Here is a 129,900-nt window from a genome sequence, read left to right on the forward strand (position 1 = left end):
ACATGTCAGGAATTGTGAAAAACAGTTTAAAATGTATTTGGCTAAGATGTATGTAAACTTCCAACTTCAACTGTACATATGAGTAAAGCGGTACGTAAACATTATTAAAGTGACTAGTATTCCATTATTAAAGTGGCCAGTGATTCCAAGTCTATGTATGTAGGGCAGAAGACTAATGTGCAGGGTTGAGTAGCAGGTGGTAGCCATCTAGTGATGGCTATTTAACAGTCTGATGGCCTTGAGATTGAAAAACAGCTTCTGTCTCTTGATCCCATCTTTGATGCAGCTGTACTGACCTCGCCTTTTGGATGATAGAGGGGTGAACAGGCCGTGGCTCAGGTGGTTGATAGCCTTGATTATATTTTTGGCCTTCCTATGACATGGGGTGTTGTAGGTGTCCTGGAGGGCAGGTAGTTCGCCCCTGGTGATGCGTTGAGCAGACCGCACCACCCTCTGGAGAGCCCTGCGGTTGTGGGCGGTGCAGTTGCTGTACCAGTCGGTGATACAGCACGACAGGATGCTCTCAATTGTTCATCTGTAAAAGTTTGTGGGTCTTAAGCCTCACTGAGATTTTCAGTGATGTGTACGCCGAGGAACTAGAAGCTTTCCACCTTCTCCACCGCGGTCCTGTCAATGTGGATAGAGACCTGCTCCCTCTGCTTTTTCCTGAAGTCCATGATCAGCTCCTTCATTTTGTTGACGTTACTTTCCTGGCACCACTCCCCGATGTCCCTCACCTCCTTGTAGGCGGTCTCGTCATTGTTGGTAATCAGGCTTACTATGGCTGTGTTGTCTGCAAACTTGATGATTGAGTTGGAGGCGTGTGTGGCCACGCAGTCATGGGTGAACAGGGAGTACAGGAGGGGGCTGAGCATGCCCCCTTGTGATAGGAAGGGGATGTGAAGTGTTGAGTGTTGAGGATCAGTGAAGTGGAGGTGTTGTTTCCTACCTTCACCACCTGGGGGCAGCCCGTCAGTAAGTCCAGGACCCAGTTGCACAGGGTGGGGTTCAGGCCGCGAGCTTGGAGGGTACATTGGTGTTGAAGGCTGAGCTATAGTCAATGAACAGCATTCGTACATAGGTATTCCTCTTGTCCAAGTGGGATACGGAAGCGTGCAGTGCAATGGCGATTGCATCTATTGGGGCGGTAAGGAAATTGAAGTGGGTCTAGGATGTAAGGTAGATGTGATAGGATCCTTAACTAGCCTCTCAAAGCATTTCATGATGACAGAAGTGAGTGCTACGGGGCGATAGTTATTTAGTTCAGTTACCTTTGCTTTCTTGGGTACAGGAGCAATGGTGGAGACAAATGTTGCTTTTTGGACATCAAGGAAAATGCTATATCTGGCGCAAACCCAACACCTCTCTCCCCCTCCCTCCACTGGGATTCTCTGCCTCTAACCCTATTACAGGGGCTGAGTCACTGGCTTACTGGTGCTCTTTCATGCCGTCACTTGAGTGGGTTGAGTCACTGACGTGATCTTCCTGTCTGGGTTGGCGCCCCCCCTTGGGTTGTGCCGTGGCGGAGATCTTTGTGGGCTATACTCGGCCTTGTCTCAGGATGGTAAGTTGGTGGTTGAAGATATCCCTCTAGTGGTGTGGGGGCTGTGCTTTGGCAAAGTGGGTGGGGTTATATTGATTCCAAGATGGCGTAGCAGTCGGACGTGTGTTTTGTCTTGTCCCGTGTAAATAATCGTTTTCCTCGTTTTTTCCGTTTATATTTTAATCTCCCACTTTCCATCTACGGACTGAATATACCTCTCCTGCAACCCCCAACACCCAATGTGGTACGGATCTGCTATTTTTATACTTTAAAACCGGAACCCCCATCAGAAGCTAGCCAGCTAACTAACTACTAGCTAGTTATCAGTTAGTCACTGCTAGTGGTCTTTACCGTTAACTCGGACACCAGCCAGCCCTCAGCTTGGTCAATACATGCCAGTCTGCACAGCGCGATATCAACCCAGAGATATCGGACTGCTTTTTCTCTACCAAATCTCCAGATTACTACCGCAAGCTCTGGACCTTTACACCGGATCAGATAGCTAGCTGCAATCTGAGTGGCTACTCCTGGCTAACGTCTCTGTCCCGAAGCAAGCAACAGTTAGCCTTGAGCTAGCCTCGAGCTAGGCCAATCTCCCGAAGAGAGTCCTCCGGCTAATTCTTGTGCTACAATACATATTTTGCCAATTGGCCTGGACCTTTTTTGCCGACACAGAGCCCTGCCAATCCATCAAACTGGTCTAAATCAGCTACAAGCTAATTTAGCCATTTTTTGCCGCTGCTAGCAGCTTTACCTTCTGCACAGACACCAGCCCTGTTATTAGCCTGGAATTACTCACCAATTTACCAGCCGTCACTGTCTCTCGACAACAACGCCGGATTCCTGCCGTAATCCCTGAGCCACTACTTCTGATCCTCACACAGCTAGCTTGCAGCTAGCGCCACTGCCACGAAGCTAACCAGTTAGCAAACACAATTCCATATTCACAACCCTCTTTCGCCATCGCCATCCGGCTTGGATTCTCTGTCGACACGACCACGTCTGTCTGCAGACGAATACCCCACCCGCTGTGCCCTCAAACGGCCTCCGTCTGAGCAGACCCCCTCCGTCTGAGCAGACCACCCCCCGGGCTACTAACTTTAAACGCCGCGTGCTAGCTTAGTGGAGGCCTCCCTGCTCCATCTACGGCGCCCCTGGACACTATGATCACTTGGCTACATAGCTGATGCCTGCTTGACTGTCCATTAATTCACGGTACTCCATTCTGTGTTATTTTGTTTTATCTGTCGGCTCTGTGCTTAACTCAGGATCTGTGTGTAGTTAATCCGACCCTCTCTGCCTAGTCGTCGCCATTTTACCTGTTGTTGCTGTGTTAGACTAGCACCCTTTTATTGCTGCTGTTATCTTACCTGTTGTTTTAGCTAGCTCTCCCAATCAAGACCTGCAATCACTTTCCTTATTGTATGTCTCTCTCAAATATCAATATGCCTTGCATACTTTGTCAGGCTAGTTATCATTACATTGTTTTGGTTTTCAATGGACCCCGTAGTTCCACTCTCCGTACCTCCTTTGTCCCACCCCCACACATGCGGTGACCTCACCCATGAGGACCAGCATGTCCAGAGATACAACCTCTTCATTCATCACCCTGCCTGGGCTTGCCTCCGCTGTACCCGTGCCCACCATACCCCTGTCTGCACATTATGCCCAGAATCTATTCTACCACGCCCATAAATCTGCTCCTTTTATTCTTTGTCCCCAACGCTCTAGGCGACCAGTTTTGATAGCCTTTAGCCGCACCCTCATCCTACTACTCCTCTGTTCCTCGTGTGATGGAGTAAACCCAGGCCCTGCATGTCCCCAGTCACCCTCATTTGTTGACTTCTGTACGAAAAAGCCTTGGCCGCATCTGCATGTCAACATCAGAAGCCTCCTCCCTAAGTTGCCTTACTCACCGCTTTAGCACACTCTGCCAACCCTGATGTCCTTGCCTGTCCGAATCCTGCTTAGGAAGGCCACCAAAAATTCTGGATTTCCATACCCAACTATAACACTTCCGTCAAGTAGAACTGCCAAGAAGGGGAGGAGTGCAATCTACTGCAAGATAGCCTGCAAAGTTCTCGTCTATACTTTCCAGGTCTATGCCCAACATGTTCGAACTTCTAATTTTAAAAATTAATCTCTCCAGAAAAGTCTCTCACTGTTGCCGCCTGCTACCGACCCCCTCAGCTCCCAGCTGTGCCTGGACACCATCTGTGAATTGATCGCTCCCCATCTAGCTTCAGAGTTTGTTCTGTTAGGTGACCTAAACTGGATATGCTTAACACCCGGCAGTCCTACAATCCAAGCTTGATGCCCTCAATCTCACACAAATCATCAAGGAACCCACCAGGTACAACCCTAAATCCGTAAAATGGCCTGCCCTCCAAAACACCTCTGTCTTCAATCAAGATCTCAGCGATCACTGCCTCATTGCCTGTATCCGCCACGGGTCCGCGTCAAACGACCACCCCTCATCACTGTCAAACGCTCCCTAAAACACTTCTGCGAGCAGGCCTTTCTAATCGACCTGGCCCGGGTACCCTGGAAGGATATTGACCTCATCCCGTCAGTTGAGGATGCCTGGTCATTCTTTAAAAGTTACTTCCTCACCATATTAGACAAGCATGCTCCGTTAAAAATGCAGAACCAAGAACAGATATAGCCCTTGTTCACTCCAGACCTGACTGCCCTCGACCAGCACAAAAACATCCTTGGCGAACTGCAATAGCATCGAAGAGCCCCCGCGATATGCAACTGTTCAGGAAGTCAGAACCAATACACGCAGTCAGTCAGGAAAGCAAGAGCCAGCTTTTTCAAGCAGAAATTTGCATCCTGTAGCTCTAACTCCAACCAAAAGTATCTGTGGATACTGTAAAGTCCATGGAAAACAAGAGCACCTCCTCCCAGCTGCCCACTGCACTGAGCTAGGTAACACGTCACCACTGATAAGTCCATGATAATCGAAAACTTCAACAAACATTTCTCAATGGCTGGCCATGCCTTCCCCTGCGGCACTCCAACCTTGGCCAACAGCCCGCCCCCCCCGCTGCTACTCGCCCAAGCCTCCCCAGCTTCTCCTTTACCCATATCCAGATAGCAGATGTTCTGAAAGAGCTGGAAAACCTGGACCCATACAAATCAGCTGGGCTTGACAATCTGACCCCCTATTCTGAAACTGTCGCCGCCATTGTCGCACCCCTATTCCAGCCTGTTCAACCTCTCCCTCGTATCATCTGAGATCCCCAAGGATTGAAAGCTGCCGCGTCATCCCCCTCTTCAAAGGGGGAGACACCCTGGACCCAAACTGTTACAGACCTATACCATCCTGCCCGCCTATCTAAGGTCTTCGAAAGCCAAGTCAACAACAAAGATCACTGACCATCTCGAATCCCACCGTACCTTCTCCGCGTGCAATCCGGTTTCCGAGCCGGTCACGGGTGCACCTCAGCCACGCTCAAAGTACTAAACGATATCATAACCGCCATCGATAAAAGACATTACTGTGCAGCCGTCTTCATCGACCTGGCCAAGGCTTTCGACTCTGTCAATCACCATATTCTTATCGGCAGACTCAGTAGCCTCGGTTTTTCTAATGACTGCCTTGCCTGGTTCACCAACTACTTTGCAGACAGAGTTCAGTGTGTCAAATCGGAGGGCATGTTGTCCGGTCCTCTGGCAGTCTCTATGGGTATCACAGGTTCATTCTCGGGCCGACTCTTTTCTCTGTATATATCATATATGTTGCTCTTGCTGCGGGCGATTCCCTGATCCACCTCTACGCAGACGACACACATTCTATATACTCCGCGCCCTTCCTTGGACACTGTGCTATCTAACCTCCAAACGAGCTTCAATCCATACAAACACTCCTTCCGTGGCCTCCAACTGCTCTTAAACGCTAGTAAAACCAAATGCATGCTTTTCAACCGTTCGCTGCCTGCACCCGCACGCCCGACTAGCATCACCACCCTGGACGGTTCCCACCTAGAATATGTGGACATCTATAGATACTAGTGTCTGGCTAGACTGCAAACTCTCCTTCCAGACTCATATCAAACATCTCCAATCCAAAATCAAATCAAGAATCGGCTTTCTATTCCGCAACAAAGCCTCCTTCACTCACGCCGCCAAACTTACCCTAGTAAAACTGACTATCCTACCGATCCTCGACTTCGCGATGTCATCTACAAAATAGCTTCCATACTCTACTCAGCAAACTGGATGCAGTTTATCACAGTGCCATTAGTTTTGTTACTAAAGCACCTTATACGACCCACCACTGCGACCTGTATGCCCTAGTCGGCTGGCCCTCGCTACATGTTCGTCGTCAGACCCACTGGCTCCAGGTCATCTACAAGGCTATGCTAGGTAAAGTGCCGCCTATCTCAGTTCACTGGCACGATGCTACACCCACCGCAGCACGCGCTCCAGCAGGTGTATCTCACTGATCATCCCTAAAGCCAAAACCTCATTTGGACGCCTTTCCTTCCAGTTCTCTGCTGCCTGCGACTGGAACGAATTGCACAAAAATCTCTGAAGTTGGAACTATCTCCCTCAACAACTTTAAAAAATCTGCTATCCGAGACAACACATCCGCCACTACATAGTCCATCTTTAAACTACCCACCCAATACTACCTCACCCCCATACTGCTTTATTTATTACTTTTCTGCTCTTTGCACACCAGTATCTCTTCTTGCACATGATCAGCTCTGATGATTTATCACTCCAGTGTTAATCTGCTAAAATGTAATTATTCTCATTATTGCCTACCTCATGCCTTTTGCACACATTGTATATAGATTTCTCTTTTTTTCTACGCCATGTTTATTGACTTGTTTGTATTTCCGTTTACGTCCGTGCTAAACTCCTAGTTGTCCGTTACCCCACTTGCGCTCTCTACCTCTTGCCAGGTCCCAGTTGATCAAACTCGAGACACCTTGGTCTCAGGCACCTAGCGCCTACACCTGCGTTAAATAACATAGTGTAGAAACAACAATAAAAAAATAAACAAATATCCTTCCTGTTTGGTCCTGTCTGGGTATCATCGGATGGGGCCACCAGTATCTCCTGACCCCTCCTGTCTCAGCCTCCAGTATTTATGCTGCAGTAGTTTGTGCGGGGGCTAGGGTCAGTCTGTTATATCTGGGAGTACATCTCTCCTGTCTTATCCGAGTTCCTGTGTGAATGAGTATCGCTCTCTAATTCCTCTCTTTCTCTCGGAGGACCTGAGCCCTAGACCATGCCTCAGGACAACCTGGCATATGACTCCTCTTGCGTCCCCAGTCCACCTGGCGTGCTGCTGCTCCAGTTTCAACTGTTCTGCCTGCGGCTATTGAACCCTGGACCTGTCCACCGGACAGTGCTCACCTGTCCCTGTGTTTTCAACTCTCTAACCCGCAGGCGAGCGGTAGAGATACTCTCAATGATCGGCGATGAAAAGCCAACTGACATTTACTCCTGAGGTGCTGACTTGCTGCACCCTCGACAACTACTGTGATAATATTAGAACATCTGGCCATGTTCTATTATAATCTCCACCCGGCACAAGCCAGAAGAGGACTGGCACCCTCATAGCCTGGTTCCTCTCTAGGTTTCTTCCTAGTTCCTTGGCCTTCTCCTCCAGGAGTATTCTCCTCATGCCCACACAGCCCGTGGTCTTCCTCATTACCTGCATTGCTTGCTGTTTGGGGTTTTAGGCTGGGTTTCTGTACAGCACTTTGAGATATCAGCTGATGTAAGAAGGGCTATATAAATAAATTTGATTTGAACACCTCTCATCACCCCGAGAACACCATCGTTTTTCCATCGGCAAATACAGGGAAATTCTTCAGAGAAACTGGTTTCAGTGTTCCAGAGATTTGAGACTGGGACGGCGGTTCACCTTCCAGCAGGACAATGGCCYTAAGCATACTGCTAAAGCAACACTCGAGTGGTTTAAGGGGAAACATTTAAATGTCTTGGAATGGCCTAGTCAAAGCCCAGACCTCAATCCAATTGAGAATRTGGTATGACTTAAAATGGATGTATATCAGCGGAACCCATCCAACTTGAGGGAGCTGGAGCAGTTTTGCCTTGAAAAATTTGCACAACTCCCAGTGGCTAGATGTGCCAAGCTTATAAAGACTCGCAGCTGTAATTGCTGCAAAAAGTCTCTCTATAAAGTATTGACTAGTTATGCACGCTCAAGTTCTTTTGTCTTATATATTGTTTGAAGATGCAATTTTTTTTATTTATTGTGAACCAAAGTGGTAGGCATGTTGTGTAAATCAAATGATAAACCCACCCAAAAATCTATTTTAATTCCAGGTTGGAAGGCAACAAAATAGGCCGTCATTGTAAATAAAACTGTGTTTTAACTGCCGCCTTGCCTAGTTAAATTAAAAAAGAAAAAATGTAAGCCTACCTGTCCCCTTCCATTTAGAGACCCTGTGCCCCCTCTCAGGCCCAGTAAAGGACTAGGATGGCTGATTATGGTGATTAAAAAAAACATTTTATTTAACCCTTATGTAACTAGGCAAGTCAGTTAAATTGTAAATAAGAATTTGTTCTTATTTAACTAGGCAAGTCAGTTGAGAACAAATTCTTATTTATAATGATTCATCACTAGAAACCAAACAATGACGGCCTACCCCGGCCAAACCCTAATGACTTTGGGCCAATTGTGCCCCACCCTATGGAACTTCCAATCACGGCCGGTTGTGATACAGCCTGGAATCGAACCAGGATTTGTAGTGATACCCCTCAGCACTGGGAGCAGCTCCTAAACGTGGGTGTGTTGACACCTACGCCCCAGTGTTTGAGGACATAGCAGGGCTGCAAATGGAACAACCACCTGGCTAGGACAGGCAAAGTGATCTGGAGGAGATCATATGACAGCCGACCATGACAGGCTAAGAAAATAAAATTGAAATGTACAAGAATTATGGTAAAGGTAATTTTTTCCATTGTAAGAGAGGGAATAAGTTTTATGTTTTTATTCAAGCAGGTGTTTGCATAGTAATTGAGGGTAAAGTACATCCCTGTCGGTGTGTGTTGTCAGTGTTGAGGACTTCAGAATGTACTGTAGGCAGAATGACTATACTTAAGCACCAGTCTGATTTTAAAAATGTCAAAACATGTAACATTAATTAATACATTATGTAGTGACTCAGTTCGTCCTGAGGTGTATTCATCACTCGGAACCATACAGGGAGGGACCTACCTGAATTTCTCCAATAGAAAACGTTTACTGTTTGCAAATGTACCCATAGTGGCACAGGCAATGCTTTACTTCTGCCACTAAGAAGCACTGCTGTGTCAAACATCCTATCCCTCCCATTTCTCTTCACCAACTGTTGCATTGAAAGTCTCTCGTTCCAAATCTGTGTTATTGTTTTCTGGTTCGGGGTTTAGATCACTTTTGTCTAGTTTTGATAGGCAACAGTGTAGGGTTGTTGAATGCACAAACAGCTAGGTACCAGGACTACTCTTTTTGGGCGGCAGGTAGCCTAGTGGTTAGAGCGTTGGGTCAGTAACCGAAAAGTTGCTGGATCGAACCCCCGAGCTGACAAGTCTGTCGTTCTGCCCACAAACACTGGTCCCCGGTAGGCTGTCATTGTAAATAAGAATTTGTTCTTAACTGACTTGCCTAGTTAAATAAAAATAAAACTGTTCTTTACGTTGGTCCGGGTTAAACCTGGCAATGCCCCGTCACGTCATCGGATGAAAGCGGGGAGGGAGGAGTGCACTTCTCAAATCAAACCGTAATCTGCGCATGTTGTCAAGGCAGCATGGTGCATCGTCCAGAAACATACATTTATTTTCTGTAAAATAAATGTTTGAATTTTAAAACTCGTTTTCATTGGGAAGGCAGATAAAGCGTTTTTTATCTAAATAAATTACTTTTGCATATGAAAACACTGAATGCTACTCATCACTCCACGTGCTTGACTTCGTCATCTGCCAGTGGGGCACCTGGCTCACGCCCGGGAGGCAGTCCGCTTCCCAAAACGAATGCAATCACTTTTTAAATAAACCCCCGTGTCAAGGAACTGACGATCTACTTTTTACAGGTACACCAATCTGTAGAGAGCATTGAAGTAATCGACTAAAATAAATTAATCTTGACAGGTCTGTAGGGAACCATATTCACATGCGCGCACAGTCCACACCTTCTGGAACTCAAATTGTGATTGATTATGCATCTGTTTAGAATGGTCACAAAACATTATTTGAGTGTTTGTCGTTTGGTAGATACTATATTGATAGATCTTCTCTAGATTGTTATGGATACAGGTTCCATTTTGTCTGAATAATAAAGTAATGTTGCATGGTGTTAGTTGAACCATAGAGCATTTCATCAGACCTGAGGGATGGATTATTAAAGCTGTTTTATTAGTATGGTGTTATGATTGAATAGTTCTTAAAACACCTATTTATAAGTTAGCAAAATAACAGGAGGATTAATATATATATATATATATATATATATTCTGAATTTCTCTAAGATAAATAAACTGGGTGGTTTGAGCCCTGACCAAGGGTTTGATATATGGCCAATATACCACAGCTAATGGCTGTGTGCGTAAGAACAGCCCTTAGTTGTGGTAAATTGGCCATATACCACACCCCCTTGTGCATTATTGCTTAAATAGTTTACTTGGTTGGAGATTCTGGGGAAGAAGCAGCAGTGAGACCTGGAGCCAGCTGCTGTTGCTGTAGAAATCGTTGTTTTTGTGCTGGTGGTTTCCCATGCTGACACAGATATGGATGTTTCCAGGATTGTGTTCATTAGGGCATGCAACAGGAAAGGTTTYGCAACAGAAAATGAGAATTTCTTATTGGACAAGTCCATGTAATCCCTCCCTGTTTCAGACTGTTTTATTTAGTTTGGTGCCTAATGAACAAGACCAGGGGTGTCTGAAATGACAATTTTGTCTAGTTCCCAAAATACTACACTATGTTGGGAACAGGGAGTCATTTCAGCTTCACCCCGGGTTCCACTGACTAAAGAGATGCTCCCTCTCCATCAAGAACACACATGTTCAGGAGAAAAATCAATCCATATGCACTTAAAATGTATCCTCGCTCTCTCTCCCACCCAATCACATGCACACATATTCGACACAGATTAAGAAATCGAGAATTTTTGTTAACTTTCTGATGTACATATTCGGCCCTTAACTGATATTACTCAGAGCTAAAAGGATGTAGCGTTATTCCAAGATGGTTGCCCACATGGGGTTAACAGTTAGAGGGTACAGCACCCCCACCTTCACATGATGGAATATCCTCCTTGTTAAGTGAACCAAACCAGCTCCAACTATTATGATCAGGAAGGTTGGGAGTGGGGAGGCCGGAGCAGTTTGAGTATACAGAGTGCACGCACAATTGACATTCCATTTGGACAGAGTTTGCACTCCATGTAGCCTAAAACCTGCCTGCTTCAGGACAATAGACAAGAGTATGTCACTTTGAACTGCCGGGCTGAGCTAAATGACAAACAAAACACAAACGGTGGTGTGGGGGAGCAGAGAGGATGATGGGAAAGCAGCCGGTAAAACTCAGTTCTCCCTCTGAGGATGATGATTGGCAGTCGGGGAATGGAGAGTGGGGGGGGCCTTTAGGTTATTGAAGTCAGTTGGTAACTTGGCATGTCTGTCACAGTTTGCGTAATGGGCAAGTTGTTTGGGGTGGTAGGTTTTGGAAAGTCCTTCCTCCCCCTCACAGGTAGCCCTCCTTGCGGAACTGTTCCTGCAAGATATCCCGGTACTCGTCAAAGCCCCCCTCCACTCGCCGCACGTTCCCGTGCTCACAGACCCACAGCTCTCTGCACACCATCCGGATCAGACGCTCGTCGTGAGAAACAAGGACCACCCCACCCTGAGGAGAGGATAGAGTAAAAAAAAAAAAAAGGGTATATACGCACATTAAAACTTCAAGTGTTCAAGTGCTATCACTTCCATTGATTGTTAGCCAAAATAAGCTTGTAGTGGCTGTTTAAAGAAAACCAATTTCATAGGTTTTCTCCAGATTTACTTTTCTCTCCAGATTTACTCTATTGATTAACATTGTGAGATAAATAAAAAGGACATTTTTCTCAGCGACTTAGTTTATTTAACAAGCTTACTTTGAATTTGTTGAGCGCCTTCGCTAGAGCCTCGATCGTTTCCATGTCCAGGTGATTGGTCGGCTCGTCAAGGATATAGAAGTTTGGGCTGAGAGAGAAAAGGTGAGTAAGAGATAAAATATAGCTGCAAGCAGCAATGAAACAAGAACGCGGGTTTATGAGCAGGCTGAAAGAGACGGCTGCATTGAAGTATTATACATCCTTGTACATGGAACAATTCAAAATACTACGTGCAAGTGTTCACTAAATATAATAAATGATTTATAGCGTCATGAAATGGCTGTTCGACGTAGCAATTAGTCCTTTGCAAACTTTGTTGGGACTAACAAACACTGTAAATCGCCAAATCTCTCGACCTTATTTGAAGAATCTCTTTTTAGCATTAGCATAAATGCTAGCTGTTGGAGGTTCACAACTGAATTGCTTGCTGTTTCCATGTTCTTTTTTTTGTATTAACACCTGCTTTGAAATACAGCTTCCTACTAGTGTCGGCAAGAGCCTTAATCAGTTTCAAGGTGATACAGCGAAGACAAGTTATTCATCTTTTTTACAAAGTTGCCATTTTCTCTTCCATCTTTTGACGTAACGCTTCTCTCAAACTTAGTAAAACATACATTCTGAGTTTCTAGTCAAGTCAACCGGATATATGGTTCATGAGAAGATTTGATAAAAAAAAAAAAACATGTTGGAAAATTCAATATGGCGGACTTCATGGGTCCTTGAAGCAAATTTGTTCCTTATGAGAAACACTGATATACCAAATTCCGTGGTTATACGTCAAACAGGGTGGTGGGGCTGAGCATTAGACTGAATACAACGCCACCTAGTAGTAGTGGTTTTGATATACATTGATATTGCCAGTCTACATGTTTTGACCAATCGGGCATTGAGCTATTCCAACAATATTATTAGGGGTGCTTCACTGCCAGCAACCCTAATAATAAATTCTGCGACGGATTATTATAACCAATAACCATTATAACTTCTCAAAATGAATAGCGTTCTCATGTCCCCTCTCCAGTTCTGTTCCAATTGTTATTACTTCTCAAACTGAATAGCGTTCTCTCATGTCCCCTCTCCAGTTCTGTTCCTAGTGTTATCAGGGCAGTTTGACAGATGTCCAGTATATTTCTTATTTACAAGGTAAGTTGGTTTGAAACAAATTCTCATTTACAGCAACGACCTGGGGATGAGTTACAGGGGAGATGAGAGGTTGAACAAGCCAACTGGAAGCTGGGGATGATGCTTAGGTGGCCGTGGTGGATAAGGGGCCAGTAGGGAATTTAAGCTGGACACCGGGGTTATCACCACAACTCTTGCAACAACTACCATGGGTTCTTGAAACGACCACAGAGACGGTTTAACATCGGAAGGATAGAGAAATGTAATCCCATTATTAGACATCATGGTCAAGTTGTATACTGCTTGTACAAGGACGTTTTTCCCAACTCAACTAAAACCAGTTTACTACCATAAAATGACTATTTGACATTGTGAGAAATCATGTGTGAAATATTGGGTTCATGAAGTGTAATAATAAAAAAGGCATTACCAAGGCATGGTCATCTGAGCGAAGGCCACCCGGCTCTTCTGCCCTCCTGACAGACTGGCCACCGGCCGAGTTGCCAGCTCACCGGTTATCCCATAGCCACCCAGTTGGTGCCTGTACTCCTCCTCGTTACGACCTGGGAGGGAGGGACGAGGAGAGAGCGAGAGAAAAAAAAGGGGTTACAAATTACGAAGATTGCAGGCAATAGATGGGTTGGTTGTTAAGCAACATTGGCCCAAACAGACACGGTTGGCTTAGATTGTTGCCAGCACGCAAAATATATTTAGTCTCCAATTTTTATTGAAAACAAACACATTTGCACAATGCGCACTTGTTGTCTCTCAAATACATCTTTACAGTTGTTGGTTAGCTAGCTAGCAAATTTGAGTCATATTAGCATATATTGACAATCAAAACACCTCAAGAACAAGATAAAACTAGCTGAAACGAGCTACCTACGATTCCTCACATGACAGCTTCATGTCATTGTTGCTAGCTATCCGGCCATCCAGAATCACAACACACTGCTTTTTGCACCATTGAAGGGTGTGCATTGTTTTTGTGACGTTGTCAGCTAAGCCATCTACAGGGATCCGTAACAACCACCAGGGTCGTGTTCATTAGGGTAGGCAACAAAAAAAAACAGGGCATTTCTGATTGGACCAAGTCCAGGTAGCCCATCTCTGTTCCAATCGGTTTCCTTTGCATTTGGTGCCTAATGAACACAGCCCAGGCTTTGATAATGATCAGTATTGGTGTGTTTTGGTGGTGGTGGTCACCTGGGAATTTGTTGAGTAACAGCTCAATTGAACACACGTTGAGGTCCAGTTGATCCACGTGGTGCTGACTGAAATAACCGATCTTCAGGTTCCTGAGCGAGAAAGGGAAATAAAGCTGTCATTTACTTCCCTGCACGCACCCACACCCACCGAGACACACACTAGCAGCAGAGGAACATGGCTGACGTCAAGCATGGAACCTCACCGATGGGCGTGTCTGATGCCATTGACAGGCGTTAACTCTCCCATCAGTAGCTTGAGCATGGTGGATTTACCCGCCCCGTTCTCACCCACCTGAGAGACAGAGACAAGAGACCGACTGTAGGTACTACTTTAGCAGTTGGAAGGTTGCACAGAGCATCGTCTGTGGAAGTGTGTCACAGATTTAAAGTACGATATTAATGGATGCACAATATATCAGTGACCATATTGACCCGATGTGGGGAAAAAGGTAGATATGTTCTTACTAGCCTTATGAACATAGAAACTTGTTTGCAGTTCAGATCTGTGCTAGGATGATTAAAAATGGCCATAAAATGAAAAAATATCTGAATCAGTCGATATTGCAAAGAAACTATTGGATATTGGCATCAGCCCAGAATGATCACATCGGTGCATCCCTAACTATTAGCAGTGCATGTGATTTAGATCTGGTCATCAGGATTGAGAGCAGTGTGATTAATACGTACGATGCAGATGCGAGACTCCAGGTCTGCAGACACAGACAGCTGTGTGAAGAGGCGCTGGTCAGTGTTATAGTAGAACTCCACCTCATCCAACTGGAGCACCGGGGGAGACAGCTTCTCAAAGTTATCAGGGAACCTGTGGACAGACACACACACACGTTAGCACTCAGATTAATATGAGAATTGAAACCTGACTTCATTTGGGACAGGAGGAGCCGTCTCTTACTTTAAGGTGACTTCGGTTTCCTTCTCCAGAGGTTTGAGTTCAGGCCTGCAGGAGACAAGAGAAGAGCAGCGAGGGAATGGATGACGGATGACAACAACAGATATTCTTTAATTCTTTACAATGACCATTCCGCTGTGCACAGGCAAACAAACACGCAGAGGTCATCATGCATGTGCAAGATGGAAGTTATCCTTTACAATGAATTGGACTTTCAGGCTGTAATTCCCAGGGAGCACTACGTGAGAGAAAGCAGGGTGGGGCGCATGTTAACATCTTATTTTGAAATAGACGGTAACTCACAGTTTTTCTAAGAGCTTCAGCTTGCTCTGCACCTGTGCCGCCCTGTTGGCGTTGTATCTGAACCGGTCGATGAACACCTGTGACAGAGGAAAGTAATCAATCCACGATTATAATATAGTAATAAGACACTATAATATATATTCTAATAAGTATTTAGCAGGATGTTGATAAGTTAGGCATATCAAGATCTAAAACAAACAAACACTAATCAGCAAAGATAAATGCTTAGAAAGTGCATTGTTATTACACTTGCCATAGGCCTTTTAGGTTATCTGTATGTAAGCAGGACTGTGTGTGTAAGCCAGTGTGTGGGTTCCTAACCTGGATGTGCTCTCTGTACTGAAACTGGGCCTCGTACTCCCTCTGCTGGTTCTTCAGGCGGTCCTCTTTGGTCTTGACAAAGTTCTCGTAGTCGCCGCGGTAACTCTCCAGCCGCTGCGAGTGCAGGTGGACGATGTCAGTCACCACGGCGTTGAGGAAGTTCCGGTCGTGGGACACCACCAGGATGGTGGTCTGCCAGGTCTGTGGGGGGCGGAGGTGTTAAACAGGCCATATGGACGTTGAACTTGTTGCTCATGCTTTAATCTCTCCATCCTCCCAAAGTGTGCATTCGCTCACTTCCATTCACTGATATCAAAAGAAAATAAGTGGTATAAGAAATATGGTGGTAACTCCACCGAGCCAATGCCTCCACCAATCCAATGTCTTTAGATTTGTAGGAAGTATTGAACGAATGCACACAATTTCATAAGTGGTGAAAGCAAACAATCCATTTGAAGCTAACTATGTATGCGTCACTGATGGGTGTGCCCCTTCCTGCCAATTTAGCGGAGCCTCTTTTTGTTGTTGTTGCCGGACCCCTTTTTGGCTCAAGAGGACCCCCAGAGGCAGAAGTTGACAGCAAAGTAGAATTACCCACCACAATCTAGCAATGCAAAATTCCATATGTTCCTATTCTCTAGCCTTCTCCCTGAAATGTCCACTCATTCACACCCCTTGCCTTGGACTGGTGTAAGAAATATGACGGAAAGTCCCTCTAGTCCACGCATGCCCATGCTTTCACCAATCCAATGCTTTTAAATACTGTAGTGAGAATGTGCACACTTTGGGGAGAAGGGAACCGAATTGGATTTGGCATGCAATGTTAAGTGTGTCGGTAAGCAGGAGTAACCTACCTGCAGGTAATTCTCCAGCCAAAGAATGGCTCGGACATCCAACATGTTGGTGGGCTCTGAGAAACAAACAGACAGAAAGACAGAGACAGACAGTCAGTCAAAAGGGCGTTTTGCACTGACTATTGGACACCGTCAAACTGTTCAAAGATACTCAATACAAAAATACTTAATGTGGTTTAATCACTCACCATCAAGTAACAAAAGATCAGGCCTAAAAAAATGAAAAATACACACATTATTTGGAGAGTTGAAGCTAGCCTTAAAATATTTAGCAGAGCCACACCAATTGATGGTGTTTAAATTGAGATTCAGAAAACAGCTCATAAGAGCGTTATAAATGTACATCAATATTCTAATATAATCTCTGTCCTTGTATTTTAATTGGGTAGACTGTCCTTTGGATAAAAGAAGTGACAAGGAGAAACTCACTTGGCAAAGAGAGCTCTAGCCAGAGCTAATCTCATCCTCCAACCTCCAGAAAACTCCCTGTGAAGAGAACACCGAGATCAGTTAATCACATCCGCGTGCGCGCGCGCGCACACACAACAAACACACACACACACACACACACACACACACACACACACACACACACACACACACAGTAACTTACTTGGTTGTCTGCGTTTGCATTTTAGGAGAAAAACCTAAACCACATAGGATGATTGAAGCTCTGTGTAAGAGAAAGAGAGAAACATTGAACAATCATTAAATGCATACACCCTGGCTACAATTCTACTGCACAGTCATCTGTTTTAGAAACACCATTGGCAATATGTATGAATATAAATGCACTGCTAATAGTGATGCACCGATATGACATTTTGGGCCGATACCAATATTTTCCTTCCCCAAAAAACCCTGATAGTTAATGAAGACAAATGTGGCTGTCTGTTGAATTGATGGTCTTTAAATTTAGATATTCCTTGCCAAAAAAAAACAAAAACAATACAGATATTTTCCTTGCCCAAACCCCCCCGATACAGATATTTTCCTTGCAAAAAAAACAAACACGATAGCCACATTTGTCTTCATTAACTGTCTGTTGAATTGATGGTCTATAAATTGAGATATTTTCCTTGCCAAAAAAAAACAACAATACCGATATTTTCCTTGCCAAAAAACCCCGAAACAGATATTTAACATTTTTGCAGCCTTTTAAGCATTCCAGTACAGTTAAATAGTTAACACACACACACACACGGACGCAGCGGTCTAAGGCACTGCATCTCAGTGCAAGAGGCATCACTACAGTCCTGGTTCAGATCCAGGCTGTATCACATCCAGCCGTGACTGATTGGCCCAGCGTTGTCCGGGCCGTCATTGTAAATAAGAATTTGTTCTTTATTTAACTAGGCAAGTTAGTTAAGGTTACACACAGACCAAAAAAGTTATTTTGTTGGGATTTACATATACGTCTCAATTACCAGTAAAACATCATCAAAACCTATTTCTTTCACTTACTTGCTGTGCTGTTTCGTTGTTCAGTCGTTTCATTCTCAACCAGGATTTCTTTGCGTGTCAAAAAATGTACTATTTAACACTGTCAAATAAGCTTGTTGACCAATCAAGACCTGAATATGACTGCACGTCACATAATAATTTAACACGTTCATACATTTTACGTAGTTATTACACTATCACTCGTATTTAATATGTCACAATGATTCATCGATACGTATGCTATGATGCTGGTAAAGTTGTCTCACGCCACCTACAGTACTGGTCATAAAAAAAGAGCTCCCCCAAAATCTGTTTCAGTAGCTATAGCTACCTATATAGCTAGGTATCATCTAAAATAACCCTAATTTATAAGACAGTTCTTATAAATTTTGATTATTTGATTAATGGTGATCGGACCCATCTATGTTAAGCTAGCCACAATAAGGATTAGCCACACTAGTGGACTTTGCAGTTAGCCTTCAAAATAAAAGTTTAGCATAAGTTTACTATTTGTATTAATTGAATTTCACTTTTATTTTGACGGCAAACCGCAAATTCCACTTTTGTGCCTAATCCTTATTGTGGATAGCTTCACAACACAAAGCTAGCTGGCTGCTTATAACGTTAGCTTTGGGCAATTTTCATGATCTGAAGTTCAATTTCAATAGGCGAACAACAAGTGGCAACCTAGCTAATACTTACTCACAAGGATTCCTAAATCATTGCTAAGAATAATAAAAATGACTGCAGTTTCTACTGGTCATTATTTTCAGGCTGGTTGTATTGGTGCTAGCTAGGTACAAAGCTAAAGCTAGCTACCCCAGAAGTTGCTATCAAACAAATTATGCTTTATTACCAATGCGATATTGTAAACACATCGTTCGTGACCGGTGTTTGCAGACTTTTTTTTGTACAGCTTTGACAGTGCTACTGTATCTTTTTTGACACAAAGATTCAAACGGTGTTCCACAGTATGTATGTCGTGAAGCTAATAGCAGTAACGCTATTACTGTAGGTAGGGCAACATCTGAAAAATAGCACACTTGGTAGTGTGTACCGGTGCTCGACCAGTCGGCAAAAGCCAACCATCACCCACGACAGAGAACGGTTGATTGTCAAGGGCAATGAATTCCATTATCTTGGCTTTAATGGATTTCGCCTTTGAGTTGTCTCGCTGAATTGTTCATACTCTTACAAATGACTGCTCGACTTGTTGACTGCTCAATCCACACAGCAGACATTTTGTGGGCTAGGTATGGAATGCTATGTGGTAGTGGTGGAGTAGGGGCCTGAGGGCACACAGTGCGTTGTGAAATCGGTGAATGTATTGTAATCTTTTAAAATTGTATAAACTGTCTTAATTTTGCTCGACCCCAGGAAAAGGGGATCCATAATAAATACAAATACACAGCAGACATTGTGGCTAGGTTAGGAATGCTGTGTTGTACGTGTAGCGCAAAATTTGACGTGGCGTTATTACGTCATTTACCTACGTTATATAGGTACGCACGGTAGCGTTGACATCGGTTTTTAACGTCGCCGTTAAACTAGTTGTCGGCCAATACCGATGTTGGCATTTTTAGCTAATATCGTGCGATTCTGATATGTTCAGCGATATATCGTGCATCCCTAACTAATGTAACAAACACAGATATGATATTATGTACAGACATGCTAAGTGTGGCTCTTTACCGGGCAGGTGCCTTGTCTGCTTCAATCTCCTCCAGTTTAGCATAGATCTCCGACAGTCGAATAGTCTCCATTCCTTCAGCTCTAAAATGGAATAGAATAAACTGCAAGTTTAGTGACTGTTGCAGTTTCAAATCTAAAATTCCTGCAACAATAACATTTAAGTCTGCCAGTATTGCCTCCTTCCAATATGAGCCATCCGTTGCCAACTTCGGGGAGAATTTGGGCAAGTAAGACTGACTTACGTTCCGTTGGCTATGCGCGCATTGAGCAGGCGTTCCTCTGTCAGGAGCCCCTCCCGGACCGTGTCGCTCTCCAGCACGCTCTGAAGCGCCCCTGTTTCGTCTCCAGCGACCTCCTGCTCCACGTGCAGGATTGTGATGTGGGCAGGGACACGCAGGCTGCGGCTCGCCAGCATTTTTAGCAGCGTGGTCTTCCCCAGGCCGTTGCGGCCAATCAGGCCGTAGCGGCGACCTGTTGACAGAGACAGCTCCGCMCCCTGCAGCAAAGACCTGGAAATACAGAGCGAGAGAGAGACAAGTTGCTTGCATATTGCTTTATGGTAGAGACTAAGAAATGTCTCCGTCTCTCTCCTACTCTTTGTCTCTCTAGTATTAACTAAGAAATTACATAAAATTGTAATTACACAGTAATAACTTTTGATTTACTCAGTTTGTGATTCATTTAAACAAGCACTGCTACTCACCATTTGATATCAGGTAGTTGTGTTGAATTCTTAAGTCATTTGCAGAAAGTAACGACCATAACCACACCAATGCCTTTTAAATGCAAGGTAAATACCGGTGGAAACGGGGTCCAGCTAACAACATTGCATGATGCTAATTAGAATGAATCACCTGCTCCAGTGCTGGATACAGTAGGAGAAAGCGTAAGTATGGTTTCATACCAAATGGCACCTTATTCCCTATATGGCGCACTACTATACTTTTGGCCCTTGTCAAAAGAAGTGCACTTAATAGGGATGGGGTGCCATTTGGGACGAAGCCTAAGGGTTAAACACTCACCTCTCGCCAAACGACACATCAAAGTTCTCGATGCGGATATCGTAGCTGCGATTCTTCCCGGACAAGTCGACGCGACTGTCTTTCTTGCTACTGGCCTGGCTGGCTGATGCCTCCTCCAGTACCCTGAGACAAACAGAGACAGAGGGGATAAGGACAGAGTGAGACAAACACAGAGGGACACAAAGAGATAGACAAAGGGAGAGAAATAGAAGTACAGAGAGCAAATACAGAGCAAGAAAGTGTAAGAGGGAGAGAGAGGTGAAACCAAACTTCATCACACATTGGTGAATGGAAAAGTGTATTTTGCTATCGCAATACCAAACCAATGATCAGTGGTGTAAAGTACTTAAGTAAACATACTTTCAAGTACTACTTAAGTCGTTTTGGGGCAACTGTACTTTATTTACACACACACAGTACCAGTCAAAAGTTGACACACCTACTCAATCCAGGGTTTTTATTTGTACTATTTTCTACATTGTAGAATAATAGTAACCAAAACAGTATTAAACAATTTATATTCTTCAAAGTAGCCACTCTTTGCCTTGATGACAGCTTTGCACTCTTGGCATTCTCTCAACCAGCTTCACAAGGTAGTCACCTGGAATGCATTTCAATTAACAGGTGTGCCTTGTTAAAAAAGTTACTTTGCTGAATTTCTTTCTTTTTTAATGATTTTGAGCCAATCAGTTGTGTTGTGACAAGCTAGGGGTGGTATACAGAAGAAAGCCCTATTTGGTAAAAGACCAAGTCCATATTATGGCAAGCAAAGCCCAAATAAGCAAAGAGAAACGACAGTCCATCATTACTTTAAGACATGAAGGTCAGTCAATCCGGAAAATGTCAAGAACTTTGAAAGAACAGTCTCAAAAAACCATCAAGCGCTACGATGAAACTGGCTCTCATGAGGGCCGCCACAGAAAAGGAAGACCCAGAGTTCATTAGACTTACCAGTCTCAGAAATTGCAGCCCAAATAAATGCTTCAGAGTTCAAGTAACAGACACATCTCAACATCAACTGTTCAGAGGACACTGAGTGAATCAGGCCTTCATGGTTGAATTGCTGCAAATAAAACACTACTAAAAAGGACACCAATGAGAAGAGACTTACGTCAAGAAACACAAGCAACGGCCATTAGACCGGTGAAAACCTGTCCTTTGGTCTGATGAGTGTGGTGGAATTAAGATTTCTTCAAAACAATCAAACTTTATTATTTAATTAGTGCAGTAATGGAGCTGGTCGGTAATCACCCCTGTAGGTGATCACTGAGAACTCAACCAGCTGGTTTGAGCCACAACATTTTATATCAAAGTCCATCCTCCTTCAGTCTACATGACACACAACAGATGTATGGAATGGGTCATGGTTAAGATTTGTATGAAAGATATTTATAATTCACTGCAGACAGTATCTGCTGTAAAAACAGTTGTCATTGTGTAGAGACCAGTGTCTGGCCCCCCAACTCCATACTGGAGCCATCTCCCCCTGGTACCCCAGTACAGAAACATGAACTCATGCTCTGGAATACGGTATCCCCAAAGACATGGTAAATCTTCGAGGCCCATCCTCAGTAGAACACACACAGATGAGCATTCAAAAAAACAACGTATTGTTTCATAAAACAGCCTTTTGATGCAATAACAGCATTATATGAGTCCAAATTTGAGATTTTTGGTTCCAGCTGGCATGTCTTTATGAGACGCTGAATAGGTGAATGGATGATCTCCGCATGTGTAGGCACGGAGGTGGTGGTGTGTGGGGGCTTTGCTGGTGACAATGTGTGATTTATTTAGAATTCAAGGCACACTTAACCAGCATGGCTACCACAGCATTCTGCAGTGATACGCCATCCCATCTGGTTTGCGCTTAGTGGGACTATAAGCGGATAAAGAACCAAAACAACTCCAGGTTGTGTAAGGGCTATTTGACCAAGAAGGAGAGTGATGGAGTGCTGCATCAGATGACCTGGCCTCCACAATCACCCAACCTCAACCCAATTGAGATGGTTTGGGATGAGTTGGACTGTAGAGTGAAGGAAAAGCAGCCAACAAGTGCTCAGCATATGGGGGGGAACTCCTTCAAGACTGTTGGAAAAGCATTCCAGGTGAAGCTGGTTGAGAAAATGCCAAGAGTGTGAAACGCTGTCAAGGCAAAGGGTGGCTACTTTGAAGAATCTAAAATATATTTTGAATGAGTAGGTGTGTCCAAACTTGACTGGTATTGTACACACACATTTTTTGTACATTCCACAAAACAAAACAAAAAACGTATACATACGAACGACAACTTAGACACATACAATGACTACATCTCTTCTGCCCAGACCCGCATGTTCACCCCCCCATCCCCATTGCCTGCATTATTGTGTCACTTGGCCTTAAATTATACCAACTTGTTTTCTCAAGTTTTCCCATGCCGTTTCAATATTTCAATAAGAAATCATTAGATGTTTTCCATTGTGTCAATGATGGCGGATTGATTGACGTCTACGTTTTTAGTAACCTTATTTTTTTTCTTCTCAGTGATGAGAAAATAATCGTGCATCTCACTACCTCCCCTGAATGTAATGTCTTGAAATATGCAGAGAGATGGATTAAAAGTACATTCACATAGTAATATTTCTGACAGCCAACTTTCTAGCTCCGCTCACAACTTTCAAACTTAATAGCATTCCCAGAAAGCATGGATTATTGAGTCATTATTAGTTTTACACAGAGACCGGACTCTGCTGTTGTGCTGTAGAATGTGAACTTTGTCTCGTATAATATATTCTATACATTAGTTTATACTGGATGAATTTAGTTAGTTATGCTCCAACTTCCATTCCATTTTGTACTAACATCAGATCTTTTTAAATCTTGGTTCCAATCATTTCAATTTTTTTTCTAATAGGTTGTCAGTTGGATATGATCTCTGCAAGGTTTAGTATATCTTCCCTATCATATGAACATCCTTTACTTACTCAAATAAGATTACCTCAAGGTTGTACTGATGTCCAAAAGATTTCAAATTGAAATTTCGTGATGCAACTTAAGTTTCATGTATTCCAAACTATCTACACTGAACAAAAATATTTTAAAAAACACAACATGCAACAATTTCATTTTTTTTTACAGAATTAGAATTGATAAGGAAATCAGTCTTCCCAGGGATTTCCCATGACTGGGCAGGGGTGCAGCCACGGGTGGGTCTGGGAGGGCATAGGCCCACCCACTGGGGAGCCAGGCCCTACCAATCAGAATACCCTTTTCCCCAAGAAAGGGCTTTATAACAGAGAGAAATACTCCTCAGCACCCCCACCCTATCCCGCAGGTGAAGAAGCCAGATATAGAGATCGTGTGCTGGCATGGTTACACGTGGTCTGCGGTTGTGAGGCCGGTTGGACATACTGCAAAATAATCTGAAACGACGTTGAAGGGAGCTTATGGTAGAGAAATGAACATTCAATTCCTCAACTTGAGACATCTGTGGCACTGTGTTGTGTGACAAAACTGCACATTTTAGGGAGGCCTTTTATTGTCCCCGGCACAAGATGCACCCGTGTAATGATCATGTTTAATCAGCTTCTTGATATGCCACACCTGCCAGATGGATTATCTTGGCAAAGGAGAAATGCTCACTAACAGGGATGTAAACAAATTTGTACGCAACATAAAAAAATAACCTTTTAGAGAAGTTAAAGATTGCTGTACACCAGCAGAACCCATCCAACTTGAAGGAGCTGGAGTAATGGGAAAAAATCCCAGTGGCTAGATGTGCCAAGCTTATAAAGACATACCCCAAGAGACTTGCAGCTGTAATTGCTGCAAAATGTGAATAGTTATGCACGCTCAAGTTCAGTTATTTTTGCATCCTCAAAGTGGTAGGCATGCTGCGTAAATCAAATGATACAAACCCCCCAAAAATCAATTTTTAATTCCATGTTGTAAGGCAACAAAATAGGAAAAATGCCAAGGGGGTGAACACTTTCGAAAGCCACTGTAAACGTGTTAACCCTCGCAAGGCTGCCGGCCCAGACGGCATCCCTAGCCGCGTCCTCAGAGCATGCACAGACCAGCTGGCTGGTGTGTTCACGGACATATTCAATCAATCCCAATATTTCAATCAAAATATTTCTGAGATGTATTATTTCAGCTCATGAAACCAACACTTTACATGTTGCTTTTATATTTTTGTTCAGTCCCCAAAATTACTTTTTACATTTTGGCATGGAAATAAATGTATCTCCTGTTACAAAGTAATTTACGGTTTCTATTCCTTCGGTTTTGCACGTGAACAAATTTAAAATCGATGAATTCTGAAAAGCTATCCAAGGATTATTCCATAAAGTTCTGTTTCTGGTTCTTGTAAAATAGGTTTCATTTTCTACCATATCGTTATAGTCTTCTTAATTAAGAAGTTGTTACTGTTCTTTTTCCTTTTTMCTATTTATATATTTCACAACTTTTACTTTATTACATTCCTAAAGACAATAATGTACTTTTAACTGCATACGTTTTCCCTAACACCCAAAAGTACTAGTTACATTTTGAATGCAAAGCTAACTCACACTTCAAGAGAACATCCCTGGTCATCCCTACTGCCTCTGATCTGGCAGACTTACGAAACACAAATGCTTCATTTGTAAATGGTGTCTGAGTGTTGGTGTATCCCTGTCTATCTGTAAAAATAATTTAATGTGCCATCTGGTTTGCTTAATATAAAGGAATTTAACATAGCTACTTTTACTTTTGATACTTAAGTATATTTAAAACCAAATACTTTTACTCAAGTAGTATTTTACTGGGTGACTTTTACTTGAGTCATTTTCTATTAGGTATCTTTACTTTTAGTCCGATATGACAATTGGGTACTTTTTCCAACACTGCCAATGATAAACTGTTTGCATAGTATTTGGGTGTAGATGAAAAGCATATGAAACTCACAGTGGATTAGTTGTTTTTTGCGAATCACGTTCATTCCTCCGCCCTTGTTTTTGCTTCAGCTTGGCTTCGGCCTTCTCTAGCTTCCTCGCATCCACAGTCTGAGGTGGTGTGTGTGTGGAAGAAGACAAAAGTGGATGAAGTTGACAGGAGAATAACATAGCTACAGGGCTGACTCGAACCTTCGACAAAAAACATAATACACAAGAAGTTACAACGCAACAAAAATGATTCTAAAATACTTTACTGTATTCTGGCCCCTCTTCATCATCCAGATCCCTTGGACATCGTTAGTGGCAGATACTGAGACGAGAAGGGAAAGACAGAAGGAGTGGAATGAGACGCAACAATAAGTCAGAGAGTATATTAAAAAAACATGGGAGAGGTGATAGAAAGGTAAGAGAAAATAGGAAGTACGAGCAGTGGAGGACGGGAAAGATGTAAAAAAAAATATATATATTTTTTAAAAGGGCTAAAAAAACAGATTACATATCAACAGGCTACCAAAATGAATATCAAACATGGACCGTAAAGCTGACAAAGAGGAATACCTAAGTCCCCCTGCAGACAAGGGACTCACCACACTCTGCAGATATCTGAGACAACCGCACCGGAGCGTCGAGCAGCACTTGCTTTGAAGCGGCATGGCCGTTACTCCTGATGGAAAAAACGAGTATATTTTTGATGAGTCAGCAAGCAAAAATAAATAAAATATTAGCTTTGGTGTGTGACAATTAGTCTTTGGTGTTGTATGCTGGTTGTGAAAGATCCAATCTCCACCCGGCACAGCCAGAAGAGGACTGGCCACCAATCTCCACCCGGCACAGCCAGAAGAGGACTGGCCACCCCTCATAGCCTGGTTCCTCTCTAGGTTTCTTCCTAGGTTCTGGCCTTTCTAGGGAGTTTTTCCTTGCCACCGTGCTTCTACACCTGCATTGCTTGCTGTTTGGGGTTTTAGACTGGGTTTCTGTACAGCCCTTTGCGATATCAGCTGATGTAAGAAGGGCTTTATAAATAAATTTGATCAGTGTTAAGGTTGTGTGTGTGTGTGTGTGTTGCACTTACAGTTTAAGAGTGTTGAACATCTGCTGACAGATGTCCCGAATGTCATCCTCGTTTTTACAGTCAGACGACGACCCCTGCAACAGCCCTCCAATCGCATCATACACCTCCTCTCCATCCTCAAACTCCGCCCCTCCACAGTCCAACACACCTATCACAGAGGAATGCCACAGGCTAGAAATCAGGGGCGCATTTAGAAGGATGCAGCTTTTAGAACCTTCAGATAGAGAAATGCTAATCATGTGGCCCTCTGACATGTAGAATAAGGAAACACGTTGGCTCTATTCATTCATTCTCCCTAATTTCGTGGTATCCAAATGGTAGTTACAGTCTTCTCTCATCGCTGCAACTCCCGTATGGACTTGGGAGAGGCGAAGGTCGAGAGCCACGCGTCCTCCGAAACATGAATGCAACCAAGCCACACTGCTTCTTGACACAATGACCGCTTAACCCGGAAGCCAGCCACACCAATGTGTCGGAGGAAACACTGTACACCTGGCGACCGTGTCAGCGTGCATGTGCCCGGCACGCCACAGGAGTCGCTAGTGCACGATGGGACAAGGACATCCCTGCCGGCCAAACCCTCCCCTAACCCGGATGATGCTGGGCCAATTGTGTGCGACCCCATGGGTCTCACCGGTCGCGGCCAGTTGCGACAGAGCCTGGACTCAAACCAGGATATCTAGTGGCACAACTAGCAACTGCGATGCAGTGCCTTAGAAATCTCATGAAGTGGTGCAGTGGTCTAACTGCAACTTTCAGCTACTGAACATGGCTCAGGATCAATCTTACTTTGTCTGAGAATCTATAGGTAACACACTGAGGGACACAACACAAAATGTTATCATGAAGCAGTCTTCTAAGCAGCTAGACTTAGCCTGGTTCCAGGTCGGTTTGTGCTCTTGACAACTCCATGCGCTGGTGTACCAAGATTTTTGGTGTCCATTACTGGGGGTTACAAGAAAGCCCCATACAAACCACAGGCATAGATTTTTCACCTCAAGTATGTTAGAAATGTCAGTTTCTGGGAAAAGGCATTTCCAAGATGCTCTCTTCGTTCTCGAGTCGGTTAAAAAAGTATCACCAAAAACAGGTTAGTTAAATTCATGGCGGCAGTTTCTATGGTTATATCACATATAGCATTGGCTTGTGAAACTACTTCTAACTTCCTTCATACTGTACAAAGAGACACAAAAATGGTATCCACGACTCCATCTGACTCCGGGGAAGTAGATAAAGTAGGGCCCTATGATTTCCGTGGTGCGGAAAATGAGGACGGAATTGCGGAATTTGGTAATAAAGATGGAATCAATAGTAAAACGTGGAATATTGCAGAATTTTCCATAATTTGTCTGAAATGTATTAATAATCACAAGTAGGCTTAATGTTTGTAGTAACCAGCCAAGCYGTCCAAAAAAACTACAATTCTACCCTAACCCCTAAATTCAGAGCAGAGCAATACCCAAAGGACTATTATGAGTCAGGCGATAAGCTGTTTTGCAAATTCTGTCAACATACTATTGATTGGGCCCGTAAAAATACGTGTTATGACCACTTAAAGTCTAAAGCCCATGTGAAGAACAAGGAAAAGCACCGTGTTAGCCAGAGCAAGCCCTTTTTAAAATAGCCATTACCAGCCGATTCAAGACGAGAATCGGCTGGTAGTCAGGGCTTTGTGACTGTGTGCGCCGAGTCTGACATCCCCTTAGAAAAGCGAAGAAAGCTACGGCCGTTTCTAGTGAAGCATTGCAAACAGGGAGGAGCGTTGCCCGAAAATGAGAACAGCCTCCGTCAAACTCACCTGCCCCGTGTGTTCGACCAACATACGACTGCCGTTCGACAGAAGATCAGTGGGAAGAAGTTTGCGGTGGTCTACGACTGCCGTTCGACAGAAGATCAGTGGGAAGAAGTTTGCGGTGGTCGTTGACGAGACAACAGACGCAAGGGATTGCAGCGTTCTAAACATCGTCATTGGTGAGTTGAACTTAACCTATTAATATACAGTTGCAATAACCTACATTTACATTCTGCAATGTGAATTGTCCACATGCAAATTGTGTTATTCCAAACGACGAGCTATCGCTGTGAAATACAGGGATGCATAATGTCAGCAGCTGTCTGCCTCTCCATCTAGCTAACCATCTCTGTATCTATATTGCGTTAAAACACTTTATTTAAATAACACTTGGTCACAATATTATTTTAGGTTAAAACATAATTAAAGTCGTTCTTTATCTTTCAGTACAGGTGTTGAAAACCAGTACTTTCTAGCAGATGTCATTTTCATGGACAGATGCGACTACTCAAAGTTTTCCCAAGCTATACTAGCCTCCCTCCACAGCAACGATCTGAACCTGAATGATGCCTGGGCAGTGGTCACAGATAATGCCTCCTACTGCCTGAGGAGGAGGTTCTGAAAGGAGTGATGCCCAACAGTTTCAATGTAACCGGTCTCTGCCATGTCATCAATCTGGTGGGTGAGACCTGGCAGCACTACAAATACTTCTCTGAAGTTGCATCACTTGTGACATAGATGAGATCTGTCTTCTTCAAGAAGCCTGCCAGAAAGAGAAGATGGTTGAGCTTCCACATTATGAAGGCGTTTGTGCAGGCCAAGGATCCTCCTGAAGTTGTGAGCTCCAGATGGAATAGCTGGATTGAGGCAGTGAAGTACCATGCAGAGCATGTTCATCTATACAGAGAGTTTTTGTTGGCACCCCAGGCAGTCACAAACATCCTCAGCCAGCTGGAAACAGAAGAGAAGCCTTCACTGTTAAGATAACCTTCCTCTCGGACGGCTGCTCCAAACTGAAGACAGCTCTGTCAATCCTGGAAGGAACCCACCTTCCCACAGCAGTTTCTGCTTACAATGTCATGGAGGATTTTTACACACAACTCGGTGGTACCGTTCTATAAGCGTGTGGCCTATCACTTCTTGGCTGAGCCGTTGTTGCTTCTAGACGTTTCCACTTAACAACAGCACTTAGAGTTGACTGGGACAGCTCTAGCAGATTAGAAATTTGACTAAATGACTTGATGGAAATGTGGCATCCTTTGACGGTGCCACGTTGTCAGTAAAGCCATTCTACTGCTAATGTTTGTTTATGGAGATTGCATGGCTGTGTGCTCAATTTTATACACCTGTCAGCAACGGGTGTGGCTGAAATAGCCAAATACACCAATTTGAAGGCGTGTCCACATTAGAGGTCGACCGATTAATCGGAATGGCCGATTAATTAGGGCCGATTTCTTTTTTTTACACCTTTATTTAACTAGGCAAGTCAGTTAAGAACACATTCTTATTTTCAATGACGGCCTAGGAACGGTGGGTTAACTGCCTTGTTCAGGGGCAGAACGACAGATTTTTACCTTGTCAGCTCAGGGATTCAATCTTGCAACCTTACGGTTAACTAGTCCAACGCTCTAACCACCTGACTCACGAGGAGCCTGCCTGTTACGCGAATGCAGTAAGAAGCCACGGTAAGTTGCTAGCTAGCATTAAACTTATCTTATAAAAAACAATCAATCAATCATAATCAGTAGTTATAACTACACATGGTCGATCATATTACTAGTTTATCTAGCGTGTCCTGCGTTGCATATAATCGATGCAGTGCACATTCGCGAAAAAGGACAGTCGTTGCTCCAATGTGTACCTAACCATAAACATCAATGCCTTTCTTAAAATCAATACACAGAAGTATATATTTTTAAACCTGCATATTTAGCTAAAAGAAATACAGGTTAGCAGGCAATATTAACCAGGTGAAATTGTGTAACTTCTCTTGCGTTCATTGCACGTAGAGTCAGGGTATATACAACAATTTGGGCCACCTGGCTCTCTGCGAACTAATTTGACAGAATTTTACGTAATTATGACATAACATTGAAGGTTGTGCAATGTAACAGGAATATTTAGACTTATGGATGCCACCCGTTAGATAAAATACAGAACGGTTCCGTATTTCACTGAAAGAATAAACGTTTTGTTTTCGAGATGATAGTTTCCGGATTCGACCATATTAATGACCGAAGGCTCGTATTTCTGTGTGTTATTATGTTATAATTAAGTCTATGATTTGATAAAGCAGTCTGATTGAGCGATGGTGGGCGCCAGCAGGCTCGTAAGCATGAATTCAAACAGCACTTTCGTGCGTTTTGCCAGCAGCTCTTCGCAATGCTTCAAGCATTGCGCTGTTTATGACTTCAAGCCTATCAACTCCTGAGATTAGGCTGGTGTAACTGATGTGAAATGGCTAGCTAGTTAGCGGGGTGCGCGCTAATAGCGTTTCAAACGTCACTCGCTCTGAGACTTGGAGTAGTTGTACCCCTTGCTCTGCATGGGTAACAATGCTTCGAGGGTGGCTGTTGTCGATGTGTTCCTGGTTCGAGCCCAGGTAGGAGCGAGGAGAGGCATGGAAGCTATACTGTTACACTGGCAATACTAAAGTGCCTATAAGAACATCCAATAGTCAAAGGTATATGAAATACAAATCGTGAAGAGAGAAATAGTCCTATAATTACTACAACCTAAAACTTCTGACCTGGGAATATTGAAGACTCATGTTAAAAGGAACCACCAGCTTTCTTACATGGCACATATTGCACTTTTACTTTCTTCTCCAACACTTTGTTTTTGCATTATTTAAACCAAATTAAACATGTTGTTTCATTTATTTGAGACTAAATTGATTTTATTGATGTATTATATTAAGTTAAAATAAGTGTTTATTCAGTATTGTTGTAATTGTCATTATTACAAATAAATAAAACAAATTGTCCGATTAATCGGTATCCGCTTTTTTTTGGGTCCTCCAATAAATCGATATCGGCGTTGAAAAATCATAATCGGTCGACCTCTAGTCCACATACACAGAATATTCGGAAAGTATTCAGATACATTACAGCCTTTTTCTAAAATTAAAATTCCTCAATCTACACACAAAACCCCACAATGACACCGCAAAAAGAGGTTAAGAGATTTGTGCAAATTTATTAAAAATACAAATCAGAAGTCCCTTTTTTAAAATAAGTATTCAGACTCTTTGCTATGAGACTAATTGAGCTCAGGTGCAACCTGTTTCCATTGATCATCCTTGAGATGTTTCTACAACTTGATGAGTCCACCTGTGGTAAAATCAATTGATTGATTTGGAAAGGCACACCTGTCTATATAAGATCCCACAGTTGACCTGAAAGTCAGAGCAAAAACAAAGCCACGAGGTCGAAGGAATTGTACGTAGAGCTCCGAGACTGGATTGTGTCCAGGCACAGATATGGGGAAGGGCACCAAAAAAATTCTGCGGCATTTAAGTTCCCCAAGAACACAGTGGCCTCCATTATTCTTAAATGGAAGAAGTTGGTACCACAAAGACTTTTCCTAGAGCTGGCCCACTGGCCAGCCTGAACAAACTGGGGAGAAGGGCCTTGGTCAGGGAGGTGACAAAGAACCCAATGGTCACTCTGATAGCGCTCTAGAGTTCCTCTGTGGAGATGGGAGAATCTTCCAGAAGGACAACCATCTCTGCAGCACTCCACCAATAAGGCCTTTATGGTGGAGTGGCCAGACGGAAGCCACTCAAAAGTAAAAGACACATGACAGCCCACTTGGAGTTTGCCAAAAGGCACCTAAATGACTCTCATACCATGAGAAACAAGATTCTCTAGTCTGATGAAACCAAGATTGAACTCTTTGGTCTGAATGCCAACATCACATCTGGAGGAAACCTAGCACCATTCCTATGGTGAAGTGTGGTGGTTGCAGCATAATGTCGTGGGGATGTTTTTCAGAGTCCGGACTTCAACCCGATCGAACATCTCTGGAGAGACCTGAAAATAGCTGTGCAGCGACACTCCCCATTCAACCTGACCGAGCTTGAGAGGATCTGCAAAGAAGAATGGGAGAAACTCCCCAAATACAGGTGTGCCAAGCTTGAAGCTTCATACCCAAGAAGAACCGAAGCTGTAATCGCTGCCAAAGGTGCTTCAACAATGCACCGAGTTAAGGGTCTAAATACATATATAACGTGATATTTCTGTTATTTTTTTTGTCATTATGGGATATTGTGTGTAGATTGAGGGGCCTCCGGAGGCGCCGCAATTGTCATAACCGCCATTTGGAGCCAGCAACCAGATTTTTGGATTAAGCATTAATTGGCTTTTAGTCTAGATTAGTTCACGGAGATAGGGGCATATTTATTTTTATTTCAACCTTTATTTAACTGGGCAAGTTATTAAAAACAAATTCTTATTTTACAATGACGGCCAAACCCTCCCCTAACCCGGATGACGCTGGGCCAATTAAACGCACTATTGGAACCTCGATCGCGGCCGGTTGTGATCGAACCAGGATCTGTAGTGACACCTCTAGCATTGAGATCCAGTGCATTAGACCGCTGCGCCACTCGGGAGACACCAGTCGAAAGTTTGGACTTGCCCTGCAAGTGTATACTCGTCAGACGTCTTAATACGTCATCAGTAGAGTCCACCAAATTTGAGGACTGAGGGGTGGGATATGGTGTGTCTTAAGTGTTTGGACCGCATCCCATGACGTCTGACGAGTATTCACTTGCGGGGCGGGGAAGGAAGTAATTATTTTTAAATGGACCACCCTTGCCCGGACATTTGTCAATGTTAAACCCGCGATGATTGTGTTTTCAGCCACAGGTAACGTAAACTCACGTAAACTCGTACGTCGCCTTGGTCCGTACAATTGCCCTTATTTTAGCGCCCCTAAACATAATACTTCCAGATCAACTAATGTCAATACCATTGTAAAGCACAATTTCTCCCCTTTCCAACAGAATAAATTACATGACCTAAACACTGCCCGTTTCTTCATAATTCAAGCAGGCAATGAGCGCCGTCGGGTCTTTTTAAAAATGGAGGGTGGGGAAGCGAAACTAATGCGTGAGAGTGAGAAGGACAGATGTCGTGTGGGAAAATTTATTTTTTCACTCGATCTGTCCAACTTATCACCTTATCGCCTCTAAAATGTAAATAAAACACCATAAAGAGTTTATATAATGTGTCAATACATAAGTATTTGAAGGTTTGTATCGAAATTGAATCTGGTTTTTAGGGCGGTGCTAAAGTGATCTTAGAAGTAAACAGCGGATTTGAGAATGATGATCGCATGCAATGAAGACGCAAAAAATGACTAGGTATTCCCCCTTACCCCGTCACTGTCCATTTCTTGTTTTTAAACGATGAGATAAGTACTACACCTGGTGGAGAGATTGTAAGACAGAAATAGTTGCTTCATGCATGCTGTACGTTATGACATGACACGTCTAGATGTAACGGAGGGTCCGCTTTTTCAACTTTTCTCCAATACGATAGAGCCATTACCATGTCGATCAACGCTTGAATAGAAAMCTAGTTCACACCCCCGATTTTGAGGTCAACACAGTCCCATTAGTTTTCTTTGTAGCCTCGTTTGAATGTTGCGGTTGCGCACATTTGTACGGAATGGGGTGAGTTTACGTTAGCTTGTGTGAGCTTTATGTGACCTACAGTCAATTATGATTTAATGTCTACTTATATTAACTATATAATTATTAATATACGCCTACTGTATGATAGCTAGCAAATTAAATAGCTAACTAACGTTAGCCTGCCTAACTACTCCTGAGGAAGGAAAATATTTTATTTATACAATTTCCAAAAGCTAACCAAACATCATTACTTTTATGGGACGTTTGTGCATTAGTTGTACAATTTCTAACTTATTTACATTCGTTTTTACTTACACTTGTATGTTGACTACATATTGATGTTGAGGTTTTATGTTTGGCAGAATTTTCTTAGCGGATGTACAATCATCGCGAATTGAATTATGGGGCGTTTCAGGCCCCGAAGTTAACTTAATTGTACACTCGCAAACTCCATTAAAAACGAGGGCTGAGCGGCTTACGTTGCAAACTTACCTTGCTTGGCTAATCATTTGAACCGACGACATATGGCCGCGGGGATTCCCCCAAGGGCTGAGGGCCGTCTACTTTGAGTTTGAAACGCAGTCCGGGTTCGTATCCAAACCCCCAACCTCCCCACACACTGATAGATTACGCGTTCACTTCCCTGAGCCCACCCCTCTCCTTGTCCAGGTTTAGGCTGAGGTTGTTTTAACTCCAGTTTTGTTTTGCGACTTTGGGCCCATGAAAATCGCAATATTACTAAGTCCATTGTATTATTATTGCCGGTAAACGTACACATTAGCAGCTAGTTGGCTATTAATTGAAGGCAATAAATTGGCTAGCCTAGGTCATCTGGTTAGTGGTTCAAATAGGCCGATTATTAGCTAACTACCGGCATGTTAGGTGTTGGCTAACGTTAGTCTCCCCCTTGACTGTGCCTCAATGCTGTGTGGCACGGCTATGCTAGCTAAACGTTACTTCACGTGGCAAAGAAGCCACCAGCCACTCATCTAGCCGGTGGCATTTTAAAGTGTACAAGATCCACACACCATCTCCATTAATTTACAGTCTCTTACCCGTGATATATTCGAACACTTCGGTGTCAATTTCGGGAAACTCGCACTTCAGAATATCCACGTATGTCGCCATGATACACCGGCTCTTCCACAAGAACAGCGCATGTGCCCACAATATGCGACAAGGCATGTCCTCAAACTATGCATCATGGGTATTGTAGTATTTTTTTAAATGCGATTTTATGATCTCAGCTTTACCTCCCTCCACCTCTAATTTGTGTTTGGTTCAATCAACCTCTCATGTAATGACATCAAAGATCACTATAACTTAATCAATATAGATCACAGCCCGTCGTTTCGAATGGAACCAAATGAGTCATAGCTAGCTAGCTAGCTAATGAGTCATAGCTAGCTAGCGTTCTAACATTATTTTGCATAAATCCTTTAGGGAACGCCTACTTTGTGAAGCGTTCCATCTTCTCCCACTACCGGCTATTGGGTAGTGAGTAAAAACTTCAGATGGATGCTTCACATTTATACATCCGGTGAAATATCTGTCTAATTGTTATATCTGTGATGACATTACATTCACCAAAATAAGAGTTGTTTTGTGCTGTTATTGTATCCCACGATTAAATCGGGAGGGGACTGTGGAACTGTCTCCATCGATTACGTTATTACTTTCATGCGTTGGTCACACGCAATATCTAAAACGTGGACCGATTTGGCGGAACTAGGGTGAATGATTCTATTTGTCATAGATGACTTAGCTAGCAACGTCACGAAAACGATGCCCACGCTTCAATGGGGAAGAAGTCCATGAGTTGTGATTCTGAATCGCCAGATAGCTACCAACAATGACGAGMAMCTGCCATGTGGGGATCATAGTGACTCGTTTCAGACAGTTTAATCTTGTCATTGATACCATGTGTTGTTTAGACTGATTTCAGGTCAATGCTAATACTTCTCAAATTTGCTACCTAGCTAAACAACAACTGTAACGATGTATTTGAGATATGTGCTCCTTGTGCAAATGTATTTGTTTTAATAAATGTTTGATGCAAAATATAGTTATTCTTCTTTAAAAATTGGATTGGCGGATTGCATCCAACGTTTAAGGTGCATACAGCGCCACCTACTGTACTGGAGTGTGAGGCCAGTCACAGCCTACCTCATTAAATTCTCTTAATTTGTCCTGTTCCTCTAAGAAAGTGAAATAGAGCAGTAGGCACCACTTCCCTCCCCCCACTACACCACCCAATCTCTCAAATCCTTTCACACAGTCTCTCCCTATCTAGGCCATACTGTTCACAAAATATCAACACATGCTCCACCGTTTCCACCACTAAACACTCATCACACAGACCTGTTTCATGTCTCCCTGTCATACACAGCGAGGCATTCAAACCTGTGTGCCCAAACCGTAGTCTACTCCACATAACTTCCTCTCTCCTACATCCCACACTCCCCACCTCTTCCTTAACTGACTGGTAAACGCAATAAAATTGCTTCCCTTACTACTAGCATCCCACTCCCTATGCCAAAGATCGAGTTATTTTGCCTGGATCAAGAACTTGACTTCCCTTCGGCCCAACGGGACCTGAATATCTACCCCCTCACTCCACTCTTAGCCACCACATCAGCCTTCTCATTATCCTCCACACCCACTTGGGTGGGAACCCAGCAAAAGCTTATCACCACTCCCATCCTCTCCAAACCCATTAACAGCACCATCTCCACAAACAAGTTTCCCCTATCTGACCTGCCCGTCTCCACACCACTCAACACTGCAGCCTTATCAGAACAGATCACCACTTTGAGTGGTTTCACCTCCTCCACCCATCTCAAACCTATAATCATGGCCATCAACTCGGCCGCAAACACTGACACATAATCAGTTAACCGCTTACATTAACATTGAAATCTGGGATATACACCCCTGCCGTACCGCTGACTGGATCCTTTGAACCATCTGTATATGTCCTTTGAAAACGAATAAAATCGATTGTCTATGTATCTCTCCATTCCCTGTCTCACGTCCTCACCCCATTCTCTCCTACTCTCAATCATATCCACATCTACACTTGGTTTCGGAAACAGCCATGGAGGAACGTTCCCCAATGCAATTGTCGGCCCGATCTCGCTCTCCCCCAGTCCATATTCTACAACTTTCTGCTCAATTGTTCACCCGTACGCCCTCTGCTTACCCACTCCTCGCAGGATGTCCTTTTGAACTCCCTTTCAACCTCGCCAAGTACGCTAATCCAAGTTTGTCCCACCTTATCCTCAGTGGCAGTTCCCCACTATCCACCTGCAATGCCTCAACAGGTGTCGTCCTGAAGGCACCCACACACAATCTCAGGGCCCTTGACTGTATCCTATCCAGGCGCTGTAGTACCGTTTTGGCTGCCGATTCATATACAAAGCACCCATAATCCTTAAAATGACCTGATCAATGCCTGATACATACACAACAGTGTTTGTCTATCCGCCCTCATGAGGTTCAGCACCTTCCTACACTTCCATGTAAGCCTCTCATCAAACCACATACCTAAATACTTAAACTCAGACACCCTAGCTATATCAATCAAATGTATTTATAAAAGCCCTTCTTATATCAGCTGATGTCACAAAGTGCTGTACAGAAACCCAGCCTAAAACCCCAAACAGCAAGCAATGCAGGTGTAGAAGCACGGTGGCTAGGTAAAACTCCCTAGAAAGGCCAAAACCTAGGAAACCTAGAGAGGAACCAGGCTATGAGGGTGGCCAGTCCTCTTCTGGCTGTGCCGGGTGGAGATTATATCAGAACATGGCCAAGATGTTCAAATGTTCATAGATGACAAGCAGGGTCAAATAATAATAATCACAGTGGTTGTCGAGGGTGCAACAGGTCAGCACCTCAGGAGTAAATGTCAGTTGGCTTTTCATAGCCGATCATTGAGAGTATCTCTACCGCTCCTGCGGTCTCTAGAGAGTTGAAAACAGCAGGTCTGGGACAGGTAGCACGTCCGGTGAACAGGTCAGTGTTCCATAGCCGCAGGCAGAACAGTTGAAACTGGAGCAGCAGCACGGCCAGGTGGACTATGGACAGCAAGGAATCATCAGGCCAGGTAGTCCTCTGGTATGGTCCTAGGGTTCAGGTCCTCCGAGAGAGAGAAAGAGAGAGAGAATTAGAGAGAGCATACAACATTGTATTTACTCCACAATACTAAGCTAATTGACAGTGAAAAGAAGGAAGCATGTACAGAATAAAAATGTTCCAAAACATGCATCCTTTTTGCAACAAGGCACGAAAGTTATAYTGAAAAGAATGTGGCCAAGCAATTCATGTGGCAAATTCAATACAACACATTACTCTGTGACACTCTCCATATTTTCAAGCATAGTGGTGGCTGCATCATGTTATGGGTATGCTTGTAATCATTAAGGCCTGGGGAGTTTTTCAGGATAAAAATGTAACATAATGGAGCTAAGCACAGGCAAAATCCCAGAGGAAAATCTGGTTCAATCTGCTTTCCACCAGACACTGGGGGAAGAATTCACCTTTAGGCAGGAAAATAACCTAAAACACAAGGCCAAATCTAATCTAATTAATAATCCACTGGAGTTGCTTACCAAGAAGACAGTGAATGTTCCGGAGTGGCCGAGTTACAGTTTTGACAAATCTACTGGAAAATCTATGGCAACTCCTGAAAATGGTTGTCCAGCAATGATCAACAACACATTTGACAGAACTTTAAGAATTTTGAAAAGAATAATGGGCAAATATTGCACAATCCACGTGTGGAAAGCTCTTAGAGACTTAGCCAGAAAGATTCACTGCTGTTATTGCTGCCAAAGGTACTTCTACATAGTATTGACTCGCGTATGACTACTTATGTAAATGAGATATTTCTGTATTTCATTTTCAATACATTTGCAAAAATGTCAAAAAGCATGTTTTCACTTTCTCATTATGGGGTATTGTATGTAAATGGGCGAGAAAAAATATATTTAATCCATTTTGAATTCAGGCGGTAAAACACAACAAATGTGGAACAAGTCAAGGGGTATGAATTAATACTTTCTGAAGACATCTATGGACAAAGGTCTCTCAAAACACAATCTTTTCCAGACTTGTACCTAAAACAACATAATTCGTGGGGGTCAACATGTTTACTGTTGACCAATAATAATTCACATGGGCATGGTCTGGCACATAAATGCATATAAATCAGTCAAGGATATTCATATTGTAACAAAATGTGGTGCACATGTTGCAAACACTGTCAAGACTCAACAAGAAGATTCATATGAACCACATGGTGGCGCATGGGCACAGAGTGATGAAATTTGGCTAACATGCTCAGGGATGAGTCTAGCTAACCTACGAAATATCTCAGACACCATTGGCCTGATTTTAACTAAACGTGGGTGAATGATGAGTCTTGTCATAGAGATCCATCATTTACAAAATTACACTGAGTGGTCCAACGGGGGCGCTGCATCATTCGTGGGGGACAACATGTTTACTGTTGCCTTGTTTTTTATTAACTTTGTAAACTTTGTCTTATTGTGGTTATTCTCATTGATCATTTGAGCACTGACTAATACCTGTTGAGTAAATTCTGTATTGTTGCAATACAATTAATTAGTACTGTAGTGGGATAATGGACAGTTCAGTGGAGGAAGTTTTTATGTTTTGTTTGTTTGTTTTGCTCTTGAATGTGATTTGACCTTGTTACCTTTTGGATTATAAAAGGTTCAACCAATCTAGCTGTTTTCATTAGTGGTCAGGCAGACCAATGGTCGGTCAGACACACTTGCATTGTTGGGCTATCGTCTCATTATAGGCCATGACCTAAGTTCTATTGCTGGGGTTCTCAAACGTTTCCATTCTGAGGCCCGCTACTTCGTTAGATTTATATTATGGTTCTTCTGTTTCATCTCTGCTTTTTCAGGGACCCCTGTAAACAACTCCCTTGGGCCCCCTATTGAGAACCACTGCTCAATCGACATAATTTTTAGGCTATGAAATGCCTAATGATAGTCTAGTGAACAGTGACAAAGTTCAAAGTAACATTCACACAAGATGATTGTGAGAGTAAAATCCAAATCAGTCAGGAACGTCACACCAAGGGTAGATGATGTCATTCATATATCATTACTTTGAAAGTATGGATGGGATGGGGAGGAGGGAGAGCTTACATTTGTATTATCACTGCGCATGGCCAATTCCCAAACTAGCCTCTCCCTTCTACGACGCTTCAGTCTGCCCTCACATTCTGCGCTTGCGTATTATCAACCTAGCGGCGGCAGGGTAGGGAGAATCGGTGGGAGTTAGCTAGGTGTGTAATGGCGGCTTCGGTGTTGTTGTCTGCGGAGAACACTGGACCGACTTTTGCGGTCGGTAATTCTGGAGTGGTAGGGGCTCCCGGTAATGGAGTAGGGGCACCGGGTCCTGCGTCTTGGAATCGGTCTCTGGACAGGGCATTAGACGAAGCCTCGGCAACTGGTTGTCTCAACCTCAGCGGCAGGAAACTGAAGGAGTTCCCGAGGAGCGTCTCCAACCACGACCTCACAGACACAACTCGGGCCGGTGAGTGTGGATCGAAGCTCGCGCAGTAGAATAGATGGACATGTTTATAATAAACCCAGACACTTCAACGATGGCTGTGGGTGTCTAGCTAGCCAGCACAGACTCGAAAAATAAACTTGTTTTGACTTGGAGTAGCTACCAAGTTAGCCTGCTAGCTGATGTCACGACACTGTCCGGCCAACATTAGCAAGCTAGCTGACGTTAGCCAGCCAGCTAGCGAGCGAGCGTCCAGACGTCTCCAGACTGAGCAGAGTTGGTAAACACTAGTGTGAATGAGTTACATTTTCTGATGAACGATGTTGCTTGTTTTGGCTGCTAACAAACAAACTAATTAGATAATTTAGTTACAGTTAGCTTACTATTTGATTTGGGAAGTTAGCAAAGTATCGCTCATGTTAAAGTATTAAGCATGTCGCTATATAACAATGTTCCTGTTAATTTGGAGAGCTTCTCAGCTAGCTAACGTTAGCGGCAACCTTAAGTTAGACCATAACGTTAGTTATTTGACGGATGGATAGTTAATGCTAGTTAGTTACCTAAGTTATTGCCAGCCTAACTTTCGTCAGCTCATGTTTTCATATGGATGTAGGTAGTTATAACATCTGCATGTGTCTGCAGAAAATACATTCCCAGACGCACTCAAAACGTTATAATACGTGGCGCGAGAATTGACAGATTTGCACCCTCATGGAATGTGTAAGGACTCTTATCAAGAACCAGTTTAGACACCATTACCTGTTTTTGCAGTTAACTCGTGGCACAGAAAATGAGGGAGGGAATACGGGGATCTATTTGTTCTTGTTTGTGATACGATGTTCATCTTTGGCATGGTGCACTGCATCGTCCCTCACAGCTCATGTGCGGTGGACAGTCATTTGAGGGCCTGGGGTTGGGCTTTGACACGATGTCGCACATTCCTGAACTCGCTCCAGACTGTCACTAACGGCCACTAAACACACACATGACATGTATAATTTGGATGGTTTTTTTTTCAGTCTCCTATAGGCATAATGAATGCAATAATGAACCTCTTATGAGATTTTTTTTCTCCCCAGGACCCTTACACAGACCCCTAGCCCACACACACTTGCAGGGGTTGACTTATAACCCGAAGTTCCCTCAATTATATCCATGGGCCAGGTGGCTTTAGGGTAATTAAAGTGGAACTGACATTATTTTATCAACTTAATCTTATTCAAATCTGTTCATATACACACCAAGAATAATATGACACTTAAAAAATATATTTATAAATATATATTTTCTGACAAGGGAGCACTTTGATAGGGTCATTATCATGTTTTCATAAATTATTACAATGTTTGGGAATTACTTATACTAAGACATTTGTGAAAATTATATAGCAATATAGAGTGGGAAAGCAGCCTTGCTTTTGGACAATGAATATACACTGCAGTAAATAAAAACGAATAAAAACATCTCTCTGGTTCAGCACGAGTCTATCAAGGCTATAGTAGGCCTTTATGCAAACAAGCCATTTGCCACAGGCCTGGGATCATTCACTTTAAACTGGACTGTGTGTTTACAGGCAGTTGCAACAGCGTGACTTTAGATCATTAGAATGCATTCACCACAAAATACACCTGAATGAATTTCAGCAAATACTAGGGGAGTCCTCTTACATTTGACAACTTTACAGTCCTTTTGAACAAACAACCATGAAAAGGCAGGCTCTCTCCCTCAGTTATGTACATCAACTAGATCAAAAATGAATACTAGCCAGAGCAAGGTGTGCTAAAATCTAATGAAGTAACATCAGATAAACCTTTTCAAACTTTTTCAGCTAGTTGTCCGTCAACATTTCACTGATGAACGATGTGGAATTGTAGCCTTCTCGTCCTTCTGCAGCTTGCCTGCGAATGCATGCTTGTTGCACCCAAGCCAGTTGGCTGGCTTGCTAGCTAGCTACTTCCAGACACAAATGAGAGAAATCTCACTCTGACCATTTTACTCGCCCTAGCAGAGTTGGTTAGGCTGTTTACATGTTATTGAGAGAGTTCATGACAAAATATTACTTTTTTTTTGCCTACGTTTACTGACACCGGTCATATTCAGCGGGTGTTGCGCGTTTTTAAATTCATCAGTTATTCTGTGCTCTGAAATTGGAGTAGCGAGCTAGATAGTCAGAGTGAATTTGCAAACAAGAGACGCTAGCTAACTGGATATGTCTTTCGAGTTCTTGCTAGCTAACCAAATTACACTTACATCTCTAGCTGTGTATAGCCACAGAAAAACGATATGAGGGGGACAATTCAATTACTTGCCCACTCCTCCAATGACATGACATCTTCCTAGTAGCTACAGAACCAGTTAAAAGGTTGGATACACCTACTCATTCCAGGGTTTTTCTTTATTTGTACTATTTCCTACATTATAGAATAATAGTGAAGACATCAAAACTATGAAATAACACATATGGAATCATGTAGTAAACATAAGTGTTAAACATATCAAAATATATTATATTTGAGATTCTTCAAAGTAGCCACCCTTTGCCTTGATGACAGCATTGTACACTCTTGGTATTCTCTCAACCATCTTCATGAATTAGTCACCTGGAATGCATTTCAATTAACAGGTGTGTCTTGTTTATTTGTGGAATTTCTTTCCTTAATGCTTTTGAGCCAATCAATTGTGTTGTGACAAGGTAGGGGTGGTATACAGAAGATAGCCTTACATGGTAAAATACCATGTCCATAGTATGGCAAGAACAGCTCAAATAAGCAACGAGAAACAATAGTACATCATTACTTTAAGACATAAAGGTCAGTCAATATGGAAAATTTCAAGAACTTTGAACGTTTCTTCAAGTGCAGTCGCAAGAACCATCAAGCACTATGATGAAGCTGGCTCTCATGAGGACCACTACAGGAAAGGAAGACCCAGAGATAAGTTCATTAGTTACCAGCCTCAGAATGGCTCTGTGTTCTTAGCTTGCTACATAAATAGATACGCTAGCCTATTAGCCACGTTATGACCGACTTGTGATCATTTCCCTTGCTAGTCAGATTGAATTGATATTCCCAGGCTTAATTACATTAATCCGTTTTTGTCCAATATATTGAGTCATTGAAACTGAAACAGTGAATCCCGAATGGAGGCAGTAAGCAATGTACCAGGCCAGCTGTGATTTAGTGTACGTCATGGAATGTTGAGTCAAATAGAACCTTCAGTACCAGTCAAAAGTTTAGACACAGCTACTCATTCAAGGGTTTTTCTTTATGTTTACTATTTTCTACATTGTAGAATAATAGTGAAGACATCCAAACTATGAAATAACACACATGGAATCATGTAGTAACCAAAAGTGTTAAACATATCAAAATATATTATATATTTGAGATTTTTCAAAGTAGCCACCCTTTGCTTTGATGACAGCTTTGCACACTCTTGGTGTTCTCTCAACCAGTTTCACCTGGAATTATTTTCCAACAGTCTTGAATGAGTTCCCACATATGCTGAGCACTTGTTGGCTGCTTCTCCTTCTCTCTACGGTCCAACTCATCCCAAACCATCTCAATTGGGTTGAGGTCGGGTGATTGTGGAGGCCAGGTCATCTGATGCTGCACAATCACTCCTTCTTGGTCGAATAGCCCTCACACAACCTGGAGGTGTGTTTTGGGTCATTGTCCTGATGAAAAACAAATGATAGTCCCACATAGCGCAAACCAGATGGGAAGGCGTATCGCTGCAGAATGCTGTGGTAGCCATGCTGCTTAATTCTTATGGCTTAAATCCCATTAACGGGATCGATATGACAACAGCCAGTGAAAGTGCAGGGCGCCACATTCAAACAACAGAAATCTCATAATTAAAATTCCTCAAACATACAAGTATTTTACACCATTTTAAAGATAAAATTGTTGTTAATCCAACCAGTGTCCGATTTCAAAAAGGCTTTACGGCGAAAGCACACCATCTGATTATGTTAGGTCAGTACCTAGTCACAGAAAAACACAGCCATTTTTCCAGCCAAAGAGAGGAGTCACAAAAAGCAGAAATAGAGAAAATTAATCACTAACCTTTGATCTTCATCAGATGACACTCATAGGACTTCATGTTACACAATACATGTATGTTGTGTTCCATAAAGTTCATATTTATATCCAAAAATCTTAGTTTACATTGGCGCGTTATGTTAAGTAATGTTTTGCCTCCAAAACATTGAGTGATTTTGCAGAGCAACATCAATTTACAGAATACTCATCATAAACTTTGATAAAAGATACAACTGTTATGCACAGAATTAAAGATATACTTCTCCTTAATGCAACCGCTGTGTCAGAAATCAAAAAAACTTTACGGAAAAAGCACACCATGCAATAATCTGAGTACGGCGCTCAGACACAAAAAAAAGCCATACAGGTACCCGCCATGTTGTGGAGTCGACAGAAGTCAGAAATAGCATTATCAATATTCACTTACCTTTGATGATCTTCATCAGAATGCACTCCCAGGAATCCCAGTTCCACAATAAATGTTTGTTTTGTTCGATAAAGTCCATAATTTATGTCCAAATACCTCCTTTTTGTTCGCGTCTTCAGTTGACAAATCCATCAGCTGGCTGGTGTGTTTACGGACATATTCAATCTCTCCCTATCCCAGTCTGCTGTCCCCACATGCTTCAAGATGGCCACCATCGTTCCTGTTCCCAAGAAATCTAAGTTAACTGAACTAAATGACTACCGCCCCGTAGCACTCACTTCTGTCATCATGAATTGCTTTGAGACTAGTTAAGGATCACTTCACCTCCACCTTACCTGCCACCCTAGACCCACTTCAGTTTGCTTAACTCCCMAATAGGTCCACAGACGATGCAATCGCCATCACGCTGCACACTGCCCTATCCCATCTGGACAAGAGGAATACCTATGTAAAAATGCTCTTCATTGACTATAGCTCAGCATTCAACACCATAGTACCCTGCCCAAGCTCATCATTAAGCTTGTGGCCCTGGGTCTCAACCCCGCCCTGTGCAATTGGGTCCTGGACTTCCTTGCATGGCTCCCCCAGGTGGTAAAGTTAGGAAACAACATCTCCACCCACTCTGTTACTCAAGGGTGCGTTCTCACCACCCTCCAGTACTCCTTGTTCACCCATGACTGCATGGCCATGCACGCCTCCAACTCAACCATCAAGTTTGCAGACGATACAACAGTAGTAGGCTTGATTACCAACAACGATGAGACRGCCTACAGGGAGGAGGTGAGGGCCCTCGGAGTGTGGTGTCAGGAAAACAACGTCTCAATCAAAGTCTACAAAACAAAGGAGCTGATCGTGGACTTCAGGAAATAGCAGAGGGAGCACCCTCCTATCCACATCGACGGGACAGCAGTAGAGAAGGTGGAAAGTTTCTCAGCATACACATCACTGAGAAACTGAAATGGTCCACCCACACAGACAGCGTGGTGAAGAAGGCTTGTCACCTAAAACCCTCATCTTTTACAGATGCATAATTGAGAGCATCCTGTCGGGCTGTATCACCGCTTGGTACAGCAACTGCACCGCCCACAACCGCAAGGCTCTCCAGAGTAGAGGTCGACCGATTTATGATTTTTCAATCCCGATTCCGATTATTGGAGGACCAAAACAGCAGATACCGATTTAATCGGCCGATATAAAAAAAAAAAAATTATAATACAAAAAAATAAATATATATATTTTTTTGCTGTAATAATGACAATTACAACAATACTGAATGAACACTTTAACTTAATATAATACATCAATCAAATCAATTTAGCCTCAAATAAATAATGAAACATGTTCAATTTGGTTTAAATAATGCAAAAACTAAGTGTTGGAGAAGAAAGTAAAAGTGCAATATGTGCCATGTACCCCGACTGCGCACAATGAACGCAAGAGAAGTGACAATTTCCCTAGTTTAATATTGCCTGCTAACATGAATTTCTTTTAACTAAAAAAATATACTTCTGTGTATTGATTTTAAGAAAGGGATCGATGTTTATGATTAGGTACATTTGTGCAACGGTTGTGCTTTTTTCACAAATGCGCTTTTGTTAAATCATCCCCCGTTTGACGAAGTAGGCTGTCTTTGTTCGGAAGAAATAGTCTTCACAGTTTGCAACGAGCCAGGCGGCCCAAACTGCTGCATATACCCTGACTCTGTTGCACAGAACGCAAGGGAAGTGACACAATTTCCCTAGTTAAAATAAATTAATGTTAGCAGGCAATATTAACTAAATATGCAGGTTTGAAAATATATATTTGTGTATTGATTTTAAGAAAGGCGCTTTTTTCGCGAATGCGCTTGTTAAATCACCCGTTTGGCGAAGTAGGCTATGATTCAATGATAAATTAACAGGCACCGCATCGATTATATGCAACGCAGGACAAGCTAGATAAACTAGTAATATCATCAACCATGTGTAGTTAACTGGTGATTATGTTAAGATTGATTGTTTTTTATAAGATAAGTTTAATGCTAGCTAGCACCTTAGCTTGGCTCCTTGCTGCACTTGCATAACAGGTAGTCAGCCTGCCACGCAGTCCCGTGGAGTGCAATGTAATTGGCCATGATCGGTGTCCAAAAATGCAGATCACCGATTGTTATGAAAACTTGAAATCGGCCCTAATTAATCGGCCATTGCGATTAATCGGTCGACATCTACTCCAGAGGATAGTGCGGTCTGCACGACGCATCCAGGACACCTACAGCAGCCGATGTCACAGGAAGGCCAAAAAGATCCTCAAGGAGAACAACCACCAAAGCCACCGCCTGTTCACTCCGCTACCATCCAGAAGGCGAGGTCAGTACAGGTGCATCAAAGCTGGGACCATGAGACTGAAAAACAGCTTCTATCTCAAGACCATCAGACTGTTAAACAGCTATCACTAACACCGAGAGGCTGCTGCCTACGTACAGACTTTAAAACATTGGCCACTTTTTAATAATGTTTAGTTTAATAATGTTTACATATCTTGCATTACTCATCTCATACTGTATTTTATACCGTCTATTGTATCTTGCCTATGCCGTTCTGTCATTGCTCATCCATGTATTAATCTTCTTRTCCCATTCCTTTACTTAGAGCTGTGTGTATTTGGTAGTTGTTGTGGAATTGTTAGATATTGCTGCACTGTCGGAACTAGAAGCACGAGCATTTCGCTACACTCCGAATAACATCTGCTAACCATGTGTATGTGACCAATACAATTTGATTCTGCCTGAGCTTTGTTGATGTAAATTGAGAAGAGCGTGGAGCCTAGGATCAAGCCTTGGGGTACACCCTTGGTGACAGGCAGTGGCTGAGACAGCAAATGTTTTGACTTCATACACTGCACTCTGAGGTAGTTAACAAACCAGGCCAAAGACCCCAGAGACACCAATACTCCTACCGTATCAAAAGCTTTGGCCAAGTCAATAGAAATAGCAGCACAACATTGCTTAGAATCAAGGGCAATGGTGACATCATTGAGGACCTTCAAGGTTGCAGTGACAAATCCATAACCTGAGCGGAAACCAGATTGCATACCAGAGAGAATACTATAGACATCAAGAAAGCCAGTCAGTTGATTATTGACAAGTTTTTCCAACACTTTTGATAAACAGGGCAAGGGGCCTATAACAGTTAGGATCAGCTTGATCTCCCACTTTAAATAAAGGACTAACCGTGGCTGCCTCCCCAGAGAGGAGAGACCGATTTAAAAAGGTTGGAGATAGCCTTGGTGATTATAGGGAGCAGCAACCTTAAAGAAGAAAGGGTCTAAACCATCTGACCCAGCTGTTTTTTGGGGGTCAAGTTTAAGGAGCTCCTTTAGCACCTCGGACTCAGTGACTGCCTGCAGGGAGAAACTTTTTAGCTGGGCAGGGGGAAAAAGAGGGAGAAGCATCGGGGATAGTCACATTGAAAGGGGTGGGAGATGAGGAAATGTTGGACGGGCAAGGAGGCATGGCGGAGTCAAATAGGAATCCTGACTTAATGAAGTGGTGATTTAAAGAGTTCAGCCATGTGCTTCTCGTCAGTAACAACCCCATCATCAACTTTAAGGGACATGGGCAGCTATGAGGAGGTTTATTCTACAGGTCTTTAACCGTTTTCCAGAACATCTTGGGGATAGATATACAGAGAGAGAACTACTCCTTAAACTAACTAACTTTGGCCTTCCGGGTAGCCCGAGTACACTTATTTCTCATTTGCCTGAACGTGAGCCAGTCAGCCTGAGTATGCGTGTGCCGAGCCTTTTGCCAAATGCAATTCGAGGTGGAGTAACTCTGCAAGATCACGGTCGAACCAGGGGCTGAACCTGTTTTTTAAATCTCATTTTCTTTATGGGGGCGTGTTTGTTAACAATATCTAAAACTATCAAAAAAGAAGGTCCAAGCGTCTTTGACAGAGGGGATCAAGCTGATTCTATACCATTTTACAGAGGCCAGGTCATGAAGGAAGGCTTGCTCATTAAAAAAAATGTTTAGCAAACGTGTATGACAAATCAGGACAGATCATTTCACTGTAAAACAGTGATTACAAAGGTGATTACATTGAACCCCAGACTGATACCTATCAGGATTATTTGTGAGGATAACATTGAGGAGAGTAGCCTTTTCTGGGTGTTTGGAGTTATACCTTGTGGGATTGGTAATAATCTGAGAAAGATTTAGGGAGTCCCATTGCTTTAGGATTTGGTCAGGTGGTTTAAGCATGTCCCTGTTTAGGTCACCGTGCAGGACAAATTCAGTCTTAGTGTAAGGGGCCTTGAGAGAGCTTAGGGCAGGTAGGGTACAGGCTGGTGCTGATGGGTGACGATAACAAAGCTATTTGAAAGCTTAATGCTTAAAACCAGCAAATCAAATTGTTTGTGGACAGACTTGAAGACAACCGAGCACTGAAGGTGATCCTTGGTAAAGATTGCCGTTCAAAGCATACAGGAGTCATGAGGCAAATAGCAAAATGTGCAAGATTTTTTTTAAACAATTTGCAGCTTTCCATTGTTAATTCAGTCACCTACCCCAACAGTGCCTGTGTGCTGGAGGCGAGCGAAAGCTCAGGAGTGTGGTGGGGGTACCTGTACCAGACGGGGAGACAAGCCAGGGCAGCCGTTGAACATATCGCCAGGTGAAATCTGTCGGACAATTAGTTTGGAGCTGCTGCTTGGAGTATTGCTTCTTCAACCTTTAATGTTTTTTCCCCGTTCAGAGAAATTCTTTACCATAAATTACTATGAAAGTGCCAAATGTTGCCCACTAGATGCCGGTGTTCCTGGTACTGCCACCACACCCTTTTATCCATTTTGCTTGACCAATTGCTCAACATCAAAAAATCGTCGAGCAGCCGCTAATAGACRATTTTATTTCATGGCACACGAGACACCAGTCTGATTTGCACCTGTCTCAGTAGACTAATCCATTGAGGCCTCGGTGCAAGAGGAAGGGGGGTGTGGCTAAGATGCACAAGGCACGTCTCTCTTCAGAATGCACTCCTGCAATTTCACGCACATTCATTGTTTCATAACTTAATTGTGTGAATTGTTTGCCCTTTGGTTAGTCTATCAATTCCCCATTACATACATTATATCACCAGTAGTAGCCTACATACTCTTAATTTCTAATCTACAATGTTTTTGATTATGGTAATTTATGTTAATTAATTCAATATTATTAATATTAGTCGTTTACAATTTCCATTGTCAGAGTGGACACGTTGTTTGTAGAGCTCACAACCTATATGCTACACTTGTGAGAAACACGTTTTGGTTAGTTTATTACATTTGAGTTTTGTCAATATATTCATTATTTTGTTTGGAGCATTCCTGTCAATGTTGAGTAAGAACGCGCATCTGATGACGCATATAGGAGTAGGCCTAGGCTACCTGGCCAGCGAGCAAATGTAGGCCTATAAATGTGCCCATTTGTGGATGTCTGATTTGTCTTATCTCACCACCACTAATGAGCTGTGGAGCTTCTCAAAGTAATGTTTTCTTCACCTCAATCAGAAAGTAAACCGTCCTGTTTTTAGAATCCATTCAGTGACAATAGTTCCTCAATGTATTTGAAAAATATTTCCAGATCTCTCCCTTTAGATAACCACTCACCATGAAAAGGAAAAATGTAATGCTCTGATCAAGTGGAAACTATATAAAATACCTGATTACTTGCACAAATAGACTACAGCTGTGTCTAAAGCTAAAGCTCACAAAACTGAGGGCCAAGAATATTTTATGCAATATTGCATGTTTGCTAGCACGAGCTTTAGCTGGACACAGTTGATACAATGTTTCAAGTTAGCTACACATGGCATGTCAGCAACCAATGTGAATTATAGTGTACTTATTTTCATCAGTCTATTTTCTACCTGCAGGCTGCAATGTTTTTATTGGTTGGCTTTATGTAGGTTATTTTTTACATAGTTGGCAATAGAAGTAACTTTTAGATTTGTATCTATTTTATTTAGATGAGCCACATGACAATGCTTTTGAGATACAAAGACACTTATAAATTAAATAAAACTGTTCTATGAAAATGTGCATATGAGAATCATAACTGGCATGCAGATCAGTAGAAATGGTAGGATAAATTGGCTCTCCAAATGAAAAAGGTTGCCGACCTCTGGTGTAGCCTATTCCCGGCAGCTTAACGGCAGAATCTGCCAAGGCCAGCGGGAGGAGGAAGGTCAGGAACAGGTATTGAAGTGCCTTTSAACGGGTTTGTGTCGAACTGAAACGCTGCTGGGTTTTTCATGCTTTTYACACTTAACAGATCCGGTGTGTATCAAGAATGGTCCACACCCAAAGGACATCCAGCCAACTTGACAACTGTTGGATGCGTTGGAGTCATTGTAGAGTCCATGCCCCAACGAATTGAGGCAAATGGGGGGTGCGACTACATTTTACTAAGTTCTTAATATTTTGTGTACACAGTGTATATTTGCTTGCTTACATGGTGGAACAGTTTAACTGTTATGAATACACCCTTCTGTCTGTCTCTAACTGTTTGAACAACAGTCTGTTCACCTTGTTTACATATTGAAATCAAGTGACCTACCGGGATAAAAAAAAATGCTTATTTCTCAAAATGAGAAATGTTGCTTACGGTAGTCCTCAGGCACATGTCATGTGGTGTTTGTTTACAAGCACACAATTTAGTAGCTAGTTAGCTGTCTAGCTAAGTGGTGAGCGTCTTCCAAAATCAAGCATTCGCTTGGTAACAGCAGAGAATCCACTCCTGGGTCAAGAGCCTTGCTGGCTAATATTATTTTTGTGAGTAGCATTTTTTAGTTCCTTGTATAGTTTAGGTGAGAAACTGTACAACATGTTTACAATGCGCATGTTAGCATTTAGTTGGCGTCCCTAAAGAGGATTCCTTAGTACTTGTTAGCATTTTAGTAGCATTCGGGTAATTGATGTTTTTTGGGCTTTGAAAATTTGTACTTTAAAAAAATACTTGCATTCAACTTGCACACTAAGTAATAGGTAAAGCAGATTACGTTCATTTCGCCCATTTAGATAATTTTTCATATAAGAACCTTTTCATTAGGAAGCTTACCAGTCCTTGTTTCCCAAAACAGCAGTTTGAGATTGTCATGTGTTTTGTTTACAAAGAAAATAAGTAAACTGGGAGCTTGGTAAATTGAGTCTTGAGTTGATTAAGTTACACTTGTGTGAAACTCACTGTTTGCCGGCTATATATATCTTATAACTATTAAGTTAACTATCTAAGATGTGCCAAATGCAGCTGGGTTTTGCTAATGTTAGCTGAGTGGCTAACGTGAGCGTGCAAGATCAAGCTTATTGGTAACGGCAGCAGAGACAAAGCCCTCCTGGATTAAGATCGCTGCTGCCTACTGTGTTTTGAGATACTTACGTAACTTTGAGTTGGGTTGTCTGTCTTTTTAGTGAATGTTTGCATGCTCTCGTTAGCAATTACCTAGCATCCGCTGAGAATACCTTAAGTACTTCTTAGCATTTTGTTAGCATTCTGGTAAGTTTTTTGGCCTTTTTTTATTTATTTGAAGAAAAGAAATGCTCCCCTTGTGTGTGCACTACCAGTAATAACGTAAATCCTGGGATGGCACAGGCACGGTATGAAGATATGGAAATCTGGTTAACACCCAACCAGTAGCGGTTATTTGCATACCCTTATTTCTATTACAGCATGTTGGATGACTCATTCCATTCACCCAGTTCAATGTAACGGTGACAGGTTTAGGCTACTACGGGATATTCAAATTTTCCCTGTACCTATCATGAGGTTGCTACAACCAAGCATATGGAAAGTTTACAATGTAGGTGCACACAGGTCAAGAGACAAATTTGAAGTGACATGGACAGACGGTGACATTCAATACCATCTTGCACACACTACCCTGTATCTAGCTGATATAGGGTGTAATCATTAGTCCCAACAGTTGCAAACGAGAGTTTTTATTGGACAAATTCAGGTATGTTTAATCCCGTTTTGTTCTGTTTGCTTCTGTTTAAGAAACGTTTTTCAACAGAATCAGTGGAATGAATACACCCCTGATCACACGCAAACAGTTCTCTTTCATAGCAGCCACGTTGTATTCCTTGTTTCATCTATGCACTCACCTCTTCCCTTCGCTTGTGGACTTCAATGCACAACACATCAACTGTATGTGATCAGGCTCAAAACCCTTTCCAAGCCAAACCATATCATAACTTCAACACACAGCCTACATCGTTGTAACCATATTAGCTAAAGTAACGTCTTAGTCAACATAGCTAATAGAACTAAAGTGTTAGTAAATCCATACCATCATGCTGTGACAATGTACAGTCAGTAAACAGTTACACCAGCGGGCCCCGGTGGCGATAAATTAGTAAAACCAAAAGCATACCTTGACTTGGAAGAGTTCCAGTGTTGTGTTGGTTAGTCATAGCCAACTAGCTAACATAGCATCCCTCTGTTTGAGCAGGGTGTTTCAGTAGGCTGAACTAGTTAGCTGCTTTTTTTCTTCTTCATTTTCAATCTCTCTTTCTCTCTTGCTTCTTCTTCATTTTAGAAGAAATTAATTAGTTCAAAACTGTTCAACGATTGTCTTTCTCTCTTTTSGATCAACTACTCACCACATTTTGTACACTGCAGTGCCAGCTAGCTGTAGCTTATCCTTCAGTACTAGATCAATTCTCTGATCGTTTGATTGGGTGGACAAGATGTTAGTTCATGCTGCAAGAGCTCTGATAGGCTGGAGGACGTCCTCCGGAAGTTGTCATAATTGCTGTGTAAGTCTGGAAGGGGGKGGGAACCATGAGCCTCCTAGGTTTCATATTGAATTCAATGTACCCAGAGGAGGACGGGAGCTAGCTGTCSTTCRGCTACACCATGGTGCTACCCCACAGAGTGCTGTTGAGGCCACTGGTAGTGTTTTWAATTATTTGGTGTCTTGATTATATTTAGAATAGTTTTATCTTTAAAAAAATATATATGTTTTACAATACATGTATAAAAAAGAATCCACTGGTGATGGTCCTCTCCTTCCTCCACAGAGGAGCCTCCACTGCACCCAACCCTAGTCTGTTATACATTTTGGGAGATGAGGCATAAAAAAGGTTTTGTTATAAAGGTTTAGTTCAAGTCTACGGTAAAATGTCTCTCGGCATTTTGGTGTCAGAATGGCCTACCTGTTGGACCAAACCTCAAATGTAAATAGCGAGTTTAAATGGCTTGTTGTCACAGAGGAAGAAGTCAGCTTTCGTCTTTGTTGTTGAGTGGCAGGAGGAGGGGCTTGGTGTCTGCGAGTCGCAAGGTGCTCACAGCACAAAATGAGCGAAAGAGACCAGGCCAAAAGGACAGAACGCTTATAAAAATGCAATAGAGGCATTTGGAAATGGCGCTAAAACATGCGTTCAAATKAATTTGATATATTGCCCAACCCTGACTGTATAGAGCGAGCGAGACAGAGAGGGGGTATACATGTCCTTGTCTGAGTAAGTCTGTGATCCTCTTGCCTGGGCGCTCCACTGATCATTGTTGTCTGTGTGCACTGACTGAGGAATTGGAGCATAGTCAATGCAGTGTGTGTGCCCTGCAAGTTTGGCGATGCTTGGGGGTTACATCCAGACACAGTTCACACTGCCAGACCCTTACAAAGGAAAAGAGGAAAACGGAGAAGAGATCGAGACTGARGCCTTACTTGGTTAACTTGGCAGAAGCCTCTCTTGTTGTTCTCTCTCCCTCTGTGTTTTGTTCYGCCAGACCCATGTCTCTGTGGCCAGTCCACACCGGTTATCTAAGGCAGGAGCWCGCTGGAAGAAATTAAAGGGGAACTGCACCCACTGATTTGGTATAGTTTTTTTTGGCTTTCTCAAGAAATGCTGGCTGTCGTGACAGAAGCCAAACGTGATTTAGCTTGGKGTTGTGGTTTGTCAGTGTTTCTTGGGTGTGTACTTGCCACCACCAAGACACACCCATATGTTTGTCAGAACCTGGCCYGCAGCTGTTTCCGCCCCCATCTCAATCACAACAAACCAACCTTCTGCAGGTTGAGTCAAATAACTACAGGCAGATGTATGGTGAGATGCAGGAGGAAGCCTTCAATAGGAATGCAATTTGAGAATTTATGTAGATATTCTAAACTGTTTTGATAACTTTCAAATGTAGTAACAGGTCCATAAAATAAACTACCCTTTACATAATACAATGGAAGTAATGTTCTGCAAAAGTAACAATGTGCACCTCTCACCTTTAATTTTAATTCCCAGCTGATATAGTTACTGTGCATACCAGCATTTTGTCTGGTGGTAATGGGGCTGCCTTGGCAAACATGTCAGTGGTCATACTTTCCTGTGTGGTGTCCAGTATAAATCAATTTCGATTTCCCGACGTAYAGTTACTGTGCTTTCAGAGGCAGTTTGGAACTCGGTAGTGAGTGTTGCAACTGAGGACAAATTATTTTTACGCGCTACACACTTCAGCACTCTGCAGTCCCATTCTGTGTGCTTGTGTGGCCTACCACTTCGCGGGTGAGCCGTTGTTGATCCTAGAAGTTTCCACTTCACAATAATAGCACTTACAGTTGACCGGCGCAGCTCTAGCARGGAAGAMTTTTGACGAACTGACTTGTTGGAAACGTAGCATCCTATGACGGTGCCACGTTGAAAGTCACTGAGCTCTTCAGTAAGGCCATTATACTATCATGGTTTCCATTAACCTTGGATAAAATCATGCATTTCCAAGCATGGCACTGGTATTACAGAGGACACAATATGAGAATATAATTTTTAGCAAACTTATGTAAGTAAGGTATGTTTATTTTKTATAACTCTTCAGACCCTTTGCTATGAGACTCGAAATTGAGCTCAGGTGCATCCTGTTTCCATTGATCATCYTTGATKTTTCTATAATTTGACTGGAATCCACCTGTGGTAAATTCAATTCATTGGACATGATTTGGAAAGAGACACACCGGTYTTTATAAGGTCCCACAGTTGACAGTGCATGACAGAGCACAAACCAAGCCATGAGGTCAAAGGAATTGTTCGTAGAGCTCCAAGACAGGATYGTGTGTCTGAATACCCTGAGGATGGTAKGAAGGTTCGACAATCTGGATAYCGCCCAAGCCTAACTTGCTTTCATAAATTATGCTGCTACTCGGTTTATTAAATATCCTGATYAGGGTTTCCRTTAGCCGGCTTTTGGCCGTTAAATAAATAGAAAAGMCAATAAATAAAAGACAACAGACAATTGTCAAGGAGAAGAAGAAGAAAAATCCCATTGCGAAATTATGCTTTTTTTGCCTATTCGTTGATGGAAAATAGCAGTTGATGGAAATACATTTGACCGGTAATGTTTATCGGTCTATGGGTTCATTTGCATAATTTTGTGGAATTAAATTGGCGTATGTGTATATTCGTTATGAACCTTATTTTTCACACGCACACATCATACAAATACAGAGCCTTTATAAGCCCAATCATTGAGCATCAATTCTAAATCCAATCGTGTGTTAAAAATAGTTTTTGGGCCACAATTAAARAATTGCTAATGTTTGTATTTCTCAACTGGTAATTGAAGCGAGCTTCCCATTCGTCATTCAAAGGCAACGGAAGGCAGGCTTCATTACTTTGCAATAAGCTGGAAGCATTATGCATTTTGAAAACATATAGCTACTTAATTGTTTGAAAGCTGAACGTTTTACTACATATTATTAGGCATGTTTTACCTTGCTTCGAAGTAGCCTAGGCAAAATCCGACCTTATTCCTCGAGGCAATTGTTTTATAAAACTTCTTATGCCATTAAAACCAGTAGCCTATTTCTCTCATGTTCTATTGGTTAAAAAAAAAAAAAACGTTTTTTAAATTGTCCGTTAGCCAAATGTACATTTGCGCATTGCCTTGTGCACATTGCTGCACTAAGAATTTTAAGAATAATAGTTTATAAAAATGTAAAGCTAAATGTTCTGATCTGTTGCATCAGATTCATTGCTTTTTCAAGTTTTCTTTATGTAGCCTCAGCCTATTTGGGATTTATCGTACTGTCCTGGAGACTCTTTGGGCTATTTCTTTCTCGACAAGCTGACCAATAGAAAAGGTCAACTTTTCTACTATGGGGATAGTATATTAAAATAGGCTCATAAGGCTAATTTGAGCAGCGCACGCGGCAAATACCAAATAGCTGATTTGAGTTGGGACTGTCAGTGGAAGAAAAAAATTCAATTGCGGGAAAACAGTTTGGAAAGCAAATGGCTTCTCTTTGTTAAAAGAGAAGACAATTAAAATTCCCAACTTAATTGAGTGAACAACAGTAGGAGAGAGAATTTGGACTTAGCCCATATTTCTGTCATTGGGCATCTTTCGGCGTGGTTGTCTTTGGTTGGAGTGAGAGCCTGGCTGGCGTAGGAAGCAGACAGCATTACGGAGAGCAGCAGCTTCCTGTATCCTGGATCCTCACACAGCTGCAGGGGATAAATATAGACTTGGCTGGGAATGCCATCGGGATACAGCAACACTCACTGCACAGTATTACTGAACAATATGTGACAGACACACACAGAAATACTTGCTCGCAGATGATCATGAACTCCTGAAAAAGCTATCCCTTTTGTCTGTCTGTGCCCCCAAATGTTTGGATATACTGGTCAAGTTAAGAGGTAGTTAGTTAGCTCATAAGGTAACATGACGGAGCAATGTCTAAACAAATGGTTAACAACGTGCAAGTAGTTTTAGAACCGCCCACGGCGTGGTTTATGAATGGAAAATGCGGTCCCGGCGATCCGCTATAGGAAGATATAAATGAGCTATTAGGCTCGTTCGACATTACTGATTTAGACGAGCACAAGAAGAGCTGCTTAAAGATACTGAGGCCTTCTGACTGGAGGGAGAAGAACCTCCCTTTATCTCTGTCAGCTATTTTCAGACGTCACGGGTGTGTGTGACAGTCTGTCTGTGTGTGATGGTAATGGTCTTTTGTGTCGCTGTTTGTAACATAGGCCTACTCGTATATAAACCAACAAAACACATTTAGTCAGAATGAGTGGTCTATTAAAATACCTTTTAGTTATAAAATGAGTACTTCTGTAGATAAGTTTTCCAGCATTCACCCCTAGTTCTTATCACAATATTACATCACGATAAGCAGTGGAGAAAATAAAGACCTATGCTTGGGAATAGGATAGCAAAATCACAATCATATCTTTAACTTAAATGTATGTTGTCACTGTAGCATATTTTTATGCAGCTAGCATAACACTAATAAGAAATGACCAGCTTTTAGGCTAGCAAACAGAGTGGACCCAGAAGCTATGTGGATTGAGGGAGGGGAATATTGCTTTACAGCTGCTGTTCAGGGAAGTTTTTTGTCAGATATTTAGTAGTGATGGGCGTTTGAAAGAATGTCTGTGTTGGAGTACTCTCTTGAAAATAATTTTGAGTACTCATGTTGGCGTGAAACAGGGCTGAAGGTATTTACAGTATTGTTGTTCCATTTACTGTTTGTTCTGATACAGCTGAAAATAAAAATATAACAATTCTACTGCATTTCACATACTCCACAGGCAATAAGCACATCTGTTTGACATTTCGACAGTGTTTATAAATGTAACCTGCTAATTGAGTGGACTTGTACATTTAGTATACTTTTATTAGGTTATTAGCAAACCAAAGCATTCGTAATATCTATAAACAATTCTGATTTACACTTTTGAAAGGAACAAACTGAAATAAATCTGTTTTATTCATTTAAGGATAAATTTAGGCCTACAGAACACATGGTAAATGTAGCTGCTGTGCAGGGTTTTCCACAGGACAGTGACTGGGGACTGTAAAGTGTGCTGTCCATCAGTTGAGATGACAACCGATGTCCTTACAAATCCCATGGCACTTGTCACAGGAGTATGGGTTGGGTTGAGCCCAAATGTCCTGTGTTTTATTCATCAGTGCATACCAAGTTCAAGTAATCACTCCCTGTTTCAGTACAATTTCTTCTATTTGGTACCTAGTGAATACAACCCTGGCTAGATCCCAACACAGCCTTTCTTGTCATTGAGAATGTGTTCTTAACCAACTTATCAGTCTGAATAAATTAAATAAACTGTGGCATGACCATGACGTACACGTCTCTCTCCCCTTGTTTAGATCTGTCCCGTAACCGTCTGCCAGAACTGCCCGTGGAGGTGTGTATGTTTGTCTCTCTGGAACACCTTAACCTCTACCAGAACTGCCTGCGCTCGCTGCCTGAGAGTCTTCTCAATCTCCAGGCCCTCACCTACCTGAACATAAGGTAACGGGCGTGYACACACACCAGTGGTGTAAACTACTTATATGCAGAAATTGCTCTGACATTTCCTGGTTTATAAAACTAATAGTTCGCCTTATTTCAGTTTGTGAATAAATAAGCTAGTATAGTGTAGGGCAGGGTTCCCCAACTGGTTCCCCAAATCCCCCCCAAAATTAATAATAATAAATAAATCTTGGACCCGAGATGCAAAAAGTCCCAAATGCAATGGCCCAAGAAGGAAGTTAGCCCACCAAAATCATACAAAAGTATCACGTCGAGTGAAATTTGTACAATATGAGCTCAATATGAATTCAATACATCAACAGTACAATAGACTTCGATATCGGCTATATATCACGCGTAGGGTTGCAAAGGGTCTGAAACTTTCGGGTAAATTTCCATAAATTTTCCATGTGAAGTTGAGCCTGGGAATTTTGGGAATTTTGCTTAAATTCATTTWAAAAAGTTAGCTTATAACAGTGAATTTTTTTTGTGGGATACACAAGGCAATTCTAGATCTTGTGGCATATTTTGGTTAAACTCCCCATTTCAAGGTAATTGCAACCCACTGCATGCACAGTGCATTCTTCCATCACATGTACAGCTGATTCTCAAGATCTTGCACACTAATGAGATGCTATTGAGCCCACACTACTACACTGTCTGAGCCAAGGACTACATGCTTTATGGTAAGTTTTGATTACAATACTGGGTGGGGTGAATATATTTTATGAGACATACATGATTTTTTGTTAAATAGTAAATAGTAGCCTACAGCAAAGTGTGTTTAAATCATTTCTAACTTGTTAACAATTTCTGCTAGTTAGTTTTTGCTACCATGTGGGTTTTAGCTTGCTTGAGCCTGCTAACTGAGGAGTGCTAATTCACCTGTTTCCATAAATGTTTAATTTTAAAACATTTATCTTACAAAGGAGTTGTTTAATCTAATTGCTTAACTATTTATCTGTACATGGAGTTGTGTGTATATATTTATTTTTTTACTAATGTTTTTCTAATCTTTACAGAATCTGATGTGTGGAGACATTTCGCTGCAGCTAATGTAGAAGGAAAAGCTGTGTACATTTGCAAATACTGTGCCAAATCATATGTGAAGAATGCAACAAAAATGCAGAATCATCTGGCCAAGTGCATAAAGTTCCCTCAGCGCTCACAACAAGCAATCTCTCACAAAAGTCCCTCTACTTCTATTCGAGGTGAAAAATGATGAATCAGACACCTTATCGATAGCAACAGTTCATGGTCCTCCTGGAATCAGAAGTTTTTCAGAAGTTTTTTGGACTCAATGGAGGAACGTAGTCAGAGAAATGCTGATTCATGTCTTGCTCAAGCTGTGTATGCAAGTGGTTCACCTCTGATACTCACAGGCAATGTGTGTTGGAAGAGATTTCTGAACGTTCTTCGTCCAGCGTGTACACCCCTCCAACCAGACATGCTTTATCTACTAATTTGCTTGATGCAGAGTTCAAGTGAAGGTCAAGCAAATCATAGAGCAAGCAGACTATATTGCAGTCATCTCTGGGTGGTCGAAGGTTCATGGGCAAGGAATAATTAACTACATCTCCACCCCTCAACCAGTATTCTACAGGAGCACAGACACAAGGGACAACAGATACACCGGTCTCTACATTGCAGATGAGCTRAAGGCAGTCATCAATGACCTTGGACCACCGAAGGTATTTGCACTGGTGACCGACATAATCATGATAGGTATTAGTCTGGTGTCTTCTGTAATGACCTTAGTGATCACTGTTTTACAGCCTGTGTTAGTAATGGCTGCTCAGTGAAACGACCTGTCCTGATTTGTCATAGATGCTTGCTAAAAAACTTTAATGAGCAAGCCTTCCTTCATGAACTGGCCTCTAAAATGGTATAGAATCAGCTTGATCCCCTCTGTCAAAGACGCTTGGACCTTCTTTTTTGATATTTTCAGTGGTATTGTTAACAAACACGCCCCCATAAAGAAAATGAGATTTAAAAAAACAGGTTCAGCCCCTGGTTCGACCGTGATCTTGCAGAATTACTCCACCTCGAATTGCATTTGGCAAAAGGCTCGGCACACGCATACTCACGTTCAGGCAAATGAGAAATAAGTGCACTCGGGCTATCCGGAAGGCCAAAGTTAGTTCGTTTAAGGAGCAATTCTCTCTGTATATCTATCCCCAAGAAGTTCTGGAAAACGGTTAACGACCTGGAGAATAAACCCTCCTCATAGCTGCCCATGTCCCTTAAAGTTGATGATGGGGTTGTTACTGACAAGATGCACATGGCTGAGCTCTTTAATCACCACTTCATTAAGTCAGGATTCCTATTTTGACTCAGCCATGCAGCTTTGATATGAGACATCAACAGTACAATAGTCGGTATAGAATCAGCCCGTCYAACATTTCCTCATCTCCCACCCCTTTTAATGTGACTATCCCCGATGCTTCTCCCTCTTTTTTCCCCCTGCCCAGCTAAAARGTTTCTCCCTGCAGGCGGTCACTGAGTCCRAGGTGCTAGAGGAGCTCCTTAAACTTTACCCCCAAAAAACAGCTGGGTCAGATGGTTTAGACCCTTTCTTCTTTAAGGTTGCTGCCCCTATGATCGCCAAGCCTATCTCCAACCTTTTTCATCTGTCTCTCCTCTCTGGGGAGGTTCCCAATTGCTTGGAAGGCAGCCACGGTTTGTCCTTTATTTAAAGGGGGAGATCAAGCTGATCCTAACTGTTATAGGCCTATTTCTATTTTGCCCTATTTATCAAAAGTGTTGGAAAAACTTGTCAATAATCAACTGRCAATCTGGGAGGCATTCCTTTTATATTCCCGTTCCCAGCCATTGTAATCAGTGGTGAGCTGAAAAATAAATTCTGGATGGATTGTCCTCGGGTTTTCGCCTGCCATATCAGTTCTGTTATACACAGACATCATTCTAACAGTTTTGGAAACTTTAGAGTTTTCTATCCAATACTGCCATGCATATGCATATCCTAGCCTCTGGGCCTGAGTAACAGGCAGTTTACATTGGGCACCTCATTCATCCAAACTTCCGAATACTGCCCCCTAGCCCGAAGAAGTTAACCTTGTTCTGAACACCTCCAAAAAATAGGTYRTGTGGTTTGGTGAGAAGAATGCCCCTCCCCACAGGTGTGATTACTACCTCTGAGGGTTTAGAGCTTGAGGTAATCACCTCATACAAGTACTTGGGAGTATGGCTAGATGGTGCACTGTCTTTCTCTCAGCACATATCAAAGCTGCAGGCTAAAGTTAAATCTAGACCTGGTTTCCTCTATCGTAATTGCTCGTAATTCACCCCAGCTGCCAAACTAACCCTGATTCAGATGACCATCCTACCCATGTTAGATTACGGAGACATAATTTATAGATCAGCAGGTAAGGTTGCTCTTGAGCGGCTAGATGTTCTTTACCATTAGGCCATCAGATTTGCTACCAATGCTCCTTATAGGACACATTACTGCACTCTATACTCTGTCTGGTCATCTCTGTATACCAGTCGCAAGACCCACTGGTTGATGCTTATTTATAAAACCCTTGCTCCCTCCTATCTTAGCTATCTACTGCAGCCCTCATCCTCCACATACAACACCCGTTCTGCCAGTCACATTCTGTTAAAGGTCCCCAAAGYGCACACATCCCTGGGTCGCTGGTATTTTCAGTTAGCTACAGCTAGYGACTGGAACGAGCTGCAAACACACTCAAACTGGACAGTAATATCTATTCTTTCAAAGACTCAATCATGGRCACTTACTGACAGTTGTTGTTGCTTTGCGTGATGTATTGTTGTCTCTTCCTTCTTGCCCTTTGCTGTTGTCTGTGCCCAATAATGTTTGTACCATGTTTTGTGTTGCTACCATGTGTTGCTACCATGCTGTGTTGTCATGTGTTGCTGCCTTGCTATGTTGTCTTAGGTCTCTCTTTATGTAGTGTTGTGCCTCTCTTGTTGTGATGTGTGTTCTGTCCTAATTATGTTATTTTTTTATTTWTTTTTWATCCCCATCCCCGCAGGAGGTCTTTTGCCTTTTGKTAGGCCATCATTGTAAATAAGAATTTGTTCTTAACTGACTTGCCTAGTTAAATAAAAAATGACTGCTGCGAACGTGAAGGCTGCTTGGTCTAAAGTGGAGGAGTCCTACCCTCACATCATACCTATTGGCTGTGCTGCTCATGCATTGAATCTGCTCCTCAACATCATGGATGGCATGGAAAACAATGGATACACTCTACAAGGGAGCCAAGGAAATGGTTAGGTATGTGAAGGGTCATCAAATTTTGCAGCAATTTACCTCACCAATCAAAGTTAGAAGAATAAGAGCACCACATTGAAGCTGCCCAGCAACAACTGTGTGGTGTTGTCATCATGTCTGACAGTCTCCTGGAGGGGACCGAGTCTCCAAGAAATGACCATATCAGTCTGCCGATATGGACAGCCACATCAAGAAGATCCTCCTGGATGATGTATTTTGGGAGAAAGTGGTAAGCAGCCTGAAACCTATAGCAGTAGCCATTGCACGGATTGAGGGAGACAATGCCATCCTGTCTGATGTTCAGACTCTGCTTGCAGATGTAAGAGAAGAAATCTGTACTGCCCTATCCACTTCACTGTTGCTCCAAGCAGAGGAAACTGCAGTTCTGAAATACATCAAAATGTGTGAAGACTTCTGCCTGAAGCCCATACATGCCGCAGAGTACATGTTGGACCCCAAGTATGCTGGCAAGAGCATCCTGTCTGGTGCAGAGATCAACCAGGTCTGTGGTGTCATCACTACCGTGTCTCGCCACCTTGGCCTGGATGAGGGCAAGGTTCTTGGCAGTCTGGTGAAGTACACTTCCATGCAAGGGCTTAGGGATGGAGATGCAATATGGCAGTCGTGCCAACATATCTCATCAGCCACCTGGTGGAAGGGACTTTGTGGATCTGAGGCTCTTWCCCCTGTTGCCCCCATCCTCCAAATCCCACTATCAGCCGCCTCAGAGCGCAACTGGTCTTTGTTTGGGAACACACACATCAAAGCACGCAACAGACTGACCACTACAAGGGTTGAAAAATTGGTGGCCATCTGAGCAAATTTTAGGCATTTTGAGTCTGACAACAAGCCTACCTCAACAAGGTTGGACAGTGAAGATGAGGCCTCAGAGTCTGGTGAACATTGAGGAGGTCCAGGTAGAAGACATGGAAGCCTGAGAGGAAGACAAACAAAGCTTTAGTTTCTAGACTATAATTTTACAGATGTATGTTGAAAACGTTATTAGGAGATGCGATGGATCGTTGGGGATCATTCAATATTCCCTTTTGTTATTCAGTAATCATCCCATGTGAAGAGTCAACACATTAAATTACAGTTCAATTCGTAACTTAATTGTTTTATATTTCTATTGGAAGGATTTAATCATTTGCAATTATGGCTACTAATAATAAGGTAAAAGGCTTATGTTTCTGTCTCCATATAATATGGTAAATATATCCAATGTAAAAAAAAAAATCAACATTTTAAATGGTATTGATATTAATTTGCATATATTCCCATTAATTCCCATGGAAAGGTTCCATTTATGAATATTCCCCAAAATGTGCAACCCTAATCCCGCCTATAGTTTACTAGGGTGCACTCAACTCTATTTTTACCCCTTTTTCTCCCCYATTTTGTGGTATCCAATTGGTAGTTACAGTMCTGTCTCATCACTGCAACTCCCGTACGGACTCAGGAGAGGGGAAGGTCAAGAGCTATGCGTCCTCCGAAACACGACTAACCACTGCTTCTTAACACGATGCCAACTTAACCCGGAAGCCAACCGCACCAATGTGTCGGAGAAAACACCATACACTGTGTCAACGTGCATGCGCCCGGCCTGCCACGAGTCGCTAGAGAGCGATGGGACAAGGACATCCCTGCCTGGCCAAACCCTCCCCTAACCTGGACGATGCTTGGTCAGTTGTGCACCGCCCAATGGGTCTCCCGGTCGCGGACGACTGCGACAGCACCTGGACGACTGCGACAGCACCTGGACTCGAATCAGGATCTCTAGTGGCACAGCTAGCAACTGCAATGCAGTGCCTTAGACTGCACCACTCAGGAGGCCAACTAACTAATATTGAGGGTATCTCAGATTTCAATGTTCAAAGTTTAATTGAAATACAATTAACATGAATTCACAGAAAAACCCAATTCAGAATGACTGACCACTATGAGATGGAATCAAATGTGAGTGACTGTGCATATCAAACGCTGGTGCTTAAATGTGCTTATGACAGTCCCTTGGGATGGTGCAATGATGTCTTGCAACAAATAATCCTACCACACTAGTATGGCAGTGCAAATTCATTGTCCTCCAAGGAAAAGGGAAATAGGTTTTTGCATGCAAATCTTATGGATGTCCTGGGTTCTGGCGGCTCGCCATCCTTGGTGGAACTGAATCCATACTCAMAAAACCTGACCTGTTTTACAAACAGGATCACACAATATATATATACCATGAGTACCTTTCATATAAACATGAATATAGCTCTTAGCTTTTATCTCTTACAGGTATGAGAAAATAAAACTTTGTCAAAATGCTTTACACTTTAACTACAGCACCAGGCTCACATGAACTAAACATTAAACTAACCTGGACAATGCAAAGGACTAGCGCTTACACCTATACACGTTTTGCTATTTCAATTGATTGATCGATAACTGAGCTAGACTAAATGTTATTGGCTTGTGCCTATGCTTGGTTCAGTATGAACACTCTCAAAATGCTAGCAATAGCTTAGCTAGCCTAATCGCCGGTAGCTCGTTCTCCTTATGAAAACTCACCATATCCTGGCGTCAATCTGTCCCTCAACCCTTTCACAGCACATTTGGATAGATAAGGGAGTGTTATTATTTATTTCTCTTTTTAGTTCAGTTTTATACAACTTCTCACGACGATTTGAAACGTAGTTTTTCTTCCATAGAATGGCGATAGCTCTTCACATTCCGTTCTAGCTCCTTTTTAACATGTTGGCGCCCACTGGTGTAGAACGTGAGGTTAGGATAGGGACTAAGATAGCCTATCAAAACTCAATAATTCGAAAAATAAACTGCTCGTCATGCAGCTTATGACAACTGATTTTGTAATAGCTTTTAAATACATCATAATATAATATGATTGGTTACTGGAATCTCCCTAGTAACGATAAATATTCAACATTAGTTGACCTGCGTTTTACAGTCATTTAAAGAAAAGTATTGGGATAGCCCGCTCCTGTCACGACAGAACAAACAGAAAATACTGTCAGCATGAGACCTAAATAGCCCTGGATAAGCACTCACAATAATGTTAGTAGCCCATATAACTGTATTATGTAAATACTAAGTGAATTAATGGAAGAAGTAGCATTTCCCCTTCAACACGATCTTGTGGACGTCGGGGAGATGGATGTGATTTTGAGTCATTGAAGATTTCTTTTGCAGATCTTTATGCCTCAGAACTGACAATGATGCACCCAAACTAATTGAGGACTTATTTTATAAGATTGAACTCCCTATTACTTCCGAAGAACAGAGGTCTCCTTAATGCCCCTTACCAAGGAAGAGATGTTTGCAATTGAGAATTTGCAAAATGGTAGGGCCTTTAGGACCAGAYGGGTTTTGTAGTGAGTTCTATAAGGAGTTCCATGGCCTGATCCTTGAGCCATTGCTTGATATGTTTAACCACTCATTTTCAAATGACGACCTCCCTCAAACTCTGAGGGAAGGTAACATATCACTTATTCTCAAAAAGGGGAAATGCCCAGAGTCTTGTTCCTCCAACAGACCTTATTGCTCTTCTGAACGTGGATAGGAAATTGCTTTCTAAAATCCTAGCCACACGACTTATTGCCACAGATCTGACAAAATGGTGCCGACAGATAGGGCTGCCATGATTCTAGTTCTTAAACTTTTTTTTTTCTTACATTATTAGCTCAGAAAATGTTATTTTACATACAGCCGAGAAGAACATTTGGATATCAGAGCGGCGGTAACTCACCAGCATTACGACCAGGAATACGACTTTCCCGACTCGGATCCTTTGTTCGTACCGCACAGGGCAATTGAACTGATTCTAGAGGCTGACCCAAAACACCGCTGGCGGAGGAGAGGTAGTCGACTTCTAGACCAACTCAGGAGGCGAGCACACCACCCACCGCTTCCGAGTATCTTACGCGATTTTGTTACGTCTCTGGATAATAAAGTTGACGAGCTCAGGGCGAGGATTTCCTTCCAGGGAGACATCAGGGATTGTAACATACTCTGTTTCATGGAAACATGGCTCTCTCAGTTCATCGTGAAGAGAGGAATACATTTCTCTATGGGAAGAAGGGCGGGGGTGTATGTTTTATGATTAACTGCTCATGGTGTGATTGTGATAACGTACAGAAACTCAAGTCCTTTTGTTCACCCGACCTAGAATACCTCACAATCAAATGCTGACCGTATTACCTCCCCAAGAGAATTCTCTTCGCTTATAGTCACAGCCGTGTATATTCCCCCTCAAGCCGATACCACGACTGCTCTCAAGGAACTTCACTAAACTTTATRCAAACTGGAAACCACATATCCTGAGGCMACATTTATTGTAGCTGGGGATTTTAGCAAAGCTAATTTGAGAAACTAAAGTTCTATCAAGACAATGACTGTAGTACTTGCGCTGCGAAAACCCTCAACCACTGCTACTCCAACTTCTRGGATGCATACAAGGCCCTTCCCCACCCTCCCTTCAGCAAATCTGATCACGACTCCATTTTACTCTATAGGCAGAAAATCAATCAGGAAGTACCTGTGCTAAGGACAATTCAATGCTGGTCTGACCAWTCGGAATCCACGCTTAAAGATTGTTTTGATCACTCGGACTGGGGTATGTTCCAGGTTGCCTCCGAGAATAATATTGTCATACACTGATACAGTGAGTGAGTTTATCAGGAAGTGTATAGGAGATGTTGTACCCACTGTGACTATTAAAACCGTGGATAGATGTCAGCATTCGCGCAAAACTGAAAGCACGAACCATCACATTTAACCATGGCAAGGTGACTGGGAATATGGCCGAATACAAACAGTGTACTTATTCCCTCCATAAGACAGTCAACATGCAAAACATCAGTATAGAGACATAGTGGAGTCACAATTCAACGGCTCAGACACGAGACGTATGTGGCAGGAACTACAGACAATCACGACCTACAAAGGTAAAACCCAGCCACATCGCAGACACCAATGTCTTGCTTCTGTACAAGCTAAACACCTTCACCCGCTTTGAGGATAACACAGTGCCACCGACGCGGCCCGCTATCAAGGACTGTGGGCTTTCCTTCTCCGTGGCCGACGGGAGACATTTAAGCGTGTTAACCCTTGCGAGACTGCCGGCCCAGACGGCATCCCTAGCCACGTCCTCAGAGCTTGCGCAGACCAGTTGGAGCTGGAGTGTTTGAACATGTTCGGAATCTCTCCCTACCCCAGTCTGATGAGAGACTAGTCAAGGATCATATCACCTCCACCTTACCTGACACTCTAGACCCACAGATGAAAGATCCACAGACAATGTCATCGCACTGAACACTGCCCTATCCCATGTGGACAAGAGGAATACCAATGTAAGAATGCTGTTCATTGACTATAGCTCAACATTCAACACCATAGTACCCTCAAAGCTCATCATTAAGCTAGAGACCCTGGGTCTCAACCCCGCCCTGTGCAATTGGGTTCTGGACTAATTGACGGGCCGTCCCCAGGTCGTGAAGGTAGGAAACAACACCTCCACTAAACTGATCCTCAACACAGGGGCCCCACAAGGATGGGTGCTCAGCCCCCTCTACTCCCTGTTCACCCATGACTGCGTGGCCATGCACACATCCAACTCAATCATCAAGTTTGCAGACGACACAATAGTAGTAGGCCCTGTTACCAACAATGACGAGACAGCCTACAGGGAGGAGGTGAGGGCCCTGGGACTGTGGTGCCAGGAAAATAACCTTTCACCCAATTTCAACAAAACATAGGAGCTGATCGTTGACGTCAGGAAACAGCAGAGGGAGCACCCCCCTAACCACATCAACGGGATCACAGTGAAGGTGTAAAGCTTCAAGTTCTTCGGCGTACACATCACAGACAAACTGAAATGGTCCACCCACACAGACAGTGTGGTGAAGAAGGCGCAATAGCGCCTCTTCAACCTCAGGAGGCTGACTACATTTGGCTTGTCACCTAAAACCCTCACAAACTTTTACAGATGCACCGTTGAGAGCATCCTTTCGGGCTTTACTGCTGGAAACACAAGCATTTCGCTACACTCGCAATAACATCTGTGACCAATAGCATTTGATTAGATTTTTTAATTGTAAAAGGGGACCAAACTGGCTTCGTTAAGGGCTTTAACTGATGTAATAATGTCAGGCGTATTTTAATGTTATTCAAGACTACCAACGAAGGCTGCTAGCCTTACTAAGGTCTAATAGCTTCTCCACACACCGAGGTACCAGAGAGGCCTATCCTTATTCCCCTCTCCTGTTTGCGCTCAGAATGGAACCATTGGCCGAGGCCATCAGAGTAACGCCTGCTATACAGGGTCTGCTCATTGGTGACGTTCGTCAAAAAATAAGCTTGTATGCTGATGTTTTGATATTCATCTCGAGCCCCGAGACTTCAATTACATCTCTTGTTAATATTATTGAATTATTCAGTGTATTTTCAAGCTACAAGATTAATTTAACAAAATCAGAGTCTATGCCACTTGGTAGTCTTAGCTCTGTACCTACTACCGCTCCCCCATTTCCTTTTAAATGGTCTCCTTCAGGTTTTATGAATCTGGGTATATTCGTAACTCCCAAATTCCAGCAAAAGTATAAAGCTAATTTTGTTCCCTTATTTGACACAATAAGACAGGATCTGGAGCGCTGGAACTCTACTCTGATTTCATGGTTGGGTAGAATATCCCTATTGAAAATGAATATTTTACAACGACTACTCTACCCAATCCCAGAATCGCAGACATGTTTTTAGCCCCCCCTCGTCCTCAGTGTCTTAAATGTAGAAGTTATACAGGCACCCTAACACATTTATGGGCATGTTTGAAATTACAATGGTACTGGTCTAATGTTCTTTAAGAAATTGAAAAATAATCTAATTAACGGACATATACACACAACTGTGCTACATCAGTGTTCAATAGCCAGGGGAAAATGATCAACCTGATTGAGCCCCTCCAGAACAATCCTATGCACATCATCCACCAGTGCATGGACGTGGCGGCATGCTGTTGATGCAGACAGGGGCCCCTGTTTGACAGTCTCAATTATACTATTCATAGACTTGTCTGTAGCCAATTCCACCAAAGCTGTCACCCATGCACTTTTTAAACACCTCCACGTCTGTGAAGGGCATGTTGTGTTTGGTTAGAACCCAGGACGCTTTTAATGGAGGCACTTGTGACCTTCTGTTGTTGGGTCAGGCCACAAAGGAGGATTCTGCTTCTGTGTGTTAACTCTTACATTTTTCTACATCATGCCTCTCTCTGGCGTGGGAAGACCACTGAAAGTACCACGCTTAGATTCATAATGATTTATGAGATTGAATTCTTTGCAAACAACATTTTCATTGCAAATAACCCACAGACTTTGCATTGGAGAAAGGTGGTAAGATGAATGCGTATCGCTGTCCATTCAACCCTTAAATGTCGATTTTTATTCTCCACCTTTTGATACTTGAGATTAAAATTTCCTCTTGCTAGCTTCTTAGGGATCAGCGTCCTGTCAACGGGACCGCTGTAAATCGTGCAGCGCCTGATCGCAGATTTTAGAGAAACAACAAATTTTGGTAGATTTAAGTGTCTTATATCGGCTGAAAGATTAAATTATTGTTMATATTTTAAAAATTAAACCATACATTCCTTAAACTTCGATTTTTATTCTCCATCTTTTGATGCTTGAGAATAATTTTTTTGTGTAATCATAAAAAAATTATTGCCATTGAATTTATGTTCTCGTCAGAAGTGTTAAAAATGTAGTGTAAGTCTACACAATATGTAGAGTAGGCCTATTAATTGTGCTAATATTATATGCTAATTATGTTCTGGCCCACCGACTATTAGCTCAGAAAACATTTGGCCCAAGGCCAAACCTAGTTGATGAACGAACCCTGGTGTAGAGCGTCATTGTACCATCTAAACCAATGTGAAATACTTTTGTATATATAGTGTATGTGGACACCTCTTCAAATGAGTGGATTCTGCTATTTAAGCTCAATGACTTATAACATGGCACCGTCATTGGATGCCACCTTTACAACAAGTCAGTTTGTCAAATTTCTGCCCTGCTAGAGCTGCCCGGGTCAACTGTAAGTGCTTTTATTGTGAAGTGGATACGTCAAGGAGCAAAGTGGTAGGCCACACAAGCTCACAGAACAGGACCGCTGAAGCATGTCCTATGTTGTAACACTCACTACCGAGTTCCAAACTGCCTCTGGAAACAACGTCAGCACAAGAACCGTTCGTCGGGAGCTTCCTGAAATGGGTTTCCATGACTGAGCAGCCGCACAAGTGTCACCTGGAGTGGTGTAAAGCTTGCGGCCATTGGACTCTGGAGTGATAAATCACGCTTTACCATCTGGCAGTCTGATGGATGAATCTGGGTTTGGCGGATGCCTGGAGAACGCTACCTGCTCCAATGCATAGTTCCAACTGTAAAGTTTGGTGGAGGAATAATGGTCTGTGGCTTTTTTTCATGGTTCGGGCTAGGCCCCTTAGTTCCAGTGAAGGGACATCTTAACGCGACAGCGTACAATGACATTCTAGATGATTCTGTGATTCCAACTTTGTGGCAACAGTTTGGGGAAGGCCCTTTCCAGTTTCAGCATGACAATGCCCCCGTGCACAAAATGGGGTCCATACAGAAATAGTTTTTTTCAAGATCAGTGTGGAAGAACTTGACTGGCCTGCTCAGAGCCTGACCTCAACCCCATCAAACTGCTCAGGCATTACAGCAATATGGTCCATATCAATAGAACACGTTGTCATCCCTACTGTCTCTAATCTGGCAGACTCACTTAACACAAATACTGTGTTTGTAAATTATGTCTGAGTGTTTGTGTGCMCCTGTCTGTCCATAAATAAAAAGAACATTGTGTTGTCCGGTTTGCTTAATATAAGGAATTTTATGTATGGCTTTTATAAAATTCACAGTTGAGTACTTTCTCCACCATTACACTTAAGTACATTTAAAACCAGATACTTTTAGTCAAGTAGTGCTTCACTGGTTGACTCACTTTTAATTGAGTCATTTTCTATTACTTTTACTCAAGTATGACAGTTGAGTACTTTTTCCACCATTGACACTCAGGCCCTCGCATACCTGAACATATGGTGATAAACACACAGTAGAGTAAATTCTGATGTACACATCTATTTACAAATTTGACACGTGGTAGTTAATTTCTGCATTACCAAATGAGTAGAGTTACAAACTTCACACACCAGTCAGAGTTATACTTAAACTACATTAACTACTTTAATAATAAGAGCTTTGCAATAGAATTTGACTTTCAATGAGGCACCATTTCTAACAACACAAAAGTACAGAGATCTTTAATAGCCACGATACACCCCTCTCAACCTACATGACGAACCACAGATATTAGGAGCACTTCACAAAGGGACTTTATAATTGAGAAAGGAGTATCCCATAGCCAGATAACATTCGCTATACATTTTTGTTCAGTTTGGTCCCTAARACGAGGTTCTAATCCCGTTCTTGGTACTTCATAGCACAAAAACACCATCTCATCCAATGGCGCAAATCAATTGTCAACTCTAGATATGCCCATCTCAAGTAAACCCCCCCTTGACCCCACTCCTGGACAAGCTCACTGAGGGGAGTGAGCCTCTAGGTCATACACTATCCCAGGATAAGTGCAACATCAGAGAGGACATACACCTCCCCCAATGCCAAAGGAGGGAGTGACTTGCGCACAGACATTGTGGAGACAAGTAATTGGTTCCCCCTTAATCACGCCATACCTTCACATGGTTTAACAGATACATTCACATATGAAGACAATGTTCCATCCTGTCCTCTTCCCTTTCTGATATTCTGCATAGCACCAGGGATATGTGAAAGACAAGCCTGACCTCTCCCCTCTCTGGGCCCCAAGTGACTGAGCCCCAGCTGAGGGAAGAAATGCAACTGCCAACACTAGAGTCCAAAGAAATACATTATAATAGACACGTATATCACATAAACATATTATGCAATACAAGCATTATAACATAATCTTGCAATTTCCCACGACATAACACTTGTACACTTAACCGTATAAAGACGGCCTATGCATGCATACTACACACACCTGCGTAAAGATGCGTAATGCCTAAAACAGATGGTCAGCATCCCAAAGGCACCCTATTCCCTATAAAAGTAGAGCACTAAATATGGAATAGTGTGTCATTTGGAATGACACCCATGTTCATTCATAAACCAATATTAAAGCGATCTGTTTTGGGCATAGAAAAACGGCACAACATATCTGATAAACAGGGTTGAAAGATTTTTGGTCTGTAACATCAACCTTTTTGGTTGTAAGTATTCCCAGACAATAGCAATAGAATGTCAAGAACATCATTGAACATTGTAACTTTGTTTAATAATAATCAACATTTGCCATCTTGCCAGTACACTTAAGAAAACATCCACCATCACAACTATTTGAATGGACATAAATTYACTAAGCTTTAGTCAAAAACATCTCTTAAATTTTCTCTCCGCCCTCTCTCCTGTTGGTCTTTTTTTCATCYGGATTTCAGTCGAAACCAGTTGTCGACCCTGCCCAGCCCGGTGTGCAGTCTGCCATTGAAAGTCCTGATCGCCTGTAACAACAAGCTGGTCTCCCTTCCCGAAGAGCTGGGCCAACTACTACAGCTCACAGAACTGGTCAGTATAGACAGACGCACACAGTTAGGGCTTAATTGGCCGTGGGTTTTCGTGTCAAAACCACCATGTTGATTTTCCCGTTTTTTTCCCCCCTTATTGGTAGTCTTTGTGTTGTGGTTTGATTACCGTTTAACCAGGCCATCCTTTTAATCTCCTCTCTCCTCATCCCTCTCTCCAGGACGTGAGTTGTAATGAGATCCAGACACTGCCTCCTCAGGTTGGTCGACTGGACTCGCTGCGAGACCTTAACATCCGCCGCAACCACCTGGCCCGCTTGCCCCCAGGTCAACACACACACACTCAACCACCTGGCCCGACGCAGTGTCTGCACTGCTCAACACACACACACACACACACACCAGTGGCGCTCAGTGTCGTTTAAGATGAGGATTTTTTTATGAGCATGGCCTTATTTCTATTACAGCATGTTGGATGGCCCCCATTCATATTCCATTCACCCAGTACAACGTATGTGCACACAGGCCGAGAGACAATTTGAGGTGACAGTGACATTGAATACCGCTTTCCACACTCTTGCCTGCATCTAGCTGATATAGGGTGTAATCATTAGTCCAACAGTTGCAAAAGAGTTTCTACTTGACAAATTCGGATATGTTTATCCCCGTTTCGGTCTGTTTGCTTCTGTTTAAGAAACGTTTTTCAACAGAATCGGCGGAATGAATAGAGTTCACTCTCATAACAGCCACGTTGTATTCATCTTCCCTTCGCTTGAGGACTTCAATGCACAACAAATCAGCTGTATGTGACCAGGCGAGGAAAATAAACTTTCTCAGCCAAACCTCTACAAACAGCCTACGTCGTTGTCACCATATTAGCGAAAGTAACGTCATAGTCACCATAGGTAATATAACTAATGTGTTAGTAAACCCGCCACAATCATGCAGTAACGTTAGTAAGTCAGTAAGCAGTTACACCGGCGGGCCTCGGTGGCAATAAATTCGTAAAACCAAAAGCTTACCTTGACTTGGAAGAGTTCCAGTGTTGTTGGTTAGTCATAGCCAACTAGCTAACATAGCATCCCTCTGTTTGAGCAGGGTGTTTCAGTAGGCTGAACTAGTTAGCTGCTTTTTTTCACTTTCAATCTCTCTATTTCYCACTTGCTTCTTCTTAATTCTGGAAGAAATGAATTAGTTCAAAACGATTGTCTTTCTCTCTGTTTTGAGTCAACTACTCACCACATTTTGGTGCGGTGGGACGGTGGTTAGAGCATTGGACTAGTAACCATTGGACTAGTAGCCTAGTGGTTAGAGCGTTGGACTAGTAACCGGAAGGTTGCTAGATCGAATCCCCGAGCTGATAAGGTAAAAATCTGTCGTTCTGCCCCTGAACAAGGCAGTTAACCCACTGTTCCTAGGCCGTCATTGAAAATAAGAATTTGTTCTTTACTGACTTGCCTAGATAAATGAAGGTAAAATAAATCAAATTGTATACACTGCAGTGCTAGCTAGCTGTAGCTTATGCTTTCAGTACTAGATTAATTCTCTGATCCTTTGTTTGGGTGGACAACATGTCGGTTCATGCTGCAAGAGCTCTGATAAGCTTGAGGACGTCCTCCGGAAGTTGTCATAATTACTGCGTAAGTCTGGAAGGGGGTGAGAACCATGAGCCTCCTAGGTTTTGTATTGAAGTCAATGTACCCAGAGGAGGACGGGAGCTAGCTGTCTTCCGTCAACACCATGGTGCTACCTTAATGCGTGCTGTTGAGGCTACTGTTGACCTTCTTTGCAAAATAATGTTTTTTAATCAGTTATTTGATGACGTGATTATATTTAGTATAGTTTTATCTAAAAAGGAAAACTTTTTGCTAAATGCTATACAATTTATTTTGTATTACATTCACTGAGGAGGATGGTCCTCCACTGACACACATACACATACACAACCACCTGGACCACACACAAAAGTATATTTCGAGAATAAAAAAGAATACCATAATTGCTTGATTAGATAAATCTGGCATGTTAGCGCTTGACAACACACGTTGGGGGCAGGGGGGGGTTAAATAACAAAGATCAGGATTTAGTTTACCCATATTTAACCCCCCTTTTTTGGGCACTAAACTAAATCCATTAACACTGAGTATAGAAAACAGTAAGAGCCCCTGCTGTTTTTATGACATATAATGACTTGGTGAAATCTGATCCCTTATTGATGTAACTTGTTAAATCCACTTCATTCAGTGTAGATGAAGGGGGGGTTTAAGAAGGATTTTTAAGCCTTGAGACAATTGAGACATGGATTGTGTATGTGTGCCATTCAGAGGATGAATGGGCAAGACAAAATATTTAAGTGCCTTTTGAACTGGTAGGAGGTTCCAGGTGCACCGGTTTGAGAGTCAAGAACTGCAGCGCTGCTGTTTTTTTAATGCTCAACAGTCTCCCGTGTGTATCAATAATGGTTCACCACCCAAAGGGCATCCAGCTAACTTGACAACTGTGGGAAGCATTGGAGACATGGACTCTAGGGGATTAAAGTTAACCTGTGTGTCCTATGTCCATACAGAGCTGTCTGAGTTGCCCCTGGTGCGTCTGGACTTCTCTTGTAACAAGGTGACATCCATCCCTGTGTGTTACCGCAACCTGCGCCACCTACAGAGCATCGTGCTGGACAACAACCCACTACAGAACCCACCTGCACAGGTAACACACGCACACAGTCTGACTATACAAACACACCTTTTGCTCCTAGTCAGTGACTAGGAAACACTCTCAGCTTGACTCCAGTTGACCTGCACCACACGTGTTAATATAACCTAGTGAAACTGTTCCTTCTATTGTCTATCATGTGTTTCTTTCCCTGTCATTCCCAGATTTGTATAAAGGGGATGATCCATATATTTAAGTATCTGAACAATGAGGCCAACAAGACTACACCTGAGCTCCCAGACTACGACAGGAGACCCATCCCCTTCGGATCCTGGTGAGACACACTTGCACACACACGCTTCCACTGCCAATAATAAGGCAGAAGCCAGTCTTGGAAGCAGCTGTGTGCAGAGGAACAGCTGGAGAGAGGCAGAAAGAGGGGGCACTCTTTCCTCTACATCTCCCTGCTCCTGTCTTTTTCTGTCAGTATCTCTACTTTAATCTCTCCCTCACAATTGTTATATTTTTTGCTCTACAATCTCTCATGCTTTCTCAGAGCCCTCTGTAAATGTTAATAGGTACTTTACTAGAAACTGTTTGGGGAGGAGAGATAGAAATTGAGATCAATGGGAAGTGAGGGAGTGTTAAAAAGAAAAGGTAGAAAGGTGGGTAGAGTTTATGAGGGCAGCACAGCTGAAAGGGATAGTTTATCCATTGAGTTGAGAATGGGAGGTACCATAACAACAACCTTGCAAACACTCAGATATACAAAATGAATCATGCTCACTGGATCCCAGGGGTGTATTTCGTAGAAACCAAGCAGGTCAAAACAGGGAGGGACCAACCTGAATTTGTCCAATAAGAAAACTCTACATGTCCTTGTAAATAATTTTCCATTTCAAAAAGTTTTGCGACAGGTAGGTGTTGTGGACATTCTTACACAGGGACACTCAGTCAAACTTAAATGAATCATTGTTTATTATCAGTGCGCTGGAGAGGTTCCAACAAACTTGATGCACCATAGTGAACGTCTGTCAGGAGCACTAACCTGGCAGTCCCGTTTAGTTCCCTTTATATAGGCATATTTCATAGAGTTGGTTCCGGCATTTCTGGCACCGTCTCCTATCTTAACTTAAAGAACATGTTCTGGGCGTTCTGCCAAATAGTTTAAAGGAGGAGGTCATGACGGCCCCTCATTTCTTTACCAGGCTCAGGCATGAACCAAGGAATGTTTATGACACCGAAGACAAGATGCGCAAAGTAACATAAGCTAGCCACGCAACTCACAAGTTTATTTATTCAGACCTGCATAGTCACCCTAGTACAGTTTTACACACACACCTTTTCCCTTCAGTCACATAATAAACTCAGCAAAAAAACAAACCTCCCTTTTTCAGGACCCTGTCTTCAAAGATAATTTGTAAAAATACAAATAATTTCATAGATCTTCCTTGTAAAGGGTTTTAACACTGTTTCCCATGCTTTTTCAATGAACCATAGACAATTAATGAACATGCACCTGTGGAACGGTCGGTAAGACACTAACAGCTTAGACGGTAGGCAATTAAGGTCACAGTTATGGAAACTTAGGACACTAAAGAGGCCTTTCTACTTACTCTGAAAAACACCAAAAGAAAGATGCCCAGGGTCCCTACTCATCTGCGTGAACGTGCCTTAGGCATGCTGCAAGGAGGCATGAGGACTGCATATGTGGCCAGGGCAATAAATTGCCATGTCCGTACTGTGAGATGCCTAAGACAGCGCTACAGGGAGACAGGACAGACAGCTGATCGTCCTCGCAGTGGCAGACCAAGTGTAACAACACCTGCACAGGATCGGTACATCCAAACATCACACCTGCGGGACAGGTACAGGATGGCAACAACAAGTGCCCGAGTTACACCAGGAACGCACAATCCCTCCATCAGTGCTCAGACTCCGCAATAGGCTGAGAGAGGCTAGACTGAGGGCTTGTTAGCCTGTAGTAAGGCAGGTCCTCACCAGACATCACCGGCAACAACTTCACCAATGGGCACAAACACACCGTCGCTGGACCAGAAAGGCAATAAGTGGTCTTCACTGACGAGTCAAGCTTTTGTCTCACCAGGGGTGATGGTCAGATTCGCGTTTATCGTCGAAGGAATGTGTGTTACACCGATGCCTGTACTCGGGAGCGGGATCGATTTGGAGGTGGAGGGTCCGTCATGGTCTGGGGCGGTGTGTCACAGCATCATCGGACTGAGCTTGTTGTCATTGCAGGCAATCTCAATGCTGTGCGTTACAGGGAAGACATCCTCCTCCCTCATGTGGTACCCTTCCTGCAGGCTCATCCTGACATGACCCTCCAGCATGACAATGCCACCAGCCATACTGCTCGCTATGTGCGTGATTTCCTGCAAGACCGGAATGTCAGTGTTCTGCCATGGCCAGCGAAGTGCCCAGATCTCAATCCCATTGAGCACGTCTGGGACCTGTTGGATCGGAGGGTGAGGGCTAGGGCCATTCCCCCCAGAAATGTCCAGGAACTTGCAGGTGCCTTGGTGGAAGAGTGGGGTAACATCCTCACAGCAAGAACTGGCAAATCTGGTGCAGTCCATGAGGAGGAGATGCACTGCAGTACTTAATGCAGCTGGTGGCCACACCACATACTGACTTACTTTTGATTTTGACCCCCCTTTTGTTCAGAGACACATGATTCCATTTCTGTTAGTCACATGTCTGTGGAACTTGTTCAGTTTATCTCAGTTCATGAATCCTATGTTCATACAAATATKTACACATGTTAAGTTTGCTGAAAATAAACACAGTTGACAGTGAGGATGTTTCTTTTTTTGCATACAATGCATTTGGAAAGTATTCAGACCCCTTCCCTTTTTCCCCATTTTTGTTACATTACAGCCTAATTCTAAAATCTATTAAATAAGTGTTTTGCCTCATCAATCTACACACAATACCTCATAATGACAAAGCGAAAACAGTTTAGAATTTTTTGCAAATGTATTACAAATAAAATTAACAAATACTTTTTACGTAAGTATTAAGACCCTTTGCTATGAGACTCGAAATTGAGCTCAGGTGCCTCCTGTTTCCATAGATCATCCTTGAGATGTTTCTACAACTTGATTGGAGTCCACCTGTTGTTGTAAATTCAATTGATTGGACATGATTTGGAAAGGCACACAAACACCTGTCTAAGGTCCCACAGTTGACTCTTCCTAGAGCTGTTTGCCCGGCCAAACTGAGCAATCGGGGGAGAAGGGCCTCAGTTGGGAAGGTGACCAAGAACCCGATAATCACTCTGACAGAGCTCCAGGGTTCATCTGTGGAGATGGTTGTCCTTTTGGAAGGTTCTCCCATCTCTGCAGCACTCCACCAATCAGGCCTTTATGGTAGAGTGGCCAGACGGAAGCCACTCTTCAGTAAAAAGCACATGACAGCCCGCTTGGAGTTTGTTAAAAGGCACCTAAAGGTCTCTCAGACCATGAGAAACAAGATTCTCGTGTCTGATGAAACCAAGATTGAGGTCTTTGGCCTGAATGCCAAGTGTTACATCTGGAGGAAACCTGGCACCATTCCTGCCATAAAGACCTGATTGGTGGTGCTGCAGAGATGGTTGTCCTTTTGGAAAGTTCACCCATCTCCACAGATGAGTTCTGGAACTGTCACTGACCATCGAGTACTTGGACACCTCCCTTCTCCCCTGATTGCTCAGTTTGGCCAGGCGGCCAGCTCTAGGAAGAGTCTTGGTGGTTCTAAACTTCCTCCATTTAAGTATGATAGAGGCCACTGTGTTCTTGGGGACCTTCAATGCGGCAGACATTTTTTATTACCCTTCCCCAGATCTGTGCCTCGACACAATTCTGTCTCGGAGCTCTATGGACAATTCCTTCAACCTTATGGCTTGGTTTTTGCTCTGATATGCAACTATGGGACCTTATATAGACAGGTGTGTGCCTTTCCAAATCATGTCCAATCAATTGAATTTACCTCAAGTGGACTCCAACCAAGTTGTAGAAACATCTCAAGGATCATCAATGGAAACAGGATGCACCTTAGTCTCATAGCAAAGGGTCTGAAAACGTATAAATTAACAATTTAATTTTTTGCATTGTCATTAGCTATTAGCGCGCACCCCGCTAACTACCTAGCCATTTAACATTGGTTACACCAGCCTAATCTCGGGAGTTGATAGGCTTGAATTGATAAACAGCAGAGCTGCTGGCAAAACGCACGAAAGTGCTGTTTGAATGAATGCTTACGAGCYTGCTGGTGCCCACCATCGCTCAGTCAGACTGTATCAAATCATAGACTTAATTATAACATAATAACACACAGAAATACGAGCCTTTAGGTCATTAATATGGTCGAATCTGGAAACTATCATCTCGAAAACAAAACATTTATTCTTTCAGTGAAATACGGAACCGTTCTGTATTTCATCGAACGGGTGGCATCCATAAGTCTAAATATTCCTGTTACATTGTACAACCTTCAATGTTATGTCATAATTACGTAAAATCTTGGCAAATTAGTTCGCAATGAGCCAGGCGGCCAAAACTGTTGCATATACCCTGACTCTGCGTGCAATGAACGCAAGAGAAGTGACACAATTTCACCTGGTTAATATTGCCTGCTAACCTAGATTTCTTTTATCTAAATATGCAGGTTTAAAAATATATACTTCTGTGTATTGATTTTAAGAAAGGCATTGATGTTTATGGTTAGGTACACGTTGGAGCAACGACAGTCCTTTTTCGCGAATGCGCACCGCATCGATTATATGCAACGCAGGATATGCTAGATAATCTAGTAATATCATCAACCATGTGTTGTTATAACTAGTGATTATGATTGATTGTTTTTTATAAGATAAGTTTAATGCTAGCTAGCAACAATGCTAGCTAGCAACTTACCTTGGCTTCTTACTGCATTCGCGTAACAGGCGGGCTCCTCGTGAGGCAGGTGGTTAGAGCGTTGGACTAGTTAACCGTAAGGTTGCAAGACTGAATCCCTGAGCTGACAAGGTAAAAATCTGTTGTTCTGCCCCTGAACAAGGCAGTTAACCTACCGTTCCTAGGCCGTCATTGAAAATAGAATGTGTTCTTAACTGACTTGCCAAGTTAAATAAAGGTGTTTTAAAAAAAAAAAAACTGCAAAAACGGCGTCCAAAATTTAACGATTTCCGATTGTTATGAAAACTTGAAATCGGCCCCAATTAATCGGCCATTCTGATTAATCGGTCGACCTCTAGTAGATACTGTCGCTGTCCCCATACTCTGACAGACAGACTTATCCACTCCTCAGTGACACACAAGGTACCTGGGTCAAGTGACTTCCTTAATTTTGCACTTGTACTGCAACTCAATAAATTGCTTTGTTTCAAATTATTGTGTTTTGCTTTTGGTTTTGGTTTTGGTTTTGGTTTTGGTTTTGTTTCCTGTTGATATATTGTGTTTGTATAGTGTAATGTTTATTGATGTGTTCATGCAGGGCTCATCTGCAAAATAAACTGTGATCTCTGCATGACTAAAAGTAAAGCGCAGCTGAAGTGTTTGAAAGCATTTGACTTTGTGTTTTGACCCACGTCCTGTTCTCAAGGTGATCTTAAAGTTGATCTTATCTTCTGTACTCTTAGTGTGGAGGAGCTGTACCCTGGCCGGCCATATGGCGCACTGGACTCTGGCTTCAACAGCGTGGACAGTGGAGACAAGAGATGGTCAGGCAACGAGGTGAGAATGCACACACACACACACACACACAAGATGGTCAGGCAACTAGGTAAGACACACACACAAGATGGTCAGGCAACTAGGTAAGACACACACAAGAAATGTCAGGCAAACTAGGTAAGACACACACACACCAGAGGAAGAATGTCAGCAACTATGTAAGACACAACACACAAGATGGTCAGGCAACTAGGTAAGGCCACAGCACACACACACAAGATGGTCAGCAACAAGGTAAGACACAACACACTACAAGATGGTCAGCAACTAGGTAAGACACACCCACAAGATGGTAAGGCAACTAGGTAAGAGCACACAACACACACACTACACAGATGGTCAGGCAACTAGGTAAGCACACACACACACAACATGGTCAGCAACTAGGTAAGGCACACACACACACACACAAGATGGTCAGGCAACTAGGTAAGACACACACACCTCAACACACAAAAGATGGTCAGCGCAACTAGGTAAGACACACACAAGAATGTCAGGCAACTACGGTAAGACACCACACACCACACACACAGAAGATGGTCAGGCAAACTATAAGACACACACACAAGATGTCAGGCAACTAGGTAAGACAGACACACACACAAGAGAAATCAGGCAACAACGGTAAGACACAAACATACAAGAGGCAGGGCAACTAGTAAGACACACACAAGATGTAGGCAACACACACACCACCCACAATGGTCAGGCAACTAGGTAAGACACACACACACACAACATGGTCAGGCAACTAGGTAAGCGCACACACACACACACACAAGATGGTCAGGCAACTAGGTAAGACACACCACACCACACACACAAGATGGTCAGGCAAACTAGGTAAGACACACACACTCACACACACAAGATGATCAGGCAACTAAGTAGAACACACACAAGAATGTCAGGCAACTAGGTAAGACACACACACAACCACACAGAAGATGGTCAGCACACTATGTAAGACACACACACAAGATGGTCAGGCAACTAGGTAAGGCACAGACACACACACACAAGATGGGCAGGCAACAAGGTAAGACACAAACATACAAGATGGTCAGGCAACTAGGTAAGACACACACAAGATGTAACGGCAACTAGCGTAGAAGACACACACACACAAGATGTCAGCAACTAGAAGACACAAACATACAAGATGGTAAGACAAACACACACACTCACACGATGGTCAGCAACTAGTAAGCACACACACCACACAACCCTCAGGCAACTAGGTAAGGCACACACACACAAGATGGTCAGGCAACTAGGTAAGACACAACATACAAGGTGGTAAGACACACACACAGATGGTCAGGCAACTAGGTTAAGACACATACACACACACAAGATGGTCAGGCAACTAGTAAGAACACACACACACAGATGGTAGACACACCACTCAAGATGGTCAGGTGCAACTACGGTAAAGACACACACACACCACACACAGAAGATGGTCAGGCAACTATGTAAGACATACACACAAGATGGTCCAGGCAACTAAAGCACACACCACACACACACACAAGATCGGTTCAGGAAACTAGGAAGCACACACACACAAAATCGGTCAGGACAACTATCGTAAGACACCACACGACGGTCAGGCAATAGGTAAGGCACACACCACACAAGATTGTAAGACACCACATCAAGATGGTCAGGCAAACTAGGTAAGCACACACACACACACACACAAGATGGTCAGGGCAACAAGGTAAAGACCACAAACATACAAGATGGTCAGGCAACTAGGTAAGAACACACACACACACACACACACAAATGGTCAGGCAACTAGGTAAGACACACACACACACACCACACAAGATGGGCCAGGCAACTAGGTAAGACACACACACACACACAAGATGGTCAGGCAACTAGGAAACACACACACACACACCACACACCAAGATGGCAGGCAACACTAGTAAGACACACACACCACACACACACACACACACACACACACACACACACATGGTCAGGCAAACTAGGGTAAGACACCACACACACATAGGTCAGGCAACTAGGTAAGACACACACACACACACATGTCAGGGCAACTAGGTAAGACCACACACACACGAATGGTCAGCAACTAGGTAAGACCACACACACCACACACAAGATTCAGGCAACTAGGTAAGGCACACACACACACAAGATGGTCAGGCAACTAGGTAAGACCACACCCACAAGATGGTCAGGCAACTAAGGTAAGGCACACACACACGGTTAGGCACTTGGGTAAGATTAGAAAAGTAACTCTGGGTCCTCCTAGTAATTTTTGGTTGGTACACACACACACACAAGATGTCAGGCAACTAGGTAAGGCACACACACACACGATGGTCAGGCAACTAGGTAAGGCACACACACACACACACAAGATGGTCAGGCAACTAGTAAGGACACACACACACACACACAAGATGTCAGGCAACTAGGTACGAACACACCACACACACACAAGATGGTCAGGCAACTAGGTAAGAAACACACACACACACCCAAGATGGTCAGGCAACCAGGTAAGGCACACACACACACACACAAGATGGTCAGGGCAACTAAGGTAAGACACCGACAACACACACACACAGATGGTCAGGCAAACTAGGTAAGACACACCCACAAGATGGTCAGGCAACTAGGTAAGGCACACACACACGGTTAGGCACTTGGGTAAGATTAGAAGTAACTCTGGGTCCTCCTAGTAATTTTTGGGTTGTGTAACTTGGTAAAAAAAATCTTTAATAATTTCTATTAGATGTTCAATGTTTATAAATGTTTATAAAATGTATGGTTTCACCATATTAAAACGAGAGTTCAGTTCACGTAACGGGGTTGACCTTAAAGTGGAACTGACAGCATTTTAGTCACATGAAATCTTATTAAAATCTGTTAAAATTACACCCCCATGTAGAATGAAAAAAATAGCATTCTTTTTTTGGGACATGCAAGCGCTTAGATATGGTCATTTTAAAATGTTCATTAATTCTTAGAATGTTTGGGAATTACATATACCAAGGCATTTGTGAAAATTCTATAGCAATATAGAGTGGGAAAGCGGCCATGCGTTTGAACAATTAATAGACACTGCAGTAAATATGGACCGGAGTCAACGCAGACCGGTGCGCCATAGCCAATCAGAGCTGCAGTAGGCCTTTATGCAAATAAGCCATTTGCCATACAGGCCTGCGTGTTTACAGACAGTAGCAACAGCGCAACTTTAGATCATTAGAATGCATTCGCCAAAAGCCACAAAATACACCTGAATGGATTTCTGCAAATACCAGGGGAGTCCTCTTACATTTGGCAACTTTACAGTCCTTTTGAACAAACAACCATGAAAAGGTAGGCTCTCTCTCTCTGTCAATTATGTACGTCAACAACAATAAGATTAACAACTAATGCTAGCCAGATCAAGATGAGCTAAAATCTAACAAAGGAACATTAGATAAACCCTCTCAAAATGTTTCAGCTAGTTGGCCGTCAAAATGTCACTGAGCTGCTGCTTTCAAGGAGCGGGACTCTAACCCGGAAGCTTATAAGAAATCCCGCTATGCCCTCCGACGAACCATCAAACAGGCAAAGCGTCAACACAGGACTAAGATCGAATCATACTACACCGGCTCCGACGCTCGTCGGATGTGGAAGGGCTTGAAAACTATTAGGGAAGCACAGCCGAGAGTTGCACAGTGACACGAGTCTACCAGACGAGCTAAATAACTTCTATGTTCGCTTCAAGGCAAGTAACACTGAAACATCCCTGAGAGCATCAGCTGTTCCGTACGACTGTGTGATCATGCTCTCCGTAGCTGATGTAAGACCTTGACAGGTCAACATTCACAAGGCTGCTGGGCCAGACGGATTACCAGGACGTGTACTCTGAGCATGCGCTGACCAACTGGCAAGTGTCTTCACTGACATTTTCAACCTCTCCCTGTCCGAGTCTGTAATACCAACATGTTTCAAGCAGACCACCATAGTCCCTGTGCCCGAGAACAGGAAGGTAACCTGCCTAAATGACTACCGACCCGTAGCACTCACACCTGTAGCCGTGAAATGCTTTGAAAGGCTGGTCATGGCTCACATCAACACCATTATCCCAGAAACCCTAGACCCACTCCAATTTGAATACCGCCCCAACAGATCCACAGATGATGCAATCTCTATTGCACTCCACACTGCCCTTTCCCTCCTCAACACCATAATGCCCTCAAAGCTCATCACTAAGCTAATGTAACAGTTTAACTTTAGTCCATCCCCTCGCCCCGACCCGGGCGCGAACCAGGGACCCTCTGCACACATCAACAACAGTCACCCACGAAGCATCGTTACCCATCGCTCCACAAAAGCCGCGGCCCTTGCAGAGCAAGGGGAACCACTACTTCAAGGTCTCAGAGCAAGTGACGTCACCGATTGAAAGGCTATTAGCGCGCACCACCGCTAACTAGCTAGCCATTTCACATCCGTTACACTAAGGACCCTGGGAGTAAACACCTCCCTCTGCAACTGGATCCAAGACTTCCTGATGGGCTGCCCCCAGGTGGTAAAAGTAGGTAACAACACATCCGCCATGCTGATCCTCAACACATGGGGCCCCTCAGGGGTGCGTGCTCAGGCCCCTTCTGTAATCCCTGTCAACCCATGACTGCACAGCCAGGCACGACTCTAACACCATCATTAAGTTTGCTGATGACAACGATGAGACAGCCTATAGGGAGGAGGTCAGAGACCTGACTGTGTGGTGCCAGGACAACAACCTCTCCCTCAACGTGATCAAGAGAAAGGAGATGATTGTGGACTACAGGAAAAGGAGGACCGAGCACGTCCCCATTCTCATCGACGGGGCTGTAGTGGAGCAGCTTCAAGTTCCTTGGCGTCCACATCACCAACAAACTAACATGGTCCAAGCACACCAAGACAGTCGTGAAGAGGGCACGACAAAACTCATTCCCCCTCAGGAGACTGAAAATATTTGCCATGGGTCCTCAGATCTTCAAAAGGTTTACAGCTGCACCATCGAGAGCATCCTAACAAGTTGCATCACTGCCTGGTATGGCAGCTGCCCGGCCTCCGACTGCAAGGCACTACAGAGGGTGGTGCGTACGCCCCAGTACATCACTGGGGCCAAGCTTCCTGCCATCCAGGATCTCTATACCAGGCGTTGTCAGGAAGGCCCAACAAATCCAAAGACTCCAGCCACCCTAGTCATAGACTGTTCTCTCTGCTTCCGCACGGCAAGAGGTACCGTGAGCCAAGTCTAGGTCCAAAAGGCTTCTTAACAGCTTCTACCCCCAAGCCATAAGACTCCTGAACAGCTAATCAAATGGCTCCCCCCCGCTGCTGCTACTCTCTGTTATTATCTATGCTTAGCCACTTTAACTCTACCTACATGTACATAACTACCGCAATTACCTCTCCACAGGTGCCCCCGAACATTGACACATTGACTCTGTACCGGTACCCCCTGTATATAGCCCCGCTATTGTTATTTACTGCTGCTCTTTAATTTTTTGCTATTCTTATCTTGCTTTTTTGGGGGGTATTTTATTAAAACTGCATTGTTGGTTAAGGGCTGTAAGTAAGCATTTCACTGTAAGGTCTACACCTGTTGTATTTGGCCCATGTGACAAATACAATTTGAACTGCTTTGAAAATAAGGAACAGAAACAAATTAATCACTAATCACATTAAATAAATTGTAATCTTTAGAAATGACTGTCAAAGTAAAGACATCTACAATGGTGATTATCTTTACTGCTTGCACTAAGTAAAGCCTGTGTGTATATTTGCTGACTCAAAATTACCATGTTACCACTGCAACACTTAACAAAGAGCTAGAGTCAGTTTTAGAATGGGTGGCAACGAATAAACTAGTACTAAGCTTTATATTTGGGACACACTATTGACTTAACCCGAAACCTCAATTAAATCTGGCAATGAATAACATGGAAATTGAGCAGACAACTGCTTGGTGTAACCCTGGATTGCAAACTGTCATGGTCAAAACATATTGATGCAATGGTAGCTAAGATGGGGAGAAGTCTGTCCGTAATAAAGCGTTGCTCTTCTTTCTTGACATTGCTATCAACAAAATAAGTCCTACAGGCCCTAATTTTGTCACCTGGACCAGTCATATGGTCAAGTGCTACAAAGAGGGACATAGGCAAATTTACAGTTGGCCCAGAACAGAGCAACATGTCTGACCCTTAAATGTACACAGAAAATGAACATCAATGATGTGCATGCCAGGCTCTCCTGGCTCAAAGTAGGGAAGATATTGACTGCATCACTACATGTCTTTGTTAGAGGTATTGACAGAGGTTAGAGGTTGAACACACCCAGCTGTCTATTCAAACGACTAGCACACAGCTCAGACACCCATGCATACTAGACATGCCTCAAGCTGTCCCTTCACAGTCCCCAAGTCTAGAACAGACTCCAGGAAACGTACAGTACTACACAGAGCCATGACTACATGGAACTCTTTTCCATATCAAGTTTTACATGTAGTTACACTGCTGAAGGTTCTAGTGCGCCCCAAATGACAGACCGACTGAGTWCCAAGAGGTCAAAACCATTACATTTTAAGACAGGGGTGTCTCCAAAGCTATGTTGTCGATAATTGTCAAAGATGCATTACAAGCTCAAAACATTTAACAAAGATGACAACTGTGGTTATATACATGATCCAAAATTCCATAATCATCACAGCCCTACACCACACACGTGCACATGTCAGTTATCATGAATGGAAACAAAGAGCAATTACATTTACATTTACATTTAAGTCATTTAGCAGACGCTCTTATCCAGAGCGACTTACAAATTGGTGCATTCACCTTATGAAATCCAGTGGAACAACCACTTTACAATAGTGCATCTAACTCTTTTAAGGGGGAGGTGGTTAGGAGGATTACTTTATCCTAGGTATTCCTTAAAGAGGTGGGGTTTCAGGTGTCTCCGGAAGGTGGTGATTGACTCGCTGACCTGGCGTCGTGAGGGAGTTTGTTCCACCATTGGGGGCCAGAGCAGCGAACAGTTTTGACTGGGCTGAGCGGAACTGTACTTCCTCAGAGGTAGGGAGGCGAGCAGGCCAGAGGTGGATGAACGCAGTGCCCTTGTTTGGGTGTAAGGCCTGATCAGAGCCTGAAGGTACGGAGTGCCGTTCCCCTCACAGCTCCCGTAGGCAAGCACCATGGTCTTGTAGCGGATGCGAGCTTCAACTGGAAGCCAGTGGAGAGAGCGGAGGAGCGCGGGTGACGTGAGAGAACTTGGAAGTGAACACCAGACGGCTGCGGCGTTCTGATGAGTTGTAGGGTTTAATGGCACAGGCAGAGCCCAGCCAACAGCGAGTTCAATAATCCAGACGGGAGATGACAAGTGGCCTGGATTAGACCTGCCGCCGCTTCCTGTGTGAGGCAGGGTCGTACTCTGCAATGTATGGAGCATGAACCTACAGAACGGGTCACCGCCTTGATGTGAGTTGAGAACGACAGGTGTTGTCCAGGATCACGCCAAGTTCTTAGCGCTCTGGAGGAGACACAATGGAGTTGTCAACCGTGATGGCGAGATCATGAACGGCAGTCCTTCCCGGGAGGAAGAGCAGCTCCGTCTTGCCGAGTTCAGCTTGAGGTGGTGATCCTCACCACACTGATATGTCTGCCAGACATCCAGAGATGCGATCCCACCTGGTATCAGAGGGGGAAAGGAGAAGATAATTGTGTGTCGTCTGCATAGCAAATAGGAGAGGCCATGTGAGGATATGACAAGACCAAGTGACTTGGTGTATAGCGAGAATAGGAGAGGGGCCTAGAACAGAGCCCTGGGGGACACCAGTGGTGAGAGCACGTGCGTGCGAGACAGATTCTCGCACGCCACCTGTTAAGGGCGACCTGTCAGGTAGGACGCAATCCAAGCGTGGGCCGCGCCGGAGATGCCCAGCTCGGAGAGGTGGAGAGGAGGATCTATGGTTCACAGTATCGAAGGCAGCGATAGTCTAGAAGGATGAGAGCAGAGGAGAGAGAGGTTAGCGTTTAGCAGTGCGGAAGCGCCTCCGTGACACAGAGAAGAGCAGTCTCAGTTGAATGACTAGTCTTGAAACCTGACTGATTTGGATCAAGAAGGTCATTCTGAGAGAGATAGCAGGAGAGTTGGCCAAGGACGGCACGTTCAAGAGTTTTGGAGAGAAAAGAAAGAAGGGATACTGGTCTGTAGTTGTTGACATCACAAAGGTTCTATGTTTGCAAGGTAGTGTAATATTTCACAGTTATGTTGAAGCTAATCTCTCCATTCATGTGTTTATTCCTCTCCCATCCATTTTCTCTTTCATTCCTTGTGTACCTACAGCCCACGGATGAGTTGTCGGACCTGCCACTGCGTGTGGCAGAGATCACCAAAGAACAGAGACAGCGGCGTGAGAGGGAGGAGCACAGGGCGTCTGGCTCCCATCCTGTGACCAACGGCACATGTGAGAATCAAGGCATGTCTGTCTGTGTGTGAACTGTACTGTAGTGTATTTCCAGTATTATTCTACGGTTTTCTAGCTTGGGAACCAGTCTGTTGGTTTAGCATTTCACTCCCTGCCACTCCTTGTCATGCCAGACTGTTTGGGATATGACACAGAGTACAAGGAGTGGAATGGTAGCACAATGGGCCTGGATTTCAGTCTGATTATATTATACATCTGTGGAAATATACACTGAACAAAAATATAAATGCAACATGCCATGTTTCATGAGCAAAAATAAAAGATCCCAGAAATGTTCCATATGCACAAAAAGCTTATTTCACTCCAATTTTGTGCACAAATTAGTTTAAATCCCTTTTCGTGAGCATTTCCCCTTTGTCAAGATAATCCTTCCACCTGACAGGTGTGGCATATCAAGCAGCTGATTAAATACCATTACACAGGTGCACCTTGTGCTGGGGACATTAAAAGGCCATTCTAAAATGTGCAGTTTGTCACACAAAACATTGCCACAGATGTCAAGTTTTGAGGGAGCGTGCAATTCGCATGCTGACTGCAGGAATGTCCTCCAGAGCTGTTGCCAGATAATTTAATGTGCATTTCTCTACCATACGCCGCCTCCAACGTCGTTTTAGAGAAATTGGCAGTACATCCAACCGGCCTCACAACCTCAGTCCCCGTGTAACCATGCCAGCCCAGGACCTCCACATCCGGCATCTTCACCTGAGACAAGCCACCCGGACAGCTGATGAAACTGTGGGTTTGCAGAAGCAAAGAATTTCTGCATAAACTGTCAGAAACCGTCTCAGGCAAGCTCATCTACGTGCTCGTCATCCTCACCATGGTCTTGACATGACTGCAGTTCGGCGTCGTAACTGACTTCAGTGGGGAAATCATCTTTGATGGCCACTGGCACGCTGGAGAAGTGTGTTCTTCACGGATTTTCCATGGCCTGCATACTCACCAAACATGTCACCCATTGAGCATATTTCGATCCTCTGGGTCGATGTGTACCACAGCGTGTTCCATACTCAGCAACTTTGCACATCATTGAAGAGGAGTGGGACAACATTCCACAGGCCACAATCAACAGCTTGATCAACTCTATGCGAAGGAGATGTCGCGCTGCATGAGTCAAATGGTGGTCACACCAGATACTGACTGGTTTTCTGATCCACGCCCCTACCTTTCTCTTTTGAAGTTATCTGTGACCAACAGATGCATATCTGTATTCCCAGTCGTGAAATCCATAGATTAGAGCCTCTTGATTTTATTTTAACTGATTAATTTCCTTATGAACTGTAAATCTTTGAAGTTGTTGCATTCATATTTTTGTTCAGTGTATATTCTACATCTTTGGTCGTCTTTACTTTGAACCTGGTGGTAATCTGTCTTTCTGTTTTATCTGTCTGTAGTAGAGGGAGAGCTGGAGCAGATAGACTTTATAGACAGTTGTACGGGAGAGGAGGAAGAGGAGGGTAGGAGAGGAGAAGTAGCAGAAACCATCAGCCTCAGCTCCCAGTTCATGGCATACATCGAGCGCCGCATCACTGGAGAGGTGAGTGTGTGTGTGATATAAAATAGAATATATGCCATTCAGCAGACTCTTTCATCCAATGGGACTTACATTTTTTACAAGCGCCGTACTCCGCCTACTGGACCATCTGTGTGTGTGTTCATGAGTGCGCTTGTGTGTGACTGGCCCAGTGTGTACAGGACTGTATGTAGAAGGCTGCGGGCCTGTTAATCACGACAGAACAGTATGCCATGTTTAATTCGACGGAAACGGCCTCCTGAGTGGCGCACCAGTCAAAGGCACTGCATCGTAGTGTTGTGGCGTCACTACAGCCTGAGGTTCGATGACCGGGAGTCCTATAGGGCGGTGCACAATTGGCCCAGTGTCGTCCGGGTTAGGGGAGGTTTTGGTGGGTGGGCTTTACTTGGCCCATTGCGCTCTAGCATCTCCTTGTGGCGGGCCAGGTGCCTGCAAGCTGACTTCGGTCGTCAGTTGAACAGTGTTTCCTCCAACAGATTGATGCAGCTGGCTTATGGGTTAAGCGAGCGGGTGTTAAGAGGCGGGTCATGTTTCGGAGGACTCATGACTCGACCTTCTCCTTTCCCGAGCCCGTTGGCGTTGTAGCGATGAGACAAGATCACAATTATACATCATGAAATTGGGGAGGGAAAAAATATTATAATTCAACCGAAACTACTGTTCTGAATGACCAGTTGAAGAACCTGATTATGGTGACCAGGAAGCGATAGTGTATGGTGTGCTGCGTGAGTTTTGCAATTTGTATTGATCAGGCCACACTCCCCAAACAGGACTAAACGTACCTCCAAAAGGCTGTTGAAGAATGGTGCGCACTGTTTTAGGGAAACGTGTCATTCAGGGCAAATCTTCACACAACATAGTTAACATTGAACCGAACTGAACGCACTCCGTGTGTGAGTGCGCGTTTGTGGCGTGTGGGGTATGAGCGAGATCGTGGCTGGTGTATTGATGACTGTCTCTTTGTAGAGCTCTCCAGTCAAGTCCAACTCCTCCAGAGACTCAAGGACAGACGACCCGAGGCGACACAATTCTCTGCAGAACAGGTAGGAAGACGCGTGTACACACACACCCTACCTTTCTTGTAAGTTGACCTATAGCAGTGATGTATAACACTCTCACACAAACACATGAGCCCATCTCTATGGCAGATTCTCAGCCTGTGTTACTGTCGTGTCTCTGTTTGGTTTTTAACAAAACAAATTGACTTACCAAATGACTGTGCCCAACAGACCATACAATCTCCAGTCTAAATAAAGATCCCTAATCTAATCTGTATTTAGTTAGATCACACATTTAACCCCCTCCCTTCCTCCATCTGTCTCCCACCCACCCCCCTCCCTCAGGACTGCACATGATCCAGCCTCTTCTGCCTCTCATAATCAGGTAACCCAAGTGTGTCTAAATGCTGTGTACAGCTTCCAATACTGATTATTACTGCGTAATTACTTCCATGTTTTTAAACTTGATGTATTGAGTCTAAATGTTGATACCGCCTCTTTTCAACTCCGCTCTTCTCTTCCTCGTTCCGCCTCCTCTCCCTCCGTTTCCCCGTATCTTCCTTCCTTCATCTTTCTCCTCTCTTGGTTTCTCTCCTCTCGCTTTGTTTCCTTCCCCTTCCTCTCTCTCCCCCCTCCATCTCTGTGTTCAGAGAGGGGCTGGGGTTGGTGCGGGTCCGAGCGGGGCGCCGGGTGGGGGCGTGGAGCGTGTGCGGAGGATGGCCCAGTTGGCCGCCCTGCGGTACGAGGAGGAAAGGCAGAAGTCACGCTCAGTGCAGCGGGATGCCGTCATGACCTACGTCAAGGTTCCTCCGACTACTATTCATTTTTATTGTTGATTTATGTCTTGCTCTTGTATCACTGTTAGTGGTGGATTTAGTGGGGGAACGTTATTGGAGTTTACACTGATGCTGTGTATGTCTACAGTAGCCTTATGTTTAAAAATGTTAAAGTAAAAGATAAATAAGAATGGCCTCAAATGAATGACATTCTCTAGCGCTTTTTCTAAGTAGACATTTTGGATACTTTTGGAGAGCATTGTGTATGACTGAGACTGGTCTCTCGGTCTCTACAGCACAAAGTGTCTCAAAGTCCTACCAAGCTGAGTCCCACGGAGAACGAGGTGAGTCCACACACTGCGCTCTCTCTCTCTGACCTCTTTGCTCTGTGTTCTCTCACTCTAAAGGTCTCGCCATGCTGAGTTAATGTATGTGTTGGCATGAAAGGTTCTAGATATAACAACAAAAAGCATAAGTTTGAATAAAAATTCACAGGGGCTCTCCGTAAACATGACCACGCATTTTCTTCAGCAGTCACGTCCGGTGTTCATTCCCCCCATGTCATCCCCCTTTCAATTGTCCTCCATTAATCCTCCACCTCACCCCACATACATACACACACACACACACACACACACACACACACACATATCCCTCTCTTTTGCTCCTATTGTGGTCACGTGCCTTCCTTCACACTCCCTCCCCTTCAGTTATACCATCACTGATTCTTGAGGGTAAAGACGAAACATCTACGACCCCAGCAATGTATTGTCGTTTAACAATATTTTATATAAGACGTCTTTTTTTGTGCCTACTTTAAAATTTGCAGAGCTCTAGACTGCAACCATTTAGTCGCATTTTGCGACCCTTTAACTTCGCTGTGCGAGTAAAATGTTTTATTGGTCGCACATTCTACCTGGTCACCTCAATCAAAACGTCCTATTTATGGGCGGATAAACGGTATTAAAGACATCTAAACTCGGAGGGAAATACGGTGTGCTGGCTAACAAATGTACAGGATAAATACATTATAAACAGTGACATGGAAAGCAACACTCATCAACACTCACCAAAGGAACCACTGTAAGTAATGTACAAACAGCCAGGCGCCCCGATAACTTTCAAATCAACTGGGAACTCTGAAATCTCTGATTTCCGACTTGAGTGCGTTCAAAACATCTGGGAACTGGGCGAAATCGCTTTGAACGGTCATTCAACTCGTAATTCCAATTCAGAAACTCTGGCATCTTTCTAGACTTTCCGAACGTAAATTCACTGACGTCATGATTTGAACTCGTTTTTTGAAAAGCACCGTTAGTTCTTTACAGTAACTGAACTTGCCCGTGCATGCAGGAGGGCAGACTTTAGTGTAAATACTCTACAGGGAACAATTTGGTGGTGGAGTAAATTAAATTGTATAAAGAAATTTACAGTAGCATGGATAAATTCATATGTAACAGACATGTTATTCATTACACAATTTACTACAGTAGACTGCATAAAATAGATGAAGGATAAACAACATGTAAAGTAGGCTTCATAAGCAGGTCAAATCCTTCCGTCATAAAAAGCATATTCAAATCCGTAGTAGGCACTCTATTCCTCTTCCCCAAGTGACATCTTGCCCACAGGGTAACTTGCCGATAGGCAGTCAATCTGTAATGACTGAAACATGCATATTGATTATTAAGTTGCCTAGTTAAATAAAATAAAAGTGCGCCCTTATTGTAAGAAATTCATGAGGTCCTTACAATAGAATGCTTATGATTGTAAAAGTAATCAGAAGTATGGTAATAAGAAAATAGCTAATTATAGATGGGATGGATTCAAGGTAGCCTACAAATAACAGACATTGAAAATGGATTGTGTCACAATCAATTTTTTTTTTACAATGACAGGAGCGGCAGTGGTTAGAGCGTTGGACTAGTAACCGAAAGGTTGCAAGTTCGAATCCCCGAGCTGACAAGGTACAAATCTGTTGTTCTGCCCCTGAACAAGGCAGTTAACCCACTGTTGCTAGGTCGTCATTGAAAATAAGAATTTGTTCTTAACTGACTTGCCTAGTTAAATAAAGGTTAAAAAAATATATATATGTAAAATACAGTAACCAGCAATCAACTATCTTGTGGGCGACACAAGTTATTTAGCTGGCTTGCTTTCCTAGCAAACAAACGCACTGCCTCTGAGTAGGTTTTGACGTTTATGACATCCACGTTCACCCAATCGATACACATCAAAATGATCAAACCGTGCAGTGCCAATGCGGGAAAATCTGTGATTTAGCTAGCTACTTCCTTACTAGCCAACTAGCTCTTCTAAAATGTAAACAATGCGTAGTAACGGTACGGTACCTGCTGTCTATAGGGCGCTCCAAACCTTCTGCCCGTACATCCTTCAGGCATAGCATGGCCACCTCCAAAAGGTCTCGCTCTTCACAGAGCATGGTGAATAGCCTGTGATTAACATTACAAGGTTGTTGTCCTGGTCCACCACCGATGCTTCTTTGCAACAGATCTACTCTGACAGTGGGCATGGCGGCGACCTACATTTTACAAGTACTTACGAGGTGTTTGGCAAAAGTCTAATATTTTGCTTTTCTGGCATTTTAAAAGTTTCCTTTAGCTGTATATCGTTAAATACATACAGTGTATTCGGAAAGTATTCAGACCCCTTCCATTTTCCCACCACTTTTTGTTATATTACAGCCTTATTCTAAAATTGATGAGGAAATGTTTGAATTCAATCAATCTACACACACTACCCCTTAATGACAAAGCGAAAACGGGTTTTTAGAAATGTTTGCAAATGTATAAAAAAATGTTTTTGACATTACCTTAATTACATAAGTATTCATACACTTTGCTATAAGATTAGAAATTGAGCTCCGGTGTATCCTGTTTCCATTGATAATCCTTGAGTTGTTAATTGGAATCCACCTGTGGTAAATTCAATTGATTAGATATGATTTGGAAAGGCACACACCTGTCTATATAAGGTCCCACAGTTGACAGTGCATGTCAGAGCAAAAACCAAGTCATAAGGTCGAAGGAATTGTCCGTAGATCTCTGAGACAGGATTGTGTCGAGGCACAAGGGTACCAAAAAAGGATCCCAAAAAATGTCTGCAGCATTGAAGGTCCCCAAGAACACTGTGGCCTCAGTCATTCTTTAGGAAGAGTCTTGATGGTTCAAAACTTCTTCCATTAGAGTTGGCCATACTGAGCAATCGGGGGAGAAAGGCCTTGGTCAGGGAGGTGATCAAAAACCCGATGTTGACTCTGACAGAGATTCAGAGTTCCTCTGTGGAGATGGTTGTCCTCCTGGAAGGTTCTCCCATCTCTGCAGCACTCCACCAATCAAGCCTTTATGGTAGAGTGGCCAGACAGAAGCCACTCGTCCATAGAATGGATACAAATGCAAGGCAAACTTTAATGCTGCCATCTTGACTCCCATACACAAGTATATAACTATTGCTATTAAGTGGCAAATATTTATTGGAGTGTACCATTGTACTTGAGGCATACTAATGAGGCAGCAACGGCATTTTTGACATGACCGGACAGGTAACAAAATGAACAACAGCTAACTTATCGATCAAAATAAGGTTATTTTTGGTCAAGATTGGCTAAAAGTATACCTGTCTCATAGTTTGTGTTAGACACTGATCTAATATGACTTACTTAAATTCTATCCAAATAAAGAAATTAAAGTCCACTCTGTCCTCATCCATCCAACACCAACAAAAGGCACAAAAATGGTACAATCTAGCCAAAATACTTTTTGGATGTTATTTTGAGAGAGAGAGACATGCAGGTCATATTATACCATTAGAAAAAAATCTTTAATTAAGTTTCACCCTTTTATTAATCGTTGCTCAAAATTAACCCAATAATTCAGACACATGGAACATGTATCATCCACAATGGGGCAAAACATAATTCAACTAATGAGCTAAATAACATTTAAAAAACTGCAAAATAATTGGGAATAAAATCGGATTAAGTAAGATCCCAAACAAATATTACAACCTATATTACAGAACTGCTCCTCCTGCTTCTCTCTTTTGATGCTTATTTTGTGGGTGGACGCATCAAACTGTACCTCCTATTTTTAAAGGTGGCAAAGTGGTCAATAATACTATTATGTCTTAGTGGCCCAAACACTTCACCCTCAATGGACATGGCTGCAAAACTTGCAAGCCTTTTCTGACCCTTTAACTTGCGCAACCAGGAGTGCAGCCGGCGCAGTGCACTAAAGGACCTTTCACAGGAATTGTGAGGACAACCTGGATGACTTCCTTCAGAGAAGGAAACATATCATCATCCAGGAGGTTATGCACAGCAGGCATATCTTTGGGAGGACATCCAGCCTCTCTTTTCCGGGCAAGGAAGTTTCTGGCCACCAACATCTCTTCTGTTTCAACATCAATACCGTAGTGCTTGGCAAAGTCAGTTTAGCATGATGTATCTAGGAAGTTGTTTTGGGCTGCATGCCTGTATGCCTTTGAGCAGACCTGCATCTACAGTAAAGAATCGCTGGTCAAGCTCACAAACCATCCTGTCCAAGCAGGGGAGCAACAACTCTGTTTTCATTGTTTGTGAACATGACAATTCTGTGCCTAAACCCAAGGAGGTCCCCACCACAAAATTTCCCATTTTCCTTTGTTTTTCGCTTTCTTGCTGCGTCTGCCTCTGGACTTATTGGGAATTTCACAGAGTGCTTTGGTTCTGTCAAAGTTCTGTGGCAAATGCATCTGTGCGTTTGCCTATCAGTGTGTCACATACAGCTTGTTTGCCGATACAAGCTTCTGCCAGGTCTACAGTCTCTTTCTGGAGGAACTTGTGTAATCCCTCAGTTATAGAAAGAAGGGACTGAAACATCAGTAGCAAATACACGATGGAGAACTTATGAAGCTTTGCTCTCAGACTAACAGTCATGGGGGATCCAATGGTAGATAGACAATCAAAAATAGCAGTTAAAGTGTCCAGGACTGCATTTATGGACCGCAGCTGGCATGCCCAGCGAGTGTTTAAGAGCTGTACAAGTTCAGCTGATGCTATTCCAAGTTTGGACTGGGCTTCTTTGAACTTGTGGTGTTTAACGAGGGATGTACTGAAAAACGAATACACATTCTCCAAGAAACTGAAAAACTCAGCAGCCTCCGGAACAGCCCTGCAACTATGACACAACACCAAATTAAGCTCATGAAATTAGCAATGTACATAAATTGCCTCCGGATGCAGCACTCTGACATGTGCTTGCACACCTCCTTTGAACCCACTCATGACAGCTGCACCATCATAGGTCTTTGCAATGAACTTTAGGCCTGCTACCCCTCTCATTTGGAGTTGCTGTTGCAACTCATTTGCTATCGATTGGGCATCAAAATGACTTGATTTCTGCTAGTGCTAGTAAACGCTTCTTAACTGTCCCCTCTGTCACATACCTAACACACAGAGCCACCTGTTCAAACTGCCCATCCCTGGCCTCATCTGCCATAATGGCATACATTCCAGACTTTGACATCTCAGAGACCATGGTGTCCATAATCTCTTGAGCACAGCTTTCGATCATGTCATTCTGAGATTCTGGAGAGAGACATCGCATTTGATGGAGTATTGTACCTTTGCAGGAAAGGGTCAAACTCCTTCAAAAGCTCCATACATTCAAGAGAGTTCCATCTATTTGTGCTTTCATTAGATTCATCATTGGCACGGAAAGAGTCCGTCTTCCTAACATTGAGGTGACCGCCACAATTCTCCTCAGATACTCCCTTCTCTCTGCAATATCACAAGCATGGGCAGATGTTAAAATCTGAGCAATGTTCTCATGACTGCTAGTTGCCTGGTAGCTTTGCCATGCCACAACACTGTCTGTGTGTTTGTGCCATTTCATGTTTACCGAAGATAAACAAAGCTTTTTCCAATTTTTGCAGCCATTACTGACAAAATAATCAAATTGAATGTTTTTGCCAAAAACTCTACATGGAAAGCAGAAAGCTGCATACTCTACCTAATTGTGTTTCTCAAACCAGCAGTGCTGAAATGCTCTTTTCTGTGTACCAAAACTTAAGTGTGGGTAGCTATTCAGCTTCACTTGTCTGGGCCCAGTGTCTAAATTGCTCTAATTTCTGGAAGGATATGTTGCAGCGGCTTAATTACTTTCTTTCTCTGGATCTTTTGTTGTCCCTCCCTGTCTGGATCGGTTTGTTGTCCCGCTCTCTGGATCTGTTTGTTGTCCCTCTCTCTGGATCTGCTTGCTGTTCTTCTCGCTCTGGATCTGCTTCTTGTCTCTCTTTCTCTGGGCATGCTTGCTCTCTCTCACTTATACAGCTCGCATGTTGATCTCTGCCTTGCATAGAAGCCTCTCTTTCTGCATGACCCTTTAAGATATCATGAACATCATTTATTTATGCCTAACAAAAGTAAGACATGCTGTCACATTCTGTACACATTTAACTGAAAGCTTAAACATCTACTTGATTTTTTTATCACTAACCTTCATCAGACATGCTCCATCAGCTCTGTCAGCCTCCAGCTTCTTTCCGTCATTCTTGTCTGCTGTGTTTTGACATGTATTGTTATTAAACTCATATTTACAATAACTCAAGGCTTAATAGGTGATTAACCTCTACAGGATTGGTGGGTCCCCCTCTGGACTGTTGAGCTAACGTTAGGGTACTGCGATTAGCATGAGGTTGTAAGTAACAAGAACATTTTCCAGGACATAGACATATCTGATATGGGCAGAAAGCTTACATTCTTGTTAATCTAACTGCACTGTCCAATTTACAGTAGCTATTACAGTGAAATAATACCATGCTATTGTTTGAGAAGAGTGCACAGTTATGAACTTGAAAAGTGATTAATAAACCAATTAGGCACATTTGGGCACTCTTGATACAACATTTTGAACAGAAATGCAATGGTTCATTGGAACAGTCTAAAACTGCACATACACTGATGCCATCTAGTGGCCTAAATCTAAATTGCTCCTGGGCTGGAATAATACATTATGGCCCTTCTCTTGCATTTCAAAGACGATGGTACTAAAAAAATTAACGCTTTTTTCTCTTCTTTATATTATCTTTTACCAGATCTAACGTGTTATACTTGGGGCGGCAGGTAGCCTAGTGGTTAGAGCATTGGACTAGTAACCAGAAGGTTGCAAGATCGAATCCCCGAGCTAAAAATCTGTCGTTCTGCCACTGCCCCACTGTTCCTAGGGCGTCATTGAAAATAAGAATTTGTTCTTAACTGACTTGCCTAGTTAAATAAAGGTTAAAACATTTATATTCTCCTACATTCATTTCACATTTCCACAAACTTCAAAGTGTCTCCTTTCAAATAATATCAAGAATATGCATATCCTCGCTTCAGGGCCTAAGCTACAGGCAGTTAGATTTGGGTATGTCATTTTAGGCGAAAATTAGGGGGGAAAGGGTCTGATCCTTCAGAGGTTAAGCACACACACACAGCCACTCCATTGAATAGCAGGCTAATGTTACTGATTGCTTTGCACTGCTTGCAGTTAGCTGCTGATTCCTTCTAAACCACTCATTGTTAAATTTGCGATTTCCAACGTGTTGTGTAATGTTAATGTCCAATAGCCGATGAGTACCAATACGTTTTAGCTGTCATTTCTCTTCATTATTTCTCTTCATATGACAAGGATTTGCCAGTAGATTGTTGACTTGATGACTGCTAGCTAAGACTTTGAAAGTAAGATGTTGACATGATCAGTCCAATTAAAGCTACTGTCGATATAACGTGATTTGATGTCATTCTATGTGTTGCCAATGACCTTTTTGGATGGACACTTCTAATATACATTTTCTAGCTCTAACCTTAGACTTGTACTGTCCCATGAGTGATAAAAAAATGAATCTACGCAACGCTCTGTATTTTCTGCTGGCTTGCCCCACCACCACAGAAAGCACTGAGCTAGGCTGAAACACCTGCATTTTGGAGCTGCCTTACTCATGAAAACAAAAATGAGACTTAGTTTGTATGCTGCTTTATGAACTCAATGAATGTTAATTTTTTATTTTTTACATTGTTTGCTGACTGATGTGGCAGGTATTAATGCCAAAATAACAAGCAAATCAGCCCCACATCCCACCACTGGATACATTATACATTTCACCTACAAAGTTATTCAGTCCGAAAGGTGGCAAGTCTAATGCTCATTTTATGGACGCTGTGGACTCGTATTAATCCGACGTCTAGAATTTGAGCTAGGTTTGGGAAAAAATTGTCTGACGACCCTAATGCTAACAACGGTCAAAAATCCGGTATAGTGGTTCCCGCCAACGGCCAGACAAATCATGACAAGAGGCGGGGGAGTGTGTTGTGTACCGCCAAACAAGTTCATTTGCAAATTTTCATCGACATTGGTGTCATATTGGTTTAGATATGATGGTAGGGGAATTTGAATGTAACATTGAGCTTCAACCAATGCATATTCTATAACCCAATAATATTAGTGCACATCAAGACAAAAAAACATCTGAATTCTGGAGCCCTATAGTGACAGTAAAATAAAACAAAAGTAGCTTAATTGTCAACCCAAAATTCCTGAAAATAACTGGTTTAGGGTTGTGTATCAAAGTATTTTTTGATCATGCATTCCTGTTTGGACATGTTAGATGTAATAACATTTATTGAATACCATCTCTGTAGTCTATGACACTTCTTAATAAAGCATTGTAAAGGGCTTTTTATAATGACTTAATAAGGTGCTGACTCAAATGTATTCTATTGTGGGACGCTGCACAATTATTTTGGGGGGGTGCCACCAAATCATGTGCTGGTGCCACCAACTGAAAATGTTTGTGCCACCAGGGGTTAAATGTTAGTCTAGAGCCCTGGCTATATATCCTAGCTATCTCCCCCTCACCCCCTCTCCATCCTCACCTCCTGTCTTCCCTGTGTGTTCTGTCCTCATTCCCTCTCTTCCACTCCTCCCTGCCAGAACGCGTACCCCTCCAGGCGTTCCACCCACACGGACGACTCAGCCCTCTTCATGGTAAGGCGCCATGGCTGTGCTCCCATTCTCTTCTTCCCTTCTTCGCCAACAAGTGTGCACTACTTCACTCTTTCTCCACTAATATAAAACAGTTGTCAATTTAGGTTTTGACATCAACAAATTACCTTCAATTCATTGCATTTTCATCTCTTATCAAAATGAAAAGAAACCAATAAATACATTTACTCAATAAACATTTATTTTTCAAGGTATCTTCATCAAAAACTTTTATCATTCCATACAATAATCTGTCATGTTCATTTAGAAATAATACTTGGCGACCCCATCTGCAGTTGCCGGTCGGCCACACAAGGGGTCTCGACCCAGGCTTTGAATAACACTGTTTTAAAAAGGAGCAACTGGGGAAAGAAATATGGTATCCCCATGGCATGCTTACACCAATCTAATGCTGTTCTGGGGGAATAAAAAATAATTTAAAAAACATTATTTCAACAAAAATGATTCTTTATGCTTTTCAACCCTTGTGGCGGAGTAAACAAGTGCCCACTTTAGGAAAACAGTAGGAAATGGGAACACGACCTGTGTGTCACCTGCTCTCTATCCATCCTCTACCCACCTGTCAACACCCAATAACCTTTCATAGTCCTCCCCCTACATCTCTAACTAGTCATCAATGGTTAGATTGACACTCTTGTCTACTGTTTGGTTATATAGCTAAACACATTCACACTATAATGAATCTATAGACTTACAGGTATCTGCCCCAAAAAAAGGAAACGCAAGTAAATGAGGGATACAAAGTATATTGAAAGCAGGTGCCTCCACACACGTGTGGTTCCTGAGTTAATAAAGCAATTAACATCCCATCATGCTTAGGGTCATGTATAAAAATGCCCAGTTGCCCATTATTTTGGCTACCATGGTTAGATGAGATCTAGATGACTTTGAAAGAGGGGTATCAAAGGAGCATACAGGGTTTAAAGGGTGTTTATCTCAGTCACCAGATCTCAACCCAATTSATCACTTATGKGAGATTCTGTAGCGGCACCTAARACAGCGTTTTCCAACASCATCAACAAAACACCAAATGATGGAWTTTCTCATAGAAGAATGMTACTCATCCCTCCAATAGAGTTGTAGACACTTGTCGAATCTATGCCAAGTCGCATTGAAGCTGTTCTGGCGGCTCGTGGTGCCCCAACGCCCTATTAAGACACTTTATTTTGGTGTTTCCTTTATTTTGGCAGTTACCTGTGTTTTGTCATATGCCTGTGTGGAAATCTGGTCTTTCTGATTGCATCTAACAATCTTTTGGTCAGTGAGCGATGCGTTCCGCCATTCACTGCCACTGTAAAAGAAATGGCGTTTGACAACATTAACTGGGTCGTGTTCATTACGCACCAAATGCAAGAAAGCGGATTGAACTTCCATGTGGGACTAGGATAAAACGCAAATTTTCATTTTCTGTCAAGTGCCCTAATGAACACAACTCTGGGTATTAACCTTTTTCACAGTAACGTTCCTCCAACCCAAACTGTACCCCTCTGGCTCGTGTACTCTGAGCACAGTACGGTGTAACCCAAGGATCAGCCTGCTTTTGTTACACATGGCTTATTTACAGCCTGGTTTGGCGGGACTTGTCGAGCTAACCATGCCCCTCGGCTCACTTAAAATGTATATTTTACTAAAAAAAAACTTTTAGTTCGAGCACTTTCATTACAGTGCTTCGTCTTGAAAAGTTAAACTGTTGACATGCACATTTTGTGACTGTCAACARTAGACTAATGAACAAAATACCCAAGTATTTTTTTGTATAATGTCCCTTTTTAAAAGGGGGCAGGCACCAGATATGTAATCGGGTGCATGGAAGGAAATGGAAATAYCTACACCAGCATGGTATGGTTTGGGTCAGCACGGTAGTGTGAAAATGCTGTTATTTTAGTAATGAGATGMCCTGCTGCTTGGTTCTGGGTTTCAGCTGGCTGTTGGAATCCTTKCCTGTCCCGATGCTTTCTAACTCTAAACTTTTTTTCACTTACCTGTTCCAGAGACAGTGGTTGTGTCCCAAATGGCATCCTATTCCATATATAGTACACTACATTTTACCAACGCCCGTAGGGCACAACAAATAGGTCCCTTTTTCCTGGTGCATTGTAACCAGCTTCCACCTGTCCTGGCTTAACCCCTCTTCTCCTCCTTCTCTTCTTTCTCTTCTGATTCCCCTCTTTCTGTGTTTATTTTCTGTCTCTCTCTCTCCCTTCTCCGGCTGGTTCACTGTTAGAGCGAGTACCAGCCTCGCATGGTGTTTGAGGTAGACACTGACACCAACACCATAAAGAGGAAGCCTGGCACTCACAAGCAGGTGAAACACACTTTTGGTTACAGTACTACACACACACACACACACACACATTTGACTTGTTTCACATGCACATTTAGGGAGCAACTATTTGTACACAGCATACACAGAGTCGCACATTGTTGGAGTACTACACAGCAATACATACAAACAAACAAACCAACCAAGTCATAGGCACTTAACCCAAATTGCTCCTTTAATTCGCTCTAGATGAGAGCATCTGCTAAATTACTAAAATGTAAAATGATATACTGGTCTGCAAACATACCATCCCACACACACACATGCACAAAGTTGTTGTTTTGTGGCCTGCATCTGCAGCATGTTGTGTGTGCACTGTGCTTACTCAATTAACAGAACAGTACTCCATTTTGTATCGCTCTCTGCTTATAAATCTCTCCATTATTCCACGTCTCTTTTTATTTTCCTTCACGCTTCCTTGTTACTCTTTCTCCTCAATTCTCATTGGATTTTATTTTTAAATCCCTCAATCCACCTGTTCCCGTTCCTTCTTTGTCTCTCTCCTTATTTCTCCTTTTATTTTTGTCCTCCTGCACTCTTTCTCTCCGACCACCTCCCCCCAGTCTCTTACTGTGTCTGGGATGTCCATAGATGGGCGTCTCTCCTATCCTGACGATATTTTCCCCACGTGTCTACTGCAGGTACTGCAACCTTGCACGTCTTCTTTTCAGAGCAACCTCCCTTTTCCGTCTCTTTCTCTTCATTTCCTTATACTTTGGATTTTGGAGCATGCTGCTACACACTGGTCCAGGGACAGTTTAGTGATGGTTAGAGTTTGGCTAGTGCATGTGTGGTGCGCTCCCCTGTGCAAAATGCCTGCCTTGGCATCACCCAGGTGTGAGTTACACTTTGGCTGTGGATGCGGTGAGTTTCCCCTTTACAATGGAAATGCGTTGAGCACCAATTAGGAGAGCACTAGGTGTCTATAAATCTAATCCATGAATATGTTCATTATAAGCTAACCCTAAGGGGCACTCTACCTACCTGCAGCCAGAGAGCCTGCTCCATGGCTCTATGCCCATAGTCCACCCTCTTCTATGTAACAGTTGCCCATCTTTGATGTGGCGGTAAAAGATAGGTTTGTTAACACCAAACAGGCAAGATGAATGCTAATGCTAACAGCGCTAATGTTGTTGTCAAACGGTGCTCTCGTGATATTTACGAGCCTTTACTCTCCCCCATTACATCTCTGGTGCCAACGGAGGTGTGATTATATACCTAAGTATTGTTGAGAGAACCGTTTATGCATGACTGCTGGAGTTTCAGTCCTGACTCAAATTGATAGAGGGATGAAATTAACCCTCTCTCCCTCTGCTCTCCGCTGGGACTCGACTGGCCACTCAGCAGGGCGAGGATCGCTCCTCCTCCCTGTCTCCCACAGGTAAGACACCAGTCAYACTATTCCTGCTGCCCTTCACTGCTAGGTGCAGCTAGTCACACTGGCTTCCATGGAAACCAGAGTATAAATGGCTGTGAACTAGAGCAGCTTCCAACACACCCTTCCCCTCTCCTTACTAATTTACTGTATCCCAAATTGACTACTACTCCCTAGACGTTCCTGTGGATCTGAAAGGATTTTATTACACGCCCTATTCACTCTACCACTCTCCCACCTGCTCACTTCCTGTTCTGCTTGCAGCCCTCCAATCACCTTCTTACCCCGGCCCTGTTACTCCGCCCTCCTGCTGGGGACCCGCACAGAGGCCCGACAGCTTCTTGTTTCGCCTCAGCCAGAAGGAAGAGCAGAGGAGAGGTATGTCACCGGATCACAACCTCTGGATCTTGGCTGCATGGCCTTGGGAGCTTTCAGAAGAGAGTGTTGTTACCTCTTGAGTGTGCAATGCGCATGTCGCAATTGAGTGTCATGTGACATTGCTCTGGTAACTAGCTGGGCTGATGGACACGTCTGGATGGGATCCTGCACAGTCGCTGAGCGATACTGTGGATAGTCAAACAAAATAGATGGTTCACACCCTTAGAATTAAATTGGGGGTCGGGGGGGGGGGTAGTAGTATTAGATCATTTTGCTTATGGAAAGACTTTCTATGTTTTAAATGGGGGAGGGGATATTGTCGGCTTTTGTGTTGACTGTTATGTATGATGGTCTGCTCTGTTGGTTTTGTGATCCCGTCTGTCTGTAGGTCAGAGTTTTGTCTGTCTGGTTCAGTGACTTCCAAGTTCAGTTCAGTGACTAACATGCATCTGTGGCCTACAGTTTCGTAGCTCAGTTTTCTGTTGGTTTTGTTCCAACTCTCTCTTACTTCAAGTTCCTTCTGTTGCTGTAGAGTTCTATCTGCTGTAGTTTGCCTTCTGAATTGTTTGCCAGCCGTCTGATCATACCATTGTGTCTGTAGAGCTGGACTTTCCCCCTCTTCAGGATAAATGATTAGCATCCATTCTGCTTTCACCAGCTTTTGATCTTGTATGTGTATGTTTGAGCCTGTCTGGTTCTGTCTTCCTCCCCAGGTGATGGTTCTGCCCCCAGGTCGGAGCCTGAAGAGGTGACCCCTACCCAGCCTCAAGGCCCCATGGGAGAGGAGGCTGCTCTGGTGGAGCAACTGCGGAAGGTGAACAGATTCTCCCCCCTTTTGACCAAGCCATTAGGGYCTGGAGTTTCTACTGGGTTCCTTGGCCCATATTCATAAAGTGTCTCAGAGTAGAAGTGCTGAACTAGAATCAGTCTTTCCTTTCAGATCGTAATGAGTACAATTATATGGACACGGGACCTGATCCTAGATCAGCAATCCTACTCTGAGATGCTTTATGAGCCCAGGTSAGATCACAAGGTCAGGAAAAACTCCTGTCCCTACATGTGCTGATCCCCCTGTAATTGTGTCGTACTCTATTTTGTAGAACATCGAATCGCGTCTGAAAGTGTCCTTGCCAAGCGACCTAGGAGCAGCACTGACCGACGGGGTCGTGCTCTGCCATCTAGCCAATCACGTGCGGCCACGATCCGTACCCAGCATCCACGTGCCCTCCCCTGCTGTGGTGAGTGTTTGTGTGTTTGCGCACCTTGTGCGTGTGCTGTGCGTGCATACCATGTGTGCATTGGTGAGATATCAGTTTTAGAATACATTTTGTCAGTGTGTCTTCCTGTCAGGAACACTACACTTCAAGCATATCAATACAACTTTTTACATCTGCATTTGGCTTATGATCAGACACTGATTACATCCCAAATGGAACCCTATTCCCTATATAGTGCACTGCTGTGACATAGCCCTATAGGTCCTGGTCAAAAGTAGTGCACTATACAGGGAATAGGGTGCCATTTGGGACACAACCGCTGTCATTGTGCTTACCATTGTCCCCGTTCTGTCTCTGTCCATCAAGCCCAAACTGACGATGGCCAAATGTCGGCGGAACGTGGAGAACTTTCTGGAGGCGTGTCGCAGGATCGGGGTTCCACAGGTAAGACAGTGACCTCAACAAATTAATTAAATAGCTGAAACCTACTTTCAGACAGTGCAGGTTTTTCTCTTCTGTCTTAAGATTTCTTGTACAGAGTAGGGAGACAGACTCCCTCTACTGCTCTGCTTTTTGTATCAACAACAGTTTAGCCTACTTCTCTGTTCCTGCTGTTTATATCAGTTGACTCCAGCTAACTCAATTGACAAACTGGCAACCTGCATAGCTTTTGTAAACCGCTTAATGACAGTAACTTTCTCTCTCTCTCTTTCCGTTCCTCCGCTTCCCTCTCAAATGCATCTTCCATCTGTCCATCCAAACACAAAACCTCCCCTATCTGTGTGATCTTATCCTTTGCCTTCCCCCCCACCTAACCCCTTCCTCCACCATTCTCTTCCCCCACTCCCATGGGACAGGAGAGGCTTTGCACAGTGGAGGAGGTTCTGGATGGCCGGGGAGGCTGTGTTTACGGGACGCTGGGGGTCCTGCTCTCCATGGCTCCTCCCCCCCTCCTAATGCCTTCTCCCCCGGCCCAGCTGGCAGGCTTCGCCCTCTTCTATCTGTCCATCATGTCTGTACTGTGTGCCCTGTACTGCCACCTGGTGCCCCACCTCTGAACTGTCTGTCTGGACAACACAATCCCTTCCTCACCTTCATCGTCCCACAACAAACTGACTCTCTACCACTTGTGCACTCGCGCTCGCTCGCTCGCTCGCACACACACACTATCTCAAACACACACACACCACTCGCACTCCTCTGTACTTCTCATTTCATATTGCGGTGTTTTCCATCAATGCAGCAGTATCTATTCAGACACAGCAGTCAGCAGAACTCAACAAGGGAAAAACACAAGAATGAGTGGACCACTCCCTCTCTTAGTACCACTCTGCCTTAACAAAGAGGAGCGCCTGCAGCTGCCTGGTTTGCCATCCACTGAAAAGGGCACAACTCCATATGCCAAATACCATATAGTAGGTTTTATCTTTTGTTCCAGTTGCTTGTTGGGGAAGGTTACTTGCATCTCCTCAAGGAGTGGCGAGGTGGACCTTCAATGCTCCCTCGTAACCCTTCTGTCATGTACGGGCACTGCCCCCATTGAGAGAGACAGCGAGACCCTGTAGATTGCTGTGTTGTCACTGAACTGTCCGCTACTGTACCTACCTACTGAACCTCCTCCTGTGCCTTAAGTTTGTCCGTGTGCCGGTGTGTGTGTTTTAGATGGAACCTTCCCACCCGAAAGCGCTTCCATTGCACAGATAACATCAAAGTAGGAGTGCTTGTCATATGTAGCCTACGTGCTGCTTCCTCCCTCCTCCGGCCCCTGAGAAGAACCAACCACGAGTAATCTGACTAATCAGATTGCGCTTCTCTTCTCTCCTGACTCTAGCACAGCTTAGCCTAAGCTGCAAAGTCAGTCTGAAGTTTTTGCCTAATCAAAAAGAGAGCAGGTCGGCAAGGGTCATTTGTTAGCCTTTGAGTCTTTGCTGACGCACAATCAAGTATCCTACAGGAACCTTTTTTTTCCTTGACCGTCTGTGATCCAGCCCCCCTCTCAGTCATAATGCTCATTTTGTGGCTCTGGGGAGATGTTTCCCCTAGATACAGATTTACGATCAGCTACACCTCCCCAATCCTAACCTTTAAAGAGGAACTGAAACGCTCAAATCAACCTACATTTTACAATTTTATGTTCTGAAAATACTTTTTAAACATAATATGATACAGTCTTTTAGAGTGCCTAGCACAAGCTTATTTTATCTTTATTTAACTAGGCAAGTCAATTAAGAACAAATTCTTATTTACAATGACGGACTAGGAACAGTGGGTTTAACTGCCTTGTTCAGGGGCAGAACGACAGATGTTTACCTTGTCAGCTCGGGATTCGATCTTGCAACCTTTCGGTTACTGGCCCAACGCTCTAACCACTAGGCTACCTGCAGCCCCATAGAGAGGTGTGGCCACAGCCATATTGAAATAACCTCATGGGAATGGTAGGGCAGCCGCGCGCCTACTGTAGTCATGGCTTTTTGATCAAGACTGATTAAGAAGTGAAGAAACTAAAAGCTAGAACTACCAATTTGAGAGGGAACATCAATAAAATAATAACAATCATGTTAACAAGCCTGTATAGTCCGGTCAAAAATCCACTTGCATAAGTTTTTGAGCTCATTCAGATGTATGCTACATTGGTGATTTTTTGCAGGGGCATCGGATCTACTATCTACTACGGATCTATTACCCGACATTAGTAAGGTAGTTAAATGCATGATTTCCACAATAACAAAGCAGTTAGCATTGAATAAGCTTGTATAGTCCAGTCAAAAACCCACTTGCATAAGTTTTTGAGCTCATTCAGCGAGCAAGGTCTAGCTGTGTTAAACATTACAGGAATTTTGACATGGGCATCGGATCATACTGTGTTAGCAAGCTAGCTAACAGCAAAAAGCTTAGCTTACTGCATGGTAGTACCCACAATAATAGTCACTTTTGCAGCCAGATGGTGTACGCTATGCATAAACAGTATTCAATATGGTTTACAGTGAGCGATTTAAGATGTGCCAAACCTAAGAGGCTAGCTGGGCTAGAAAAACAAGTATTCAGTTAATGCAACACTACATAAAGAGAGACATAAGACAACTACACAACATGGCAGCAACACATGACAATACAACATATTAGCAACACATCACGACAACATTCACCACAATGGTAGCAACACCACAATGGTAGCAGCACCAACATGGTAGACAGCAATACATCACGCAAAGCAACCACAAGTGTCAGTAAGAGTGTCAAGGGTTGAGTCTTTGAATGTAGAGAACTGTCTAGCTTGAGTGTGTTTTGCAGCTCGTTCCAGTCGCTAGCTGCAGCAAACTGAAAAGAGGAGCGACCCAGAGATTTGTGTGCTTTGGGGACCAGAATGTTTTACAGAATGCGACTGGCAAAACGGGTGTTGTATGTGGAGGATGAGGGCTGCAGTAGATATCTCAGATAGGTGGGGAGTGAGGCCTAAGAGGGTTTTATAAATAAGCATCAAGCAGTGTGTCTTGCACTGGGTATACAGAGATGTCCAGTTTACAGAGGAGTATAGAATGCAGTGATGTGTCCTATAAGAAGCATTGGTGGCAAATCTGATGGCCGAATGGTAAAGAACGTCTAGCCGCTCGTGAGCACCCTTACCTGCCGATCTATACATTTCGTTTTCATAATCTAGCATGGGTGGGTTGGTAATCTGATTCAAGGTTTGGCAGCTGGGGTGAAAGAGGAGCAATTACGATAGAGAAAACCAAGCCTGCAGCTTGGATAGGAAAACATTCTCAATAAAGAAACTAACATGCATTGTAATCTGGGTTGCCTGTCAGATGAACCATTCAAGTGATGTCATTTATGGCGGCACGCATTAGTCCATGAGGCAATTTTCTAATGTTTTTTTTGTACTGGTTTAAGGGTTTGAACTTGCTTCTTTATCACATTTGACTTAATAAAATGTTTCAGTTCGTCTTTAACCATTAGTAGGGAAAACTGACCCACGATCAGTGTCTAGGGGCAACTTCACTCTACTCCCATTTTAGCACTTGCCTGATCCCAGGTCTGTTTGTGTGTTAAAACAAATCTGGGACCAGTCTAGGTAGGCACAAGCTGTGGTAACAATCAGCCCCAGGATATGACTGGACTGCCTTCAGGAAGTATTCACACCCTGAGACTTTTTACACATTTTGTTGTCTTACTAATGGGAAACTTACAAAATTTTGTCTACGATCTACAGAAAATACTCTGACAAAGTGGGGGGGGGGGGAATTATGAAAAGTAAAACCCTAATCTTGATTAGGTAAGTATTCAATACATGAGTCCAATGCTTGTTAGAATCCCCTTTGGCAGCGATTACAGCTGTGAGCTCTGTGAAATTGGTTGTTGATCATTCGTGGACATCCATTTTCAGGTTTTGCCATAGATTTTCAAGCAGATTTAAGTCAGAACTACAACTATGCCACTCAGGAACATTCCCTTTCTTCCTTGTAAGCAACTCCAGTGTAGATTTGGCCTTGTGTTTTAGGTTATTGTCCTGCTGAAAGGTGAATTTGTCTCCCAAGTTTTTGCCTCTGCTTAGCTCCATTCCATTTATTTTTTATCCTGAAAACTCCCCAGTCCTTAATTATTACAAGCATACCCATAACATGATGCAGCCACCACTATGCTTGAAAATATGGAGAGTGGCACAGAGTAATGAATGCATTACAGAGTAATGTATTCAGGACAAATTGTGTATTGATTTGTACATGTTTTATGCAGTATTACTTTAGTGCCTTGTTGCAAACAGGATGCATGTTTTGGAATATTCCTCTGTACAGGCTTCCTTTTCACTGTCAATTAGCTTAGTATTGTGGAGAAACTACAATGTTGATCCATCCTCCGTTTTGTCCTATCACAGCCATTACACTGTTTTAAAGTCACCATTAGGCTCATGGTGAAATCCCAGAGCGGTTTCCTTCCTTCCTGGGGCRTTGTATGTTAGGAAGGACGCCTGTATCTTTGTAATGACTGGGTGAATTGATGCACAATCCAAAGTGTAATTACTAACTTCACCATGTTCAAAGGGATATTTCATATCTGCTTTGTTTTATTTTACCCATCTACCAATAGGCGCCCTTTGTGAGGCATTGGAAAACCTCCCTGGTCTTTGTGGTTGAATCTGTGTTTGAAATTCACTGCTCAACTGAGGGACCTTACAGATAATTGTATGTGGGATACAGAGATGAGGTAGTCATTCAAAAATAATTTTAAACACTTATTGCACACAGAGTGAGTCCATGCAACTTAATATGTGACTTGTTAAGCACATTTCTACTCCTGAACTTATTTTTGGCTTGCAATAACAAAGGAGTTAAAGACATTTCAGATATTTATTTTGTAAAAAATTACACATTTGACATGGGGCGTTGTGTGTAATCAGTTTTAATTTCAGGCTGTAACACAACAAAATGTGGAAGGTCAAGGGGTGTGAATAGTTTCTGAAGGCACTGTATATGGCAATGAGTGCTCTTATACTGTTCTATACGAAGACAAAGCACATATTCCTTGAGAAAGAGCGAGCAAGTGACTCTGGGTTTGTTCCAAATGGGTCCCTATTCCTTATAGTGCACTACTTTTGATCAGAACCCTATGGGCCCCCTGGTTAAAAGTAGTGCACTCAATAGGGAATAGGGTGCCATTCGGGATGCAGGCTGCGTGTGTAGTTTGTTGTTGGTCTATGCTGAATGACAAGGAGTAATGTCTCCTCTGGCTCTGAAGAGCGGTGTGTATGTTCTCTGTGTCAGTGGTCTGTTTGGTTAGAGGATGTGTACCCACGTGCCGATCTCTACTGTTGTTGACCTTTCAACTCTTTCCCAGAGCTCCTCCTTGCACAATAAAATGAACCAAATATTTGCTGTTCTTTCCTTCCTCTCTGTAGTCTGTCTTCTCTCCGCGCTACTTTAGATTGTGTTACCACATTTTCTCTCACTCACTCACACACTTATATTTGCTCCTGTGGGATATGTTGTTCAGTGGGTATCTCAGTGCACCAGTCCCTACTTATTGTAATCCTGTGCTTCTGTTTGCACACCTCTGCTCCTTTTCCATGCTCTCCTCAAGGTCATGCTTTTGGATCCCATTCACCTTTTCCATTATGTTGAGTTTCATGTCTTTACATTTTTGTTGATGATTTCTGTTATCTTTTGGTTGTAGTTTTTGATATTATTATTTAMCCATCCATTGACATATCCTTTTTTGTTCTCCCCTCCTGTTTTCCGTCCTCCTTTTGCCTTGCGTGTGTGTGTTTTTGTGTATGTGTGTGCATCGTCTGGACTCAGACCCAGCTGTGCCTGCCCCTCCACATCCTGGAGGAGAGAGGGCTCCCCCAGGTGGCCGGGACGGTGTGTGCGCTCCTGGAGCTGGCCCCGCCCAAACACACAACTTCCCCCACCACCACCATTACTACCCCTCTGGCCATTTAGGGCAGCGGAGTTCCACATTCACTCTCATGGATGGACAGACACAGGACCCACTCTCTCCCTCTCCGAGGGTACGTTACATGGCTTTCCCTCTCGACCACCCCTGGCACAAGGGTGTGAAGAGAAGACTGCTCCCCCATTTTCCCCTCAGCCATACAGGGGCACCCAGCCTTCCCAGAGATGTCTTCCCCAATGGAGAGAGGGAACAAAGGGATGACTGTCTTTCCCCCAGTGTCCCCACACAGACTGCTTACGACTTGCATCCTCTAAAGACAGACAGACAGACAACCGAGATTGTTCCAGACAAACGGTCAGTTGGACGGCAAGGAAGAGAGTTCTTTTTATTTTCTAATAGTCAGTTGTCTTCTCTCTCTTCTCTCTCCATCCTCCTTTTACTTATGTTCACCAGGGATTGTTAAATTTTACACCATTATTATTATTATTATTAATGCATCTCATATTCATGTTACTGAGTTACATGTTACATGTCAGATCCTTGCATGTCAGCGGGATCAGGTAGGGGGAAGGGTTCGGAGACTTGGAAGTTGTCTAAGTAACACAGTCATGTGCTACAAAAAGTCATTTGGGCAACAGTTACGTTGATGCTGCCAACACTTAAAATGGCTGTTATTAAATGAACCAGTCTTCTACATTTTTTTATTATGTGGTCAAATCACGAGCTAGCTGAATCAAAAGCGATGCTGGAGTAGAAAGAGAGAGGGAGCTCTGGGAATCTCTGTTTTATTCTTTCTCAAAATGTTGTGTACAAATATATGAGTGAACAAAACATTAGGAACACTATCCTAATATTGAGTTGCACCTCCTTTTACCCTCAGAACAGCCTCAATTCGTTGGGGGCATGGACTCTACAAGGTGTCAAAAGCCTTCCATAGGGATGCTGGCCCATGTTGACTCCAATGCTTCCCATAGTTGTCAAGTTAGCTGGATGTCCTTTGGGTGGTGGACCATTATTGATACACACGGGAAACTGTTGAGCATGAAAAACCCAGCAGTGTTGCAGTTCTTGACACTCAAACGGTGCGCCTGGCATCTACTACCATACTCAGTTCAAAGGCACTTAAATATTTTGTCTTGCCCATTCACATACACAATCCATGTCTCAATTGTATCAAGCCTTAAAAATCCATCTTTAACCTGTCTCCTTCCCTTCATCTACACTGATTTGAAGTGGATTTAACAAGTGACATCAATAAGGGATCATAGCTTTCACCTGATCAGTCTGTCATAGAAAGAGGTTCCTGATGTTTTGTACACTCAGTGTATATGGGTTATTATACAGAAGTGGTGCAAATTGGGGGTTGGAAAAAATTCACGTTTGTATCCTATTTTCCCCTAACTTTCTGCACACGTCTGCACACGTCTTATATATATATATATACACACACACACACTACTCACACTTTGTATTGCATATTTGAAATCTTTACCTTAACACTAGATGTAATTTCTGAAACATAGTGTAAACGTTGCAGTAAAGGGAGAACCAGCACAGTAGTGATAATTTTGAATAACCTTATTACACATTCATTTGAGAAATTATTTGCATACCAAATTAACAAAATGACAGGCGTTGGGAAAATAACGTGTTTCAGTGTCAATAGAGGACTCAGATGGATATCATTCGTTTTAGTATAGACATTGCTATTGAGGGCTTCCACCATTTAAAAGTAGTGAACTGGGTGCGTATTCCTATGTGTTCGGAGTGATCAGCCAATGATCAGAAAGCATCGTCTTCTTCAAATTTGTAAACCAAAGACGAAAGTAATATCCAGGAGCCAAGACCGATATTTATACCAGGGCATTGGTCCCAAGATCCAGACCCAGTGAGTTGAGACGATGACACGTAAAGAMCGAATTTGTGGTCTTGAGTGTTTTATGGGGGGGAGGGGCTCAGTCCGGCTTTCAATTTACTCCTTAAAGTCATAGTAGTGTATTGCACAAGGTGCCACTTTGAAAGTGGATAGTGCATAAGCAGTATCTCTTGTCATGTCAGTCATTGCATACCTTAGAGAGCTATTTATGACATGTCAGAAATGTCCAGATCAACTAGCCCATGTCAGTTAAAATCTTTTAGCAATGTTTTTTTAGACTATTGATTTGCAGGAAATAGGATTTAAAATGGCAAAATGTTCTCTCAGCCAACAAGAGGGGTGTGAACAGTTTGTCAGTAATGTGCTTGTGGCACAGATATTCCCCAATGCTGGAAGGGGGCCTGAGTAAAAAGTTTGGGAACCCCTGCAGTAGAGCATAGTACATTATAGACGTCTATGTTTTGGCGAAATCGATGCTAATGTTTGGGGTTTTGRATGGTTGGATCGCCCTGCTGGATATGTATCTCAATACTCTACACTTTTTCATAAAGTGTGGACTTGTCCCCTACCCACATGGTGGACCTCTTGTAGCTCAGTCGGCAGAGCATGCCGCATGCAACTTTAAAATGGAGATAGCCTCAATGGCACTGCCCATGCTGTCACAGACGCCATAATGGCATAGATACAAAGACGAGACCTCTATATAAACGTCCCTTTTTCAGGACCCTGTCTTTCAAACATAATTTGTAAAAATCCAAATAACTTCACAGATCATCATTGTAAAGGGTTTAAACACTGTTTCCCATGCTTGTTCAATGACCCATAAACAATTAATGAACATGCACCTGTGGAACGGTCGTTAAGACACTAACAGCTTACAGACGGTAGGCAATTAAGGTCACACTTATGGAAACTTAGGACACTAAAGAGGCCTTTCTACTGACTCTGAAAAACAGCAAAAGAAAGATGCCCAGGGTCCCTACTCATCTGCGTGAACGTGCCTTAGGCATGCTGCAAGGAGGCATGAGGACTGCAGATGTGGCCAGGGCAATAAATTGCAATGTCTGTACTGTGAGACGCCTAAGACAGCGCTACAGGGAGACAGRACGGACAGCTGATAATCCTCGCAGTGGGCAGACCACGTGAAACAACACCTGCACAGGATCGTTACATCTGAACATCACACCTGCGGGACAGGTACAGGATGGCAACAACTGCCCGGACTGAGCTTGTTGTCATTACAGGCAATCTCAAAGCTGTGCGTTACAGGGAAGACATCCTCCTCCCTCATGTGGTACCCTTCCTGCAGGCTCATCCTGACGTGACCCTCCAGCATGACAATGCCACCAGCCATATTGCTCGTTCTGTGCGTGATTTCCTGCAAGACCGGAATGCCAGTGTTCTGCCATGGCCAGCGAAGAGTCCGGATCTCAATCCCATTGAGCACGTCTGGGACCTGTTGGATCGGAGGGTGAGGGCTAGGGCCATTCCCCCAGAAATGTCCGGGAACTTGCAGGTCCCTTGGTGGATGAGTGGGGTAACATCTCACAGCAAGAACGGGCAAATCTGGTGCAGTACTTAATGCAGCTGGTGGCCACACCACATACTGACTGTTACTTTTGATTTTGACCCCCCCTTTGTTCAGGGACACATGATTCCATTTATGTGGAACTTGTTCAGTTTATGTCTCAGTTGTTGAATCTAGTTATGTCCATACAAATATTTACACATGTTAAGTTTGCTGAAAATGAACACAGTTGACAGTRAGAGGAYGTTTCTTTTTTTGCTGAGTTTACATCTCCATGGTGTCMATTGTTTCGGTTGCGACTGTTTCCCGACTTCAAAGAATCCCCATAGCGCTCTTTCWTTTGGACAGATGGACATCCCACCAAACATATAATTAATGACACTAATTAAAAATAGATGATTTACCAACTTGCTCACTCATTTTCTACAAAATGTTTGCAGATGGACTACTCGCCATGTGGCCATGCTGGAGCAGGGTGCAATCCCATCACCTGGTGATATTTGTAGGGRTGTGGCTTAAGGTACATTCACTCTATTGTCTTTTAATGTGTGTGTTTCGGTCGTGACATCAAACGGTGGGACAGCATTTTTTATAGAAAGATGTTTCGAAATAAAAGCACTAATGAGATCAGTATCTTTCGATGTAATAATAGAACAATTCAAGATGTTCCATTGAAATAATAAAAACTACTTCAATGCTTTATTTTMAAACATGACGTTTAGGAATCGGTGTAGGACAGCCAACTCTCAATAGAAATGGGTGTATAAAAAATGACTTTGTACTATATTAATTTAACAATATATTTGTTATTCCCTTGGATTGAATTACAACATATCATGAGGTAAATACATTTGTAGAGTTGTTTTTTTAATATATATATCGTTTTTGGGGGGTGGGACTGCAATTTGCACCACTTCTGTAGAATCACTCGTATATAAAGCTTCAATTTATGTGTTTTGCCACAAGGAGTTGCGGTCTCGTGTAGCTACATGGATTGGACACCGCACCCCAGGGTGTTGGTAGACACTGTCCGTAAGTGCTGTGCCAGGGCAAGTCAAATAAAAAGTTCTATAAGAAAACAAAACAAGCCTCTTAAAAGGTTTAGTGTTTTGAGTGGGATTGGTTCAAGCTGATCCTAGACCAGTGTTTACAGGCAAGTTCTTCCTTGAGCGCAGCTCAATCAAGTCTCTAATCAAGGGCAGGTTGACTGACAGCATGACATCATAGCCTGCACCTTTGCATTCGTCTCCGTTTCTATCCTGAAGTAATGGTTCTTATTATTGTTCACTCTAGTGATGAGCGGTTGGGGCCGGTCTGGGGCTAAACATACACTAACTTTGTAGAAAATAAAAGTCTTTTTTATTTGTGTCTTTTTTTACAAACCACCTCATCACCTTCACAGTTGAGTTCAACATGGCGAGTTGTGACACCATAGTAGTAGTGAATATGACACTGTCTCCCTCATGCACGGAACTCATCTTTTTATCACTACATGTAGCTTGCATGAAAGTAAAAGCGGTCTATAGATTTTGCTATTGACAGTGTTCAAGACACCCTTCCGATTCTCATGATCAAGTTGTTTTTAGTGTATGGTTTTTATAGACACAAATGTGGCTCTTGCTGCACACGTTGCTAATTTGGTCTGTTCATTAGGCGCCAAACAGGGGAAAAAAACAGGGACTACCTGTTTTTGTCCAATAAGAAATGTTATCCATTGCAAAACATTTTCAGTTGCAGTGTTACCTACAGAAAGACAGGTTAACTGACTGACTCTTAGTTCTGAGGCAGACACAACCTCTACTTCCCAGGGAGGGGGATGAGGGAGTGCTAGCCACAGAGCTGACAATAATACTCTGGTCAGGACTGACCTGAGGACAACTGATTGAATGGGCTCTTGTAGGCAGATTCCCAGCCTCCCTTTTCAGAACTCGGAGTCTATCGAAAATCAAGTTAAAATTGTAATATCTCTGGCAGCCTACATAGCTTTTACTGTAAGGATGTGCATCGATGTAGGCTGGGATTCTGCCTACATAGCTTCTGAAGGGAAAACATATCATAGGTATGTTTTTACCATTAACTTTCCTTTGGATAGACTGAGTTCTGAAAAGGGAAGTTAAAGATGATTTAAATATTAGTATAAATGTTTTGTATAGATATTTTAGTGTTTTTTCCCCCTGCCTGACTTGGACTTTCTCCAGCAGAAATCATGTGCCCCTATTGCTAGGTCTGGATCCTGTGACATTTGTACAGTAAAATAGATGCATTCCATTTGTTTACAAGTATGTACTACTTCCCACATACAGAGAGGACCTTTTTTTAATGACCTTAACATGGTCTTTACAGTTTGCTGAAATTGTCCCTGAAAACGTAAAATGTTTTATTATTTTCTGGAATGAATATTTGGCTTTATCGTTAAAGTGCATTAATAAAAGTTTCCCATTTCAGTCTCCTGAGTGCGCTTCTTTATTACCATTCTTGCCCTTGTTAGACTGCATTTAAGTAAGGACCTTGTTGGTAGTAGTATTCAAAATAGCCATGCCAACTTTATACTCTAGGTCAAAGAAAAACAGCAGTTCTCATTGAAGATATATTTTACTACAGGCCAAGTGTCGACTTAGATTGTCTGTAATCAGGAATTGAACACTGAAAAGTAACATGTCTGGTATTGAGATCAATACTTTTTTGGAGTTTACTTTCACTGGCGCTCCTGAAGCCGGGACACCTCACTTTTTCTTTCCTTTATTGGACTTGGGCTACTTGCTTTTTTTTACAGGGGCCCAGGCTGCGTATTACTAGCGTTCCTCTCCACTGCGACTGGATCTGCAGGCGACAGACAGGGAATAAGACTGTTGGGGTATAATAAACAAAAGAGGGGACAGTTGTGACTTATTTTTTGCTTTCAGAAAATAAGAGCTGAAAATACTTGGTAGAGGGAACATGCAGTTGAAGTCAGAAGTTTACATACACTTTGTTGGAGTCATTAAAATTTGTTTTTCAACCACTCCACAAATTTCTTAACAAATTATATAGTTTTGGCAAGTCGGTTAGGACATCTACTTTGTGCATGACACAAGTAATTTTTCCAACAATTGTTTACAGACAGATTATTTCACTTATAATTCACTGTATCACAATTCCAGTGGGTCAGAAGTTTACATACACTAAGTTGACTGTGCCTTTAAACAGCTTGGGAAATTCCCGAAAATTATGTCATGGCTTTAGAAGTTTCTGATAGGCTAATTAACATAATTTGAGTCAATTGGAGGTGTACCTGTGRATGTATTTCAAGGCCTACCTTCAAACTCAGTGCCTCTTTGCTTGAGGGGGAAAATCAAAAGAAATCAGCCAAGACCTCAGAAAAACAATTGTTGACCTCCACAAGTCTGGTTCATCCTTGGGAACAATTTCCAAACGCTTGAAGGTACCACGTTCATCTGTACAAACAATAGTACACAAGTATAAACACCATGTGTAACGGATGTGAAATGGCTAGCTAGTTAGTGKGTACGCGCTAGTAGCGTTTCAATCAGTTACGTCACTTGCTCTGAAACCAATATGTAGTGTTGCCCCTTGCTCTGCAAGGGCCGCGGCTTTTGTGGAGCGATGGGTAACGACGCTTCGTGGGTGTCAGTTGTTGATGTGTGCAGAGGGTCCCTGGTTCGCGCCCGTGTCGGGGCGAGGGGACGACATAAAGTTATACTGTTACACATGGGACCACGCAGCCCTCATGCCGCTCAGGAAGGAACGCGTTCTGTCCCCTAGAGATGAATGTACTTTGGTGTTTAAAGTGCAAATCAATCCCAGAACAACAGCAAAGGACCTTGTGAAGATGTTGTAGGAAACCGGTACAAAAGTATCTACAGTTGAAGTCGAAAGTTTACATACACCTTAGCCAAATACATTTAAACTAAATTTTTCACAATTCCTGACATTTGATCCTAGTAACAATTCCCTTTCTTAGGTCAGTTAGTATCACCACTTTATTTTAAGAATGTGAAATGTCAGAATAATAGAGATAATGATTTATTTCAGCTTTTATTTCTTTCATCACATTCCCAGTGGGTCAGAAGTTTACATACACTCAATTAGTATTTGGTAGCATTGCCTATAAATTGTTTAACATGGGTTAAACATTTCTGGTAGCCTTCCACAAGCTTCCCACAATAAGTTTTTTTTTGTCAATAGTGTCATAAAATAAAACAAGATGGATTGCATAAAACACTGCACTGCCCCTGGATGTGACAGGTTTCCTTGCTAGACAAGTGGGGTTTAGAGCCTATGTCCCAAATGAAACCATATTCCCTACATGGTGCACTACTTTTGACCACGACCCAATGGTTATTAAAGATTGTTTAATGATTACCTTGGTGGCTGCATCTCGCTCCATGTGTTCCTTCTCCAGCTGCCTGTGTAGGGCCTCTTTCTCCATCCTGTCCTCGATGACCACCTGCTCACTGTCTCTGTACTGGAACAGTAGACAGATCAGAGTCAATATCCAGTGTACAATTTCAGTTTTCGTAAGAAGCTGAGGGATAGGGCTGGAGAGAAGTAACGAATCTCAAATGTATAGACGGCTATGTATGCAAGGACTGACCATCCATGATATCAAAATTATATAGTTGACCATGTTTTGGACAGTGTTTGTTTACATTTACAATGTTTCAATCTCAGCGATGGCCGCTATTGCTCAAAACAAGGGCTCATCAATTTCTTGTACAGCTCCCTCAATTCTCGTTTCTTGTGTACTTTTGAAAATAAATCTACTCTTGTTGTAAAGGTTGCCAACCCCTAAATAGGGGCTAGGGATTGATTTTGGGATTCGACCATCTCAATAAAATAACAGCGTTACAGAAGTTTTAGGATTGCAGCTCAAAGAACGTAATAAGTCACCCTACTACACCCACTATACAGTTCCAGTCAAAAGTTTGGACACCTACTCATTCAAGGGTTTTTCTTTATTTTTACTATTTTATGCATTGTAGAATAATACTGAAGACATCAAAACTCTGAAATAAAACATGGAATCATGTAGTAACCAAAAAAGTGTTAAACAAAAGATTCTTCAAAGTAGCCACCCTTTGCCTTGATGACAGCTCTTAGCCTTCTCTCAACCAGCTTCAAGAGGTAGTAACTTGGAATGCATTTCAATTAACAGGTGTGTCTTGATAATTTGTGGAATTTCTTTCTTTCCTTAATGCATTTGAGCCAATCAATTGTGCTGTGACAAGGTAGGGGTGGTATACAGAAGATAGCCCTATTTGGTAAAAGACCAAGTCCATATTATGGCAAGAACAGCTCAAATAAGCAAAGACAAAACGACAGTCAGTCATTACTTTAAGACATGAAGGTCAGTCAATCCGGAAAATGTCAAGAACTTTGAACGTTTCTTCAAGTGCAGTCGCAAAAACCWTYAAGCGCTATAATGAAACTGGATCCGCCACAGGAAAGGAAGACCCAGAGTTACCTCTGCTGCAGAGGATAAGTTCAGTAGAGTTAACTGCACCTCGGATTGCAGCCCAAATAAATGCTTCACAGAGTTCAAGTAACAGACACATCTCAACATCAATTGTTCAGAGGAGACTGTGTGAATCAGGCCTTCATGGTCAAATTTCTGGAAAGAAACCATTACTAAAGGACACCAATAATAAGAAGAGACTTGCTTGAGCCAAGAAACACAAGCAATGGACATTAGACTGGTGGAAATCTGTCATTTTGGTCTGATGAGTCCAAATTTGAGATTTCTGGATCCAACCACTGTGTCTTTGTGAGACGCAGAAGAGGTGAACAGATGTTCTCTGCATGTGTGGTTCCCACTATGAAGCATGGAGGAGGAGATGTGATGGTACTTTGCTGGTGACTCTGTCAGTGATTTATTTAGAATTCAAGGCACACTTAACCAGCATGGCTACCACATCATTCTGCAGCGATACGCCATCCCATCTGGTTCACGCTTAGTCTGACTAACATTTGCTTTTCAACAGTACAATCACCCAAAACACACCTCCAGGCTGTGTAAGGGCTATTTGACCAAGAAGGAGAGTGATGGAGTGCTGCATCAGATGGCCACAATCACCCAACCTCAACCCAATTGAGATGGTTTGGGATGAGTTGGACCGCAGAGTGAAGGAAAAGCAGCCAACAAGTGCTCAGCGTATGTGGGAACTCCTTCAAGACTGTTGGAAAAGCATTCCTCATGAAGCTGGTTGAGAGAATGCAAAGAGTGTGCAAAGCTGTCATCAAGGCAAAGGGTGGCTACTTTGAAGAATCTAAAATCTAAAATATATTTTTATTTGTTACACTTTTTTGGCTACTACATGATTCCATATGTGTTATTTCATAGTTTGTCTTCACTATTATTCTACAATGTAGAAAATGGTTATAAATAAAGAAAAACCCTTGAATGAGTAGGTGTCCAAACTTTTGACTGGTACTGTATATGTCACACAAGTTCAATTATTCTCCTATTCACGAGTCATGCCATTTTCCAACCATCTTTGAGGAAAGTCTCCATCTCCATACGAACTCTGCTCTCCTCATCCAACCTCTCCTGCTGTAGCTGAGGACAGAGGAACAATGATTACACAGATGCACATGTAGTGGTAACCATCTCTGTACGGCCAAACCTCACAGTTACTACAAAGTCTGTAGCCAAGTCACACCAAAGGCTCTGTCCAGAAACACTCCCAGGCCCCTAGCCACTTGTGTAGATCTGAAAGGATGGGATAGCTACAAGAAATGTGTAGATATTTGCAAAAAAACATTTAATCAACTCTGTTTAAATTTCACTGTGAGTTTGCATGATCTAAGCCTATCAGAAAACCAGGCCGGCACATCTTGGTAGGTGGGCTGGGTGTTGCCCACTGATCAGCCAAAGGCTCATTATAGATTAGTATAAATCTTAAAGATCCAACTTTTTTTTAAATTTTCGCCTAAAATGACATACCCAAATCTAACTGCTTGTAGATCAGGACCTGAAGCAAAGATATGCATATTCTTGATACCATTTGAAAGGAAACACTTTGAAGTGTGTGGAAATGTGAAATTAATGTAGGAGAATATAACTTTCTGTCCCATCACCATCTTTGAAATGCAAGAGAAAGGCCATAATGTATTATTCCAGCCCAGGTGCAATTTAGATTTTGGCCACTGGAGCAGTGTATGTGCAAAGTTTTAGACTGCTCTAATGAACCATTGCATATCTGTTCAAAATGCTGTATCAAGACTGCCCAAATGTGCCTAATTGGTTTATTAATACATTTTCAAGTTCATAATTGTGCACTCTCCTCAAGCAATAGCATAGTATTATTTCACTGTAATAGCTACTGTAAATTGGACTGTGCAGTTAGATTAACAATAATTTAAACTTTCTACCCATATACATATGTCGATGTCCTGGGATTTTCTTTGTTACTTACAACTTCATGCTAATCAACATAACCTACGTTAGCTCAACCGTCCCGTGGGGGGGGGGACACCGATCCCGTGGAGGATAACAGAAATTGCGCAAAAATCTGTTCAACAAATCTTAACAGGCCCATGGGCCGCCGTGTCAATGTCAACCAGCCCACCCAACAACAACAAAAATTCCAGCCCATCTATATGCCAGATGGCCAATCCGCCCCTGCATGAGGCGCTTAGGCTGCATTTAAACAGGCAGCCCAATTCAGATCTTTCGCCATTGGTCTTTTGTTTGCCACTAATCGGGCAAAAGATCAGAATTGGGCTGCCTGTGTAAACACAGCCTTAGGGGCTAGGGGATGATTCTGGACAGTGCCACAAAGACACACACCCTGATCTCTTCCTCCAGCTGCTTCTCAGAGTGTGTGTTGATCTTCTGTCCCTGGTACACCAGCAGCTCCGCGCTGCTCTTCACATACTTCCTCTCCAGCCCAGTCTTAGCCTTCATCCCCTGTAGCTGGTCCTTCAGGTGGGCAGTCATCTCCTCACGTCGCTAAAGGGACAACATTAAGACAGTTTGCGCAAAGTATTACATAAGTTGCCAATACTTTGTCATGTATTTACCTGAGAATGAAAAACAGGGAGGCACCCCGATTTTCAAAGACATCGACATCGGACACCCTCAAGAAACTTCTCCCTGCAATACACACAGACAGCAATCAGGCCCAATGTGTAAGCGTGAGTAGTCTGACCCTATCATACCTAGAAAGATATTCAAAGCAGAACAGAATGAGATGGCACAATCAACAAGTGCTGCCTTAAAATTAAATCTAGAAACGGATTCAATTCGATTTTTTCCCCTACAGATCTACATAACCTACTCCACATTTTCAAAGTAAAAGAAAGTTATTGAAGATACCCCCTCAAAATGTTTCTATCATACTTGGATAAGTCTTCACACCCCAGAGTTAATACTTGGTGGAAGCACCTTTGGCAGCCATTACATCTGGGAATCATTTTCATTAAGATTCTACCAACAGGTTAAGGAGACAGGTTAAAGAAGGATTTTTAAGCCTTGAGTCAATTGATACATGGATTGTGTATGTGTGCCATTCAGCATGCTCTATTGGATCTCACCTAGCCTCGTTGAAAAACAGGCTTCCCTGCAACGGGAATAGCCCATGGCACAAAATCAGCAAAAAAATGGTGGGAACCCGATGTAGATCAGTGACGCCACACAACACATCAGACCAACCAAATGCCTTGCTTGGGTTGAGCAGCAAAGGTGCAATCTAGGTTAAGCAACAGTGCATTAGAATGGCCATGAAATCGGAGAGTAAAACCCCATCAAAATATGTTGATGTATGCCGTGTTTATGTACGGCTGTAACAGGAACAAACAACCATTTGCAAGGTAATTCGTCTTTATTGCAACCAGACTACACATTGGCTTTAAAATAGATAACCTGCCACGCTGAGTGAAGGGTTTTCAAAGCAGTGTGTGGTCCTGTCACAATCTTCCACTCAAATATAAAAGAAGTGCCAATGACGTGGAAAGAATTGGCTGTTCTGCGAGTAATAGAGCAATATTCTAGAGTTAGAACGAAAAATATGTCGCGGCTGTCTCGACCCCAGAAGTTCCAAATGAGTGTTTGTTTCAAGAAAGCAGAGTCCGTCGAGACTAATCCAATTCATGGACCCTGAGACAGATGACCAGCCGCCAGATATAGGAATTAAATCGCTAACAAGACCATTTTTTTGGTGCATCATCGGCTGTGACAACAACCATCACCGTGATCACTGCATAATTAAAGTGCTCTACCTTGGAACAACATAGCTATCTACAGCTAACTTTTGTCAATGCAATAAGTCATATAGCTAGAGTGAACTTTAGTTTGATTGTTTGTTATTAATCCCAGTATTAATCATTGCAAACTTCAGACTATATAGGTAGAAAATGTTGCACAAGTCCTAGGCTCACGTTGTAGAATGCATTTAATAATACTTTTAGTTGATCATTGTGACAATTTGTAGGCTAGATCATATATACAGTTTAGTGTTTTCCTTGACAATGAAGTAACTGATAAAGCCCATTTTATGTGGCACATACAAAGTGTATGATTGCAAATGTATTGCATAATGCATGACGAGTCGCATATATTTATTCTTTGATTTAAGGTCACTCTTACAACTATTTTGTGAACAAAGTCTTGGACACAAAGAGGTCATTTGGAAAGAATTGGTATGTCTTTCAAGGGTAATTCACCCAGAAGTTCCAGGTTTGTCACAAGTTGTTATCAAGCAAGCACGGAATATTGTGAGTGAAGAGTGTATAGGATTGGCCAGTAATAAGGTGGACCTCAATACCGCAACAGTTCTCAGCACTGAGTGTTCACGGATAAGGTTTTAGATGAGTAAAAAAATTCAGCTCCCAAGATTTCTATAATTTTTGCAATGTGTAAGCACTTTCTCCATGGTGTGCGACAGGAACAAGGAAGGGGCCTCCTGACTGCGCAAAGAACTGCACGATGGCCGTGGCAGGTGCCACCTTTTTAAGGACACATTCGAAATGTGTGCGTGCACTAATGGTTCGTAATGCACATGCATCAAGATGGAATGCTTTGAACAACTAGCCACGCTAGGTGTCTGTGTGTCCAGGTAAAGTACAATGACAAAAGTAAACAGATTGGCGAGTCATGCGATGAGAAATGTCTCCAGGGGAAGAGCGATATGGAGCATCCAGGTCCAGACTGCAGGGAGTGTAGCTTGTCCTGACAACACAACTCAACACCGATGATTTGAATGGTATGTACAGTGCCTCAGAAAGTATTCATATCCCTTGACTTATTTTGACATTTTGTTGTGTTACAAGCCTGAATTCAAATTCGATCTACCACACATACCCAATAATTACAAAGTGAAATCATGTTAATTAAATACAGAAAATCTCATTTACATAAAGTATTCACACCCCTGAGTCAATACATGTTATAATCTCTGGGTAACATGCTGACCACACTGCTCGCATTACGTGTGCGAGTGTTGCAAAATAAAAAATGTACACAATCAATCATTTCATCCAAACTCACGATCGTTGCGTAGCCAGGTGCTAAAATAGAACTTGGTTGTCGTTTTTTTACGCATGATGGCTGCAAGTCCTGCCTCTCCCATCTCATCATTGGTTTTTAGGAGCATTATACCCACGTGGGTGATTGAAGGCTGAACTGGCTCCAGGTCCAGTTGGTGGTGGTAATCCACCTTAAAGTTGGGTTGCCAACCGCCAATAAAGTTCACAAGAAGAAGACAACTGAAGGAGGAGAGATTACTAGAAACTAACTATGTTCTCTCCTTTTATCTGTCAATTATTCTTGGTTTTGTGTGACTCAAAATGAATCAAAATTCTACAAAGACCCAGAAAAATAAATTGACCTTGTGAGTTCAGGTAAAATAACAACCCAATCCCAGGACAGATTAGCTAGTTAACAGCAAGCTATTGTCGTGTCTTTGGCTGTGCCGGATTAAGTGATATGACATGCTATTCTATAAAATCCTTTCTCTGTAATTAATATTACCTGATTGAGCTAATCATGTAATGGTAATTAACTAGAAAGTCGGGGCACCACGAAATAATATTTATAGAGCAGTTATTTTCCGATAAAGTCTTAAAGACCTAGTAATATTTACATCAATGGCAGTCAATATTAATCGTCACCCTTTATTTCAGTCTCATCTGAAGTTGTAAATTCTTGGTTATCTCTTCAGAACCTGGCTAACAAGTTGAATCAGCAATACAAAATGGGTTTAATTTTTATTTACTAAATACCTAACTAATCACACAGAATTACATATACACAGAATGAACCATACATTGATTACAAATTATGTCATAAAGGAAAACGTCCTGCGGACGGAACAAGATATGACAGCTGGTTACCCAAAGAAAAGGGGGTTGGTTTGAGTGAAAGAGCGGGAAGACTGAAGAACAAAGGAGAAGCGATGTCTCTCCTGGCCGTAGGCAGCTTACTCTATCGTAAATAC

The 129,900-nt window shown here is 43.0% G+C and overlaps 2 protein-coding genes and 1 long non-coding RNA gene across 12 annotated transcripts; 1 reads left to right on the forward strand and 2 right to left on the reverse strand.

The window, feature by feature from the left end:
- Positions 1–10,872: 10,872 nt before the first annotated feature.
- Positions 10,873–35,775, reverse strand: abcf3 (ATP-binding cassette, sub-family F (GCN20), member 3). The gene is made up of 21 exons (XM_023966636.3): positions 35,006–35,775; positions 26,518–26,665; positions 26,033–26,109; positions 25,700–25,755; positions 25,456–25,553; positions 20,530–20,652; positions 19,750–20,016; positions 19,508–19,588; positions 16,986–17,045; positions 16,802–16,858; positions 16,561–16,583; positions 16,373–16,428; positions 15,519–15,719; positions 15,198–15,274; positions 14,898–14,942; positions 14,675–14,807; positions 14,191–14,279; positions 13,986–14,077; positions 13,210–13,342; positions 11,658–11,745; positions 10,873–11,410 (listed from the first exon to the last, which is right to left on the reverse strand). Exons 1-21 carry the CDS (start codon positions 35,133–35,135, stop codon positions 11,252–11,254), a joined length of 2,193 nt encoding a protein of 730 aa, XP_023822404.2. The 5' UTR covers positions 35,136–35,775; the 3' UTR covers positions 10,873–11,251.
- A 4,443-nt stretch (positions 35,776–40,218) lies between these two features.
- On the forward strand, positions 40,219–120,909 carry lrch3 (leucine-rich repeats and calponin homology (CH) domain containing 3). 10 transcript variants are annotated; one of them, XM_070433946.1, is made up of 21 exons: positions 40,219–40,523; positions 59,095–59,239; positions 74,047–74,173; positions 74,352–74,457; positions 76,697–76,833; positions 77,004–77,113; positions 82,415–82,508; positions 90,885–91,017; positions 92,421–92,563; positions 93,527–93,603; positions 93,904–93,943; positions 94,209–94,361; positions 94,631–94,678; positions 103,307–103,360; positions 106,265–106,342; positions 107,046–107,082; positions 107,341–107,454; positions 108,168–108,268; positions 108,555–108,692; positions 109,038–109,115; positions 114,965–120,909. In XM_070433946.1, exons 1-21 carry the CDS (start codon positions 40,280–40,282, stop codon positions 115,106–115,108), a joined length of 2,301 nt encoding a protein of 766 aa, XP_070290047.1. In that variant the 5' UTR covers positions 40,219–40,279; the 3' UTR covers positions 115,109–120,909. The 10 variants fall into 10 exon arrangements, with proteins under 10 accessions (XP_070290047.1, XP_023870210.1, XP_070290046.1 ...); XM_024014442.3 differs by lacking the exon at positions 114,965–120,909 and adding an exon at positions 109,529–114,536; XM_070433945.1 differs by lacking the exon at positions 114,965–120,909 and adding an exon at positions 109,529–114,536 and having other exon boundaries at positions 90,885–91,005.
- A 4,050-nt stretch (positions 120,910–124,959) lies between these two features.
- LOC139022753 (uncharacterized) lies at positions 124,960–126,556 on the reverse strand. Its single transcript, XR_011473791.1, has 3 exons — positions 126,488–126,556; positions 126,255–126,416; positions 124,960–125,021 (listed from the first exon to the last, which is right to left on the reverse strand). It is a non-coding gene; the product is annotated as an uncharacterized lncRNA (long non-coding RNA).
- Between the last annotated feature and the right edge of the window lie 3,344 nt (positions 126,557–129,900).

This window comes from Salvelinus sp. IW2-2015, linkage group LG22 (genome assembly GCF_002910315.2).
Source record: "Salvelinus sp. IW2-2015 linkage group LG22, ASM291031v2, whole genome shotgun sequence".
Classification (NCBI taxonomy): domain Eukaryota; kingdom Metazoa; phylum Chordata; class Actinopteri; order Salmoniformes; family Salmonidae; genus Salvelinus; species Salvelinus sp. IW2-2015.

Excerpts from the sequence above, each read along its gene's own strand:
- lrch3 (XM_024014442.3), top strand. The coding sequence starts at position 40,280 with ATGGCGGCTTCGGTGTTGTTGTCTGCGGAGAACACTGGACCGACTTTT. Across the intron at positions 94,362-94,630 it reads CCGTCATGACCTACGTCAAG|CACAAAGTGTCTCAAAGTCC; the intron begins GTTCCTCCGACT and ends CGGTCTCTACAG. Across the intron at positions 94,679-103,306 it reads TGAGTCCCACGGAGAACGAG|AACGCGTACCCCTCCAGGCG; the intron begins GTGAGTCCACAC and ends CCTCCCTGCCAG.